The sequence below is a fragment of the Ochlerotatus camptorhynchus genome, unplaced genomic scaffold (assembly GCF_037179485.1).
Source record: "Ochlerotatus camptorhynchus isolate MF236.1 unplaced genomic scaffold, CSIRO-AGI_Acam_v1.1 ptg000330l, whole genome shotgun sequence".
NCBI classification, from domain to species: Eukaryota; Metazoa; Arthropoda; class Insecta; order Diptera; family Culicidae; genus Ochlerotatus; species Ochlerotatus camptorhynchus.
In genome coordinates this window covers 934,535-1,073,192 of record NW_027040818.1, presented here as the reverse complement: position 1 = coordinate 1,073,192, position 138,658 = coordinate 934,535, and the positions used below count along the sequence as shown (strand labels likewise).

Genomic DNA, 138,658 nt, shown 5'->3' with positions numbered 1-138,658 from the left:
GCTTGCGCTCGCGGAAAATCAATCTGCCTATCACTTTGCTTGAGCGGTTCGTTAGCTTCAACTTTTTTTTTTCACTGGATGAACCCGTCCAAGCGCCACAGTGCTAATGATATCGGATGATCGATTCGGTTGTTGATTGAGTAGTTTAGCACGGATTCAGTTCTTTCTGCCGTTGTGAGATGCACTTTTTTTATTATTGGGTAAGATAACTCTAGCATTATACAGCAATTTCTTGAATTGAACTGGAATTTAATCGAAAATGTAGATTATATTTTTTCTTCGTTGATCTTGTTTTCTGTACTGAGCACCAATGCAACCGATGCCAGGGAGACAGTACCCACACCTGGACCCTACCTATCGCCCCATCAACTCATGGACCGGGGACCAACGGCTTTACTTCCCTTGCAAAGGAACGCGCGATCAGAGATGTTATGCCTCAAAAAACCCCAACGGCGCCGACTGGGATGGAACCCAGGCCCTTTGAGGTGAGAGCCAATCACGCTTACCACTACACCACCGGCACCACTAAATTGTGAAATATAACTTGCTGTTTGATTTTTTAAATTTTTTATGGAATATGAATCGTAATTAGAATCTGACTAGAAATTTTAATTTTTTTAAAGTTTATGTTGACCCTCAACAGCCCAAAATGCTTAATCAAAGTTTAAATTAGATTTTGATCCTTAATGTGTCATTAGAACGAATTTCAACTGGTGAACTACCGATTGACGCCTAATTATCCCATGAGCTTTTAATTGGGGACAGGCCCGGCGTTGTGATTATCATCCATGCCTCTTACGCTACAGGTCACGAGTTCAAATTTCATCCCGGACAATATGTTAAAGTAAATGTGAATCGATCCAAATCAATGAAAAAAAAAACATGTTGCTATCTTGAATAAAGTATTTTTTAGAAGTTGCTTGGCTAGGAGCTCAAAACAACTATACTCGTTTAAATAAACTAGTTTACAGCATATTTGAACTTTGTACGCTGATGGTCATTTCCCATGTGAAATCGAACGCTGAATCCAAAAATTTAGTACAAAAAAAAATCTCAGTAGGATACTTTTGGAGATATAGCTAAAAAAAGAAATCTCAATTAAAAAAAAACGTGTTTACTAAAACACAAATATCTCTGGCTGTAATGATGTAATATTAATTATTTTAACGCCAAATTAAACGTGATAAAATTTGATTTCGGTCGTTGTCACATTATTTTTCAGTGAGAGTAATGGTAGAACCACTATAAACATTTTTATTTTTATTATATTTAGCTGTATCTCGAAAACTATTCTGCTTAGTTTTTTTTGACTACATTGTTGGATTCAGTTCAAGTACATTTTTTTACTTTTATTTTTTTTAGCTAGTGATCAGCGTTAGATTAATTGATGCTCCAATCGATTCAAAGGAAAGGTAAAGGGTGATACGATCAAAATTTGGTCAAGGGAAAACGCGTGTAAATCGGTGAAATCGTTTATTTAAAAAATCAAATTAAATTTCTTTTTCAAGTTCAATTAGTATAAAATTCAGGAAAAATATTCAGTTAGGCTTCCGCTTTTCCAAATCCGAATTGCCGGGCCTTACGCTTGACCCCTGCCATCAGATTTTGTACAGCCACCTTGTCCACCTTCTACGCCGCAGAAAGCCAGTTTGCCTTGAACTGCTGCTCGCCCTTAGCAGTTTTTTTGGTCTTCTTTAGGTTCCGCTTGACAATAGCCCAGTATTTCTCAATTGGGCGGAGCTCTGGCGTGTTGGGAGGGTTCTTGTCCTTGGGAACTACCTGCACGTTGTTGGCGGCGTACCACTCCATGGCCTTTTTACCGTAATGGCAAGATGCCAAATCCGGCCAAAACAGTACGGAACAACCGTGTTTCTTCAGGAAAGGCAGCAGACGTTTATTCAAACACTCTTTCACGTAAATTTCTTGGTTGACAGTCCCGGAAGCTATGAAAATGCTGCTTTTCAAGCCACAGGTACAGATGGCTTGCCAAACCAGATATTTCTTTGCGAACTTTGACAGTTTCATGTGCTTGAAAACATCTGCTACCTTTTCCCTTCCTTTTGCCGTATAAAACTCCTGTCCCGGAAGCTGCTTGTAGTCGGCTTTGACGTAGGTTTCGTCGTCCATTACCACGCAGTCAAACTTCGTCAGCATCGTCGTGTACAGCCTCCGGGATCGCGCTTTGGCCGCTTATTTGCGGCATCTCGGAGAGAGAGGTTAGGGTTTCGCTTGAAACTACCGGCAACTCTCTTTGTCGTCTCAGCGGCTTCCGGTTTTCGATTTCCCCCCGATCCAGACTTCCTGGCTGTCGACAAACGTTCCCCAAACACTTTAATTACATTTGTAACGGTTGATTTGGCAACTTTTAGCGATTTTGCCAACTTTGCGTGCGAGTAGCTCGGATTTTCGCGATGCGCGAGCAAAATTTTGATACGCTGCTCTTCTTGCTTGGACGGCATTTTGACAACTGAAGAGTGAATTCCAAAATCAAAATAGGAGCAACATTCTACACACACACACCTTCAAAATGAGGGGTGTTCAGGTTTTTTAAATGCAAAATTGAAAGAAATACGTCAAGTTGATATTGACCAAATTTTGACCGTATCACCCTTTAACTGATTTCTTTTTATTTAAGAAGGTGACTGTTCTGGATTTTTATGCTAACCAATATCATGTTTAAGGATTCATTTCCTCCAAATTTTATTCTATACCAGTGCTTTGGGTTAAATATTCTTACTAGAGTTTACCTCCGATCACAACTTCGAAGTCTTTGAAATTTGACATGTGATAACGTGCAAGATGCGCCATACTTTGGAACTTGCGGTACTCCAGCTCAACGCTACAACACATTATTAACCGGGACTAAACTGGGCGGTGTAGCTTTAACAATGTTGTCGAATCAATAATAGCAAACTGAAGAGAAGACTGCCGAAACATCTTTAATACACCGATAATGGAAACGCTCCACCAACCCACTGGCATCAAGCGATAGAATAAGCGGTTCCTAAGATGGTAGCCCTATAAAAATTACAACCATCTTAGAAAGCAACAAAAAAGACAATGAACTGACATCTAGGATTAGTTTTTCGTTTTGTGCATGAAAAATAAAATTGGTGAGTCAACGACTATAACTTAATATAATTTCAAACGTCAAGAGAGTAATAATCATAAAAATACAGATATTTCATTACATCTTTTCCGCAGCTTTCTTCTACTTCTTCTCCAATGTTGCCATTGCCTTTTCAAGTGCTTCCAACTTTCAACTTTCCTCTTATTCCTCCTCTTCCTCTCTCGCTCAACCTTTTTCTTTTGTCGTTCCTGAATCCTTTGTTTCTTAGCGTTCTCTTTATCAATTTTCTCCCGCTCTACTTTCATGTATATTTCTGGCCATTTCTCGCTGGTGGCTACTGCTGGGAATGCTCTCTTGCCCATTTCTGTTTGCTCTCTGTAATTTGTATATGCGTGTTGGTGATATCCTGTAGGGGAGCTGCGTTGTTTTCCTTTTCGGCTGGTTCTTGACGCTCTTCATCAAAAGATATTAATAATATAACATTTACAATACGAATAAAATAAGAGAGTAGCGATTCAATACGGCATCTCTTATGGTGGTGAATGGAACGGCATAATCCCTGGATGCTTCTCGGTAATATTTCCCCGCACGCATCATTGCCACAGTCTTCTCCAAATCCTCCGGCGTGTATTTAGCCTCCATGATCTGCTGAAAAGCATTGGATAAAGTAGAATCGTCATTGTTAATGCGCAAGTGTACGGATTTAGAATCAGCTGTTATATATGGATCGAAATCCGTACAGTACTAATTTTGATAAATAAATACCATAGGGTTTTTGATCTAATTTCCGTCCTACTACGCACAACCCGCTTTACCTCTCTTTTCTGAACGAATTTAAACAAAAAATGGAATATCTCTGTCAAAGATGACTTCTAAATTCATTCACCTTTCCATACGTACCGTTGGATTTGATAAAGAATCACAAATTGATGAGATATTGTCTAAAATCTAACACTGCTTCTTGATTCTAAATTCGTTCTACGAGTTTCAATTCCGTCCTAACGCATTGAAACGCCATTAGATTTTCTTCGTCCTACGGATAAACGTAGAAAAAGGGGATTCGCTAGTAGCGCTTCTTTTGTTTTGAGAACAATGAGCGTAAATATTCATACAATGCGCTCTAACAGGGTTTATGTTGTAGCTAATGAACTAGCGCATCGGAACAAACCTATTATTGATTTGTGCACGGTGAAATCATTGATATTATTGATCTTTTCTGATCGATAGAACGGAAATGGGCGATTACGACGAAGTAGCGCTCTACCCTATGAATGATCCATTGCTTCGAATTGAGATATAAAATGCTAAACACTTACCTTTCCGATCGACCTTCAGGAAATTATTTGCAAAAATCACTTAAATACGCGTAACAACTGGAAGTAAACGTCAAGCTACACACTACTAAAAAGTCATGTAAATTTCGGTTCCCTGTGACCGACACTTGTAAGCGGTCCTTTTGACATAAGAATCAGTTGAAAGAAACGTGAAAATCAATTCAATCAAACGTTCTCTTAGTAGACTAGCTGATGTTTCGGTTTGAAAACACTTAATTTTACATGAAATGTTTGTTTACGTTCTATGATTTACGTCTAATATGGATTACGTCTCGTGTAAAAGTAGTTATTTCTAAGTGTGTAATGCATGAATTAACATGAATATGTATTCATGTATAGTATTTACATTGTTGTGATGCATATAAATAAACAAATTCAACAGGTTGTACGGATTTCGGTCCCGCACGGTACGTCTTTAGGCAACATATTGGGGGTGCAATTTAAAAAAAAATACCGAAATCGACCGCGTTACGAAAAGTGGTCAGGTTTTGACCACTTACAACTCTGGCAATAGCGGATGGATTTTAATTCTAAACAAGCCAATCGATTGGAAATTTTTCTACATATCCGTTAACATAAACACTTTATCGATTTTCAATAGGTCACAGGTTAACACAAATGTCTAACTGTTGCAATGGTTATCACCAATTACCTACAAAAAGTGCTTTCCCTAACACAGATTTCAAAATCGAATTCCATCCAGTCTCGCCGAACGGTGCTTATTCAATCACCGTGTGTGGTGTTGTCCGGTCGGTCGTCATCATCATCATCATCATCATCATCATCAGTAGCAGCAGCAGCAGTTCTTTCGGCGCGTGGCGTTGAATATTGTTCTCCAATACACAACGAAAGGCTGCCCGCAAGCAGCAAGCTGCTGCCCACATGAGCGTCCATTCACCGGAGAAGGAGGAAGAAACTAGTGATCCGATTCAGTAACTCTCCGTGAGTCGCTGTGAGCCATCTATGCCAAGCGCGTCACCCTCGTTCCAAACAATATGCACCACGCCAGTGGGTAAACCACAGTAAATTTTTAGTAGCTTGGTCACTATTTTCAAGTCAGTCACTAAAAAGTTACTTTTCTCACCAAAAAGTCACTATTTGTTATAAATAGGCCACTTATGTCACCTTTTTATGACCGATTTTGAGAGTAAATAATTTCCCTTTAAAAATCACATCAAATCACATCTTGATTTGCTAACAAATTCGTGTTAAAAATCAGCGTTGAGTTGCGAACAGACGGAATCGTTAACTGTCCGACTGTTTTATCGGGATCAGTAACATTTTGACTTTGACGTAGGACTACGTCTTTGATTTCTATATGGGGATACACTTTGTGAAAACCGAAAATGGAACATGTAACAAATTAAGAAAGATTTTGAACGTTAATAACTCAGCTATTAACTGCGAATAGGGAGGATGGAATTGCGTAATATTTTGCACACTCATCGCCATACTCTGAACCACACGCTGCCAACGACCACACCACTGTGTGGTGGTGTTCGGTCGTCGAAATTAGTAGCAGCAGTAGCAGTGCTTTCGGCGTGTGGCGTTGAAAATTGTTCTCCAGTAACAACGAAAGGCTGCCTGCAAGCAACGAGCTGCAGAGCCCACATAAGCAACCATCAAAGGAGGAAGAAGCTGCACCGCTATGCTATGGATCGGAATCAGTAGCTCTTCGTGAGTCGCTGCGGGTCGGTCATCTATGCCATGCGTGTCACCCTCGCTCCAAACGACGTACAGCTCGACAGCCTCATCCGTGTTGGACACCCAGCTCAGAATTACTCAACCATCACAACAAAACGGTCTTTTTCAGGGCCACCAAAAATTTGTTAAAGAGTATTATTTGGACATTGGTCAAGGTCATCAGTTCCCGCAAGCAGCTAGCTATCAAGGCTCAACCTGGTCTCTATAGAAGGTGTGGAATTGTAGGCCCGAATGTATTGGTGAGATTAATCATCGTCCGACCATTTTCCAGAACACGCTGGTAGGAAGTGTTATAGAATTTGAGAGAAGTGGGAATAATTCGCTTTGGGTGTATATTCAGTCCCCAGAAAGCCAATAAAATCAAATTTGTGAGAAAATTAGCTCTCACGAGTTCATTCTCTCGAAGTCCCTCCTTTTTTACATATTCTGCACAAACGATACTTTCCGCCCCGCCCCATTCATATAATTCGGTAGGAAGTCCTGTGAGGGGTTAATTGAATACTCTTTAATACCAAAATGCACAAAACTTAAAAATTCATAAATAACAAAAAATTCAAAATAATAAAGTTTTCAGTCCCCTGGATTCTCTTCATCAACTTTCTTTTTGAAATAAATACTACAAATATGATACGCTTACAAATAAAAAAAACGGAAAGAGTAACGATAATTTATGATTGATCAATTAAAAGAACTAAATGTTCACATGAGTTCCGTCCACTAGCGGTCCTACCTCAAGCTTCCGTTCGTGCCCCTAGGCACAGACTCTTCTACTTTTTTTAGTATGATAAAATACAAAATAATTGTGTTGGGCAAAGCTGTAGAGAACATTACTGTGAACAACTTTGCTGAAAACTATAACTTTCTAGCTCTTATAACTGCTGAGATATAAAGATTATATTGTGGAGACATTGTTAAAATCAGTTTTGTACCTGTAACTTTTTCTATAATAGTTCTACACGTTTGTCATGTTCTACAAAGATGTTAGAAATAGCAAATTACGTATCTTTTCAGAAGCCAATTGCTATCATTAATATTTGAAAAGTTACTTACATGCTTTGGTTGAAAATTACCCAATTTCCAATACCAATAACTTCTAAACGGGCAAAAACGAGCAGGCCATTCTTTGAGCAATTGAAAGTACAAGAAAATGCAATGAAATGGTGAAGGAACCAGACCGCCCCCACTTGACCCTTAACTATACTTTCATTGAAACTTGCCACTTTTCAGAATTTGAAATGGCGATTTTGTGAAACCAAGGGACTGTTATCGAGCAGGTGTGAAAAGAGGCATGCAAATGGATAACCAAGCAACCTGGGTTATTTCTAGTGACTAACAAAATGACTCGAGATCAAAACCAGACCACCCTCAAACGATCCTTGACTGAATCGCTTATGTACTTTAAATATTTTTCGATTTTGTCAATAAACAGTACCAAAATCATTCATGTTTAATGTTTATTACGTTCCGATTCAAATTGTACGAATCTTCGTCGATATCACTGTTGTCGCCGTTGTCATCTGTGATGGCCAAAAGTTGCAGAGCATTCCCGGAGCACACCTCACTTTTGTTTTTCGGTAGTTCCCTCATGTTGGAAATTAACGTCAGGTAATAAATCATATGAATACTTGGATAAATGTATATTCAACTAATAACTCTCTTACTATCATCAGGCTACGAATTTAGCTGTGAGAGGTTCGAAAGCTACGGAATAGAAACGGCTCGTAAACTAGTCGATCTATATCCATGGTCACGATGGAAAATGAACAGGTGGGCAGGAACTCACAGTCTCCCAGTGTTGGTGAGTTCTTTGCCGTTAATGTTCACGAAAAGTTCACTATTTTGCTATACAGAAATTCAAAACAAAAATTTTATCTGCGGATTTGAACAGTTTTTGACCTGTTTCATACTACCGGAAGGTGTATGCTGGTCACAAATGCCGTGCCAAACTGATTTCCTACTCAATTAATCAATCTTTGATGTGAAATTCGCTAATAAACACGAGGCGCATTTCGTATAGCAAACATGCCATAACAAAATGGGCATGGTTCATTTAAGTAAACAAACTAACACTTCTTCCGACTGTTACACCTATGTATTAGCCGTCTCGATCCATGGTACTATCTCCCCGTGTCTGTTCATAAAGTGCTCATACACAGGGCGAAAGGGATTTTTTCGTTTCTAATACCCATTGGGCAGCTATCTGAAGAGGCCCAGGAAAGAAGAAACAAAGCTACCAAGCAATAAAGAACCCACCACACAAGAAAGTTTTCCAGAGAAGCCACGATTACAGATCTTCTTCACCATCTTCTGGAATCCTCCGATCCGTTAATTTCCAAGATGAGTTAACTACCGAAAAACAAAAGTGATGTGTGGCCCGGGGATGCTCTGCAAGGATCCGTAGAGTAAAAATTACCTAACGATCAATCGAATGGAATAGGTGAAAAATACCAACCATCCAACCGGATTTCGTTGCAACTTTTTTTGTCACTACCCCCTACGGATACCATACACAAACGAGATCATAGATGGTACGACCATACCGCATAGAGTTGGGATGATATCCTGAATTGGTGGTTAGGCGTTTCTTATGTTTATGCGGGATATGTACCAAACACTAACGAAGACTAATGCGAGGACTAATTGAGCAGAAACGGAGGCGATGGAGCACAAACAAATGACAGCGTCGATGGCAGTGCAGGTTGCTATGATTTTCATCCAAAATTAAGTTAAAAGTACCCAATGGTGAAAACATAACAAAACATAAAATTGAGTTCTTTTTAACTTTAAATCGGAGCGTGTTTTAGTTAAACGGAATGTAGCGATAATTATTTCAGGATATCCTTCGTACATTACTTTACGCAATACAATTTACTAACATGTACATTTTAAACAACTACGGAAAGTACTAATTCAATCAATAATGACAAATACTACGTTTTGAGCTAAACGATGACTAACAGAAAATTAACTTAAATTTGAGTTCATCTATTATTACTCAATAGATGCGAAAATGTGACCCATCGCCGCTTTTCTGATTCACTCAACGGTAGACCTCAAATGATGGAACCCAACGGTGGGTTTTTTTTTTAAACTTAATTGTGAGTATTTTATTCTTACCGTGCAACGTGGTCAGGTTCAAAATTTGCAAAGTCTTTGAAATTGGCTAAATTAATCGTGTGCAGTATTCTTAAATGTTTTTGTGAGCGGCATACTATCGATCGGCGGGATCACAGCAAGCGTCGTAATGGAACTATTGCCAGCCAAAGCACAGTCAGAAGGATTCGTCAGCGAGAAGGATTTCGATCTTTTCGGGCCAGTAAGCAACCAAACAGGACACTGAAGCAGAATCTAGTGGTCAAAAGACGTGCCCGAAGGTTGTACAATGAGGTTCTTATAAAGCACGAAGGATGCATCCTCATGGACGACGAAACGTACGTGAAGATGGATTATGGGCAGCTTCCCGGACAAAAGTTCTATAAAGCCACTGGTCGAGGTGATGTCCCTAGTATTTTTTTTTTTAATCCATTTCGTTTATTTGGAAGGCTCAATCGCGTTAGCTTTACGGAGCCAATAATTCATTGTTCACTGTTTGTAACAAAATTCACTTAATTCTATGTCTAGTAGGAGTTGGGCCGATTACTCGCGGCTTACTCGAGGTTAGAGGGGTACATTGTTGAAGGATAGGATCAGAGGAGGAGCTTGGGGTAGGGTTTCGTTGTCTCCTCAGAGCGTTGTCGCCAGTATGAATGGTAGTGCTGTTCTAGCTTCGTCTGGAGTTCGACCGGCTATGGTGACCAGTGGGCGACGATGAGAACCATCAAGACGGGGGGACAAGACAAACAAAAACTAATAAAGAGAGACAAAAGACAAAGGAATTAAATTCTTGTACTAGACATTTGAAGAAACACATAAACGGACTGCATATAGCAGAGATCACGGGTTGCCAACACGTCTCTGATAGGAACATAGGGTTGTCTTCCTTGGGCCTCGAGGGTATTCAAAAGTCGCTCTCTGGCGGCGTCATTATCCGTACATTGCCAAACTGCGTGTTCGATGTCATCGTAACCGTTTCCACACCGACAGATGTTGCTGTCCACGAGGTTTATTCTATTGAGATGAGCATCTAGCGAGTAGTGGTTGGACATAAGTCTACTCATCACCCGAATGAAGTCACGACTTAAGCCCAAGCCTTTAAAGCACGCTCTCGAAGAAACATTAGGAATAATTGAATGTAACCACCGTCCAAGATTTCCAGTGTCCCAATCGGTTTGCCAACTCTAAAGGGTACTCTGACGCACTAAATGGTAAAATTCATCGTGTGAAATTTGCCTGTCATATAATTCGCCTTCCTGCGCGCCCACCTTTGCGAGAGAGTCCGGCTTCTCATTGCCTGGGATTGAGCAATGTGAGGGGACCCATACAAAGATAATCATATATGATCTTTCGACCAGTACACTCATCTGCTCCCTTACCTTTGAAAGGAAATAAGATGAGTGCCTACCTTGTTTCATCGACCGAATAGCCTCAATCGAACTGAGACTATCCGTGAAGATGAAGTAATGGTCTGCGGGCATGTTGGAAATCATCCCCAATGCGAAGTTGATTGCTGCCAGCTCAGCAACAAAAACGGAACAAGGTTCCTGAAGTTTGCGGAAGGCGCTAGAGTTTTCATTGAAGACACCGAAGCCAGTGGATCCATTGAGACGGGACCCGTCTGTAAAATATCTTTTCATGCAATTGACTTGTTGGTACTTTTCAGTAAAAATACGTGGGATAATAATAGGTCGAAGTTGATCGGGAATCCCATGAGTTGCTTGTTTCATGGTCAGATCATATTCAATTGAGGAACTGCGATTGGTGAAGTGAACACGGTCTGGAGTATAACAAGGAAGACACATATCCGACGATATGTAGTGGTGGTAGATTCTCATAAATCGAGATTGTGTGTTCAGCCCAAGAATTTCTTCAAAATTTGCAATTATAAGTGTGTTCTTCACCCCGCATTTGATTAGTATTCTGAGAGAGAGCTCCCAGAAACGGTTCTGGAGGGGTGTTACTCCTGCCAGAACCTCGAGACTCATGTTATGCGTTGAGTGCATACAGCCAAGGGCAATACGCAGACAACGATATGTCCCTAGTATGTTCATAGTATGTTCAAATTCGTTTCTGCCGAGGAAATTTGCAAGAAAGCTTATGATCTGGCTAGGTATTTGCGAACAAAAAACCCAGGTTTTCGTGAATAATATTTTTATTTCCACATTTACAAAACTATGATATAAAATAACTTGATTTGAAGATAAAATAACCTGAACTTGATTTGAGGGTAAATGAAAACTTTTTATTGCGTCAATTCCTATGAGATGGTGCCCGAAAATTGCACCACAAAGGTGCATGAAGGGACAAACTTCAATGAAACTGTTTGGTCAAAAAATTGCACCGGTGAATACAAAAAAAAATCTGGTTTAATTTTTTTATAAGGTGGCTCATGGAGGGTTAGAACAAGAGGGCAAATTTAAGGTTGAAAAAATTAAACTTCGTGGTGGTAAATCAAAGAAAAAGCTTTTTATTGAATATTTCTGGTTTAAGATTTGCAACAATCTGCTGAATGTAGGGTCAAGCTGAATTGATAATTCCTGATGTAAAAATTGCACAGTTCTAGTGAATGGAGGGGCAAGCTTTATTGAACATTTCTGGTAGAAAAACTACAACGTTTTGGTGGATGGACGGACAACTTAAACTTAACTTTCGAGAAGAACCTCAAGGGTATTGAATTCTGAAGATTGTTCCAAAAGAAAAGATTTCTGGGGATGATTCCATGAAAATTCTGCGAATAATTTCTAGTGAATCCTGCAGATAGTTCCAAGATAATGTCGAAAAGAATACCAAGAGAATCAAATTTTGAATGAAATTATAAAGGTATGTTGAGGAAAATTTCAAGGAAATTCCGAGGATAATTTCATTTTGGGAAGAATTTCTGGAGAATACAGAGGAAATTCTTCTGAAACTTTAGGAGAATTTCTGTTCCAAGGTGTTCTGATAAAAAAGGTCTAAAATATTCCGAGAAGAACCGCAAGGATATTGAATTCTTAGGACAGTTCTAAAATATTTCTGGGTAGAGTTCGAAGAAAATTCTGCTGATAATTTGTAGTGCATCCTGCAGATAGTTCCAAGATAATTTCGAAAAGAATACCGAGAAAATCAAATTTGGAGTGAAATTCCAAAGGGATTTTACGCAAAATTTAAAGCGAATTCCGAGGATAATCTCAAGCTCATTCCGGGAAAAATTTCTGAAACTCTAAACGAATTTCAGTTTTAAGGTGTTCTGAAAAAAAAACATGAAGAGTTCTAAATATAATTCCAGTGGACTACTACTGCTAAGGAGCTCTTAGGAGAGTTCTAAAAATCCGAGAAGAACCTTAAGGATATTGAATTCTGAGAACAGTTCCAAAGGATTTCTGGAGAGTATTCCAAGAAAATTCTGCGAATAATTTCTAGTGAATCCTGCAGATAGTTCCAAGTTAATTCCGAAAAGAATACCGAGAAAAATTAGATTTTGAGTGAAATTCCAAAGGGATTGTGAGGAAAATTTCAAGGGAGTACCGATAATTTCTCGCTCATTCGGGGAATAATTTCTGGACAATACTGAGGAAATTCTTCTGAAACTCTAAGGAAATTCAGTTCCAAGGTGTTCTGAGTAAAAGTCAAGAAGAGTTCTAAAAATAATTTCAGAGGGTTTCTGAGAAGAATTTCAAAAGAGCTCATGGAGTTCTAAAAATGTCGAAAAGAACCTCAAGGTATTCTGAGGATGGACTTTTTCGCAACTGTACAAAGGTTGAAGATGTTTTTGGATTCCCTAATTGAAAAGTGGGTATAAGTCTGCTATTTATTAATTTTATCTAGATGTATGCGTTATTGGGACGGTACTAATGGATATTTTTGGTCGCTATTGAAAATTTAGTCGATTGCTGAATTTATCTATGGGCCCAAATTATGGGCATTTAGACCGACATTACATCCATTTCCCGTATATTGATAATGATCGGCCGAAGAAAACATTCGTGGGTGTAAGACGGATGTTGAAAACAGACGCGAAGACCATCTTCAATACCATTGCTGAGGTCCTGACAGCGATGCAGATTTCTTGGGAGCAGGTGATGGCAGTATGTTTTGACGGTGCCAGCACAATGGCTGACAGCGCTGCTGGAGTACAAGCCAAGTGCAAGGACAATAACAACCATATACTTTTATGAAGAGCTTCGAGTGTGTTGGTTTATTTCCTTTTAATTCCGTTATAATTGCTTATCTTTTGACAGATACGCGTATTTCATCTTCTTCTTTAAGACTTCATCAGTACAAAGTACTCAACACCAAGATTGGATTGATCAAGAGCAAAATACTGTTCGTTCACTGCTATGCGCACTGTTTGAACCTTGTACTTGTCGAAGCAGTGTGCATGCGAAAGGAGAATGCGATTCTTATTGGTCATTCAGGTCGGTTTGTCGGTGCTATCACCACCATCTGACGTGACTTCAGCTGAATCCAACCACCAAGGTAACAACATTGCAGCAAATGTATCATTTCGGTCAAAACCCTAATATCGCAACCATTTGACGAACCGACCATCATCGATATCGTCGATGGGATTAAATTGAAAATTTCCATTGGCTGTCTGAAAGCAGTTTTCGTTAAAGAGGATGAACTACCACCGGAGCAATAAATAAATAAAATTAGCTAAATTGAACAGTAGGGAAATAGTGGGAGGTGGACAGCACCATCCACCACATACTTTGGAGTACTCCCCATCCCCAGATTAAATGCATCATTTAAAAAAAATTGTTCCTCCTTAACAAGATTCCTGTGCACGCTAGTGGACAACAGGTTAGATTTCTTCGAAAAGCACATCAATCCACCCAACTGCCCTCAGAATTGAGAAATATTGGGCAATTCCCAAGTAACCAAAAGTTCCGTTAATCGTTGAATAAAATCACTTCCAAGTTCCGTAAAGTTCAAATAAAGGTCCGACCAAACCTTCAAGTTCCATAAAGTTCAAATAAAGTTCCGACAGAACTTTCAAATTCCATAAAGTTCAAATAAAGTTCCGACAGAACTTTCAAGCCGCAAGAAGCAATCCGCACAAGTCTTTATTAGTAACACAATTTAATGTACGTAAATATTAAATGATCAGTGGCCCGAATAAATCATAATTTTTATATTTTTGCAGTGCATCAACACTCTATTCAAACATAAAAAAATAATTAAAAAGTAATTTCCTGGATTCGAACCAGTAATCGGCATGCGATCTACGAACGCTAACCACTACGCCACAAATGTGTTGGAATACCATGTGGGCAAACAACAATTTAAAATTCATGAAGGTGTTGTGTTTCGTATTTAAGTCAGTCAGCTGGCACTGAAAACTCCAACAGTTGGCGGGACAACAGCTCACTTTATTATATCTCAGATGACGCAGTGGTTCGTGCTGGGGCTCTCACGCAGAAGGACTGGGTTTAATTCTTCAAACAGCTCCAATTCTACTACTCATGCTGATAAATCAATACACAATTAATACCTGCCTTGAGAAATTATTTTCATAAAAGTGCGAACTAAACATAGAATTGGTGTAGAGGACAAAAACCTTTTTAAATTTATTTTCTAAAAGTTCCGTTCAAGTTCCGCCAGAAGCTGCTTAGAATGCTCTTCAATTATGATACCGGAACATTCAAGTTCTTATAACGACTTAAAAATGAGGCTGCTTAGAATTCTATAGACCTCCACCAACCAAGCTGCTTAAGCCACAAATAGCCTTTTATCAGAACTTTTGGTTACTTGGGTTATCAAACAGAAGTTGAAGAATAGTGAAAATGTGACTCGGGTGCGACAGAGTTGAAGAGATGGTGGAACAAAACGGTCTCCCAGGTTAGCTAACAGAGTGTCCAAAACATGATGAGTGGTACTCGAAGAAAAGTTCGAGATTTCATCAAAGCAAATCGGAATAATGTTTTTACGCTATTTTTTTTTCTTTAAAGTGCAATAAATTACTTTCATTTTTAGCACTCAACATTTTTATTTCATAGAGATGGTTTCGAGATACATCCGTTTTTTTTGCGTCCAGATATTAAATGACTCAAGCTTTACACTTTGAGAAGCCTTAAAGGCAGCAATATATGCTTGTTGCTCTCATTTAAATCCGAATGGTGTTATTGTTGCTTTAGGTAAAACACATGTATGGAGTATTTTATCAAGACATTAATAAACAATTGATAATGAAGTTAATGATATATTTACAGTTTTAAACTAAATAAAATGTTCATTGCCGTTATAAAACCATCACAAATTAGATTGGATGCCAAATGGCTGATGAATTGTTACTTGGGGGTGACGTGCTAGGTCAAAAGTATTGTCAAGACTTTATCTCCATAAGATCATAATTATGGCAAAAAAAATCAATCCTAGAAAGTCGTGCTGCACCAAGGGGTAACACTTTACCAATCATACCCTTAGTAAATTATAAATACTGCCGCATTATTTTTGCTGCTAATCCTATCAATAGATTTCACACCTTCAAGCTTACAAAAATAAAAACATGAGCCATTGACATACCGCATTAAAAAAAGCATTGGAGTGTGTCAATATCGTATCTAACTGGTATTGCAACACTTGACAATGAGCTCTGCTAGCGAAATTATAGCTTTCCCACACGGGTGCACTCTAGTGCGTGATCTTTAGCGTCCGATTGTTTACGGTATTGTAAGATTGACGTACTGAACCAAATGCTGGGACTTACACGAGGCACTGATGGCGAGGTCAAGGCACCTTGATTGCACATGTCCGGGACGCTAATTACTTTCTAACCACATCCCATCACCGATCAACCCTTTTTCAAACAGAAACCAGCCAGCGCAAAAGGTCCCGATGGGAATTTACCCCACGGAGGGTTAATCAGCTGGGCACCCCAATTAGCCTATCGTGATGAAATTGCACGCGGGAAAGAACAACTAGCTTACATGGGTATTTGCTTAGTGAATCCACACCGCACATATTCGGGGAATTTCGTTCTAGCGCAATGTGGTGAAATAAGATTTGATGAATAAGCTGAATCGATCAAATGCTGCGGTTCGGTTCCCTATTAAAATTTGTATGATTATTTTGCATAACGACGTGTTCAGAGTATCATCCAAACCATTTGTGGAGTAGTTCTATCATTTTGGTTATCGTTCGGGTACGATATTTTTTATTAGTGTTGGTATGCGTATGAGACTGACGCTACTTTGACACCTGTTCGATAAATTGCTGGAGAGAGAATGATAATTTTGGAGGTAAGATATTCCCGAAATTCAAAACCTGTATAGACACACAGCTTCGTTCCGTTCTTTCTAAAGGTCAGTAGCTTACGGTGACATTGACGTCAATAGCAGACATCTATAGCAAGGTGGTTCAAATTATCGATGTTGCTCCTCCCCACTCAGTCGATTCCAAATCAGGATGCTTAGCGCTGATGGAGCATTTTACAAGAATGCCATCTTCCTAAATAATAAATAACTTATTTCCTTGACGATCAATTATAAAATTGTTCTGAGCAACGTGTTCTGAGAATTTATCGGAGCGGTGGAAAGCTAGGTTGCGGACAACAACAAGTTCACGTTTCCCATAGTAATTCACATATATAACAATGAGCAAAATCAATACTTTGAACCACCCTAATGTATAGGATCACGTTGTTTAGGTCGATCAGTGAAATTTAATAGCGAATTTGTTTATTATCCCGGTTGGAACCAGTTCCAACCCCGGCGAACCAGAGCTTATTGTCAGTGCGAACCTCAATCGGAGCCAGGTTAGAAAAACAAACGTTTGCAGTGACGTTTGACAGACAACAAACCAATCCAATATTGATACCCGATCCAGGTTGGAACTGAATAAAAACAAATTTGCTACAAGTGTAACAATTTATATGGTGTCGAGCCGACCGCTTCATGAGTAGGGGTCTGAGTGGAAAAATTCTTTGTCATAGGGTAGTTGACCTCTTTTGGTTCTATGGGCTCGTCCCAATATTACAACGCAAGAGAGGGTGGGGGTAACGTTACTGCAGTTACACACCATGTAAAAACATAGAACGCTTATGCTCTGTGTCAACAATCCATCTTCCAAAAATTCCCAATTTCAATCAGTTAATAAGGAACTGCATTCCATATAAAAGTGGTTACTGATTTCAAACTGTTTTTTTGGAGATGACGTAGCACGCGATAAATATTTCCTGTTTAAACCTGTTTAGCATATTCGACTCCGTCAGTAGGTTGGTATTTCTAGAGCAAATTTTCATTATGTCGTAAGTAACATTCGCACCAATCCGAGAAAAATAAAGTTTTGTTTTGATGACCGAAAATTTATTCCTATTTCAAAGTAAACACATATAATCTCATAGTGATAGCAATGTTTAACATATTTAGCAGGGTTTTAATCATACAAATGCAAATCGCTAGCTTCCATGCTAAAAAATACTGGTTTTTGAGTCAGAAGTTATTATACGTCGTTTGGTGGCCCCTATTGTTACTTAAGTCAAAGTGTATTTACCAGGATATTCGGGAGAATTATCAATTATGTCTCCTTACGTGCAGCCCGTTCATCATTTTAGGACCACCGAAATCATCTTAGCAACAAACAGTTCGATTTATTCACTTTAATAATGAGAAAGCGAAACGACGAACGTACACTTTTCACGGGTTTCTCAGCGCTGTTACTTAAGTCAAACGGCATCTCCATAGAAATTGGGTGACTTAAGTAACATCGAAAACTATTTTGATCGGAAGGTGATTACGTCAAAAAGCAATTTGACTGGCAAATAAATTTAAAAATGTGATTTGATCCTATATTCGAACAGTATATAGTGTAATAGCAGGAGAATCGATTGACACTGATAGCTCGACTTTGTTTACCTTTGTTACATTCGACGTAATGAAAATTTGCTCTTGATTTGTTGTTTTTGATGCTGTATTCAAATCAAACCTACACGGTAAGAAAAAAGTTCCCAACGGCCAGTTCACTTTTACCTACGTTTGACTAGTTTGTCTCATTTTCTCCTTCTAATGTTGTCAAAAACGGAGGAGCCAAACCACTCAACAGAGGTAGTAAAGTGTGGGAGCCCAACGTTGAGTATAAACATATTTACCAACTTTTGGGTACAAATAACTTACTTTTGGGTAGAAATCTAGTGGAAAATTCCATACGAATTGAACACAAGAGTAAATGAAAACTACTTTGAACCCACTTTACCTGCTTTTGGGTTCCTGCACTAAAGACCTTTTTGATGTTTAATCGTATTTCTCTTTCTAGCACACATGGATGCATGGACGGTTTGTTTTCCTACTAATCTTTTGCTTGCACGGAGATGAAAAACTACCCAAAATTAAGTACTTTTCGCTCAAACCCGGGGTTCAGCCCAATAACCAAAATTAAAAAAAAAACGCATAAGTATATTCTACCCAAAATTAATTTAAATTCACGAAAATTTTAGAATATGCAATTTACTCAAAAGTAACTTATTGGGCTGAACTATATCGTTGAGTCGAATCACCTGTTCCTTTTTTGACAACAAAAACGAGTACAAGTGAGAGGCTCAACTCAAAATAAAGTAAAAAGAACTCAAACTTTGGTTGGTATTTTTTCTCCGTGTAGACACACTGCATGGATTTGATCCATAAAATTTGATAGTTTATAAAACATGGAACGTAGACTCAGGTGGAACGTTCCCCAATTCAAATGGGAGCTATGTGCCTCGCCTTCCTACAGTCTTTCTTATCAGTTACCTGATGGGACTTATTTATTTATTTATTTGTTTCGTCAAGCAAAAGTAGACGGGAAATGTATTGGCGAAACTAAGGAAAAATTCTAGAGGGGTCTAACTTATTTTTTTTTCGAATTTCTCATTTAGGCAATTAGCGATCAATTTCGATGCGTCAGGAAAACAACTAATTGTGTTAACAATTTTAGATGGGGCTGTATTATTCATTTGGTAGAGGAAATCTACCACGAAGGCGGCGTGTTTTCTAACCTTTTAATAAAGCATTTTAGAAGGATACCCTAATAAAAAAATACCATACTCGAACTTTAACCCAAATGGTAGAACTATTCTATAAATGGTTTGGATGATACCCTGAACACGTCGTTAAGCAAAATAACCATACACATTTTATTAGGGTAGTGCCTTCGGAAAGTTAAAGAAATCGATGGTTGATTTTTACCCGGAACTAAATACAGTCCCAGACAACCAGAATGCACGTATATTCAAAGTTGTTTTCGTGATATACAAACATATATACAAACAAACAATTCGTATAGAATGCAAATAAATGGCTTATACGTACAAAAGTGGAGGCCATATACGTGCATATTTTAATTTAATTTTAAACGAGTTGATTTAACATCGTATACGATTTAATCTGTGATAACAAATTTATTTTGAAAAGTCTTACATCGTAATCCGATTCAAAATCCCATTTAATTTGTGATACAATACGCCGGAAAGATGAGTCATCGCATATAGGTCGGAAATTTGCATTCTATACGATTTAACTTAAGCATAATGCGAGGTATGCCATTCTTATATGCGATTTTGACTTAAACTGTAGCAATTTACGATACTGTCTGTACATTGTTATACGACTTCTGGTTGTCTGGGGTGTATCAGGGAATGAATGGATTTTTTTTATTGACTGATTTTTTTTAAAATCTTCGCTGGTGGTACAACAACTATTTATCGATTTATCGGTATAGGTTTAGATTTTATAGGCAGAGCCTGTATGAAGCTTTTTCTTAGTGAATGGATTTATTATGTATTATGACTGCAAATCTCGATGAACATTTCAAATTGTCCTATCTGCTTTGATCAATTCTCTTCATCGACTTTCTCTTTTCATAATCACTGCTATGCAAACAAATATTGCGCATATCTAGTGTCCGAAAAGTCAAATACAACAGGGAAAGGTTTTGCAGCTGAGTTATTGACGACAGAGAAAATCGATGAAGAGAATCGAACAATGCAGATAGGACCTTTTGAAATGTTTATCTAGAAAGAGCAATATTTCATAAAGTTTGGCGTTTTTATAAAATAACTCTACCTTCTTACACATTCAACCAGAGTGGATGGCATCCTTCATTACTTATTAATATAGAACGTTGAGTTCAATAATACTTTAGTCAATCCATCTTAAAATAAATAGATGAATGATTGAATTAAACGATGGATTGATGAACCAGCAGCATAAATTTATCTTTTAAATTGTGCTCGCGCAGCCGTTTTCTAAAATTTAAAGACAGCTGTACGTTCAATTGTGAGATACACTGTAGTCATTCTGGTCTTCTTTCATCCAAGTTACATCGTTTGAACACACTGGATGGAAACCGCAATCGGAACCGGTTGTAAAATAGATTCACAAGACCAATGAGAGTTACTCAAAATTGGATCAAGTCCAGGAAAAACTTTTCGAATGAGGATAATCGAGAGCTATTTCACTCAGGGGAATCGTATTACACTGAAAACGGATCTTAATCAGAGAGCGAGCCACTTTTATTCATTCGTATGGGGAAATTTCTTAAATCGTAGGTGACTTATGTGCTGAATAACCTATACGTTATGTCTCTTTCAGATGATCAGAAGATACCAACTCTCTGAGTGAGATTGAGCGGTCGTTAGAGTATTGCCTAGATATAGGCAGCATGCGGTTGGGAGGCAAACGCTTGGATAATGACTAAACACGGTGTGTCTGTCAAGAATGCATATGTTTTAAAAGTTTGCTGCCACGGAAGGTCAATATGCTAACAATATTGCAATGATTTTTCGATTCGAGCATATTGAAATTATTTTAAGGGGGTAGTTTTTGATTTAAAATATGAGATAATTTATGAGCGGCTAAGAGTTTTGCCACTTTTTTCTTCGGTTGGTTTGTCCAATAATTTTACAATCAATTCTGCAAACTTTTAAACTAATCTAATCCAATACAAACGTACCTAGTACGAGAATCCATCTTGGAAAATTATTGTTAACCGTCAATCATTTTTCTTGTCACTATTGATATTTGCAGCAAATCTAGACTTACTTGACTTAAATGATCTTAATTTCTTGGATTTGTGGTGAATTATCGAGTGACACAGATGCGTCTTTTCAACTTTGGATTGCATTTTTTTTTAATTTTTGATTATTATTTACAGTTCCTAGTCCTATCAGGCTTGTTTTGAAGAATGACCACCTTGGTGACATTGGTTTGTTTTAAATTGGAAAAAAAGGAGACTACTTAAAACCACTATGTACAACCTACAACTACACTAATCTACTAAGTAAAATTGCCTATCAAAGCATGTTCAGATTGGGTACATTTTTGAATAAATTTGTTTCTTATTTCGTCATTTTTTTTTATCTATTCTGGGAATGACCGCCTCTTGGTGGAGGTCTGTTATTCTAATCTAATCTAATCTAATCTAAACTAATACAAACGCAGCCAGTACGAGAAAGCACTCTGGAAAATGATTAGGTTAGATAACGCCTAATCATTTTTCTTGTCAACATTGATGTTTGCAGCATATCTGAGATAGGGTAAATTATGGCTTCGGCACCCATTGACTGTTTTCGGCAACCGAAATTGAAACGTTTATTTCACTGTATTTTCCCATCAAAACTCTTCGCTGAATGTATTAAGCCGATTCCTTACCTTTTCAGCTTCAATCTGATTACATTTTTACGACTGTGAATTCCTGTTTTACCATATTTTTCTTTAAATGAAATATGCATACTACAAAATACGGCTGATTTCAAGTTGCCAATAATAGAACAGCTGGTTAACACGCAGTTCAAATGGAAAGGGTGCCGAAGAAAAAGAGACTGCCGATAATAGTCACTCTCACCTGAGAAGTTTGGAGCGTTGTAAAAACAGGTTCAACCCGTTTTGATCAATTCTGTCGATTGAAATTGGTAGAACAGCAAGCAGCAGATAAATGTCAACAAACAAACCTGTCATGTATGTGTGTGACGCTGAGAAATCGCTAATAGAAGTTCGGACGCTGCTTAGATTGACGAGAATACGTAAATTCCCCTATGCTAGAAATGCACAAACATAAAAACGGCCAGGCCTACTGCGTTGCATTTGCCGCAAAGATGATTCTGTGAAATTATTCGAGTAATAAATATATTTGAACAGCGATGCATTTCTTGAATCCACAGGGGTGGAAGGATGCGTTGACATACCGTATACCAAACGCTCCGAATCTGGGGGCAAGACAGCTGTACTCAGAGTAAATATAGTATATTGAGTTACTCATATTTACTCAAAAATGATCAAGGTAGTCTCAATTTTCTGAACAAGGAAAATATCGTCTGACAGCATATTTCGTTTGAAGCATCTGTTCGCCCATTTGACAGATCGAATCGCTCGTTTAACAAATCGAATTGGGGACAAACGAAATGTTCCTGTGGTGGTTTGACTGCACGACGGTTTTACGGGGCCTTTCGTTCGTGTGTGGCTTGGATGCCTTTCAGTGAAGTTTGACTCATTAACATGGATGAGTGGATGTATTTAATGGTGAATAAATATCGAAGGATATTTCAAAAAGAAGAAGTAAACAAATTCTTTCCCCTTTGTGGAACGTTAACATTAATAATCATACCATGGCGAACAACAAAAAACAGTCCCGTACCGTTTTTGGAAACACGGCCTTATATGTTTATTTCCTCAATGTTGTGCCCAGAACACAACATTTCATGAAATATCAAGCGTCTAATCCCTAAAGAATGAGTACTGTTATAAATCGAATAAAGCTATCGATGTGCAACATGCAAAAATCATATGTTACCAATAATGGGAAGGCACTGTATTCTCTTACTTTTTGAAAATCGTGCAGACTGTATGTACTCTATTATTTTTATATATTTGTGCAAATTACGTTTTCATTGAGTTCCTGAAAGTTAAAAAAATAAACGCGTGAACTATATTGCTCTAAGAATTGAATTTATTGAATTAATTTAGCCTAATCCGAACCTATCGAACCACCCCAAAAGTCCCTACACAGAAATTCCAAGAATTTCAGATGCTCCTGAAATTTCATGCTAGTAGACGCTGATGCCCTGTTTTCATTAAGCTGGTGAGCGTTTTTGCTAGCAGCGAGCTAATTAGCGCTAGTGAACTAGCCTAAGTGTAAACACCACATTAGCTGCTGTCTGTTGTCTTCCGCCAAACGCTATTTTTCCATAGAGGTAACTCTAAGACTAGTAGGTCCCGAAGATACGTGCTCAACTTTTTGGCTCAGCTTCGGTCCCAAGCTAATCGATTCACCCCTCGAAACAAAGGATAATCCACTAACCTCTCATTTTATCTGTCAAACTTTCATAGCGAATCAAAACAAACATAGTGTAGTACTAGAATTCCGACAAGAATGGGATACGTTAATCGTTTGCTTGGGACCAATAGGCTAGTCAAGTAGTGAGCCAATTTCAAATCGTTAGTTTTGTATTGATTGTTGATTTTTCATCACACAGCTCGCACGGATCTTCGTTCTCTCTTTTTTCATTTTACCGCGTTTGCCTATCAGCACTAACTGTAGTTCAATCACCTTTTCTCATTTGAACCAAAAAATCACTTCGCGGCTTGTAAAACGACCCGAAGAATCATTCAATTTGTGACCGTAACGATGTTTTTCACAGATCACACTTTTCACACTCATACACTTTCGATATCAATTTCGGTCGAAAACACTTAATTTTTTTGCAAAACTAGTTGCGAGCGAACCAATATCAACACCCTTGGTGGAGGTCCGTTATTCTAGTGTCTGAAGGACGATCGAGGATCAGCTGGAAAATCGCCACCAGATATAACTTGGAAAACCACAATAAATACGAGCAAAAAGCAGAAAATTTTTCATGTCCATTTAGAAGCAGGGCACACTTCGATCCCTTTTATTCGTTTGTTTTTTGAACAAAATTTTAATGTAAATCGTAAAAAAAAATTAGAACATTATCAAAGAAAAGGTAAGCGGTACCGGTGGTGTAATGGTAAGCGTGATTACCTCTCACGCCAGCAGGCCTGGGTTCAATCTCAGTCGGCGCCGCCGGGATGTTATGAGGCATAACATCTCTGATCACGCCTTCCTTCGGGGGAAGTAGGGGAAGTAAAGCCGTTGGTCCCCGGTTCATGAGTTGATGGGTAGGTAGGGTCTAGATGTGGGAGCTGCCTCATAGGATAATAAAAGTCCTATGTTTTAGTGTTTTATAATGCCCTCAAAGACAGAGAAGAAAACTTCTTCTGTGATGTGAAAAACAACGGTCTATCAGCGGCCGGAAATTGTTTGAACCGGTGGGGAACATTGCTGGAGACCTGCTGTAGAGGATGATGAATATTATATTTTTTATATATCTTTATTAATGAGACTTTCAGCCCTGGGCTGGTTCGTCTCCGGCAGATGGTGAATAGATTTCTGTAGTTTGTTTTGTGTGAGTTGCAGCAGTATTTGAAGTAAGGGTACTAATGGGGTCTGATTTACGGCCTTTTTCTCTTGAGCCCACTCTAGAACCTACATTTCGTATTTAGATCTATAAGTGGAACTGCTGGTCAGAGTTCCTTTGGTATATTCAATTAGAGGATGTTCCTGAATATACAATAAACAGCACGTAATGTTGTGAACATCTTCAATGACAGTTGTACAGCAGTGCTCCCATTTTATTCACAACAATCCAATTCATACGTGGTTGTGCTGAAGGTGTGCCGAAGGTGTGCCGATGGATGTGCCAATGGATGTGCCCACGCTGTGCCGAATCTAATTTTGGCGCAATGTGCTGAATGACTTACTCCGATGGGGGGCGACACATCCAGATTATCTCCATTTTATCATAAATCATACTCAGTCTTTATTTATGGAATCACTGTGCACTATCTGTATCCATCTGTGACATCTACTCCCATCGAATATCGCATCTTTCATCTTTCTTCACATCGCTCGCATCTTCTCGTGAACGAACCGATCGCCGAACGTCAAAAAGCAGCAAGCCATGTTGTATGTTTACATTTTGCATCACATTTCAAGACCAACAATTGAAATGGCCTTAACTCCATTTTGTAAACAAACCTTGTAAGGCTATTTTCTCAAAATGGAGTTAAGGCCATTTCAATTGTTGGTCTTGATTTTTCTTCATCAGTTTTCATCGAAGTTTTTTTCTGTTCAAGTGATAAAGTTATGAAACAATTATGATTTCAATCATTTGAGCCGGTTTCGTAATCGAAAACAACTTGAGACGGTTGAATCATATCACGCAACATTCTTAAGAAACTTGCAGTGTTGTCTATATGCAGTTATTGTATTGTTATTTAATTTTTAATTTTCAGTTTGAAGCTCATGACGAAAACAAAAGAACTGGATCTGAGTATTGATTCTTAACGATACATCTGCAGTGGGGGATTGAAGCAGTAGATCTCGGTCTTGACGAAATTGTGCACTGAATACGTCGTAATTAAAACAATATACCTGATACACGAATATCTACGTCGGGAACTCACTTCTAATAAAAGTCAGAGTAGAGTAACTATTTTTTCAAAACGTATTTTTGCAAAAAATAAAAACCTTCTAGCTTGAAAATTTCTATGTTCAATAAAAACCTCATCGTAGCTCCTGCAGCTCCAGGCAAAACATATTAGAAATGACACATTATTATGTGTTACCAGTAGTAGTCCAGTTAAGAAATATAATTACTGATTGTTCTTTTTACATGCGGGCAAGTGGTATTCGGGATAATCACCCATATTCTCGTTTTTACTCGAACCGTAGTTTTTTTCTATGGAAAATATACGAAATCGTATACGTGACAATGCGTGGATGTAAAATCGAACGGTAACCCGGATAGTAGAACTATCTCACAAATGGTTTGGATGATACCTCTAACACGTCGTTAAGCAAAATAACCATACAAGTTTTATTAGGAATAATATTTATCACTATACGATAAAATAACACGTCATCTTAAACGTACAGCTCCCTTGAGATTTTTGTTCACTGATAATTTTTCGCTACGTACTCCCACTCGAATGTATGGAGAATTTCCGCTGTTCTGCCATCCACCTCGAAATCGATTTTAATCTTCCACATCTTTTGCAGCATCAAAAAAGTAGATCCAGCGAACGCAGTGAAAGATAGGATGTGAAATCTGACAAAAGCACACTGATCTAAAAAACGAGGTTCATCTTGTCTGTTATCTACATGCCATTTTACATGTGAAGTACCCCTCGACTTACTCCTTGTGCCGCCCTGTCGTATTTATTTGAAAAATATTTTAGTCGTAATACGTATCTGTCACGGATACAAATTAGAAAGGGGAATTAAATGAAAAATAATCACCTTTTTTATTTTGTGAGTATTCTACTAACAACCCAATTCATTTCACTTTCATGAAATTAATTTGTTTTCCATTTCGCTCGAAGTACGATATGTGGAAACAAAATTAAACTCTCAGAATACTTGAAGTATTTCAGTAGTACACTGTACACAAACATCATCCTCTGATCGAATGAAACCTCAGACCATTCAAAACAAAACACCGAAATCGCTTTTTCGAATGATAGTTGCAACCGGATGACGGTTGTTTTGAAATCAGATGATTTTCCTCTCGAATACTGAATGAAACTTGTTATGAGAAGGGATAGGGCCTTCAGTTGAAATGCGTAATGCTCTCTGCAGAATGACTGTCATACTAAATGGAAATGCATATGGTATTGGTTCAGCCCCATAACGCAAATCATTCAAAACGACGATGTAAATAATTCTATCGAACCTTATTTGCTGATCTGAGCTGACAAACGAGGTGGAAGCATATACATCGCTATCAGACTTGCTACGAACAAAGGTAAAACATGAAAACCAATGTTTGGCTAATTCGTGGTGGAGGAGGTTTTCTCCACCACGAAAATTTTTTGTATCCATGATGGAATGGCTTATAATTGCTTTCAGTATGGAATTGTACATAATCAAATTATAAATCTTATTAAAAGCACTTGATGTCACACTATTCTTAAATGTTTGTCCTCTGAGTGCCGTATGTTTTGTAGCTTATTTTCAAACGAAAATCATCCTGTATTTGGATGACAGTCATATGGATATTCATCATCTGACGACGAATTCAACCATAAGAAAATCATCTGAAATTCGAATGCATATTGTTAAAGGGCTCGAGCAATGCAATAATCATTCGAAGTATTGCGGATGTTTTGGTTCAGTGTACTTAAAGTCTCCGCGTACATCGTACGGGCTAGGCAAAAGATGTGCGTGTATCTTCAAAAAACTGTCGCATTAATGGCCCTTCGCTCATTTTCAATTTCTATTCAATTTTCATACTGCCGTACTCTAACGTAACTATCCACCTACTCTCTTCTAAAAAGATCATTCTCTAGCTAATAAATTATCACACTAAAACTTCATGTTAGCATTTCCAACCAACTCCCAAAATTAATTATTTTTATCTGTATATCACATAACATTATACATTCCATATGAGTAGTTATATAGCTTTCATTGGACTCATAAGGTTCATGTGATTTAGTGGAGCAATTTCGAATTATGGGATCACATGAAAGTTATGTGAAAGCCTCATAGATATTTTCCACTGGTTATGTGATTTATTTTATGAGTGTAAATATAAAATGATTTTAACTTTAGAGTGGTGACCTTGCCCCCTACTTTATTCTAGTTCTCAATATTGATATAATTTTTTTGTATGCTGTTAGGCTACACCATCGTTAGGAAAAATTCGCTAGACCGAAAAGAAACGTAGATATAGCCATGATTAGTACTTCTACCCGGTAAGAAAATAATTTGCTGAGTTTCCAAAACCGAACACTTCACAGAACTCTAATTGAAGCAGCATTCAAAAGCGCCTGTATTGAGGAAGTTGGTAGGTACAATACGAATATCACTATAGCTAGTCTGAGGAGATTTTTTATTTTAGTCAAAGCTTTTAATTATCCTCCTGTTTTTTTTTGGGTAACACGTTTCTTTACATGCGTCATTTCCTCAAAGTCATCGCTGGTTGCTATTAGTTTCTATTTCATCTAGAACGGTTGACATCTGAGAACAAATCTCAACTGGATCAGTCCAGTGTGATAATCTTCCGTGCTAGGAAGTGCTGAAGTTTCGAATCTCCCTCAATAAGCTGCAGCCTATTGTAGATCAAGTTACTAGTGTAATTAATTGTCATGTTGAAGTTAGTCAGTGCTTCCTTGATTGTAGTGCTGTTTGGCGTTGTCAGCAATGGAGAGTTCATTGATTGTAAGCAGTAGGGATTTAATTATTAAGTGACTCGGCTCCTGATCCTGATCCCTGGGTCAAGTTTGTGTGGTGGGTTACAACCCCCTGTTCCTTACTGCACTTCCGATAGCGATTCGATTAAATATACGAAAACGTTTATTTATCCATTTTCGATGTTCTGCATAGTTGGTCTAATTTATGTCTGCTATCTATGCATTTTTGATAATTTGCTTGTTCATTCTGTTTTTCATACATTTTACCATACAATCATAACAATACCCTTCAAATCCAGATCACAACCAAATTCGTTTCAATTCGGCACAGTTGTTAGGCATCTCAAAACTAATCGAAATAATAGTTAATATCTGGGGGTTGTAAAGTCGATTCATCATTGTGCTTGATAAATATTTGATAGGAAAAATGGAGCAGACTTCGAAAGCATTCAATTTGTGGAAGAGGTCAAAGTGCTCTGCGGGCAGGTGTAAAGTTACAGTTGAGATGCAATAGACAGAAAAAAGAGCTTTTTGTGTACTTGATAAAGTAGATTTGAAATGGTTCCGGACTTCCATTTATCATTTAAGTGTGGCTCTTAGTCGTCATCCAGCTTCCATATAGAACCACAACAAGCACATATAGATATACGAGCTGATATATTGAAGTTACCTTCTGCTAATGACTGCGACAGGTTCAACGGCATTACACCACGCATAAAATTGCAAGCACTAAAAGTAAAACATTAACCGCACTTAGCACAAACGACCCTTCGTCAGTTTACATCCTTCAAATCCGTAGCAGCTACGAACTCAATTATGCTTTTTTTTTCTACTCCAGTATCTCAGTACCATCGCATGCCTAGGCTATCGGAAACCGATGACTACGACCAGTGCATGGAGGAGGCACCCCCAGGGCAGATCGTGGCATACTGTGTGGCCCGAGTGGTCATCAAACCGGACAATGGGTCCGAACTGTGGAACATGATTGAGGATTTCTCAAAAGATTGGAAGAGACACTACAACCATGCCCAGCTGGATCGGGGTGTTTGTATGGAAGACTGCAAACGACTGGTACGCCGTTTACCAAATGCCACGAGACAAGCGTTGCGGGTTGAAAAGTTTGACATAAACTTTCCGGTGAGTAGTTGACATTTTTCTAATGATGGGATTGAAATTTCATTAAATTCTACACAGACCCATTTTGGTCATCTGAATCGCAATGTTCCAAATTTCAGAAAATATTTGTAGAAATGTCATGTGTTTTCATAAATATCTCATATCGCGTGATATCGTGATGAATATCTCCATCTATGGGAAATTCTCCCCTTCGTCAGCCACGCTCGCTTGCCCCTTCTGTAAAGTGCGCCCAACACGACAGAAGTTTCGTCAATATTTCCATCAATATATTCACGTCAATATTTATTTATTCATTTAATTATTCATCTGACTGTTGTCTACATGAAATATCTTAAAAACTATACCATTCATGCAATTCTAATTCGAGTCAAAAAGCTTCCCCAAATTCAAACAATTCTTCAACAGATGTGAACGTACGCATCACAGTTTTTAGTGGTGCACTGAATGCTGTTCGATGGTATCGTGGTTGGAGTAGGGTACCACTTTGTTATGTTTTCGGGGGCACTCGGATATCTAACGGCGAAAGAAGACGGAGAAGGCAGTCAACATGCCCATTTAATAACTTTGTTGATTCTTTCGTCGACGTTCCACGGTTTCCAAACTCAGCAAATTGCATACGGCGATCAGAATACGGCGGAGGATTTTACGGATCGCGCCACGGTAGGTAGGGGCCTTATAACCTAGTCAGTAAAGGCACGGTATTAACAAGCCGGAGGTGGCGGATTTGACTCCCGGTCCGGTCGAGGGAATCTTTCGGGTTGGAAATTGTCGTGACCATAATGAAGTTTCCGGTTCCTCAGTCACGGCTACACGAAACCTGTTGGCAGAAACAGCAGCTTTCTGATTATGTAGTGAGAAACCAATGGGGTCGTCACCACTATCATAACCAGTATACTCACCAAGAATGTTCTCAACCTGAAAAGGAAACGGCTTCTTCCAGTTTCGGATCAGCTTTCAAAAAGTAGTTTCTGTGAATAAATTGCCTTACGCATTCTTTATTCCGTCAACCGTTTGCTGATACAAAATGAGGATAAATTCACTGTATTCCTTATTGATCTTATACATTTCACTGTCCCATCTATTCTAGCGATATATATATAACTTTACAATCCACGCGGTCTATTTCATTTGCCTATGCCTAATTGTGTGGTGAGAGAATTCGTTCTCCCTCTCTTTTGATTATTGGGATCTCATATCCCGAGTAGAAATGAATGACAAATTTATATTCCAATAAAACCGCGATGCTGCTTTCTCGGCTGCTATTCCCGCAGCTGATGTCGCTTCTGCTGCCGCTTCTGCTGCTGCTTCTGCTGCCGCTTCTGCTGCCGCTTCTGCTGCTACTTCTGCTGCTACTTCTGCTGCTGCTCCTCCGTCCTCTTCAAAATTCGTCACAAGAATGACGTCAACGAGCTTAGGTACCTGCTTACCTATCAAAATTCTCGAACCAATGAGATTCCGTTTTCCGGCTACGGACCATAAAAATTTAAAATTTTTTGTATATACTATTGTCTACGCAGGGGGAGGGACATCAAGAATCCCAAAAAAACTGTCTACGTAGTTTATGAACAGCCCCTATTCAGATTGCACCAACCAACGAATAGATCCAATGAAGATTAGTGACGTTTAACGCACGCACACCTACCGGATGCATTATTTTCCTCTGGCTAACCTAAAAAACATATGAAATTAGATCTGTCAACATTAGTTTGACAGCGATTTGTTATGTATTTTCCTCGAATTTTCACAAGCACGCTCTCATATATCGCACCAATACAACCTGACGTGAAATTCTCTATAGCGATTGAAGACGAATACAATCCTCAGTACATCGCACCACGCAATACCCAAGTAACCATACACTAAGGAAACTGTCCCTTCAATTTTCATAAGCTGCATCGTATGAACACATAAAAATACGAGCTCCATCCAATTTCATAGGTATCTTATGAATCCATACTCCATCTATAGCATATATAGTTTTATACAATAAATGGTGTATGAAAAAAAAATGAATTTCATAAACCCATCGTATGAATTGCTTTTACGCAAAATATGTCAAAAATTCATAAGACGATCGTATGAAAAGTACTAGGTCAGTGTAAATTACAACAAAAACGACAAAGATGGCAGATCCAGTTATGCGACGTAGCACAAGACTTCGTAAATCTGTAAGTAGTAATTTATTATAGAATCAAAGCAGTAATTTATGTTTTAAAATCTTTAGTTTTACATTTCCAGATTACCTTCTGCTGCTTCTGGCTTTACATTGTACATAACTGCACCGTTGCACCAGCTGACCTGGAGACCCATTGCATGAAAATCGAACGCCAACGGAACTAGTTTTTCGATTCCATCGAACTTTGTTCAGTATTCTCAGCTGCTTCGTGTGATGTACACCAAAAGATCAAAGCATCATGATCAAAATCTAAACCAGAAAACGTTTTTAAAAAATTGTAAGTAAATGTTATAAAATACTAATTCAAATACGAGTCAATATAAACTAAGAAAATAACAAAAATCTCGTTTATTTCAAACAAAACTAAATGACGAAAAGTAAACGTAGTGTTCCATGATATCCATAATTAATTTGGATTCAAATGCATAGTTGTATACGAGAAAATCATACGATAGCAGTATGAATCAATTTGACAGTTCTTCATAGTCCGATCGTATGAAATTCAACCTAAAATCTTGTCGCAAAAAATCATACGATATTACTATGGAATTTGATGGAATAACAATCTCAGTGTAGGCACGTTATTTCACCGTTTTGGCTATATACGGGCCTCATCAGAACTTGCAAACACTGGTATAGCCGTTGTTCAGCTGTATATAGCCGGAAAGGCGAAATAGCGTGCCTATGGTTACTTGGGTACAGCTTTAGGTCATCGGCAGCTTGCAACCATCTCCAAGCAATACGTCGTTGAAGAATAAAATAAACAACAACGGGCCAAGATTGCTCCCCTGTGATACGCCCGACAAGTTCGTAAAATATGAGGAAGTATTATTATTATTTAACTTTATTAAGGAGGCTTTCAGCCTTGGGCTGGTTCGCCTCCAACTGAGGAAGTAGGGTTTTGATATAATTTCCGTCCTACTAATCACAACCCGCGCTTTACCTCTTTTCTGATAGAGTTTAAAAAAAAATTGAATATTTATGTCAAAGATGACTTCTAAATTTATTCACCTTTCCATACGTACCGTTAGATTTGATAAAGAGTCACAAATTGTTGAAATATTGTTTAAAATCTAATAATGCTTCTTGATTCTAAATTACGAGATTCAATTCCGTCCTAACGCATTGAAACGCCATTAGATTTTCTTCCTCCTACGGATAAACGTAGAAAAAGGGGATTAGCTATGAGCGCTTCTTTTGTTTTGAAAATAATTAGTGTAAATATTCACACAATGCGCTCTAACAGGATTTATGTTGTAGCTAATGAACTAACACATAGGAACAAACCTATTATTGATTTGTGCACAGTGAAATCATAGATGTTATTGATCTTTTCTGATCGATAGAACGGAAATGGGCAATTACGACGAAGTAGTGCTCTACCCTACTGGAATCAAGTTTAACTCGCAAGTCAGGTACGAGCAAAACCACGATTTCAACCGATCTAATGTGCCTTGTTTGGATAGCTTAGCCAACAGAATATCATGGTTGATCGTATCAAACGCTGCTTTAAGGTCCGTATATATGACGTCTACTTGAGCCCCACTATGCAGTTGTTCGAAACAGGTCGTGGTAAAATCCAGTAGATTTGTTGTAACCCAACGTCCAGGCATGAAGCCATGTTGGTCACAGGAGATATCCCAAGTAACCAAAAGTTCTGATAAAAGGCTATTTGTGGCTTAAGCAGCTTGGTTGGTGTTGGTCTATAGAATTCAAAGCAGCCTCATTTTTAAATCGTTATAAGAACTTGAAAGTTCCGGTATCATAATTGAAGAGCATTATAAGCAGCTTCTGGCGGAACTTGAACGGAACTTTTATAAAATATTAAAAAAGGTTTTTGTCCTCTACACCAATTCTATATATTTAGATCGCACTTTTATGAAAGTTATTTCTAAAGGCAGGTATTAATGTGTATTGATTTATCGTGTTATTAGAAGTAGATAATTGGAGCTGTTTGAAGAATTAAAACCCAGTCCTTCGCGTGAGAGTTCCAGCACCAACCGTTGCGTCATCTGAGATATAATACAGTGAGCTGTTGTGGCGCAGTGGTTAGCGTTCGTAGATCGCATGCCGAAAACACGGGTTCGAATCCAGGAAATTTCCTTTTAATTATTTTTTTATGTTTGGATAGAATGTTGAGGCACTGCATAGATATAAGAATTATGATTTATTCGGGCCACTGATCATTTCATCAATTACGTACATTAAATTTTGTTACTAATAAAGACTTGTGCGGATTGCTTCATGTGGCTTGAAAGTTCTGTCAGAACTTTATTTGAACTTTATGGAACTTGAAAGTTCTGTCGGAACTTCATTCGAACTTTATGGAACTTGGAAGTGATTTTAATCGTTGAATGCGGAACTTTTGGTTACTTGGGATGTTACACACGTTCAAGAATAACCTCACTCACAATTATCTCAAACAGTTTAGATGCAGCTGTAAGGTTAGTGATTCCCCTGTAGTTTTTAACATCACGTTTGTCTTCTTTCTTGGGTACTGGAACCATCAATGACTCCTTCAAGATAGCAGGAAATTTCAAGTCCACAAACGATGTATTAAAGATCCTGCAAAGTGGCTCAACAAGAGCTCCAATAGCGTGGCAATACACTACAGGATTAATACCGTCTGGTCCAAGCGTGAAGGAGCTTTTAATTTTCTTCGCGGCATTAGTTACCATTAAGGGCGTTATCAACAATTTATTCCGGGGGTCATCAATCAGTGTCGCTCCTCACTAACATCGCTTTTGCTGCTGGCATATTCCGAGTAAAATCACAACTACCTTGTCAAAAGATGCCAAAGAACAGGCCCCATCTGCTACTGTAGTCAAACAGAAGGGTAAAATGAGCGAAAATATTCAAACATGAAATCAAACTTTTTTGATTTTGCGTCATCGTTAATCAATATTTTTATCGTCGCATCAATATGATTGTCAATATTTTGAATATTGACAATATTTTTGCCCGTGTGGTGCTTGCTTATGAGCGCTTATGCCTTGTTCAGACTGGAGAGCTATAACATGTTATAACCATAGAGGTAACTCTAAGACCACTGGGTCCCGAAGAAAATCATTATTATTTTTGGCTCACTCAGTACCAGAACAACGGTCCCAAGCAGTCCCAAGCTATTTCACTCACCCCTGCATGTTCTGCATGAATCCACACACCCCTGATGTTATCTGTCAAACTTTCATAGCGAATCAAAACAAACATAGTGTAGTAATAGAATTTCAACTAGAATAGGGTACGTTAATCGTTTGCTTGGGACCAATAGGCTACTAAAGTGGTGAGCCAATTTAAAATCGTTAGTTTCGTATTGATTGTTGTTATAACGGTTGTCAAATAATTGCTACACAGAAACGACCATCAAGATAGCGCTATAACATGCTATAGCTCTGTAGTCTGAACAAGGCATTAACTTCACTTATCTAGAGCCGAGAATTGCTGAAGGGCTTCGTTATTGGCTCCTCTGCTTTTCACTCGCTCTATCGCGGCATTTGCTTATCTTCGCCAGTACTGCGTGCAGTCAACAATGTCAATTGACGCAATAATACGTTCAGACTACAGAGTTATAACATATTATAGCGCTATCTTGATGGTGGTTTTTGTGTTGCAATTATTTGACAACCGTTATAACATGTTATAACTCTCCAGTCTGGACAGCGTTTAAGATACATTGGTCTATTGGTCTAGCACTGAATTTCGTAGTAAAGGGCGAACACGAAATTATTGCGACACCGAAAATGTCATGCCAATTTTCTTATAATGTTTAGAATCAAACCAAAATTTTAGGGTAGTTTTATACATATATTTACTTCAAAAATCAAAAGAAAAGTTAATCGATGGAGCCTTGAGTGTAAAATTGAACGCATTTTCGCTTGATGCCCTCCATCAAAGTCTTTACAGTGTCATCCGGTACCAGTTTCTCAGTTTTTTTTTTCCATTTTATTAACATGTCCTTCTCGTCTTTGACTGTCTTCTTGCTCTTCCGAAGTTCCCGCTTCATTATTGCCCAGTACTGCTCCACCGGGCGCAGCTCCGGACAGTTTGGCGGATTCATGTCCTTTGGAACAAAATGGACAGAATTGGCCTCATACCACTCCAGGACACTTTTAGAATAGTGGCATGATGCCAAATCTGGCCAAAATAGCGGAGCTTCGTCGTGCTGCTGCAAGAACGGCAAAAGGCGCTTCTCGAGGCACTCAGATTTGTAGATCTCGCCATTTACTGTGCCCTTTGTCACGAAAGGCTCACTCCTCAGTCCGCAAGAGCAGATGGCCTGCCTAATGAGATATTTGAAGGCGAACTTCGACATTTTCTTCTTCTTAAATTTGTCGTCCACATCGAACTTGCTCTTGCCGGTGAAAAACTCCAACCCCGGAATTTGCTTAAAATCGGCTTTTATATACGTTTCGTCGTACATCACACAGCAGCCATATTTTGTCAGCATCTTCTCGTAGAGCTTCCGTGCCCGAGTTTTAGCCGTCGATTGTTGCCGCTCATCGTGGTTTGGGAAGTTCTGTACCTTGTATGTATGTAGTCCAGCTCTCTTCTTTGCATTCTGGACGTAGCTCAGCGAAATGCCGATCTTTTTAGCCAAATCACGGCTTGAGACGTTGGGATTTGCTTTAATCATCCGCTTCACCTTTCCCTCCGTCTTTTTGTTCTCCGGTCCCGGTTTTCTTCCAGCTCCTTTGCCGTGGTCCAACGTCAACCGCTCCTGGAACCGCATCAACACTCTGGAGACGGTTGAATGGTGAATGTTCAACATTTTTCCCAACTGCCGGTGCGACAGGTCAGGAAATTCCAGGTGTTTGGAAAGAATTTGTTCTCTCAACTCGCGTTGGTTCACCTCCATTTTCGTTGAATCGAAAAACACGACTTCGAGTTTGACAGCATGTACACAATACACATCAATGAGAAAGTGTGCAAAATTTGGTTGATTTTTACCCAATGGTAAAAAAGTTATGCCCTGTTGAATGTGTCGCAATAATTTCGTGTTCGCCCTTTAGGCATGATATCAAGCGGTACGCCTTCAATATTACTGTCCATATAAATATCACTAGGGAAAAGATGAACATATTACTTTTATCTAAATAAATCAACTATCAACTAACAATGCCACTGACATTGAGGCGAATGATATTGATATTATAACTGTCTGAACTGATACTGAGATCAGGTGGCTACTGAAATGTAGCATTTTGTAGGTATTGATATTTATATTTTGCAGCACTGGTTGACTCGACTGGTTTTCGGCATTTGGTTACCAAATTTTCAGATTGAACTACTTTTTGAAAGCTTTGGCTATCTACTTTCGAACGGAACAGACAGGGAACCAATTGGACTTGTGGTTGGTCAGTCGGGATGGAAAACACGTGAGAGGTGACCCTGCGGAAATTCGGATTCACCGGGAAAATGGTCCATTCCTGAGAGTAGACCGCGATTTCCAAGTAACAATTCTGGTTGTATGAGGGTTCTGTAGACCATGATTTAGACTTGTAGAATGCTATAAAACCTCTATAAAACTTGCAATGTTACTTGAGTTTTCTCTAAATGGCATAAAATCATGGCATAGAGGAAATATTCCAACACCATATCGATTCTGCTACCGGTTGACCAGCAGCAGCAGAGCTGGTTTAGAACATTTTGACATTTTTGGACCACTTTTGAAGATTTGAGGTGCATTATGATATTCAACTTTTGTAACAGAAGCACTCGCGCGTTATACTTTGTACAAAAAATGTGGGTTTTCCTTTCTTCCTCGGTATATTTCGTGATCCTGATCATATAGAAGGTTTCTGTCCTCGGCAAAATTGTTCGGTAGGTCAATACCTTTTAATGGGTGAAAAGCAGTTCGGAATTTTCTCACTACGAGTCGCTAGTTTGCTAGTGAATTACCTGAATATGCTATATCTTGATATCCTGGCCATATAGAAGGTTACTATTTTCGTTAAAGTTGTTTATTTTGATTGGTGAACAGCAGACCAGAATTTTCTCACTACGCGGCGCTAGTGTATAAGTGATTTCCACAATATGCTCTATCTTGGGTTGCTGGTTATATAGATCGTTACTGTCTTCGACAAAATTATTCAGTGGGTCAAGGCGTTTTGATTGATGGACTGCAGTTAAAAAAAATTCTCACTGCGTGGCGCTAGCGTACAAGTGAAATTCCAGAATATGCAATATCTTGGAATCTTGGGCATATAGAACGATTCTATTTTCGACAGAGTTGTTCAGTTGGTCAAGGTCATATTAACTGATGGACAGCAGTTCATAATTTTCTCAACACGTAAAAAAGTTGACCAAAAATTGTTGTTCAAGGCTTTGAACTTTTGCCAACTTTTGTGTGCCCAATATGTATTCAATATATTAAAAGTTTACGTTTTTCGTAAGTTTTTAAATTTAAATCAATACTATTGAATAAGCAAACGTATTGAAACATAAATTAAAAAAAAAAACCGTTCTCAACATTGCTGATCAAATTATCAATGTATATTTATCCCAGAAACACTTTATTTTGTAACTTTGGAAGTGGCATTTTCGTGCTATGATTTATTAAAAAATGTCGAAAACACAATTTTAACCAAAAATACAAGATTAAATTATGCAATGTTTAATGCAAATTGTAGAAGGATGAGTAAAAAGCTCATGTTTGGTTCTGTTTAAATAAATGATTGCCCTTACCCTATCTCAGATAATCCTATTGGTTTTGTTTGTGTTTTTACAGTATATTTTCGATACGACCGTCTACAGAGACGCGGCGAAAGATCGCGAACGTTATGGTGAGCTGTTGGATCTTTGCATCAACTACAAACTCAATGAAACCTATCGACTGAGGGCCTACACGGAAATTGAAGTCTGTGACAAGAATATCGAAACTGTGGACGTTGGTTTGTATGATCATTTTAGTTTATAAATCACTTGCTATAAAATATGTTAAATCTCTCATAGATCGGTTGGACGTATTCTTCCTGCTGGTGTATGTAGCCTTAATTTTTACAGTAATTCTATCCAGTTGGTACGACAAAACCATCAACTACAAACAGCATGTCATACATTACAAACATGACTTGGATAGTACCAGTAAGTAGCAGTTCATAGTGTAATGAAATGTTTCTCGATCAATGCAGAATCCCTTTTCGGTTGTAGGAAAAATGGTGCTCGTGTCGTTTTCGATCCTTCGGAACTGGTACCGACTGACGTCTCGTTCCCAGGAGGTTCTCAACAAAGATCTGCGCTACTTCCAGGCGGTTCGATTCATGACGATGAATCTAGTCATTGTGGGTCATGCGGCACTGATCTATGCTATTATTCCATTGCAGAACTCCAGCAGGATGGAAATGGTAACGATCCAATCGAATTCAGTTTTGAATTTGAATTTTACTTATTTCTAAAATTCAAATCCTTTCAGATGTATCACAACCTAAGCACGATGATCCTCACTGGAGGTCCACAGATCGTGCAGAGCTTCTTCGCCATGAGTGGCTTCCTGCTGGCCGTTCAAATGATACAGCATGCGGAAAATCGTTCGAGAGGATCACCCGGATTCCTATTCCTATTGAAGGCCATCGTCTACCGGTTCATCCGTTTGACTCCAGTGTATGCGTTTGTCATTCTGCTGCATGCCACATGGTTGTCCAAACTTCAGGATGGTCCCCTATGGAAAATAGGAACGGAAACTGAACGGGCCTTCTGCCGCCGAAATTGGTGGACTAATTTGCTATACGTCAACAACTACATCAACGGAGATCAGCCTGTACGAATTTGAGATCTCACAGAGTATGTTTGAACAATTTTTACTCTTAGAATTTGTAATTTCAGTGTGTTCAGCAAGGCTGGTATCTCGGCTGTGACTTCCAACTGTTCATCCTTGGAAGTTTGCTTCTTCTAGCAATCATTAGATTCCGGAGGTTTACAGCACCGATTCTAGTGCTAGCAGTGCTTGCTACCTATCTGATACCGGCTTTCTTCATATACTACGACAAACTCGAAGGAACATTTCTTGTAACACTACAGTAAGACTAATTTACTGATCCACATCGTGCCGCGAGTCGAACTCAATTCCAATTTTGTCTCCAACAGAGGTCAACGTTTCACTTTGTGGTTCGACGAATTTTATCAAAAAGCCTACATCCCACTGCACGTCAATCTCGGAAACTACCTAGCCGGAATCATAACCGGAATGATCTATCTCAATCTACAGAAAACCAACACCGACCCCGTTCAGAAAAAGTGGTTCCGCATCATTTGGTATCTAACATTCCCAGCCGTTTTTGCCACCCTGCTGTCCAACTACATCTTCTACGAGTACAACTTTGAGAAACCCTCCCTGTGGATGGCAGCCTTTTTCCCACTGGCAAAGAACACCTGGGGCATCTACACCTGCATATTTATGATTGGCCAAACGTACGGAATTTCACCGGTATTGAAGCGGATCTTCAACCACCACATCTTCGAGCCCCTGGGAAGGATCACGTACACGGCCTATCTTGGTCACGTGTTCGTAATGAGGGTGGTAGCTCTGAGCACACGGACGCCAGTTCACTTCAACTACATTGGAACGGTAATATTTTTTTTATCTAGCCACCATCCGTGATGGACGGTGCTAATTTCGATTCCACATTCCCCCTTACAGACTACGCTAGTGTTCGCTTCGGTGATGTTCTCCTATCTGATGGCACTGTTCCTGTGCTTGGCGATAGAGCTTCCGAATTCCGCTTTGCAGAAGCTGATTTTCGGGAACATCAGAGGTTCGTAGCGACATCTTGGTGTATTTTTATCACAAGACTCATTTTGCTGATTATAGGAAATGTGAAACAGCCAGTTGATCCAGAGACGGCCAATGGAAGTGTGAAGAATGGCAGTGAAACTACTGCAGCAAATTGCGTACCAAACGGCAGTGATAATATTAATAATTAGACCAGTGTAACTTACTCAGCAAAAACAGTTGTTGAATATTTTATTTAAATCGATGGAATACCGTGGACTCCCGCTAATCTGAACGATACTTTATGTAAATTAAAGAGGTTCATTTTAAATTTGGACTTCTAGTAACCCTATGAGCATCAGAAAAGTGTGTTTCTGGTAGCCTTGATTACTGTTTTGTTTTGATTCTGCGTTCCGTTTCACAATGTTTCTTTTAGCTTTACTCCATTCCTTGCACTAAATGACGTGTGAGCCATTTTTAGTTTGCAGGGCGTGCAGATTAGCGGGGTTTAAATTCGAAAGTATTCAGATTAAAAATCGGTCAGATTACTGGGGGTATACGGTATAACATATTGTATTAAAGCCAATGCAATATCAGCCAAATTTGATACATCAGCATGAATTATATCTGATCAATTTATTGTTTTTATTCTGTGTATGAATCAACTACTCAATTTTGAATAAATGAACTCTGTGATAATGTGATAAACTTCTAACTTTTATATTGTTTTTTTGATAAACTATGCATTTGGTCATTAATTCAGCACGTTGATTGGACTGCCTTTAATTTGGTATTGTTTGATATAGACCAACTCAAATTAATCGAAAGAAAACATGTCCTAGATCACATAGCTAGTTGATGGCTACATAAATTAAATCAACTTACCGTCAACTCTCCACAACTCCGAAGCCCATATCGAGTTATAGAACCATAGTAAAAAAATATTTCTTGGCTACTGCTACTGTTGATTTTCGATGGCAACGGTTCTCCATCTGGGGTACACTGAACGAAAACATACGCAAAACTTCGAATAATTATTGCATTGGTTGAGCCCTTTAATAATATGCTTTCGATTTTCGGATGACTGCCTTATGGTTGAATTCGTCATCAACTGATGAGCGTCCATATGACTGCAATCCAAATAAAAGGATGATTTTTATTTGAAAATTACATACAGCGCTCAGCGGGGAACAATTTAAGAACAGGATGACTTGCAAATTCTTCAAATAAGATTGATAATTCGATTGTTAAAATTTTCATATTGAATAGCCATGAAAAGCCATTCCATTAAAGATACAAAAGTCGTTTGTTGGTAGAGGAAATTTCCTCCACCACGAAATAGACAATCTTTGGTTTCCACGCTTTACCAATGTTCGTACCATAGAGATAACTCTAAGACCAGTAAGTCCCGAAGAAACGTGCTCAACTTTTTGGCTCATCTCTAGCACTCTCTTCGGTCCCAAGCTAATCGATGCAACCCTCGAAACAAAGGAAAATCCACGAACCTCTAATTTTATCTGTCAAAATTTCATAGCGAATCAAAACAAACATAGTGTAGTACTGGAATTTTGACTAGCTTGGGGTAGAGTCGGTGTATAATGAGTCACGCCAAGAGTGAAGCCAAGTCTACCTATTGAGCTGTCAAACCGGCTACCTATCGTGCAAAGTAAACAAACATTACGATGCTATGAAAGGTCCACGAAAGGTATTGCAATAAAATATAAAATACAATCGAAGAAATGATCATAAACTCGCAGTGAGCAATAAATTGTCATGGGATACGTTTGGTAATGATCACTTATGAGAATTTCTACTATTTTTGGTCGAGATAATTTGACTAAATCACTGATATAATGATTTACTACAGCCGCTATTTTTTTTCTCGCTAGAAGTCATTTGAAGTTGATGTAGAATTCTTCTGTTGCCAAGTGAAAAGAAAGGGAATCTTTCGAAAACCGTGATGCGAGTTCAACTGTTTTTCTCTTGGCGTGACTCATTATGCACCGACTCTAGCTTGGGGTACGTTAATCGATTTGCTTGGGACCAATAGGCTAGTCAAATAGTGAGCCAATTTAAAATTGTTAGTTTCCAACCGGTGTTCATACCACCTCTGATAGCGATGATTATTTTTCCATCTCGTTTGTCAGCTCAGATCAGCAAATAACGTTCGATATAATTATTTACATCATCGTTTTGGATGATTGGCGTAATGGAGCTAAACCAATACTCAATGCTTTTCAATTGGGGATGACAATCATTCTACAGAGAGCATTACACATTTCAACTAAGGTCCGTTCGCTTCTCGTATCAATGTCAGTGTCTGTTTTTATCATTTACCATCACATGCAAGGAGTATCGCTTCAACCCAGTGTCGATGAATTGCGTTTGTTTTGAACATCTTCGTAGTTCCGAAACGAGCGAAATGAACAAATGAGTTTATAATACATCAACGAATACGCGTTTGTTGATATTCACCAGTGCTCGATTATCAAACCCAAAATTGTCAAAATCAGAAGTGATCCTCAAAAGCAAAATAATCAACGACATTTTGGGCAAGATGATTATTTTGAATATTGTCGACCACACTGCCTAAATCATCGATATTATCATCAGTTCAGCTTGAGGCAAGAATTTGTCGTCGACTTATGTTTAAAAACTACGTTGTTCAGCGCTATATTTGTTTAAAATGAAAATAATCATTTTGCATTTGATCCTCAATATCATCCCGACCAAGATGAAGACGAATATCAATATTTACAACAACAGAGGCGATAATGAGAATCGAATGAAGAAAAACAAATGTTATTTTTGATACTCAGAGGTTGCCTAGATCAAGGGAATTTGTTTATATCAAAATTCAAATTCATGCAGGTAGTTGGTCTATCTGTTAAGGTTTTCTTCATTTTCAGCTAAATTGAGTGTAGAAGAAAGGATTTGTATCAGCACTGATCAATGTTCATCCTATATTCTAGAGGAGCATCATCTGATTACATAACAACCGTCATCCGGTTGCAGCTATCATTCGAAAAAGCAATTTAGATGTTTCGATTTGAATGGTCTGAGGTTTCATTCGAACAGAGGATGATGTTTTGGTACAGTGTAGGCCAAAAATTGTCCATATTTGCATTACTCGGCATATTGCTTTTTGACAAGGGGTAGGTCTTAGACATCTCTGCACTTCCACGAGAAATCAATGGGATCTTGGATAAAAGGGTTGGGATTGCAGCAAGATTCGTTTTGGTAAACGATATGCTGAATTGATGTCCTAACGATTCCATAGCACGAAGGGGCCTGGGTTTGAACTCACCCCAGACAACCAGAAGTCGTATAACAATGTTCAGACAGTATCGTAAATTGCTACAGTGCAAGTCAAAATCGCATATAAGAATGGCATACCTCGCATTATGTTTAAGTTAAATCGTATAGAATGCAAATGTCCGACTTATATGCGATGACTCATTTTTAAGTCGTACTGTATCACAAATTAAATCGGATTACATCGTAAGACTTTTCAAAATGAATTTGTTATTACAGATCAAATCGCATATGATGTTAAATCAACTCCTTTAAAATTAAATTAAAATATGCACGTATATGGCCTCCACTTTTGTACGTATAAGCCATTTCTTTGCATTCTATACGAATTGTTTGTTTGTATATATGTTTGTATATCACGAAAACAACTTTGAATACACGTGCATTCTGGTTGTCTGGGACGGTCTTCGACTCAGTAAGCAAAATAGGTTGCCAATAGGCCACCGAGCTCATTTTATCACAAAACAATTACGATCAAGTTTCCGTTCAATTTGTTGTTACTATGTTTCGATCCCGGCACGTCTATCCTTAAACTCAAATATATCTTCTTTTACGTACCGTAAAACGGGGTAACATTGGTAGTTTTTAATTTCAAATTTTACTTTTTTTTTAAATAAGTACTGAGGATCCTAGAGTAGTATGAAGATTAGAGCATTTGCACTTTTTTTTGTGACCGAACATCAGTATTGGGGTTACTTTGAAAAAATGCGTGCAACTAAAACAATTTCGTTCAAGAAATATGAAACTTTGAATGGCTATATAATCAGAAAACATTATAAATAATAAGAATATAACATTGAATTTGTGATGGCTATATCGCAAATACATTTCATACGTGATGGTTTGAGTGCTTTTTGAAACAAGCGAAAATCGTTTTTTTAACCGAATTTCATTAAACACCAAGTTTTTTTTTACAGTTGTCGGTAAACATTTTACTGACTTTCAAACAGCTGAACATTCGGTTATCAGTTCGGTAAAAGTTTAGTTTACTGAACGATCGGCAAACTTGCAATGCACACTTAACTGTCAAAAAATACCGACTAGCTCATCACTCATTACCAAAGTTCGGTAAAATTTACAAAAAAAAATGTAAAAATAGAAACGTTGTCAACTGCCAAAAATTACAGTTCTTTCGGTAGTTTTTACTGAAAAACAGTGAAATGTAGGGAACTGATCCGTTAAAAAATCAAGCACAATATAAATTGTTGTTTATACATTTTATTAAATGCAATGTGACCGATTAGTATTACACGTCAATATGTCTATCCTGTCACCGGTCGTCGTCAGTGTTCCGATACCCATCAAAGTGGGGAAAAATACTGTGGCGACAACTAACATTGAGCACCAGATACGACTTAATCAACACCCGGAAGCAGTACTCGTAATCACCGTTTATACACTTGCTCCATACACTTGCAAACGATTTAGCCATAGCAGTTGTTTGCACACTAACCGAGTCAGTACGGTTTTACTGAGTTTTTGAATTGCGGAACTGTTCGGTAAAAGTTTAAAAATCTGTGGAAAATTTATTAATGAAAAAATTTGTTCTAAACTTGTACATACTTAGTTCTTTTAACCCTATTTAATGATAGAAAATATAATTGGTCGATTTCATTGATTCCTTACGGATAACGGTCATTTGAATTTTTACCGACTTTTTCAGCAATTCAAAAACCCAGTAAAAAAATACTGACTCCTGTAAAAAAATCTTAGTGTGTGCATACACACTAATCCAGCATTTAGTTGTTCGGTATTTTTTTGTACTGGGCTTACACCGTAAAACAAAAGATTTACTGAAAATTCAGTTTAAATCAGGTGAATAACCGACGTTCTGTAAAACACAAACTGAACTTCGGTATCGTTTGATGCAAAATACTGTACACAGAATATTTATTTACTGAGAAAGTCGTTAATTTCCAAATCTTCGTGATTTCACGAAAAGTCAGTAAAACTAATTACTGTGCACAAAGTAGTTTTTATTTTTTACCGACTGGTCAGCAAAATAGCCTCCTTGTTTTACCGACCCCGAATTGTAAAACTCTAACCTGTCAATTTTATTCCCGCCGCCATTTTAGCTTCAGTCAAATCCGGGAGCAAGTCTTTAATCGCGCAGTTTTGTTAAAATTTGAATTATATCATGTGTGGAGGCGAACCAGCCCATGGCTGAAAGCCTCCCTAATAAAGAGAAATTAATTAATTAATTATATCATGACGGAACTGAGAAAGCTCGACAGCGAAATTGAAGAGCTATTTCGTTAGTATCAACAATTATTATTTACTCTTTTTGCAGTTCCTTGATCTCCAACAAATTTTGATTAATAAAATTGATTTTTGCATTATTTGCTTTCACTGTCGATGCGCTGTCCCGGGGTACGTCAAGGGATTAAGTCGTCATATTAATTGGCATATTATAAACGGTGAATTGCACCAGGATTCGTGATTTTATCACTGCATATTCACAACTTTTAATATAACTGGGTAACACGGTACAATAATGAACCAAATAACTGTCTTGTCAGTTAAATTGCAGCAAAATAAACAAAACAAAATACTGGGTTTTCCAGTATACGCAACTCAAACCAATTACTGAATGAACAGTTATTTCTGACAGATTGACTTTACGGACAGTTCGGTAATGCAAATTATTTCTGTGATGATTACTGGGCGATCCGCAATTCAAAAACCCAGTAATATTTTACTGACTCCAGTAATCTAAAGTTAGTGTGTAGATATCGCTTTTGAATTGTTAAACAGGGACATCTTTGGATGGAGGCAGGCCGTCATCATGTCAAAAAAAAATTGAAATCTTTGCAGCAATTATATAAATACAAAAAAAAAATACCATTCCATAACATCATGAAAAAGGGTTTTCCTTGACCGCATTGGACTCTCGTTTTGCTCATCGGACTAGGGTTCTTTAAACGAATGATGGCCAGTGTCCTCAAAAAATCTTTAACAAAATACATAAGTGGAATTCTTGAATATGCATTATAAAGTTTCATTGTTCAGCAAAGAGTATTTACCATTCGTGATGTGCTGGTAATGTCCACGATTTTCTGTAAGGATTTGTCTCTGCAGTGATTTAAACTTCTCATTGAAATCCAAACACCGCTCTACATGCAAAATGGCGAAGATTTGACAGGCGTGATTTTTACTGAAGAGTTCAGTAATAATTACTAAACTCCTGTATTTTTAACATTTTTCGTCAGTATTTATAAATTTTTCACTGACAGTCGGTAAAACCTTTACTGAACAGATATTTTTTCCACCTCTCAACTTCAACCAAAATCAAATAAAAGATGTCTTCACCAATTCCCGAAGATTATGCTCGAAAAACATGTACGTGGATAGCAGGACCAAGAGTGATTTTTTTGCTAGATAAAATTTCCCAAGAAAATTATTACCAACCGCAAAACTAGCGGTAAAGGTAGATGACTATTAATCCTTGGCCCGATGTTTCAAATTGAAAGGTTCAGTGAAGTGAATATTGACAAGGAGAGGTAAGCATATAATATAAATGAAATTATCTTTTTCTGATTTATTTTCGGATTATTTGCTTTTATGGAGTAGTACGTGCACGGTAAGAAAAAAGTACCCAACGGCCAGTTCACTTTAACCTACTTTTGACTAGTTTGTCTCCTTTTCTCCTTCTAATGTTGTCAAAAACGGAGGAGCCAAACCACCCAACAGGGTAGTAAAGTGTGGGAACCCAACGTTAAGTATAATCATATTTACCTTCTAACATACTTTTGGATGTTTGGAAAATTCCATACATATTGCACACCATGTAAATGAAAACTACTTTGACCCGCTTTACCTACTTTTCGGTTCCTGCACTATAGTGCCGAGATCAGAGCTGGCAATTGTCATTTTCAATGAAAGATCTCACGCGATATTTACAGAGATAGATCATCGGATGAGAAAACGATGATAGAGATCTACTTCAAAATCTCATCGATTTTTTTGTTATGACAGAACGTGACAGTGCTGTTAACATCGCTATTGCTAGTTCATTTACTGATAATATTGTTAATTGTACCGCGTAAATCTTAAAAATATATTCACTCTACCGATTACATACTGTTGCTTGCCTAAATTCATCTAAACCAGATAGAAATCCTGATGTCACAGCCGTAAGACAATTATTCTCATGAATGCTAGATCATTGGAAAATGACAAGAAATCTCGTGATAGGTAATTTTGTCTCGTGATAGTGAGAGGACCTGTTTTGTCATTGTCACATGATGGCCGTGATATATACCAGCTCTGGCCGAGTTTTTTTTCTTTGCTTTGTTTTTTCCGTCGATCTTGTTTTCCGTGCTGAGCACCAATGCTACCGACGTGCCAGGAAGGCAGCTCCCACACCTGGACCCTACCTATCGACCCATCAACTCATGAACCGGGGACCAACGGCTTTACTTCCCATCCGAAGGAAGGCGTGATCAGAGATGTTATGCCTCAGAACATCCCGGTGGTGTCGACTGGGATTGAACCCAGGCCTGCTGGGGTGAGAGGTAATCACGCTTACCACTACACCACCGGCGCCGTTAACTCTGGCCGAGATGAGTGAAAAGGAAAATACATAATTTATGTGTGATATGGAGAAATGGCTCTAATGTTGGCCTATGAATCTAAGATTAGGCCCATATTTAAAAATCTGATATTTATCAATTTTATCTAGATGAACGCGTCATTGGGACGGTACTGATGGATATTTTGGTCGCTATTGAAAATTTAGTCCATTGCTGAACTTATTGGGCCCAAATTAGGGGCACTTAGGTCGACATTACATCCATTTTCCACAGTGATATTTTTGTTATTCCCTCATAGGCAGAATTAAGTTTATGAGACCACTTTCGCACTGTAATATCCTGGTCAAGGTAAAAACTATATGCGATGATGATAAGTGTAAGAAGTTCCCTACCATAAGTTGCCATGGTGTTTAGAATCTGGGTGATAAAAAATTAAAACCGCCGCTTTAAATGACACCTGTAAAGTTCCTACCGACACCCGGTCAAGTTATACTCCATTAGTGGCTGGGTAGTCCTGTGTGGTAGTCCGTAGCTGTAGCATGGTTCAACGGTTTAAAGTGGTTGTTTAGTTGAAATTGTGAAGAATGGCCGAGGTTTTCAATTTGGTTGCGACAGCACTACTTGCTTCGGTTCTTGTGCCAGGAATAATGGGTGGAGATTTCATTGAATGTAAGATATTTTCGATTGAAAATTGTTATTAGAAAATCAAATTCAAATCATTAAAGAAATCCAAGGTCGTCTGTAAAGCACGCATTACGAGTATAAAGACACCTGGATCATTTCAGATCCCACTCTCTTGAAGCGCACTTAAGCGACATGCTAACTTTTTGCTTGTAAAGCATTTCTATTAAGAGTAAAGTACATTTTTTTCCGCACAGTGTCACAATACCACCGCATGCCACCGATGGCCGTGTTTGACGATTACGATCTGTGCATGGAAGACGTTCCGGAGGGGAAGGTAGCCACATACTGCATAGCGCGGGTCGTCATCAAACCGGACAACGGCTCCGAGCTATGGCACCTGATTGAGGTCTGCAACGGCGAGCTCAACCAGATGATTTCATAGAATAATAGCATTCTTACCGTTCGTAGGACTTCTCTAAAGACTGGAAGCGGCACCACAATCATGCTCTCCTGGATCGTGGAATTTGCATGGACAAGTGCAAGACATTGGTTCAACGACTGCCGAATGAAACCAGACGGGCACTGAGGGTGGACAAATTTGATATTGATTTTCCTGTAAGTGTTTGATCAATTCATAGTTGTGGTTGCTAGAACTGAAAAGTCCCAATCGATCCACAGTACATAGTAGATGTTACAGTCTTCAAAGATACCCTCGAGGATCAGAAACGCTACGGAGACCTGATTGATGTTTGTATAAACTATCAACTGAACGACACCTACCAGCTGCGTGGTTATACAGAAATCGAAGTTTGCGATAGAAGTGATGAAACGATTGAAATCGGTCGGTGAACGGCTTCAAAACAGTTAACAGATGACCATAACAACTGTCATTTTAGATTCATTGGACCTCACCTTCCTACTGGTGCTGGTAACGATCATCGGTTTGATGATTCTATCCAGTTGGTACGATCAAACCATCAACTACAAACAGGACGTCCTTCACTACAAAGGTGATTTGTTGAACAAAAGTAAGTGCGCTCGGATTTTGATCGTGTAGGAATTTTAACCGATTCGAACCTTTACAATAATCGCAGAGCAAATGTTCCTCGTCTCATTCTCCGTTCTGCGAAACTGGTACCGGATGACGTCTCGCTCGGAGGATCCGTTGAGCAAAGATCTGCGCTTTCTGCAAGCGATTCGCTTTTTCACAATGTACCTGGTCGTGTCCGGCCATTCGGCGTTGATCTTCTTCATCCTTCCCACGCAGAATGCTTCCAAGAAGGAGATGGTGAGTTTTTTTTTTCAATTGTCTACTTTTGTCAAACATTGATCTACACTAGATAAGCCTTTATGTCTACCCTGCAACCTTGCAGTTATACCACAAAATCGGAACGATGATCCTCACCGGCGGGGTGCAGATTACGCAAACTTTCTTCCTCATAAGCGGTTTCCTGCTGTCGGTGTTCGTCATGAACTACGCAGAAAAACGAAACTCCAAACCAGGAGTCCTATTCATGCTGAAGGCCACCGTATATCGGTACGTCCGCCTAACTCCGGTATATGCTTTCGTGATGCTGCTACATGCCACTTGGTTATCCAAACTGCAAGACGGGCCACGCTGGAAGCTCGGCGTGGAAACCGAGCGTACTTTCTGCCGGCGGAACTGGTGGACCAATTTGCTGTACATCAACAACTACGTCAATGCGGATCAACCTGTATGTTCTACTCGTACAAGGTAGATTTCAAACAGCTAATTTTTCAAATGACTTTCCAGTGCGTTCAGCAAGGATGGTACCTCGGATGCGATTACCAGCTGTTCCTGCTGGGCAGTTTACTACTGATTCTGATCATTAGATTTCGGAAATACACAGTTTGGATCCTCTCGGTAGCTGTCTTTTTGGCGTATCTGATTCCTGCATTGTTCATCTACTTCCAGCAACTGGAAGGAGTATTCCTAGTTACGCCACAGTAAGTTCGCTCGATGAAATTGCAATCCCGTTTCACAAAATTGAAATCAATTTTCAGCGCCCAGCGATTCGTACTGTGGTTCGATCAATATTACCAAAAATCCTACATCCCACTACACATGAATCTAGGAAATTACCTGGCCGGTATAATAACCGGACTCGTCTATCTCCATCTGCAGAAGAACAAGATTAATCCTGTTCAGAACAGGGTATTTCAAAACATTTCTAGACACACTTTCTTCTATTCTAACACAATCTATCTCACCTCAGTGGTTCCGCATCCTGTGGAACCTGATCATCCCGATGGGCATCGGAAGTCTGCTGGTACACTACATTTTCTACGTGAACGACTTCGAGAAGCCGTCGCTCTGGATGGCGATCTACTACCCGGTCATGAAGTACACCTGGGGCATTTTCAGCGGACTGTTCCTGATCGGATTCGTGAATGGCGTGGCACCGACGCTGAAACGCATCTTCCACCATCGGGTGTTTGACCCGCTGGGCCGATTGACGTACAGTGCCTATCTGATTCATGTGCTAGTGATGCGACTGTTTGTGCTAAGTACTCGGTCGGCGATTCACTTCAATCACATTGGATCGGTGAGTTCGGCGTTTCTAATGAGGCCATTTGAACTTTGATAAGCAGCGATTTGACTTTGATAACCCTTTTCAGACGGTGGTAACCATCGCTTCGTTGGTGTTCTCGTACCTGATGGCTTTGTGTATGTGCCTCGCCTTGGAGTTACCCGTTTCGGCGTTGCAAAAATTGCTGTTTGGAAATATGAAAGGTAGGTATTTTGGAGATTTGAATTTTGCTCTAAATGCTGTGATTCCATTTTCTTCATTTTTCAGGTGAGATCAACGCTCAAGTTGATACGGTGATGACAAAAAATGATGGTGTTAAAAATGGAACCATACAATCAAATGAACCGATTGCTTCTAGTACAAATGGAGCTGATTGAAATAATTGGATTGAATACATGCAGGGTTGAAAATACTCATTTCAGTTAAAACTATTTTTTTTTTCGGAATTATGAAACCAAAAGATGTTATGATCACATGTTTTATTTGTAATTTACAAGAAGAGGTTCCAAAGTATGGGTTTGACACATAAAACCTGCCAACTTTACTTTCTACGAGACACAATCAGCGATTTTATGATCGCTGAATGAGTGAATGAGTGAAAATTGATAAAATCGCTGATAGTGACTATCGCTGAGTAATAGTGACTCACTCTCTGAGTACACTCATAAAAAATTACACGTCATTCCCAAGTGTTTCACATCAAAATTTGCTCAATTTGCCAAACAATTGCATTTCAAGTGTGAATGTTTTGATATGAACTATTTCTGATCACTATGAAAACACTTGCGATACATGCGGTTTCCATGTGTTCCGTTTGTTGATCTAAGAAATATGACACATAATTTTCAAACGCCCTACACTCGTAAGTGTATTGTCAATCATATCGATTAGTGTGGCATTTTTATTGGTTTTTTTGCTATTTATCACACTAATTTGTTAAAAAAAAAATCATTTTTATTTCGAATGTCTACATTTTAATTTATAAAACAGATTATCACAAAAAAAAAATAAAAAATATAGCTATAAATATTGCATTACTGCTTTCTCTCTTGTACGGGAATCATTCGTGACCCTATTCAACCTCTTTACTGTAAGGATAGTTCTGAAAAGATAATGCTGATACGATTTTGATACTATTGGCAGTAAATTAGGAGTTACTTACCTTTTCGATAAAGTTTCTAGTTCGATAGACATAACATAAGTATATTCTCCACAATCGATTTCTCTGAAAAGAATCGACACGGTAACAAAAAAGTACCCTAAAGTAAGTTCTTTTCACTCATCTCGGCACTATAATCTAAGCTAATCTAATCTAATACAAACGCAGCCAGTACGAAAAACCATCCTAGAAAATTGATTAGGTTATGTCGTTTTCGTTTTTGCGGTGTAGCTAAACCGGTACTACACCGCCGTACATCGAAAAAAATCGAGGTGTAGCTATCGGTTGCACCTTTGTTTACAAACAAATAATGATGAGCTGTCAATGACTCGCGCTTATTGCTGCTTACACTACACCGGTGTAGTGTAGTAAAAAAGGAAACGACATTAGATAAGAACTTATCATTTTTCTTGTCAACATTGATGTTTGCAGCATATCTGAGATATGACACAAACATCAAAACGGCCAGGCCTACTGCGTTGCATTTGCCGCAAAGATAATTCTGTAAAATGATTCGAGTTTAAATAAATATATTTAAACTGCGATGCATTTCATTAATCTTCAGGGGTGGAAGGATGCGTGGACATACCGTACCAAACGCTCCGAGTTAGGTTAAGAGTGGATGTAACAGTAATATGTGATGTAATCTATCTACACGAAACGAAAATCAATTATTTTATTCATGTGTTTCACTTATACATTTTTGCCAAAACATCAGCCTAATACAGTCCGTAAGACAAACCACATAGGTCGTATATGAATGCATAAAATGTATGTGTGACCGCTTATACATTTCATTTGACATATGATCTTCATTAACTTTTTGCAAGGCGTCTGCTTATAAGTTGACTTATACATTTTATGAATAATCAGCAATAGAAATTTGCCAAAAGGTATAAGGAGATTTCTATCCGTTTATCTATCTATATACACACTTAGAAAGTATTATTTTTACACGAGGCCTCCCTTAGCTCAGTCGGTAAAGGCGCAGCTACAAAGCAAGACCATGCTGGAGGTGGCTGGGTTCGATTCCCGGTCCAGTCTAGGAATTTTTCGCGCAAAGAAGCTGTATCGAGAGTGGTTAACGAAACCGATGTGTGTGGTTATGAATGACGAAACCTACATCAAGGCAGACGCAAAGCAGAACCAGGGTTGGAGTTCTACGTTGCCAAATCACGGTTTGATGTTCCGAAAGACATAAGGAAGAAGAAAGTGGACAAATTCACCAAAAAATACTTGCTCTGGCAGGCCATATGCCAATGCGGTAAACTGAGTAAACTGTACATCAACAGCAAAATTTACCGCACCGAGACCCTCCAGAAGCGTCTGTTTTCTTCCTGCGGTTCAACGGAGGCGAGACATTATTTTGGCCGGACCTGGCATCATGCCATTACGCGCGAACGACGTTGTATTGGTACAGAGACAATAACGTCCCAAGTAACAATTTCCAGTTGAAGAAACGCTTTCGTTTTGATTTTGTTCAGCTGCATGTTGAATAATAATTGCACAATGTGTTCACCACAACTTTTATAAAACCCTTGTTTACACTGGTTTGGAGAACCTATACAACTGCAACACAAAGGTGTTGTCTAACGTATTCTGTAAAACCTTTACCCAAAATCAATTTCTTGTTGAAGAAACGCTTCCATTGTGATTCTATTCAACTGCATGCTGAATAATAACTGTACAATTTGTTTATTACAACTTCTGTAAAACTCTTGTTTACACTGGTTTGGAGAACCTGTTCAACTACAGCATTATATGTATACGCGGTATAGGAGTAGAAGCAACTTTTACACAACGTTTATAGATACATATTAAACTCAAGCTTTATTATTTTGGTGAAAGCTCTTATACAACGTTTGTAGACACTTCTTGACAGCTGCTTTGAAATTTAGTAGAGAGTAAACCTGAGAGGCGTTTGTTGCACTCTTTTATGACTCCTAAATAATCATTGTACAGCAAGCGGTGAAAAGCGTTTATAGCAATTTTCAATGACTCCTTAACAACCGGATAGAAGCAACTTTTATACTCGGAGACGAGCCAGCCAACGGCTAAAAGTCTCCTTAATAAAAAAAAAAAAAAAAAAAAAAAAACTTTTATAAAGGGTGATACGGTCAAAATTTGGTCAATATCAACTTGACGTATTTCTTTCAATTTTGCATTTAAAAAACCTGAACACCCCTCATTTTGAAGGTGTGTGTGTGAAGAATGTTGCTCCCATTTTGATTTTGGAATTCACTCTTCAGTTGTCAAAATGCCGTCTAAGCAAGAAGAGCAGCGTATTAAAATTTTGCTCGCGCATCGCGAAAATCCGAGCTACTCGCACGCAAAGTTGGCAAAATCGCTAAAAGTTGCCAAATCAACCGTTACAAATGTAATTAAAGTGTTTGGGGAACGTTTGTCGACAGCCAGGAAGTCTGGATCGGGGGAAAATCGAAAACCGGAAGCCGCTGAGACGACAAAGAGAGTTGCCGGTAGTTTCAAGCGAAACCCTAACCTCTCTCTCCGAGATGCCGCAAATAAGCTGGGTGTATCGTCTACAACCGTGCATCGAGCCAAAAAACGAGCCGGACTATCGACTTACAAGAAGGTAGTGACTCCAAATCGCGATGATAAACAAAATACGACGGCCAAAGCGCGATCCCGGAGGCTGTACACGACGATGCTGACGAAGTTTGACTGCGTGGTAATGGACGACGAAACCTACGTCAAAGCCGACTACAAGCAACTTCCGGGACAGGAGTTTTATACGGCAAAAGGAAGGGGAAAGGTAGCAGATGTTTTCAAGCACATGAAACTGTCAAAGTTCGCAAAGAAATATCTGGTTTGGCAAGCCATCTGTACCTGTGGCTTGAAAAGCAGCATTTTCATAGCTTCCGGGACTGTCAACCAAGAAATTTACGTGAAAGAGTGTTTGAATAAACGTCTGCTGCCTTTCCTGAAGAAACACGGTTGTTCCGTACTGTTTTGGCCGGATTTGGCATCTTGCCATTACGGTAAAAAGGCCATGGAGTGGTACGCCGCCAACAACGTGCAGGTGGTTCCCAAGGACAAGAACCCTCCCAACACGCCAGAGCTCCGCCCAATTGAGAAATACTGGGCTATTGTCAAGCGGAACCTAAAGAAGACCAAAAAAAACTGCTAAGGGCGAGCAGCAGTTCAAGGCAAACTGGCTTTCTGCGGCGAAGAAGGTGGACAAGGTGGCTGTACAAAATCTGATGGCAGGGGTCAAGCGTAAGGCCCGGCAATTCGGATTTGGAAAAGCGGAAGCCTAACTGAATATTTTTCCTGAATTTTATACTAATTGAACTTGAAAAAGAAATTTAATTTGATTTTTTAAATAAACGATTTCACCGATTTACACGCGTTTTCCCTTGACCAAATTTTGACCGTATCACCCTTTAGATACATATTTAAAGTCAAGCTTTATTGTTTTGGTGAAAGCTCTTATACAACGTTTTTAGACACTTCCTGACAGCTGCTTTGAAATTTAGTAGAGAGGAAATCTGAGAGGCGTTTGTTACACTCTTTTATGACTCCTAAATATTAATTGAACAGCAAGCGGTGAAAAGCGTTTATAACACTTTTCAATGACTCCTTAACAACCGGATAGAAGCAACTTTTATACAACGTTTATAGATACATATTTAAACTCAAGCTTTATTGTTTTGGTGAAAGCTCTAATACAACGTTTGTAGACACCTCCTAACAGCTGCTTCGAAATGTATTAGAGATTGAACCTGAGAGGCGTTTGTTACACTCTTTTATGACTCCTAAATAATCACTATACAGCAAGCGGTGAGAAGCGTTTATAGCACTTTTTAATGACTCCTTAATAACCGTTGTGTAAGTACTCACAATATTCACAGATTAAAATTAGTTTAACAATTGTCGTGGTACGCCAAAATAATTGCTTGTACAGTTTTTATTAATTTAATTTATTTGTGCACATTGAAAAATATGTTATTATGCCATAATTCACATTCTGTGATCATGGAGGAAGTAGTAACAAGCATCTGTTTAATCTTTGATTGATATTCTTTCAATTAATCTCTCTAATCATTAATTGAGAGAATTTATCTAGAAATGTTATCGTTGATTATATGATAGGGTAACCAACTTGAATTGGACCCCTACATATTTTGGATCCTTTTCATATATTTTCCTCGCTTACTGTCTAGTTTCTTCAAATTCATCTGGGTTGATGTTGTAATTACATTCTTTCAATTACTTGCTATGTCTCAAGATCATTAGTTCACCTCAAATTGCTTACAATTGCTCAATTTAAGCAGTTTTAGAAAATGTTATCGACAAAGTTTCATGTTTCGACGTTTGTCAAGAGGAATCGGCGTTAGTGTACTTGTTTTAAATTTGGTCTAAAAAATACAATTCAATGATATTTTTTTATCAAATCAGTTTATCTGACTTTGGAAGATGTATTTCACGTGTTTATAAAGATTTCACCTTAAGATTTACTTAAAAAGTATTAAATAAAAAGTGTCCAAAAAAGATCGTAAAAAAATGTTACCAACTTATTTTGGACACTTATCAAATGAGAATCATCAAAAGAGCGACAAAAAAAATCTAGTTGGTCGATCGTGCTATTATCTCAGATTTCTAATTAAATTGGTAAGTAAATCAATCAAAATTATATGAATTCATTGTTTTTAAATATATTTCTTGTTTATCAGGCGATTCAAAATGGGAAAAACGGCAAAACACGTAGAGTAGTCCACTCATCGTTTTCTTAGTTTTCCTAGTTCCTAGTTTTCCACAAAAGTTTTCCTATCTCCCAAACACATTTAACTAAGGGGCTGTTCATAAACTACGTAGACGCTTTAGGGGGGCGGGAGCGCTTGGCAGATGTCTACGGTCCATACAATTTTTTAAATTTAGTGTTTGAGACTGTCTTCTACGGAAGGGGGGTGGGGTTGAAATCTCTCAAAAACCGTCTACGTCGTTTATGAACAGCCCATACAAAAAATAATATGGACTGCATGCATAGATTCAGGTCTCCGTATTAAGATATACTTCTGAATGATTTTTTTTATAGTATGATCAGTTGTTTCCTTATGTTATATTATATTCCTCCGTTACTCGCGCCAACTTTTGTAACACAGTGTGACTTTTCCATTTCCATTTTGCAGCCGAGCTACCAATCGATCTGAAATCAACGAGTATTCCTCAAAAAACTTGCTTTTAACTAAACAAGTTAAATATTTATTACAGTTAACCCCCAAAATATGCGGATAATAGAGAAAATGTAAATGGAAACCGCGTAAATGGTGTCCATACTACGAGGGTTCTGATTGAATTGGTTACAACATGGAATATCTCGAGATCCTGACCAGATAGAAAGTTACTGTCTTTGCCAAAGTAGTTCTAGAGATCATAACCTTTTTGCTGGTGGACAGTAGTTCAAAATTTACTCACTACATAGCGCTAGTATACATGTGAAGTTCTCGCATGTGATATATCTCGAAATCCTGACCAGATAGAAAGTTACTCTCTTCGAAAAAGTTGTTCAGGAGTTCAAAGCCTATAGTTCAGAATTTTTTCACTATATGGTGCTAGTATAAACGTGAAATTCTCATATAAAATATCTCGAAATCCTGATCATATAAAAAGTTACTGTCTTCGGCAAAGTTGTTCAGGAAGTCAAGGCCTTTTTGCTGGTGGACTTAAGTTCAGAGTTTTCTCACTTTGCAACGCTAGTATACATGAGGAATTCTCGCATATAAAATATCTCTAGATCCTGACCAGACAGAAAGTTACTGTCTTCGGCAAAGTTGTTCAGGATGTTAGGATCTTTTCGTTGGTGTACAGTAATTCAGAATTTTCCGTTTACGTGGCACTAGTATGCGGGTCATTCAGAGATATTTTATATGCAAGGATTTCACGTGTCTTTCAACGTCACCTAGTAAGAAAATTATGTACTTTCCACCAACGATAGGGTTTGATCTCCTGGACAACTTTGCCGATTACAGTACATTTTAGCAGGTCTTGAGATATATCATATGCGAGAATTGCACGTAGATACTAGTACCATGAAGTGAAATATTCTGAACTACCGTCCACTAGCCAAAAGGCCTTGATCCCCTGAACAACTTTGCCCAAGACAGTAACATTCTATCTTGTCATGCTCTCTAGATATTTTATATGAGAGAATTTAACGTGTATACTAGAACTACATAGTGAGAAAATTCTGAACTATTCTACACCAAGCAATAGGCTTTGACCTCCTGAACAACTTTTTCAAAGACAGTAACTTTCTATTTGGCTATTATGTATACAAACGCCACGTGGTGAGAAAATTGTGAACTACTGTCTACCAGTCGAAAAGTCTTGACCCCTGAACAAGTTTGCCCAATACAGTAACTTTCTAGCTGGTCAAGAACTCGAGCTATTGTATATGCGAGAATTACACGTATATACTAGCGCCTCGTAGTGTGACATTTCTAAACTACTCCACCAACGAAAAAAGCTTGACTTCCTGAACAACTTTGCTGAAGGCATTTACTTTCTATCTGGTCAGGATCTAGAGATATTTTATACACGAGAATTTCACATGTATACTAGCACCACGAAGTGAGATAATTCTGAACTATTGTACACTAAGAAATAGGCTTTGACCTCCTGAACAACTTTGCCGAACACAGTAACTTTCTATCTGGTCAGGATCTCGAGATATTCCATGTTGTAACCAATTAAGTCAATCCCACGTAGTATGGACACCGTTTATGCGGTTTCCATTTACATTTTCTCTATTATCCGCATTTTGGGGGTTAATTGTAATCAAAGTTTAGCTTTTTTAGTTCAAAACAAGTTTTTTGAGGAATACAAATTGGTTTCAGATCGATTGGCAGCAACAAAATGGCAATGGAAAACTCATATGTGTTGTACAAAGTACAACAGCGCGAGTAACGGGGGGTTAACTTTTATACATACCGTAAAACGGGGTGTAATTGATCAGCGGGGCAAAATTGATCGCTGAAATTTCTCGTGATATTTTTTCATGTGTAACATGTTTTTCGTTACTAAGCGTACGAATGTATCTTTGTATACATTGTAAAAATATTATGCATAAGTACAATATTGGGTATACTCAGCGATCAAATTCACCCCGCTGATCAATTTCACCCTGTTTTACGGCACCTTCTTTGAAAATTTTCCCACCTAGACGGACCTAACAAATGCGAGATAGGAAGAAGTGACCGTCGTAATTAATTTTAGGCTCATAGGTTGAAAGAACTTCAGCATGTCCAAAATATATTCGTTCCCATTCAGTGTGTCCAAAATATATTATGGACGCTGTCCAAAATCAAGTGGAAGGGTCCAAAATATGTGAATATCATGATGTGAAAAGAATTATTTTTAGGGATCCAAAATCAGTTGGTTACCCTATATGTCTTAAATTAATGTTTGCATTTATTAATAACACCTATTTATAATTTACCTCTACTCCACCAAAGGTTTCTCGAAGCAAGATTCGAACTCATGATCCCGGATTGCCAGCCGCTTCTGTTTCCATCTGCTCTATTCTTGAATACATATTTTGATCATATGAGAGAAGTATATTAAGCTCATTTTGAGTAACTTCTCTTGCAGTCGAATAATCATTGCCTTATGGTTATATAAACATGCCTATCACTTGTGCTATTTTTAGCAACAAAATTGTGGTTGGTCGAACGTAAACAATCATTTAAGAGTGCTCCAAGCAGTTTTTGAAGCTTTTAACCAAATGGCAATACAACTACATTCTTGTACAACTCTGGAAGCTATTATTCAACGATTGATCAACTCAGGTGTTGTATAAGAGATCCCAATGGTTTGTTTTGATGCGTTTATTCCACATCCTATATGGCTCCTGTCAAACAGTTTAAGGTTTGTTTTGATGCCTTTATTCCACATCCTATATGGCTCCTGTCAAACAGTTTAACCGAACGTAAACAATCATTTAAGAGTGCTCCAAGCAGTTTTTGAAGCTTTTAACCAAATGGTAATACAACTACATTCTTGTACAACTCTGGAAGCTATTATTCAACGTTTGATCAACTCAGGTGTTTTATAAGAGCTCCCAATGGTTTGTTTTGATGCGTTTATTCCACATCCTATATGGCTCCTGTCAAACAGTTTAACCGAACGTAAACAATCATTTAAGAGTGCTCCGAGCAGCTTTTGAAGCGTTTAACCAAAAAGGCAATACAACTACATTCTTGTACAACTCTGGAAGCTATTATTCAACGTTTGATCAACTCAGGTGTTTTATAAGAGCTCCCAATGGTTTGTTTTGATGCGTTTATTTCACATCCTATATGGCTCCTGTCAAACAGTTTAACCGAACGTAAACAATCATTTAAGAGTGCTCCAAGCAGCTTTTGAAGCTTCTAACCAAAAAGGCAATACAACTACATTCTTGTACAACTCTGGAAGCTATAATTCAACGTTTGATCAACTCAGGTGTTGTATAAGAGCTCCCAATGGTTTGTTTTGATGCGTTTATTTCACGTTCTATCATCGTATCTATCTATATGATTTGTCAATCAGTTTAACTAAGGTGCTATAAAAGTTATCGTAGGTCTTATAAAGCATATAGTTAAACCGAACGTAAACAATCATTTAAGAGTGCTCCAACAGCTTTTAAAACTTTTAATCAAATGGCAATACAACTACATTCTTGTTCAACTCTGGAAGCTATTATTCAACGTTTGATCAACTCAGGTGTTTTATAAGAGCTCTCAATTGTTTGTTGGGGTTGGTTTTGTACCAAAAACCACCAAACCCCCAAATTCACCAGAGATTCGTCCGGTGGAAAGATTTTGAGCCATAATGAAGGCCAAAGTTCTAAAATCGTCCAAGGTGTTTAAGAACGAGCTGGAGTTGAAGAAAAAATTGATGGAAGTGACCAAAAAGGTCGGCTCCACCATTGCACAAAATGTAATGAGGGGTCTTAAGGGAAAGGTGCGGGCTTTCAGCTATGGAAAGGAAATTGAATGAAGTAATTATACCGAAACATAATCCATATGTATTAGTTCATTCTCTGAAAGTTTCAAGAAAATCCGACCTAAAAAATTAGTGACGGCCTGTGTCGGAAACAAAGGCAGTCGATTATCACAAAAAATGTGTCGACTACGGTGACCGCCTCAAGACTGGTCTCGAAACGACTTTTATTCGCCTTCACACTGCACCGTCAAATACGAACAATCGTCGCCTACCTCACATAACTGGTTCCAAACGTAAACAAGCCATAAGAAACCTACAGCGTTTGTTTACGTTTGGAACCAGTTTCATACAAGAATGATCAGTAGGCTGATTTGACAGCACGTCCCCCCCTAGGTTCCTAGTTGTGCCTTATGAAACTGTAACACCAGCGCTGGAGATAGACATTACCCATATCCGGGAACTTTCTTCACTCCATTGCCGTATCGTATGTGCTCCATTTTGCTGCTCTCCTTTCACTTGCAAATAAAAATTATGATTAAAATATCTAATAGGGGAATTTACGTATTCTCGGCAACCTAAGCAGCGACCATCTTTCCATAGCCTTTTTCTCTAATACCCCGTACAGACTATGGATAATATCATGTAATATAGGCTGTCTTGCAATGAGCACTCATACATCTAGTTTTCACTGGAAATCCTATTTGCATTCCTCATTGCAAGACAGCTTATATTACATGATATAAGCCATAGTCTGTACGGGGTATAAGAAACGAACACATATGCAGTATTATTTTCTTTACAATCTTTTGCTGCCAGCTGCTATATAAATGTCAAAAACTGGTTTGGAACGCTTTCACAAAGCTCCAATCTTCTCTAGTGAGAGCAACTATTGTGGGCAACATCTTTTTCTTCGGCAACCTTTCTATTTGAGCTGCGTGTTAAACAGCTGTGCTTTCATTGGCAACTCGAAATCAGCAGCATTTTGTAGTGCGTGTGTTTCATTTCAAGAAAACCCTTCTAGATTGCTTGTTCTAAGTGGTAAAAATATAATCAAATTGAAGCTGAAAGTCTAAACAATAGTTTGAATGCATTCAGTGAAGTGTTTTTTTTTTTAAGAAAATCCAGTGAAATTTGCGTTTCAATTAGGGTTGCCGAAAAAGCCTGTCATTCCGAAGCCGTCATTTCCAATAGCTTCATAAATTAAAAAAAAAAAAACATTTAAACTGTAATGAGCAAGCTTGTTTGTAAATAACTAATATAACATAAGACGGAATTTTTCTTTGGCATAACATCAAACAAACATGTCATGAATAATTCAGTGCTCCGAGACCGACAAACATGTTATTCATCGGAAACTACGTTTAGTTGAATTACGCGACTTTTAAGATTTAATTTTTTACCAATATTAGCACTCATTCTTTGTCAATCTCAGAGTTTTTAGTAGTAGTATTAGTAGTATGACAAATTCCGATGAAATCGAAACCGAATAATACATAGCTATTGGATATACTTTATACTAAACCTACAATAAACAACACGCGACCGGAATATTCCAAAGAATCCATTCCTGCATAACAAATCGGTTGAAAACTTTCCACATAGTGCCAAAGCCAAAAATATCCTTTCAATGACTCAGCTGCGGTGGTTATTTTCCGTGGATGTCCCACCTCCACACGATCTTACTGTTTATAACCTTAAGGTGATTCCTTGTAGAGTCCACAAATGGCTGCCACGAAGGCTATACGGGTACTTCCACTTCGAATTTTCAATTACACAAATCTTAGAAATTAGTGCCTTAATTCACCTGAAATTGCTACTTTATGTATGCTGCAGTGCAGCGAACGTGGAGTAACAGTTTCATTATGGTGCGTGTCCTGGAAGCTGATATTTGTGCACTTGATGTTTCGAAGTGATTACGAGAATAAGGATCTCACAGCGAAACACCTTAACATAACATTGGAAATGAGATGTGAGGAGGACCACACATGATTGCCTTTATTGACACTAATCGTATTGTAAATACATTCTATATTCAAAGGAACGTAATTGCTAGTTTTCGCAAATTAATGGTCACCCCATCAAAATAACAATAGTAGCTGGCAGAGGAAACATTCCTCTACCTGTCATGTGTGACCTTTAATTGGCGAGAAATCAACGGCTAAAGCACTTTGAAATTTTGACATTGATTTCTGTATTCACATCATCAATATCAATGTCTTCGCTTCTATAAACAAGTGGGGTTCGCTTAAGGGTTACATTTCAAAGAATAGAGATTAATTCCGGTTTTTCGTAGGCTGTGAGGTGAACGACCACAGCATAGTTAAAACCTCTTTAATAATATCAAACAAACAAACGTCGCATCAGTCAGGGTAAAGTTATACAATACGTCTCCCCTTCCCTAGGGTAAAATGACTCTGCTTTACAGCGCTTTACTGTTCGTAATTCGTGAATTTGACGAGCAGCATTACTAGCTCAGTATGTCAACTACCCCAATTCTGCATAAACGAAGTACGAAAAAACGTTGAATAACCACGCAGAAACATTTTACCCAGGGGGGAGGGGGGGGAGGGTGTTGGTGTATTATACCATTTTACCCTAATTTTAATAGGAATTTTCCAAAGGTTCGCTAGCTTCGTTTGTGTCATTGGTAAACAAATAATAAAAAGTAGCGTAGAAACGGTATAGAAGCTAATTCGGTGCCTTTAGATGAAGAAACGCCACGCAAACTAATTAAGACGCATAAAGTAAAATCATATAGGCTCTCGGTCAGTGCGTAGACGCTTGTTAGTTGAATCCGCTTTATTAGGATAGAATCAACATCTCGTCGCGTGGTTATAAGTGATTTATTTCTAATTTCATTACGGGTCTTCAACCGTTCCACAGTGATGCATTCCTTTGATCTGATCATAGGTCGTTAACTGGGTTTCAGAAAGAAGAAAAAGGATGATTTATCATCAATCAGAATTGCTCATGTGTTGGTTGGTAGGCGTTTCAATCGTTGCACGGTTTGCCGCAGTCATCGGTGCATCGGACATTCTAGTACCACTCTATCAGTATGACGATTACGATCGGTGTCGAGCTGAATCCCCATCGGGAGTGTACTGCTTAGCAAAAGTGATACTGAAAGATGAGAAAAGTTTGAAATTAACTGCCATTGACACAAGATTCCGGCGAAATCTTCTGGAACGTGGCATTTGCATAGCAGAGTGCCAAAAAGAGTTGGTTGGGCTAAGTGAAATGGAGAGGATGAGATTTTTTCAACCAAAGTTCGAAATAGATTTCGTAGTGAGTGAAAGTAATTTTGAACGGCAACACGATTAGATAAACGCTCGTTGTCTCATTTCCAGTACACCTTATCGCACTATTGGAAACCGGATTCAGATCCGTTAATTCACAGCTTCAATCAACTGTCTAATGTTTGTATTAACCAACGGTTGAGCAGAACATACAACATCACCGGTTACTCTGAACTAGAGCATTGCAGCGAATACAATTCAACAGAAAATGATGAACTTGGTAATTTTTTAGATTTTGCTGGTTTTCAAATAATCTTACCAACACTAATTATTTCTCAATTTAAGATTTATTTAAAATTACATTCGTAGTCGTGCTCCTGGCGATATTTTCGACTCTTTTCATAGCCAACATCGTTGCTTGTACAAAAGATGAAGCCGCAAAAGGTAGGTAATGCTAGAAATCCTCAGAGGAAAAGATGAGCGGAGAGAATGTTTTGAGACAAATGAACTGTCAAAATCTGAGCATTAGATTTTTTCCGAGGATTTCTTATTCAAACTAGATCATATTTAAACACCTTTATTTTACGTGTGCTTCTCAATTCAACTAGTTTTCAGATTAAAAAACAATATTCTAACTCTATTGATTAATTCAAAAGTGTTTCTTTTGTTAATAGCTCGCTAGAATTAACGTTTCTCGGTGCGTTTGCTGTTGCCTTTGATAGCCAATACAACATGTTACTACTCTACATTGAACAAATTCTAGATTTTTTTTCGCTTAGCTTTAGCAATGCAAAGAGAAAATCGATGAAGAGAATCGATCATCGCGTATACGCCCTTATGCATGCTCACTGTCGAATTGATCTTTGTGGTTAAGGCACCAAGAAATGTGCAACATATTGCGATACACTCAATTTATAATCATTTTGCACGTACACCGACTCGAGAAGAAAAGTCATGTGAAATGCTAGCTTATTTACATACAAAACTCTGCTGCCGAATTTCAGTTTTGTTTTCTCCACCCATCTCTCCCTCTGAGTATTTCTAGGAAATGCGAAATCCATGCCAGCATCCAACGAAGTTCCTCATCTTCAGAAAACCTTATCATCTCTGCCTTCTCCGTCCGGCGCAACTGGGCTCGATTGATGGCAGTTCCTAAGACGGAACTCCACCGAGACTTTGCCTTCGTCGACGGAGTGCGAGTGATCGCTTGTCTTGGGGTTCTATTCACACATTCCAGATTGCCATTCTCATCGAGCCCAACCGTAGACCAGGATCTCATAGAACGGGTATTAGGGATTTGAAACCTTTATGCTGAAATAAAAGACATGTGCATTACATTTCAGGAACTGTGCCATCCCGTTGCGAATATTTTTCGGTTCTTGGAAATGGGGAATGTGAAAATTTTCCTAGCCATCACTGGCTTGCTCCTGACGACCCATTTCTTGGAGGACATGCGAAATAATCCTAAATCCGGAGGCTTCAACTACTGTGCCCGGAAGCTGATCTATCGATTGTTTCGGCTTGTACCCGTGTACTTTGTGTTTCTGCTGCACGCAACCGTAGGAGATTGGATTCCCGGTGTGGACATTGGCATTTCGGGATACAAAACCTTAACAACCGAGCGGAACATTTGTCGAAAGTACGCTTGGGCCAATCTACTGTTTGTGAACAACTTTCCGTTTGTGGATGTGATCTGCATGGGTCACACGTGGTACTTAGCCACCGATTTGCAACTGTTCCTTGTTGGTTTGCTAGCAATCGAAACCATAAGAAAGTGGCCGTGGATTTTGAAACCTCTGCTCGGCACAATGATCGCAGTGCCTGCTTGTATCGTAGCTGGAACAGTTTACTTTGGAAGAGCTGAGCCTTTTTTAGTGAGTACATTGAGGTCAGTACAGTAGCGGATAATCAGATCTCGAGTTTCTACTATAAATATTTCAAATTTCAGCGAAGAACAACTTCACTTCATGACTAATCGATACTTTTGGAAAATCTATCTTCCAAGTTACACCAACTTGGGTTGCTTCGCTTCCGGGATCAGTGTCGGATTTTTGTACCACCACTTGAAATATCATGAGTTGAAGATTCAAAACTATTTGGTAATACAGATAGCGTTGTACCGAAGACGAGATATCGTGAAGACTATCAACTCTCCCGCTTTCTCATACGACTCAAGGATAAATGCTCCGGACGAACTTGATAGCGCTCAAGCGCTCGGCAAAATGGCACAGCCTTCTTGATATGATGTCTTCGGTTGTACTATTATTGAAGTTCAGCGTTAAAAGGTCCTTCCATTTTCAGCTCTACAAAACGATCAAATGGCTAACGATACCGATCATGCTGTTCGTACTCTCAACTGTATTTGTATTCGTTGAGTATAATATTGACTGCCGTCAGCTGTGGGTAATATTTTTCTCCATATGTTATTTCTTCAGTCCAGTGATGGTTTGCTGCGTACTGTTTATCGAAAACTTCAATCAATCGCCAGGTATCTTGAGCCAATTTCACATCGACTCTAACCTCCAGTGAACGTTTTCCTTCTATTTTTAGGAACCCTAATGAACCTGCTTAGCTCCAAGCCACTGGCCGTTCTCGGAAAACTTACCTACAGTGTTTACATTGTGCATATTCCGGCACTGCAAATAGCTGCCTGCTTCCAACCGCTGATGATGACCGTTACATGGATGACATTGCCTCTGATCTGGGTCCAAATGATCGTGGTATCGTATTCACTAGCGCTGGTAGTGTACTTTTGCTTGGAACAACCGGCCCATTTGCTGCTGCGTGGAATGTTAGACAACCGATGTCGTGGGAAGAAGATTATTTGAAGATTGCTTCCAAATTTATTTATTTATTTATTTCGTCCATCAACGTAGACTAGTACATATTAGAATACAGTTTTGTTTTCTTAAATTTATTTATTTATTTCGTCAACTTTGAACAAAAGGTTAAAAGTATAATTTTTCTTTAATAAAAATTAAGCAGTGTCAGCTTTCCTATTTTTTATGAGTTATAATTCCTTATGGAGTAAAAATATTGTTTTAGTTTATGTTGACACATTGTAAAGTCAATGGTTTCGCAGTATTGACTGTAAGAGGCCATTAATGGCCCATATTTTGCATAATTTGTGCGATGATGTTTTAAGGCAAATAATTTTAGATTTTCGGAGTTGCCGAGTAGGTGCATGGAAATTTAATATTGATTAAAGTTCTGTGGAGTCAATGCGCTGCAAAACGATATCGTTTACAAATGAAACCATTGCATATTCAGGACGCTCTTTTAATGTTTGTATGTTTATAAGCATGCAGCGTGCTTCATATGGCGGAAAAGGAAATGATGTCCAACCTAATTTACGAAGAGCGTATAATAGAAATTGTTTTTGTACGGATTCTAATCTTTCTTCGTGAGTGATTGAAATAGGAGACCATAAAATGCTACAATATTCCAGTATTGACCTCGCATAGGCGATATATAGTGTTTTAATTGTGTAAGGGTCCTGAAAGTTATAGCAAAAGCGCTTGATAAAGCCTAGCATGTTATTTGCCCTGTGAATAATTGTGTTGTAATGGTCTATGAAAGTTAGTTTAGAGTCTTAGATAATTCCTAAATCCCTAACTCTTTCACATTTTTCTACATTTTGATTTCCTAGTGCAAATGAAATATTTGAAGTTGTTCTTTTCCTGCTAAATGATATTAAGTTACATTTTTTTACATTCAATTCTAGTAGACTTTTCTTTGCACCATATGTAGAATATGTGTATTTCATTCCGGAATATGTTGATGCCTTCTTCATTTCTTATTTCCAAAAAGAGCTTCATGTCGTCGGCATAAATAAGCAATTTAAGTTTTTTGAGGATAAAAGAAATCTCGCGTCACAATGTAACATATCCACCATTTTGAGCAAATCGAAGTCAAAGTTCGACAGATTATTACTTTAACTGTTTAAAAGCAATACATTTTGCAATACTATTTTTAATGTAGTCAGTGTATAATAACGTTGAAAATTCTGAAGAAACGGTAAAATCACAATTTTACTTTGAATTTCATGCTACAACATAGAAAAAACCACATAGGACGTTTTGACAAGTCGAGTTGTACATCGGACATGTTACATTGGACGATTTTTCTCAATGACATAATCAATGAGTGTTACATTGGACGTTTTGTCTACATGATACTAGATTCCCTTTCACAGATTTCAGAGTATAGTACCTAACTTTAGATTGGCCCCGCCTTTGGAAAATGAGCACCAATCATGTTAAGCAGTCCGAATGACCGGAGTAACAATCATATACCCATCATTTCAAACTGTACATTGGACAATTTTTGATCAATGATTATCTTAAATAAATGAAAGTAAATTTGGATGGATGTTTTTGTATCACATACAATGATAGAAGAGCAATAGTTTGTATCGCTTACATTTGGTACATTGGTCTATTTGAAAAGTGACGCGAGAAATGTCGTTTACGTATAGAATAAATAGAAGAGGTCCCACCAAATGAGAGCCTTGGGGGACGCCTGAAGTGACTTGAATTGGACTCGATTTCTTTCCGTTGAATTTAATTATTTGTTGGCGGTTAGTTAAATATGATTCAAGCCATTTTAGGAGCCCTGACTCAATTCCATTTATTTGCAATTTAAAAAGTAACATTGGTATGTCTATGCGGTCAAATGCCTTGCTAAAGTTTGTATAGAGAGCTTCTACGTGGTTTCCATTATCCATTGCATTCAATGAATAGTCTATAAATTCAAGTAAATTTGTCGAGGTCGAACGACCCTTGAAAAAGCCGTGTTGCATGTCAATAATTCTATTTTTGATTTGGAGAAATAATTTTTCGTTGATAATTGACTCGAAAAGCTTAGGAATGCAAGAGATAATGGCTATACCACGATAATTACGTACGTCAGATTTTCGGCCAGATTTAAAGATAGGCACTAGGAATTAGCTTTTCCAAGTTTTTGGGAAGGTTCCAGATTCCAGGGACGCATCAAAAATCCAGAACAATGGAGCAGTGAGTTCCATTGATAGACATTTAATAAATACTGGAGGAATTCCGTCAGGTCCAGGACCTTTTGAGGCGTCTAAATTTTTTAAAGCCTGCAAAATATCCTGCACTTGAAGTTGATTGAGGCCAATGTCCCTTGAAAATTCTGGAAAAAAGGCAAAATAATCGCGGTCGCGATCTTCTTCAGAAAATGTCGTATAGATTTCTTGAAAAAAATTTGCAAATAGATTGCAGTTTTTTCCGAGCTATCACCGACATTTTCGTCGAGTTGCATTATTGAAGGAAAATTGTCAGATTTTAATTTGGTTTTTACGTAATTAAAGAAGTTCTTTGGACAGGAATTTATTTCATGTTCTGTTTTGAATTATATTCTTCAAATGCAGTACTGTTAGCTAAATTCAGTTGGTCGCATATATCCAAATAAATGAATAAATTATTACTAATATTGTGTTTTTTTATAAATTGTATGTGCTTTTTGCTTCCGATTTTTCAAGTTTTTTATTTGTCTGTCAGACTGGATTTTGTGTGTTTCTGTTGCGTCTTTTTTTCTTCAAAGAAATTTCTTCCGAAATTATTTCTGTTAAAATTTTGTTGAACACGTCATTCCTACATTCCTTAAAATTAATTGTTTAATTTAATTTTTTTTTTTTCGTAGTCTGCTAATTTGTATTCAAAGACTTCTTCGTATTCGCAGTCGTTGGGTCTTTGGTTTTCATGCACAAATAAAGAATATTCAATTGCTGTGTGAAATGCTTCATTTTTCCACAGTGGATTTAATGATTCGGTCACACAGAAATCTTCATAAATATTCGTTAGTCAGTCCTAAATTAGCAGTTTTGTCAAAAATGAACTGCAATGTTTTATTATCCCCAACGACTGGGAGTAAGATACATTCATTTTCAGAGTCCAGAAGTCATCTGAGGAAGCTCAGATAGAATTTGTTCAGCACTTTGGAAGAAGGCTTCATAAGTGCTTTTATGAGCATGGTCTGGTGGAAAAAAACACTGAGGCGAACACGTGCGTTTCACCGGATATGTGTGATTTCACCCAAATATGCTCAAATTCTGTAAATTTTGGTGTAATGATGAGTTCTGAGTTAAAATTGGTCGCAAGAGCTATAAGGACTCCACCGCCTGAGTTTTTATGAGTTGCATTAAAATTTCTATCGTCTCTGAATACATTAAAGGCATTTCCAAAGATTTCTTCACTTTTCACGCTTTCGTCCCAGCTTGTTTCAGGTGCCAGAATGACCGAGAACGATGAGCATAATAAATTGTGATAGATTTCCTTCATTTTAGCTGGGCTTATGCGATTGAAATTTTGACAGTTAATGAAAATTTTCATTATTATTATTATTTACACTTACATTTCCATTTTCTTCTGAAAGTGTCCGAAGAGTGTTGTCGTTTGATGATGATCAGATCTGTTGTTCAGAATAACCGAGAAGGGATGAGAAGATTGTCCAAATCTAGTTTGAATGATTGTGATAAACAGTTATGACTCATTGAATTTACTGTTTGAATGTTTTCCTTCTTAATAAATAACATGTATACCCCAATGGGTTGTCAGTATTGTTACCGCAAAAAAAAAATAATTGCTGTGTAAAAAGTAATTCTCTAAAATCGGATGTTCCAACGTTTCGATTTTTTTTTTATGTGCAATTGAATAGCGATTTTTCGAACGAAAAATTGAACTTTATTTTAGAACGCCACCATTTTGGTAATTTAGCGAATAGAAAAGAAAACGTATGTTAGATTTTAGATATTTTAAAACTACAATGGACAGCCCTATGGGGTTGTACGCAATGGTGACGTAGGACTACGTGGTGTTATATCATAAATGTTATTTGTTAACTGCAGCAGGAGCTTGCATTTTGTGTAGGAATAGGATTTTGAGCGGGGTTCTCTCTGTTTAAACTCTTTAGTATGACTATGATTGCCCTGAAAAGAAACTTTTGATATGAATTTTAGTTGGAATATGTTCAGAAATTTAACTCTTTTAGAAAATCTTGGTAACCCTGAAAAGGGCCGATGGTAGTACAGGCTTGAAGCCTTTGGAAGATGATGATGACGTGTAGGCAGCTGGATCATCAAATCGGACCGGACAATTCCATATTCTTCGATTCAATGATTGGGCACTTGCAAGAGTCTCGGTCAGGGGTAGAGCCTGCTGGACAGGGGTAGAAATGGTGTCTGAGACAGGTTGAAAACCGGAAAGTATATCAGCAACAATCAATTCGAAACTAACGATTTGAAATTGGCTCACTACTTGACTAGCCTATTGGTCCCAAGCAAACGATTAACGTACCCCATTCTAGTCGGAATTCTAGTACTACGCAATGTTTGTTTTGATTCGCTATGAAAGTTTGACAGATAAAATGAGGGGTTATTGGTTTTTCCTATGTTTCGAAGGGTGAATCGATTAGCTTGGGACCGAAGAGAGTACCAGAGCTGAGCCAAAAAGTTGAACACGTTATTTCAGGACCTTCTAGTCTTAGAGTTACCTCTATGATATCAGTGTCCACCCAGCTAAAGCTCCTTCCCTTTTTAGTGTTTCTCGTTAAACTCTTTCTAGCAAAAAGTTGGTAAATCTAAGCATTTAGCAGAAAGACGCTTAACACTTTTTCGGCGAATTTATAATTCTGTTTCACGTCGCTGCTAAATTGGAACGCCTTTGGATACGGTTGTTTGTTCTCTCCCGGACGTTTATACGTGTGTGATTGGTAGTTTTCTCGCTTTCCGGGAAGTTTTAGAATAGAGAAAGAAAACGTGATTCAACATGTTTGCAAGCATCAGAAGAAATGTCGCAATCTGCGTTATTTGACAGCGCGAGTGATAATTTTTAATTTCAGTTTATTTACGCGCTGCAAGGTGCGTGAAAGAGTTCGGCACAATCGGTGTTGATGTTGGCTCGCTGCTTGAAACTTTTTTTTGTGTGTTCGAAAGAAATTGATCGAAAGTGTACCAAAAGTGCTTCTGAACGTGTTTCGCAATTGGGAGTGGTGAAGTTCGTAAATTCGCGGTTTATGTTCAGTGAAAATTCCGTACCACAAAATTGCTCAACGAGTTCCCTTTTTTTTGCCGTTTGACGACGACGGGCATGCGAGAGAAAAATAAGCATCGGGAATGTACTCCCGGCTGTATTGATTTGGTGAGTTCGTTCCAGTTGAAGATTGTTCTTATACATATCTCGATTGCATTTTCGAGGGGACGTCCGGAGAGCCTTGAGATTTAGGCGTTGTTGCTTTTGCGGGCAGACGAGTTGGTCACCGGTAAGGTCCAGTAAGTGCTGCCAGCAGATGAATCAAGAGGTATTCGAAACAAAATTGGTAAGAAATGTCCATTCAAATCGTTTTATTACAGTTAAACAAATTTAAAACTACATTTAAAAAAACTATATACGTGCCAGATTTGGAAATAATATTTTTTTAATCTGGAAGTGTGTTTATGATACCATTATCCATTTGATAAAGGTAGAGTGAACATGCGGGGCTTATTGTAAGTAAAAGTGACCTCGGAGTGGTCGTGAATTACCAGGCATTCTGAAATGGGTCACTGGAGCTGCAATAGAGCTAACACCTTCTAACTCCCGGACTAAACCTGCTTTAATTCAAGGGTAATAAAAAGCAGTTTTCTTCCATAATAACACTGCCGGACAGTGGGGGTTAGATTGTACACACACACACACACACATTTATAATTCTGTTTCACGTCATGTTTCCTCTCTATGCCTGTTCAGATAAACTATCACTTTTATTTATTTTTTCTACTGCACTAAATCAAACGAGTAGAAATAAGAAGGGATGTCGGCTACGCGCATAATTGAAAATTCAATAAATATTTAATCGAATAGCTGAAAAAATCTATGCGATTATAAGTTAATCGAATAATTGGAGTTTTAGGCATCCCTAGAAAATAGTGTAAATAATTTCATGTTTTTTTGTGGTCCTTCGAAAATTTCGAACAGCAGAATTGCAACCAGCCAGTATAACCTAAAGAGCCTGAATTTATAAAGAGACGACATCTTATCCATTTGACAGGTCTTCTGCTCGATTGGAATGACTTTTCCTATGACTTTGACAGACAATCGATTGTTCCAATTTTAATATGTCGCCTCTTTATAAATTTAGGCTCTTTAGCGTAACCCAAGAACCAAAAGCGCACCGCTACTAGTTTTCATTGCTATGACGACGACTGAAAGAAGGGTGAAAGTCAATTCTCTTCATCGATTTCCTCTTTCCATGACCATGGCTTCACTAATGTCGTTTTCGTCAAGGTGACTACATATAGGTGTTCTAATGTGTCAAATTCATGATTGAGCCATGTTAGATTTTTGTATGGGACAGCGACCGAGTTTGTTTACAATTTGCTCTAAAACCGCACTTTTCCCCCCCGCGACCTCCTCGCCTATATAGTGCCAAAGCTGTATCACCATTTATATACCCACCATGGTTTTCGTTTTTGCGGTGTAGATACACCGGTGCTACACTGCCGTACACCGGAATATTTAAGGGTGTAGATATAGGATGCACCTTTGTTTACAAACAAATGATGTTGACCTGTCAAAGACTCGCACTTATTCCTGCTTACACTACACCAGTGCTACACCGCAAAAGCGAAAACGACATAACCTATTTCGCACTATTTCTGATGTTCTCTTCTATTATCCAAAACAACAAACGTATCAATGAATATGTTTGCCGTCGAGTTATTAACGAAACAGATAGTCGATGAAGAGAATCGATCAAAATCACTTGCACCCTGCTTCCAAGTTTGGTTTCAAGATTACAACTCTGGAGAGCATTTTGTGTGGTCGTTGGGGGCGTGTGGTTCTGAATATGGCGATGAGTTTGCAAAATGTTACGCAATTGCATCCTCCCTATTCGCACACACCCGAAGATCGGAGCCGAATGCCACTTCGACATGTTTCGTCTAGAAGCGATTTTCTGATGACTGTGTTGGGGAAGCAGTATATGCATGTATGTAATTGGTGGATTTGTTAGTTATTACGACGCTTGTGGACAATGCTTGACATTTAACACTTTTTCAATAGTTTGCATTGCAAGCATTGCTATCGATGCGGAGACAAATTTATGATCGATTGGTGATAATATTATTGAAATTGGTCCAGGGGCAGCTGAGTTATTAACGTTCAAAATCTTTCATAGTTTTGTTACATGTTCAATTTCAAGTTTTCACAAAGTATATAGAAATCACAGACGTAGTCCTTCTTCAAAAAGAACTCAAAACACTAAGCATTTATTTTCTTTTAGATTTATCGTGCTGACTAGAAATGCTCAAAGGGAGAGATAGGCGGAGAGAATGTTTTGAGCCAAATGAACTGTCGCTGTGCTCAGAAAACGAAGCTCTTTCAGATAATAAATAAAAACAGATATATTTTTCAAAAATAAAGAACCCAATTCAACTAGTTTTTGGAAACAAAAACAATATTCTAACTCTATTGATTAATTGATCTTCGTTGGTTAATGAATGGCAACAAGAAATGTGCAAAATATTGCGATGCAATCAATTATTATTCTGTACGTAAATCGAATCAAAAATAAAAGTCATTTGAAATACTAGATTCTAGTAAGGTTTGCAAGATAATTTAGGAACAAATCCCTGCTGCCGAATTGTATTTTGTTTTCTCCACCTATCCCTCCCTCTGAGTATTTCTAGTGCTGACAACGTTGACCCGCAAGCGACAAAAACACCGCCAGCATCTGTCTGGTTGCAGGGGCCAACAGCGGAAATTGTGGGCTGAAATTTTTCAAATATAAAGCTGAAATGGTGCTTAACAACATCCTGAAGTGTTTGCATTTATTCTAATGTTCTAAAAAATCAAAACGAATACAACGTAAACTGGGCTCTTGCCAAGCGTTTCCCCAAATGTAACCTGATCCTGGGAGTAAGAATTTGATGGATAACTTCCAGACAGGGGTTTAAGTAGGGCACGAAGTGGAGCCAGCTGTCCTGGGGGTATGACCTGGGACAGGGCAAAACATTCACGATGATTCGAATCAATAGATCCGGTTTGAAGCGAATTACATTACATTTACATCTGAAATTGAAAAGACAAAAAACAATTTGAAATATTGCTGAGTGATTAAATTCTGAAAAAAAAATATGACGGAAAACAGAAGAAAATTATGCAGCACATTGAGCAAGACATTCATTTGGTAAAGAATCAATCTGTTTTAATGGTTTATTCTGAAATTCTGGTGTGGAATTTTTCTCCTGTGGTATACACTTAGAAATACCTAATCTTACACGTGACGGAACCCATCTTTGACATAAAGGATGAGACGTAAACAAACCTGTCATGTAAAATTAAGTGCCCGAGACTGAAAGTTCGAGAGTACGTTTGGTTGAGCTGAATTTCGCGTCTATTATGACTCAATTTTATGTCAAAATTGACACTCGTATATGTCAGTCTCAGAGCACCTAAATTTACATGAATTTTTCTAAGTCTTCTTCTTCTTCATTCCTTTATTTAACGTCGGTCTCTGTTCCGCAATGTAGTGCCAATCACCGACGGACATCGATTGCCATCCATTGACGGCAATCGAATGTGCAGGAAGGCAGCTTCCACACCTGCGTAGGATATCGCACCCATTCAACACACATGGGCCGGGACCAACGGCTTTACTTGCCTTCCGAAGGAAGACGTGACCAGAAATTTTTATGCCTCAGAAAAAATTTTCTAAGTGTGTATGGTAAATTTATTTTTCCCGGTTCTTTCTTCGAATTCCCGGGTTTTCCCGGGTACTTATCAAATTAGAATCATCAATCGGCTGGCGTTTTAAGCCAATGCATGCGAGTCGTAACACTTGTCAGAACCACAGCCGAAATTCTGCAGTTTTTCGTATGCTCTAAGGATGCAGTTAGCATATGATAGGAATCTTCGGCGAGTACAAGGGGGACGACTCTACACACTTAGAAAAAATCATGTAAATATAGGTGCTTTGAGAGTGACATATGCGAGCGGCAATTGAAACATAAATTTGAGTCTTAACAGACACGAAATATAGCTCAATCAAACGTACTTTTCGTCGATCAACGAAATTTTCAGTTTCGGAGCACTTAATATTACATGACATGTTTGTTTACGTCTCAACTTTTATGTCAAAGACGGATTCCGTCACGTGTAAAACTAGTTATTTCTAAGTGTGTATCTACGATGCAGGAAATATTGTGGTTTGCTGTGGCTAGCTGCGCGTACGCTGAGTAGTTAGAAAGAAGATTTATCACGATATTGAAGATTTCATGCAAAAAGATGATGCGCGATGCAAGTAGATGCGAGAAATGAAAGAAGATTTTTCGAAGATTTATTCGCTAGAGTGAGATTTTTTGAGGATCTAGAATTGAGATTTAGATGTGTCGCCCCTCTCGGACGAGTAGGTGCACTTTTACTCACTTTTGAGTAAACGACGTTCTCGCGCAAAGTGAGTCAAAAACACTCTGAAATATTTTCAGCCGGGAAGTTTGTTTTTTTTTTATTTGTTTTGATAAAAAATGAAAATTACCTACTCCAGTTTTATTAACTGGAGCTGAAGACGACTGAAAACCGTCTCCGCATGCAATTGCTACTTACCTTAATACATTTCGGCCAGTGTTTTACAATAATTTCGCCGTTTGCTCTGACCAGTGCTGGTAAATATCACGGTCGTCATGTGACCATGAGAAAACAGGTTTTCTCACTAGCACGAGACGAAGCTACCTATCATGAGCTTTCTTGTCACCGTCCAATGATCAAACACTCGTGAGAATAATTCTCACGGTTTTTGAATAAAAAATTCTTACTTATTTAGAGGATTTTGAGCAAACAACAATGTGTAATTGGTAGAGTGAACATATTTTCAAGATTTCCGAGGTACAAGCAACCATAAAATCAATAAATGGACTAGTAATTATTATATTCCCAATACTGTCACGTTCTGTCATGACAAAAACATCGATAAGATTTTAAAGAAAATCTCTATCATCGTTTTCTCATCCGATGATAGTGACAGAAGTATCTCTGTGTGACCTTTCATTGTAAATGACATTTGCCAGCCCTGGCTCTGACACGGCTGGCTTTTTTCCTAAGGCATTTGGACAAATTTGACAGATGGAAACTTTTGAAATATACCTGCTATTCTCACTATTTTACCAGACTTATTTCTGACAGACAAGGAATCAATTTTGACAAATATCTTTTCGAAAATCGGACGATCAACAACAGAGGGATTTTCGAGCATTTTAATTTATTTTTGGAGTGTCAAATTTAAGTTAAAATTCACTAAATGAAGCACAGCCAAAGTCCCGGATTTGGCTGACTGAGTGGCTTTTACTCAGTTTGACATTACTCGTTTACTCAGATTTTGACAACCTAATGCATCAGACGAAATTAAGTACGATCGACTCACCCGGTGAGTAACCTGGAGTAAGTGTGATTGGAAATTGCTGCTTTGATGCAACTGTGTCTGACAGGGGACAAATGCACTCGGGGTAAAACGCCCGATTTGGTTTTACATGTAGCTATTCCTTTCTTGATTCTGGGATTTTTTGTGCCGAAATGCTAGTTTAAGTACTGACCTAACCTGCGGCTTGTGAAATTTATGAATTAAAAACTACAAGGGACAGTCCTATGGGGTTTTCGCAATGGTGACATAAGACTGCGTGATCTTATATAATAAATCTTATGTGTTAACTGCAGCAGGAGCTTGTGTTTTGTGTAGGAATCAGAATTTGTGCGGGGTTCTCTCTGTTTATACTCTGTAGTATGACGCGCTTGACATGGCCCACAGCGACTCACGAAGAGCTACTGATTCCGATCAATAACTAAGCGGCTTCTTCCTCCTTCTATGGATGGTCATGTGGGCTGCAGCTCGCTGCTTGCAGGCAGCCTTTCGTTGTGTACTGGAGAACAATGTTCAACGCCACGCGCCGAAAGCACTACAGCTGCTGATGCCGACGACCGGACACCACCACACACGGTGATTAGAATAGAATCCGATCCGAGGGGGGCGACACATCTAAATCTCAAGTCTAGATGCTCAACAAATCTTCCACTAGCGAATCAATCTTCGAAAAATCTTCTTTCATTTCTCGCATCTACTTGCATCGCGCATCATCTTTTTGCAGGACATCTTCAGAATCGACGTCAATCTTCTTTTTATCTACTCAGCGTGCGCGCAGCTAGCCACAGCAAAACCCAATCTTTCCTGCATCGTAGATAGAGTCGTCCCCCTCGATCCGATCAGCGGTTAAGGGCAGCCTTGATAGCTTGCTGCTTGAATAAACACCGTTCAGTGAGAACAGATGTAATTCAAATTTGAAATCTGTGCTAGGGAAATCACTTTGCACAGGCAATCGGTGATAATTTTAATTATCATAGCAATGGTTGCACATTCGTTCAATTTTTCAATAGTGATATTTTGAAAAAATAATTAAGTCTCAAAGAGATGCGTTGAATTATTTCTGATCGATAAGTGATAAAATGATTGAAATGGGTCCAGGAGCAGCTGAGCTATTAACGTTCAAATACTTTCATAATTTTGTTACATGTTCCATTTTTGGTTTTCAAAAGTGTATCCCCATATATGAAATCACAGACGTAGTCCTACGTCAAAACAGGAATGTTATGAAAAATCACATCGGGCGTTTTGCCCCGGGGTGCATTTTGGGCTGTTTTCCCCTATACACGCATTTAGTACGTATTCGCATAAAGACTGGAACGCGCAAAAATTGGTCGACAAAAAAATCTTTTATTTCTGTCAAATCATTCTGTCATATCACAAAAATCTTCTTATTTTTCTTTTGGTAGTTCAATTCATATATTTAAAGGAAAAAATGTTCGTTTATTCTTTTGGCTTACCAAATCGGAACAGCCGTGCCTTCTGCTTAACCCCTTCCATCAAATTTTGCACAGTGGTCTCATCGACCTTATTCTCCGCCGAACGCCAGTTAGATTTATACTGCTGCTCGTTTTCCATGGATTTATTAGTTTTTTTTAGGTTCCGTTTTACCAAGGCCCAATACCGTTCGATAGGGCGGAGTTCTGGGCTGTTGGGAGGGTTGTGGTCTTTGGGTACCACAACCACGTTGTTCGCATTGTACCACCGATTGCCTTTGGTAGCTGCCGCTTTTCCAGGCACTCCTGGGCGTAGATCCCTTGATTGATGGTTCCCGTAGTAATGAAAATGCCGCTTTTTAGACCACACGTGCATATGGCCTGCCAGACGAGATATTTTTTCGGGAACTTCGATAGTTTGATGGTTTTGAAAATTTCAGCCACCTTCCCGTTTCCTGATGCGGTATAAAACTCCTGTCCCGGAAGCTGCTTGAAATCCGCCTTCACATAAGTTTCGTCGTCCATGACGACACAGTCGAACTTTGTGAGCAGATTCATGTACAGCTTTCGGAACCGCTGTTTCGCCGACGTGTTTTGTTTCAAATCTCGGTTTGCCACCTAAACGTCGACAACCCGGTTCGTTTCTTGGCCCGCTGCACAGTAGTATGGTAGTATGGGAGACATTGAGCTTACCAGCGACGTCCCGGTTGAAGAGGTTAGAATTCCGCTTATATTTCACCGCCACCTTCTTCGTCGTCGCTGCCACGTCCGGATTACGATTGCCGCCGCTTCCAGGCTTCCTGGCGGTCGACGGACGCTCCCCGGACACTTTTAAACGTTTGTCACGGTCGATTTGGTCACATCCAGATATTTTCCCAACTTGACGTGTGAAAATGTCGGATTGTCTTACTCCACGCGCAAAAATTTGACACGGTGCTCCTCTTGCGTGGACGTTATTTTGAAAACTGGAGAGCAAACGGTGAAAACTCATCATAGCAACCATTGTATATACAGTCAACTTCCAAATGCAGCATTTCAAGTTTTTTTTATGCATTTTTAACATAAATACACCAATTTGAAGTTGACCATTTTTTGCGCGTTCCAGACTTTATGTAAAACACAATTCTTCGCTCTTGTGTATCATTATAATTCAAACTATGAACGAATAGTTCCGTTGTGTTCACGAGCGATTATCGTATTTCTAGCGTTTAGAATCATTAGGGCCTAACTGCGATGATCGATTCTTCAGTTAGGCCCTTATAATTCTGAACGCTAGATTTTATTTTACGGCAATTCTCATGACCTACGAAATCAGATCATGAATTGTACGAATTATGCGTTGTATCTGCTGACATGCAATACGAATGTTTTGTACAATTGTCGAGAAAATGGTTTTATTTACGAAACCAAATTTTACGAAACAAGTGGATGGTAATTAACGTAAAAATGTTTTCAGTTTAGCGAATGATGAAAAATAATAGCCTTTTAACATCTGATCACATTGCACATTTATTTGACTTAAACCAACCATCTAAAACCCGAATCCATCACACCACTTTAGTCTTGCGTCGTTCAATGAACCAATATTTGAGAATTAAACTAGCCGGTTGCTCCAGGCAAAAGTACACCACCATTCCCATAGCGTAGGAAAGCCCAACTAGAACCATCAACAGGAGCGTAATGTGATATACCGACAATTCAGGCATACCAGGCAGATAGTTGACCAGTAGCCGAACCAAAGGAACGTGCAGTACGTACACGCTGTAGGACAGTTTACCCAAGGTGGTCATCGGCCGGGAGGCTAGAAACCTTCGGATGGAACCTGCAATGGAAGAATGAAAAATAATCTTAGTATTGATAATGCCATCCTTAACCCTTTAAATAAAACTAATTTCCCGTAAATTAATAGCTTGTTTAATTCTGTTTTTTTTTTTTTTTTTTTTGCATATCTCCAAGAAAAATTTGATTTCAGCTAAGTTTTAAGCTAGTTAAATTTTCTTGTAGAGGTTGTGCCAACAATACCACCCCAAGTAACAATTTTGGTTTTGTGAGGGTTCTGAAGACCATGATTTAGACTTGTAGAATGCCTTATGCCGTGATCTTGCCAACAGTGTTCTTACTCGCGGAGGTGGTGTTCTCGTAGCTGTTTCCAATGCATTTGCCTCTTGCCAGATCGCCTATGAACAATTTACTTCGATTGAGACTGTTTGGGTTAAAATTAGCCTCGCTTCACGGAGCATTTTTTATTGGAGCGGTGTACATTTCCCCTGAACGACGTCTCGACTGTAGCATAATGCAACTTCATATGGATGCTGTAGAATTTGCTTCTTCTATGGCTAATTCTAGATAGATCTGGAATTAGGGCGTATCAGCCTTTGTAAACAATGACTTCTCTTGTTGATTTCTCGGAATTCAAGACACGACTAAACAAATCAACATATCCATCGGGTAGGAGAAGCCTTCCTCTACTCGATGGTGATGTCGATTTGCCATGGAGAGCCATGACTTCTGAGAAATCATCGAGATAAGTCATTGTTTACAAAAGCTGTTACGCCCTAATTCCAGCTCTATCTAGAATTATTCAGACATGATTCTTATGCTCAGTGATTTCAATCAGCCTGGACTTATCTGGTCGTACTCAGGTCAGGGATTTGCATATCCTGATCCAATAGCATCTGTTACTACTCCGGCCAGCCGCTTGCTTGTGGACGGTACTGGTTTTCATGGATCGGGACAGATAAATCTAGTTCCCATCTTTCAGTCTCATTTCCTAGACTTGGTGTTCGTTAGTGAAAATTCACTTCTTGACTGTACCGTTACTGAGGCCTGATGTCATCGTTCCTCTTTACAACTTCCATCCTGCTTTGGATATTTCTATCGCAAATAGATCTCAACTTCACTTTGATGAAACTTCGATTGTCTATCGTTTCAACTTCCGGAAGACTGATTTACGTTTGTTGCGACGTTCCTTGTCCAAGATAGAGTGGAACGTGTTGAATGACCTGGAGATCGACATAGCTGTCGATCGCTATAATTGCTTTCTGCGCGACTGTATTTCTGCTTTAGTGCCAAAGTGCCTACCTCCTAGAAAACCGCCATGGACTAACGCTACTCTTCGCAACCTGAAAAGAGCACGTGCTAGAACACTTCGTGCCCTTATTCATCGGCGGTGTTTCTTGACCAAACGGAATTTTATCGCCGCTACAACAAGCTTCTCTACCAACGGTATGTAATTCGCATTGAACGCAATCTGTGAAGCAATCCTTGGGGATTCTGGTCGTTCGTAAATACTAAAAGAAAGGAAACTGGTCTCCCGTCGAAGGTGTTTCTGGGCAACGACGTAGCATTGACAACTGAGGATAAATGCAGGCTTTTTGCAAGGCACTTCTCGAGCGTTTTCTCGAACGACTCACCATCGCAAGCTGAAATCAATCTAGCAGTCCGCGATGTGCCAACCGATGTCGTAAACATGGATGTTTTTACTGTGGATGTTGAAATAGTTCTCTCTGTGATAAGGAAAACTAAATCTTCTTTTTCACCCGGACCGAGCGTTATGCCATCTGCTGTGCTGAAAAAATGCTGTTATATTTTAGCCGCCCCGCTGACCCTGCTTTTTAATCTATCGCTCCATCAGCGTAAGTTTCCCACGCTTTGGCAATGCTCTACTATGTTCCCTGTTTTCAAGAAAGGAGACAAATGCAATGTGGAAAACTACCTTGGGATTACCTTGCTCGGGGTCGAATCTAAAGTGTTCGAGTCGCTGGTCAACGAGAGATTGTTTGGTTCCTGCAAAAACTACATTAGCACCTGCCAACATGGCTTCTTTCCTGGCCGCTTCGTCGAAACGAATCTCGTCAGCTTTACGTCTTTCTGCATGGAAAATGTATCTAAGAAACTCCATGTGGATGCCATCTACACAGATCTTAAAGCTGCGTTTGATAAAGTTGTGCACGTCATTCTACTAGCAAAACTGGACAAAATTTGATGTTCTGCTCCCTTCTGCAGTTGGCTGAGATCTTACCTCGTACAACGGCAAGTTACTGTCTGCATCGAAAACTACTCATCTTACTGCTTCTCGAACAGTTCCGGAGTTCCACAGGGAAGCATACTGGGACCACTGCTCTTCTCTCTATTTGTGAACGATGCAACGTTTATCTTGCCTAGCGGAGGTAAATTGTTTTTTTGCGGATGACCTGAAAATTTACATTGTTGTTCGCAACCAAGCTGATTGCTTAGAATTACAACTTTCATCATTGGTGTGTGCATAATTTTATGCTCCTGTGCGTCTCAAAGTGTTGTATCACAGACAAACAGACGTAACTCTTCATTGTGTATCTTCGTTCATGCATTTAACGGTTGATTTGAATATTATCAGTTCCGCGAACTACTCGCCGCAGCGCTGGCATCGGATCACTTTGACGTTTCTATATATTCTATAGAACTTCTTTGCAATATTGTTTACGAGTTAGCGAGCAAGCTTGTTTTCCGCGAGAAGCCAGAGAGATGTCGTTACTGAGGTTATATGTTTTGAGATTCTATGTTTTCAAGAACAAGTTTTTCTAAGAGTTACGTCTGTTTGTCTGTGGTTGTATGATTAGCTTCCACCGAACTAGACATGTTATTTTGTTCGATTATAATGTTGCTGACACTGTACTCCAACCTTGGCGTTGTGTTGGATGAAAGGCTTACTTACACTCGCCACTTCTCAGCCACAATCGACAAAGCGAACCGTCAACTAGGATTCATGTTCAAAATCTCAAACGAATTCCGGGATCCTTTGTGTTTTAAAGCTCTTTACTGCTCATTGGTGCGCTCATTGCTTAAGTTTGCGTGTGTTGTCTGGAGTCCCTACCAGGCAGTATGGATTGCACGATTCGAAGCTGTCCAACGTAGATTCGTCAGATACGCATTGCACTATCTTCCTTGGAGCGACCCGCTTAATCTACCACCGTATGCTGATCGCTGTCGTTTGCTGGGCTTGGATACTCTTGTTGAGCGAAGAAACGCATCGCAGGCTGTCTTCGTTGCCAAAGTTTTGCTTGCTGAATATGATGTGCCGGAGTTACTGGCTAAGATTAATGTATATGCACCTGTCCGTACACTCCGCCCGAGAGCTTTGCTACACGAGGAAGCGCACAATACCAATTATGCAGCAGGTCTCTTGTCGCCATGGTTCGTCAATTCAACGTGGTATCCGACCAATTCGATTTTGGAATCACTTCATCCCGATTTCGTAATCGCTTAATGTCGGGCAATTTTAATGAATGACTACTTTTAGCTTTAAGTGTTTCATTAAGACTTTAAAGTCAGATGGACTAATAATAAATAAATAAATAAATAATAATAATAATAAAAAACCGCGATAAAACTTGCAATGCTACTTGGGACTAATCTAACTGAAAAATGATGTACAGTTGATCGAAAGCAAATTTTCTCACCTTAAATAATTGGGTTGTTTAACTTCGAACAATATACCGGTTTTTATACATCATATGATAGAGCTTCGTTTTCTCAGCACAACGATATTTTTATTGATCCCGTAGACATTCACCTCGATTTTTAAATCAAAATTTAAATTTGTGATCGTTGACACTAAATCCCTAAATCTATTCGTTGACAGCTCGCTCCCATACAAAGTCCCACCAAGGGGCGCTAAGATGGTGATTTTTGCTAATGTAATCGTGCTTATTTTAAATAGTTCCAGTGTACCAAAATTGATGATATTTTGGATATCGGTTCCATTTTTAATGCAGATAACGAGTATTTATTTATCTCAATACCCCTAAACAACCCAATTGATATAGCTTTATTACAGCCGCTGATATTTGTATTTTAGTAAACATACTTTTTTTAAGTGCAATTTTTTTTTTAACTGTACAGTCAACTTTCGCTCGTTGAGCTGAGCCCGTAGCCCACCTAGTGAAAGGCTTTCGTTAGTTGGGCTGAGCTGTCAAGCTGAAAATTGGTTGAGGTATACACCGATTGTTTATTATCATTACAATCCTTTATCAACTATCCAAATTGTTCATACATGAGCCCCTCAGAAATGAATCAGCACTGTCAGAAATGACATTTGACTTCGATTTAGGTTGGCTACAGCCCAACTTACGGGAGCCCAACTAAAACGTAGCCCACTTAAACATAGCCCAACGAGCGAAAGTTGCCTGTATCTAGAAAACTATCCTACTGAGATTTTTCCTGACTACATTTTTGTATTCAACACACGATTTTACATGGAAAATTAGCACCAGTAAACTAGTGCTAAGCTAAGTCTGTAAATTTCTTCTTTAAAAAAAATATTCTTAAATACATATTATTAATAGTTCTTCTTCCTGGGCGGTTGCGATTGATAGCCGTTTTCGCCCGCGTTCGCAACTTCCTCAGCATATAAGCGATTTACAAAAATTTGGGTTATTGAGCTGAACCGCGGAATTGAGGGAAAAATATTAATTTTTGGTAGTTTATCATCTCCATGTAGGGAAAATAGGCGTAAAATGCCCATTGCAGACAAAATGTCCCCCCCCCTTATATCTCAGCCAAAAATTGCTGGCATACGTTGCACTTTAAACACCCTTTAAACGTACTATGTGAAAAGAAGCAAACATCTTTTGAATGAAAAAATATATAAAATTGTAAAACAGAAAACCACGCAGTTATTTCATGAAACAGCTACAATTAACGATTTGGCACGGAGAACAAATTCTTTAAGTTAAGATAACAATCCTAATAGTTACTTTCACAAGGAAAAATATTGTTGTTTGAAAGAAACCTACAGTTATTCCAACATAAATTTGACCGTCAACTCAATCATATCTACCTAATAGATTCAACTGTTCATCTTATACTCAATTCAACTATAACTTTGATCAATTATAACAACCGTCAAATGTAATTTATTTATATAATTTGGATTCAACTGATCATCATAAATCTACATACTTTTAACTTGTGATGCGTAGAGCTCACGGTTAAAATCTAAGTTAATGTTCTTGTTTTCCTTTTTTATGATTTTGCATTTGTGTTTGTGTTTTGAGATCGATAAAGAAGTAAAACAAACATCCTAAATATGTCGATAATGAAGAGCAGTTCGTTTAATAAACATTGTAAAATTTTGTTTTCCCAACAATAGTTTTCTTGAATCAACTAAAGCATAGTTGTTGTTGTTCATCTCTTGTAAAATATAGTTGTTGCCCTCTATATATATATACAGTCAAATCAACTATAGTTTCGGGTTATCTCTAGAATAATTGAACAATATAGTTATTTTGACCGGAAAAATAATTGCGTCTGCTATAATTTTTTCTCCGTGAGGTGATGCAAGATGTCATGTACATCGTTCATCTTTCGGGAAATAATTCTAGTAATAATTCTAGTAATAAACTGTATTTGATTTTGCGTTGCAAAAATGAAGTGAGAAATGCTCGCTGCACATCTCGGACTTTAAGTATAAAAATTCATGGTTGTTGATTCAAATGATAAGATTTACCTACTCTTTGCATGTCTACAGTAAACTATGATCCTAATCTATCAATTACTTTAAAGAACACTAAATTTCAACAACTGAGTAAAAAGTTATTAAAAAATGAGTAATTCGTGTGTACAAATGTGCATGCCAAGCATGGTCCCAGATAATTGATAAGTAGCAGATTTTTAGCGATGGTCCAAATCTTAGATCCAAAAGCCAGTATTAGAGCCATTTCCCCTGTGTTTAATAGATAAATCAGCCCAGTGGCAGGCGCGTAGGCAACATGTTATATGGTGACAGCGGGCCCAGCACAGTAAAATAAATGATTTGAGCCCGGGACATGCTGCCTACTGTCAAACGCTGCTGTTGGTATAGGCCTTGTCACTGGCCTGTGATAAATAGATAACATTTGAATTGCCCTGAAGAACATAGATAAAGCCTAAATGCATGCTTCCGTAGCATGAAATCAGTATGCGCATTTTGCTGCAGGTTTTTGCTGGCTTTTTCAGTTTTACAAATTTTGAAATATTCGTTAAGCACATCAATTGTAATGTCTTGCCAATGGCAACTTTTAGATGAAATTTCACTTAAATTCCGTTTTTTCTATTGTGGATTAAACGAAGATCTTCCAAATTTGAGTTTAGCTTACACATAAATCACATAAAGTGCAGGAACTCAGCGATGAACAAATTTGACTCATGTTTTTTCCAGGTTTTTCCAGAAAACAATTCCCGAATATGAGAATAGTAAAGATTAGATTCTCTCAGTCTATTGGTAATACCACTAGACTGAGTAACATATTCGTAAATTTTCCTCATTTTCCGGCAGATTTTTGAGTTTTTGCACAGAAAAATACAAGGCAAATTTACTTATCGCTGAGTTTCTGCATTTCTGGCGATTATGAGCAAACTAAACTCAAATTTGGGTCGTTCTCATTCACCGTGTAGGCATTTGAACCCCATCTCCCCAACCAAGCTATAAACATCCAAAGCGTTCAATTAACAACTGTGGATCAGACTCAAAAGACTGTAAGAAGTGTTGGCCAACAAACAGAAGAAGTTGTAATTTAACTTACCTGGTTGATTTCGGAAGCAATGAATGAAGAGCATACACCCAGCCATCACTCCATAGTTGCGATACAGAACCGAATGGAGTACAATCCACCACGATGAGCGGGAATGTTCATACTCGTAGAACAACGAGGATGACAGCAGTCCTAGCACCAATATGGGGAAAATCAATTTCCTTAAGAGTTTGAAAAGCTAAAATTGGAGAATATTCTAAAACAACTGCAATATGATCTCTAAACTCTTACTCATACCTTGGAATCGTCTAAATTTAGTCTTCCACGTTTCGTTTCGTGATAGAGATACCCAACGATCATTCCACCGATGAAGCTGTTTGCGTTCGTGTATGAGGGTGAATAGATGTGTTTGAACCAGTCTTGATACGACAGCAAGAATTTTAAATCACTGAAAAAGATTAAAATACGAATTATTCCATTCTAAACAACTATGTTTCCAACACCCACCTTAATCTGAGAGGTAAAACCGATTCCAGTCCGAATTGATAGATCAATCCTGCAGGAAGAGCAACCGAAGTGACCAGTAGTGCCACCAGCAAAGGCTTCGTGATCTTGGGATGCTTCCAGATAACGGCCAACACTACCAATGCACTCATAAATAGTTGCTGATCTGCTCCCAAGTACCACCCATGAAGAAAGCACCGCTCATCGGTCAACGGAAGATTGTTTACGAAGAACACATTATACCATGCACGATCACGGCAGATGTTCCGCTCGGTGATCAGCGTTAGGTATCCCAATGGACCAAGCCTCAGCCCAGGAATGGCATGACCCACCACGGCTAGCAGCAGAAAGAAATAGTAAACCGGAAGTATCCGAAGCCACCGGTTGATGATCTTCGTGTGGAAGTATTCAGCACTGAACTGCGGTCTACGTTCTATGTCCTTTAGAAAGTTTACCATCAGCAGCAATCCACTGATGACGAAGAAAGTCTGCACGGAGAGGGGCGCCGTCGAGGCAAAGTTCACCATAAAACGACTCTGAATCATCTGTTCTGCTGCCTCCGGGTTTGTTAGGGGTAGTACAGCGAATACCAAAAGACAGTGAATGATCAGCACGTAGATGTTGATGAACACCCGTAGACCGTCTATGTAGCCAAATTCCTTGTACACTTCGGATTCAGTTTCCCTGATAAACCGACTCCAGTTTCGTCGCAACGAGAAGGATGATACGATTATGTGATCTGAAAGAATAGGTAATTGAGCAACATTCGATACCAAATTCAAGCGACGCAATTGCGTCTACATACCTTTAAATCGCTTATCCCCCGCGAGCCATTCGACGGCATTTGCTCCTACAACGGTACTCACCAATGTAACAACAATAGTGAGGAAAACCACCGTCAGCCAGTCTGAAACTTGCAGGACAATGAAGTTGACATTACCTTGACATTCTCTTTCAATGCAAAGACATTACCTAGGTCGCTGCGTGCCTCCAGCGGGTCATTGCTGATGCAATATTCGATCTCCGAGTAGCCGCGATGGGAAAGCTGGTAATTGCGTTCGAGGCGTCTGTTGACGCATACGTTGATCAGTTTGCTGTATTTCAATTTAAACGGTTCCACAATCTCCCGAGCGTAGTCCATGCGAAAGATGTACTGTAAAATGAATGGAGATCAATATGTTTAAAATGTAAGTATTTTCGAACGAATGTTGCCAACAATGAATATCATTTTTTTGATTCGGTATGCTGAGCTATTTTGCCACACCCAAAAAATATCATCCTTGCGAAATGTACAAATCGCTATAACCTGGATGGAGAAATTCCTTTATTTCACATGCCGGGATTTTTAATTTGAGAACCTTTAACCCCTTTAAATCTTTCTTGAATATCTGTAGCAGAATTTGGATCCAGAACATTCACAAATATATCTATTACCTTCGTTTGCTATTTGTTCTGATTTATCCTCGGATTTATAGAATGTATTGAATACAGACATCATTTTTTGTACATGGTTATTGTACTAGAAGCACTGGTGAAAAATACGATCTAGCAGTGAAACAAACCGTGAACATTTAAATCAATTTTTTTAGTCGTGTATCTAGATGGTAGGGTAGAGCGCTACTTCGTCGTAATCGCCCATTTCCGTTCTATCGATCAGAAAAGATCAATAATATCAATGATTTGACCGTGCACAAATCAACTATAAGTTTGTTCCGATGTGTTAGTTCATTAGGGTCTGTTCATAAACTACGTAGACAGTTTTTTTTTTTTGAATTTTGAAACCCCCCCCCCCTCCCCCTGCGTAGACAATTGTCCATACAAAAATTTTAAAATTTGTATGGACCGTGGATAATTCTCAACCCCCCCCCCCCCTAAACTGTCTACGTAGTTTATGAACAGCCCCGTAGCTACAACATAAATCCTATTAGAGCGCATTTTATGAATATTTACGCTCATTGTTCTCAAAACAAAAGAAGCGCTCCTAGCGCATCCCCTTTTTCTACGTTTATCCGTAGGACGAAGAAAATATAATGGCGTTTCAATGCGTTTGGACGGAATGGAAACTCGTAGGACGAATTTAGAATCAAGAAGCAGTTTTAGATTTTAAACAATATCTCAACAATTTTTTGACTCTTTATCAAATCCAAATGAAAAGATAAATCAATTTAGAAGTCATCTGTGACAGAAATATTCCTTTTTTTCAAACCAGTTAAAAAAAGAGGTAAAGCGGAAGTTGTGCTTAGTAGGACGGAAATTAGAACAAAACCAGGTCGTGAGATGGCCATCATTCATAGTTGATCGAAAAATCATTGAAATGCATTGTTAAGATGGTTGAAAGTTATGAAGCTAGTCTCGACTGATGAAAAGTCTCAGTATTTGCAGTTTTTGGAGTCCTTCCTTAGATTGGCGAGTGGAATCTTGTAAAATGCTTAATCCTTCCGGTGGAACTTCTATATGTTGCCGACATCTATCTTGACTTCCATTGCTCTCTCTCTCGCTATTATTTTCTAACCATTTTTTACGTTCACGGGTGTGCATTACCTTTACCAGTTAGTATGTAATCTCTAGGTAATCTTAAAGCACGGCAAAATAGTTTTTACAACAACATTCATGAGAGAAATCATCCACCATAATCTTCATGATCTGCATATGCGAAGAAGTTGACGGAAAATTCCAGGAGTTCGTCGGACATTCCACATATTCAGGGAATTTTATAAAGGCTTTGAGTTTATGGAGCTGAGTTTAAATTCAAGAAACTTCTTGAAAGTGCAGGAATCTTCGTATATGTTCAGGAAGTGTCGTGAAATGTTAGATAACTTTGTTGATATTACGGATTTTCGATTAGATATCAATAAAGTTCTCTGGATATTATTCAAGACTTTTCAAATTGATGAAGTAATGTTATGAAGATCTGCACCTGTTCAAAAATTCAAATGACGTCTTTCAGACATCATTCCAACAAGGAAATTTGATTGGAGAGTATTTAAACGATATACAGCTGATCGGAGATTTAAAGACCTCTGGATATTTTTCAAAGTCTTAAGAACCGCCGGGAAATGGGAGCTCTGATGATATGTGATTGATGATATGAAACTACCACCCATTGTAGCAAGACATCTGTCAGTAGTTGTGGGCTATCCTCGCTGTTCGACTTGATCAAGCTTAATAACCTCTAATTGTATTCAATCCACCATTTGTATCAAGGGCCAAGAACGGATTGGGTAGATGATTAAGAATATCCTTCCAACAGCAGAATCATACAACCGGTAAAAAAAAACAAGCCATCCTACAGGAGGATGCCCAGTGAGTGGGGAGAAGAGCGTGCCTTCTATTCACGAAATATTAAAGACAGGGAGTTGGAATTCCCTCTCTCCCCATCCATTTCGCTTCAATTGCGTGCCCTGGTAGTCCCTCCCCTTCGCAGGCATGGGCACCAATGACAACTTAATCATCCTGGGAGACTTCAACAATGTTCGTGGTTTTCACTTTCCTTGGTCGATTGGTCAAGCATCATGTAATTTGCTGGATGCCTATTGCACTGCAAGACTCGAACAGATGAATGGGATTCCAAACCATAACAACTTCTTCTTCTTCTTCGCATTTCAAGCTTATTGCATATCACATATTAGCTTATTGCGTGCTCTCAACTTAGTGTTCTAGATGCACTTCCACAGTTATTAATTGAGAGCTTTCCATGCCTGTACCATTTTTGCATTGGTATAATTGTGTGGCAAGTCCAATCATACTTCTATGCCCAGGGAAGTCGAGAAATTTTCCAACCCGAAAAATTCCTAGACCGGACCGGGAATTGAACCCAGCCACCTCCAGCATGGTCTTGCTTTGTAGCTGCGCCTTTACCGACTGAGCTAAGGGAGGCCCCAACAATAACAACCGCATGCACGATCTCTGTTTTGTAAGTGAGGAAATGTGTACTGATTGTTCCATCATATCAGTCCCCTTCGCGCTTGTTAAAAACTGTAGGCATCATCCTCCTCTGCTGGTGAGCATAAAGCTCAACGTTCATCGTAATTTCAAAGACACTGTAGAGAGCGTCCTCTATAGCTTTGGCGAGGATAACTTCAGCGAAATGAATGATTTTCTCTCAAATGTTGACTGTGAAGAGACACTGCCTGACTGTGATTCTAACCTCGCGGCATCGACGACATCCAACATTCTTTTGTACGCAATCGATCAATCGTACCTAAGTGAATCATTCGCGGACCTGTTAAACCCTGCCTGGTCGAATTCAGAGCTTAAGTGATTGAAAAAAAATTATAAGGGCTGCTCTTCGTAAGCACAAGCAAATACCGAACCGATTCCACGAAAGCATGTTAGACTAAAGCGAACACGGATTACAAGCGACTCAGCAACCAACTATACCATGCACAGCAAGACCAGCTTCAGCGTCGTCTGAAATCAAATCCTAAGAACTTTTGGCGCCATGTGAATGCCCAAAGAAAGGAAAGCGGACTACCCTCAAGCATGACGAACGGCGTAGTGGAAGTGGACTCCATCGTGGGTATTGTTGCTCGCACACAATTCAGCAGTGTTTTCAACGACGAACGACTCAGCACTCAGGATGTAATTGCTGCGTCTAGTAACGTCTCTCCCTCAACCTTCTCCAGCCATCAATTTTCTATCACCAGCGAAATGGTTATTTCATCCGGGAAGCAGCTAAAACTACAACGGGTTCCGGTCCAGATGGCGTACCGTCGTTAGTCCTCAAACGCTGCCTAACTGCTCTCGCGACACTTCTAGCCAACGTTTTCAATCTCTCCTTGATGGAAAGAGTCTTCCGTGTTCCCAATCCACAAGAAAGGCTGCAAAAGGACTGTTTCAAACTACCGTGGAATAGCTTCGTTAAGTGCTACCTCCAAACTTTTTGAGTTGATTATACTCGAAAAATTGGTTCAAAGTTCTGCACACTGTATCTCGACGGATCAGCATGGCTTCATGCCGACCAATTTAGTTACGTTCACTTCGTTCATCATTCATGAAGTAGAACGTGGCCATCAAGTAGATGCCATCATCACAGACCTCTCCGCAGCATTTGACAAAATGAACCATGACATTGCGTTGGCTAAATACGACAGGATAGGTGTTGGCGAAAGCCTGCTTACTTGGCTCTACTCCTACCTGACTGGTCGTAACATGTCTGTCAAGATTGGAGACTATGTTTCTTCATCCTTCCCCGTGACATCCGGCGTTCCCCAAGGTAGCCATCTTGGGCCATTTCTGTTTCTGTTGTACATGAATGACGTCAATACCATCCTGAAATGCCTTAAACTATCGTATGCGGACGACTTGAAACTCTACTTCGTAATAAAAGATCCTAGTGATGCCATTTTCTTGCAGCAACAATTGGAAGTCTTCGTTGAGTGGTGTCGTATTAACCGCATGTCACTGAATGTCTCGAAATGCTCTGTAATTTCCTTTGGCCGCAAGCGTTTGCTTCATCACCATGACTACAACTTGACGGTCATAACTTTGAAACGTGAATCGACTATCAAGGATCAGGGAATACTGATCGTCACTAAGCTCAGCTTCAAGGATCATGTGGCATACGTAGTATCCAAAGCTTCATCACAACTCGAGTTCATATTCCGCATCGCAAAAAAAAAATCAAAGATGTATACTGCCTAAAAGCATTATACTGTTCGTTGGTGCGACCTATTTTGGAGTATTCGACGGTCGTGTGGTCTCCATACTACCAAAATGAAACCATGCGTATTGAAGCTATTCAACGAAAGTTTTCAACGGTATACTTTAAGCATTTTCGCTGGAAATCTGCCTAGCTATGAAAGTCGCTGTATGCTTATCAACTTAGAGCTTTTGGATGCGAGACTTAACGTAGCAATGGCGAGCTTCGTCGGTGATCTTCTTCAGGGAAACATTGACTGTTCTACACTGCTGAGTAGTATCGTTATCAATACCTGGCACCGTAATCTACGATCGCATGCTTTCCTGAACAACTGCCTCTCCCGAACCAACTACGGATACGTTTTTTTAAATTTCCGAAGATGAAGTTTATTTCATAATGTACCTAGCGTGAAAACCGGTAAGTCAGCCCACTGCATCCTTAAGTAATTACTTTTTTCTTTTCCAATGTCTATATTTCCTATCCCTCTTACCCTCGTCCTCTGTAGATTCCCCATCTGAAATTTCGCTATTGTCTTCTTTATAAATCTCTTCAGCCTTAATTTAATTTTTCTCCCTATCTTCAGTCAAAATTCATTAGGATTAATACTTGAATGTTTAATAAAGTCCTGATTTAATGAGTTTTTCCAAGTTAAGGTGAAAGTGGCTCGTTTCATAATGACTGATTTAATTGATTTTTTTGCAAAATACCGCAACGCTCAGAATTAAGAACTAATATAGCTATCTCTGACATTTTTTACAAGATTTATTTACGGTTTAATTTTTCTGAAAACCATTTTCTAAGTTCAATTTTAGGACCAAAATCACAGTGGTCGCTAACTTTGAGTATAGTGGTCGCTATTTAGTATGAAAAGTAATATTTGACTTCAATAGGTCGTTTCAAAGTATTGTTAGGAACATTTCCTCTGAACAGAATATACCTGTAAAATGCATTATTTCAATACAAACCATTTTTTTGTAACGCAACCCCAAGCATTAGATTTCGTTTTCCTAGCAATTCCGTTGAAATTGTTAAACTTTGGAAAATCATCCGACATTTTGGAATTGAAATTTCCAATTTCAACAGTGGAGTTATTATAAGCATCCAACAGTATTTTATTTAGAAAGATCGAACAACGGAGATGAACCAGCCTGCGACTGAAAATCTCCTAAATAGAGATAATAATAATAATAATAAAAGATCGAACATTTTATCAAAGACTTGTCATTTTAAATACACCATTTTGAAAATCATTCACCATCTTGGATCCACAATTATGGAAATATACCAACATCCAAGAATTGAAATGGCAGAAATTCCCTGAACTTCGGCAGGAGTTCCCTGAACTTCATCAGGGCTTCCCTGATTTCCAAGATTTGAAATGGGAGGACTTCCCTTAGCTTCGGCAGGACTTCCCTGAAGTTCGGCAAAACTTCCCTGAACTTCAGCAGAACTTCTCTGAACTTCTCAGGCAGTGTTGGCAAAATCAGAAATCAATTGATATTTTTTCGCTCTCATGCGCTCGCAAAATCACGCGTGATATTGGAACAAAATGTCATGCTTGACATTGATTTTACAAGCTCCTTTGATATTGCGAGACTATTCGCAACGTGCAAAAATCAAGCTGAGAGTTGACTCGACACAAAAATGATTCCGCTGCACATCGTTTTCTTAGAAAGAGAAAGTATAGTTTGCTATCTATTTTTACTCTTCACCAATGGCAGACACGAAGTGACTGCTGTTAGCCGTTATGGAAGTTTCGGTTGCATTCGGGTGTAAAGCAAAAATCATGAAACTCAATCTCACCACAGTTTGTTGAGATTTGCAGCTGGTGAGTTTTGTAAGCTTGATATTTCGAGCTGCGATATCACAGCTTGCAAAATAAACCACAGTCCTCGAAACATAGGAAAATCCACGAACCCCTCATTTTATCTGTCAACCTTTCATAGAGAATCAAAACAAACATAGTGTAGTACTAGAATTCCAACTAGAATGGGGTCCGGAAATTGATTTACTTGGGACCAATAGGCTAGTCAAGTAGTGAGCCAATTTCAAATCGTTAGTTTCGTATTGATTGTTGCTAAAACTCTATTCTATCTACTGCTACAAAAAGAACTCTGTTTCGTCCACTGTGTGCAAAGTTATCAGCAAATGAGCAGTTCGTGACCAAAACTGTGTATGCCAAGCATGTCGGCAGGACTTCTCTGAAGTTCGACAGGACTTTTCTGAAGTTCGGTAAAACTTCTCTGAACTTCGGAAAAACTTCTCTGAACTTCGGCAGGCCTTCCCTGAACTTCGGAAGGACTTCCCTGAGCTTTGGCATGACTTCCTTGAACTTTGTCAGGACTTTTCTGAAATTCGACAGAACTTACCTGAAGTTCGGCAGAACTTCCCTGAACTACGGTAAGACCATAGAGGTAACTCTAAGACCACTGGGTCCCGAAGAAAATCATTATTATTTTTGGCTCACTCAGTACCAGAACAACGGTCCCAAGTAGTCCCAAGCTATTTCACTCACCCCTGCATGTTCTGCATGAATCCACACACCCCTGATGTTATCTGTCAAACTTTCATAGCGAATCAAAACAAACATAGTGTAGTAATAGAATTTCAACTAGAATAGGGTACGTTAATCGTTTGCTTGGGACCAAGAGGCTACTAAAGTGGTGAGCCAATTTAAAATCGTTAGTTTCGTATTGATTGTTGGTAAGACTTCCCTGAACTTCAGTAGGAATTCCCTGTTCTTCGGCAGGCCTTCCCTGAACTTGGAATCTTGGATTTGAAGTTGTCATTTCGATAGTAGAATTATTATAGTTATACAATAGTATTGTATTTACGAATATGGTGAAAATTTCAATACGTCCCATTTAGCTAATTTGCAATGCTTGTTGGTATTTGTGCATTTTGAATTTAGGTGTGGTTTGAACGGGTATGGAGACAGTATCAACGGAAAAGCATTAACTTTCACCTTAAGCTAGGACGTCATGTGCTTAAATAAGCCGGTTTCCAAAACATTCATAGTCCATGGAGCTCAGGCACACAGCCCAGTGGCAGGCGCTTAGGCAACATGTTATACAGTGACAGCGGGCCCAGCACAGCAAAATAAATGATTTGAGCCCGGGACATGCTGCCTACTGTCAAACACTGCTGTTGGTATAGGCCTTGTCACTGGCCTGCAGGCACATGATTGATGCTCCAAAATGTCCCGGCTCAAATCTCATTGTAGTTAATTTTCATAACATCGATTGCAATGGATAAAAGAGCTCCATTCAAATTGAAAAATATCCAGGGAATCGTCTGCGTTATATTCCGTGGATATCAAACCTCTAAGGCTGTGAACCATTTGCCAAGTTAAATTTAACTCGGGGTTAAAAGAGACATGTCGAAAGTTATTTTCTATGTTCGAAAATCCCTGTGCTGTCGATCGATAGGTTTTCGAGAAGAACTTAGCCAAGGTTGTCAAAATTTAACTTCTTGTCTGTCAGAAGCAACCACGCTCGGATAGCACACTGATAAATTGAACTATTCCCATTTTGCTTGAAATTTGATCAATTTGACATTAAACACAGTTTAATCATATCGAATGATTAAAAATTAATCCTCTCTTTCTAAAATATAAGCATATGATATTAATCCCAGTTTAATCATGGTGTATTAGAATGTAGAATATCTTTTTTTGAATAAATTTTAATAATTTTTGATTCTATTTTAATAATTTTTGATTGAATTTTAATCTCTTTTGATTATAAATCAGTATTGAAAAATACTAAAATTAAATACTGGAAAGATTATTTCGATTTTAATCATGCATGACTACTGCCGAAGTAATCATGGCTCGGACTCAATAAGGTGAAGCGGGAATCTGCATACTTTTAAAGCTTTTGTGATTTAATTTATCTTTGAGTGTAGGTGAAAGATGGAAAGTTATCAATTAACCCTGCACTCAAAGATAAATTAAATCACAAAAGCTTTAAAAGTAAAAAAAAAAGTTAAAGTTTGACAGATGGAAAGCTATCGATTAACCCTGCTATGCGAGCGTGGTTATTTCTGACAGACAAGAAGTTAAATTTTGACAATCGTGGTTGAGTTCTTCTCGAAAACCGGTCGATCGACAGCACAGGGATTTTCGAACATTGAGAATAACTTTCGAATGGTGCACAGCCTACTAAGACTCTGAACCATTTGGTGGATTGAAAAAAAAAAGTTAAAATAATCCACCAAATGGTTCAGAGCCTTAGGCTGTGCACCATTTGCCGAGTTAAATTTAACTCGTGGTTAAAAGTGACATTTCGAAAGTTATTCTCAATGTTCGAAAATCCCTGTGCTGTCGATCGACCGGTTTTCGAGAAAAACTCAACCACGATTGTCAAAATTTAACTTCTTGTCTGTCAGAAATAACCACGCTCGGATAACAGGGTTAATCGATAGCTTTCCATCTGTCAAATTTTAACCACAAGTTAAAATAATCCACCAAATGGTTCAGAGCCTTAGAAAGATGGATGGGATGGAGTGGAACGGTTTTTGTCCAACAAAAGTCCCATTCTGTCCCGTTGTGCCTCGATGTACGAGGAATGTATAGGTGCAAATGTATATTTCCCTGTATTTTTCCTTGACCTGATAAAAGGTTCTACCAGCAGGGTATCGTAGACTAAATGAATTACAATTACAAAAGCAATAACTTACCGTATGATTGATTTCAAACTGCGCTTGAAACAACCGCTGCCGATCATTCTCGCCCAGCGCCGCCAGCTCTCTCTCGCAATCCGCCACGCAAACTCCCCAATCCAGCTGGTTCCGTCGAAAATTCGTCACAATCCGATCTGAATCCTAGACTCGAAATCATACCATCAGTTCCACAACAACCCAGTCTTCCACTTAATTACACACTTACAATAGGATCCACGTCCGACTTCAGAACCACTCGAACATAGCAAAACACCCCAGGGGAGTTTACCTGGCGACACTTGTCGAAATCGTCATACCGGTAGATGGGAGGAATTATGTTCGAAGTTGAACCATCACCGTTGGAAGCAAAGGCCCTTCCGAGCACTAGCAGTAACACGTACGAAATTCCACAATAAAACTGCATTTTCTACCTCTGTGCGAGGCCACCTTTGCCAGTCGCGACTCAAATTCAAACTGAACCCGGTTTCCACATGCCTACCTAGAATGTGTCTCCGACCGACGCAGGCAGACGACAAATCACATTGCTATAAGCGATCCCGAGATCAGTCTACGCGAGTGCCATAAGCTTATCACGTTATTCGCTACCCTTTCGTTCCCCGTTGAGTGCTGCTTCAACCACTCTATATTCAAGTATTTAGGTACCTACTGAGTATAGCTAGGCTAGGTCGAGCCCGCGATGATCATTGGTTGATGTCATATTAAGCTTTTTCTTACTGCCGAGCTTGGTCGATTTACCGACCGGCCGAAGCATTGCTGAATAGCAGTTGAGATAACTCTACGACACACAGCGGGGGGTCAAGCGCAATCCGTTTGACCCGAAATGGATCAATTTATTATACGGCGCAACGTGCCGGGTCAATTTGTTCAAGTAAAAGATTTTTTAATTAATTCCGTGTCATTACACAGTGCAATGTGGGGCTAATGAAAAATATGATTGCTATTACAAATTTGCTTCAGTGAGTATAATGGACAATTGCAATCACTTGTTCACTAGCAACTATCGATAATCGATGAAAAATCCAAACTGATCGTCCCATACAAAGTATCTAAATTTACCTCCAGAGAAAAATCCATGTTAAGACCTGAAGGGTCTCTTCGGATTTTTAAAAAAGAACGCGAACTCGTTGACGGTCGGAACATAAGTGAGAAATAATTTTTGACGTAGGACTACGTCTTTGATTTCTATATGGGGGTACACTTTGTGAAAACCGAAAATGGAACATGTAACAAATTAAGAAAGATTTTGAACGTTAATAACTCAGCTGCCCCTGGTCCAATTTCAATAATTTTATCACCAATCGATCAAAAATATGGCTACGCATCGATAACAAAGCCTCCGAATGTTGATTTTCAACAAGAAACTATTGAAAAAGTAGTAAATGTCCAGCATTGTCCAAAAGCGTAGAATTAACTAACAAATCCACCAATTACCTACATGCATATGCTGCTTCCCCAGCACAGTCGTCAGAGAGTAGTAAGTAGACGAAACAAGTCGAAGTGGCATTCGCCTCCGATCCTCGGGCGCGTGCGAATAGGGAGGATGGGATTGCGTAATATTTTGCACACTCATCGCCATATTCAGAACCAAACGCAAATTCTTCGAGATAACTACCATCCGTCGTCTGGCTCGCCGTGGCGGTGTCTGACGTATCTCCGGTCTGATTTACGAGGTGTGCTGAAGGTGTTCCTGAAAATGAGATCCATGATGCTGTCACCTACACTAAACACGCCAAGCGTAAGCGGCCATGGATGTCATCTACGTTTTGAAGTGACAGAGACGCACTCTGTTTGGTTTCCGATGTTAAATCATCACCTACTTTGGCAACAAAACGGCTCTTTTCAGGGCCACCAAGCTTATTACAGTAAAGAGTAGTAATAGAATTCTTCTGTCTGTTTGTCCTGGAAGCAGGGGTACAAATTATTTTGATCAACCTTGATCAACTTTGAATCGCCACGGCCGGATATTTTAGATGGAAGAAGGAACAATGTAGCATCTAATTCGACGAAGACGGCAGGAAACATTTGTGAAGCCGAGTTATTTACGAAAGAGAGTGTCGATGAAGAGAATCGATCAATGTAGATAGGACCTATTGAAAAGTGACGCGAAATTTGTTTTCTGTACTGAGCTCCAATGCTACCGACGCCAGGGAGGCAGCTCCCTCACCTGGACCCTACCAATCGACCCATCAAATAAACAGGGGACAAACGGCTTTACTTCCCGAAGGAAGGCGTGATTAGAGATGTTATGCCTTAGAACATGCAAGTGGCGCCGACTGAGATTGGACCCAGGCCTGCTGGGGTGAGAAGTAATCACGCTAACCACCGGCGCCGATACCTTTCAAGGTGATATGACGGCAAATAAGAACGACCCAAGTTGAGTTTAGTTATCTCAGAAATAAGAAATAAAGTGCAGGAACTCAGCGATGAGTAAATTTGCCTAATGTTTTCCAAGGTTTTCCCAGGGTTTTCCAGGGAAAAATTCCTGAATTTGAGAAAAGTAAAGATTGGATTCACTCAGTCTATTGGTACTACTCCGAGACTGAATAAAATTTTCGTCATTTTCCTCATTTTGTGGCAGATTTTTTAGGTTTTCCACAGGAAACAAAGAGACAAATTTACTCATCGCTGAGTTTCTGCACTTTTGGCGATTATGAGTGAACTAAACTCAAATTTGGGTCGTTCTCATTCGCCGTGTACGCAAAAGGAAAAGAGCCAGTAATGGGAGGAGTCTTTGTAGCTTTTATACCACTTGGTTGCACATCATTCTGCTTTAACCTGAAGAGATATAAAAAAGCCCTGCTGTATGGCATTAGCTCATTTTCGCTTCGGACGGCGTGGTGAGCAGCAATAGCAGCAGTAGGAAGGTGGTGGCTAGTCCACTCCGTCACACCCAACAAGCAACAATTGACTGGTCGTGGCAACGGAGGAAAGGTCTGGTAAAGGAGGTGCCAAGCATCATCGCAAAGTTCTTCAAGATAACCATCATCCGTCGTCTGGCTCGCCGTGGCGGTGACAAACGTATCTCCGGTCTGATTTACGAGGTGTGCTGAAGGTGTTCCTGGAAAATGAGGTCCGTGGTGCTGTCACCTACACTAAACACGCCAATCGTAAGTGGCCATGGATGTCCTGTACAATAAAACGGCTCTTTTCAGGGCCATCAAGCTTATATCAGTAAAGAGTTGGAATAGAATTTATCTGTGCCTGTTTGTCCATATTCAGAACCAAAAGCCCCCAACGACCACACAAAATGCTCTCTAGAGTTGTAATCTTGTAACCAAACTTGGAAGCAGGGCTGCATGTGATTTTGATTGATTCTCTAAATCAACTTTCTCTTTGAAAAAGATAACCACAAATTTGGTACGCCTACAATTCAAAACGGAAAGAGCTGAGATAATAGATAATTGATCAATGAAAAGAACGAAAAGCTCTTCACATTTATTCCGTCCACTAGCGGTCCTACGTCAAGCTTCCGTTCGTGCCCGTAGGTACAGACCCTTCTACTTTTTTTCAATTATGATCAAAGTACAAAATGCAAACTGCAGTAGCTACTCGTTGGCAACGGCTTGAATTTCTCACGGGTTGATTGCCTCGGGTGTGGTGCAGCGTCAGCGAATCGCAGGTGCTCGATCGTCCGGTGTGTTATATTGATGATTTGATGATTTGGTGATTGGGTGTTAACTTCCATATCCATATTCCATAACTGAATATTAGGGTGCCAATTAAATGTATGGGGAAAAAGTTACCGTCGGATACAACATATACAAAATGCCTCGAAAAAAAAGACATATGCTAAATTTGGGCTCAATCGGACAGAATTTTGGGTGGTGGATTGAATTTTGCGACGAACACCATTCAATAAGCAAAGATGGGCAAAAAAATTGAGTCACAGTTAGAAAGCCAAGAGCACAATTTCATTAAAACTTTTAAGTTATCAACTGACCTATTAGACGTTTTTAACACTCACGAAGGCGTACATACAATTAAAAAAAGTTTTTGATTACCCACGAAGTGGAAGTAGTGATGCAAACATTCCAGTTTAAACTGGATTCTTCCAGTTTTTTTGAACGTACCCAGTTGAACAGTTAAAGTTTAAAATTTTCCAGTTTTTCTAGAATTCATCCAGTTTTTCATTATTAACTGACAAAATCCCAACGCTGCAAAATGCGTGTCGATGTATTTTGACATGGCTGGTTCTCGGCATTGCGATGATCAATCATTATAATTCAGCCAAGGTCATGGGGTGGTCATTCTACACCCTTATTTTGTGCCAACATTTTTCTCAGTGTACCTCAAGTGTGCCGCAGCTGTGCCGGCAGTGCCGAGAGATCCAATCATTGGACTAAAAGAGACTGAATAGAGATTAGTGACGTTTAAGCGGGTGTATCACCGTTTACAATTGTTTATTATTTTCCTCTGGCTAACCTCAAAAATGTATGAAATTAGATCTGTCAAAATGAGCTTCACAGCGATTTGTTATGTATTTCCTTCAAATTTTCACTAATACGCTCTCACATATCGCATCAATACAACCGGTCGTAAAAATCTCTATTGGGTGATCATCTTATCCATTTGACAGGTTTTCTGCTCGATTAAAATAACTTTTCCTACGACTTGTCGTATCTTTATAAATTCAGCCTCTTTAATCGGACTGACAAGTCTTATTCCTAAATTAGACTCTTTTAAGTTTTAAGTTCACAATAATGATTGTGATGCATTTGCTCTTTGTGAAACTTGGCTCTCTTCAGATATTGATCTTCCTTTTTATGATTTTAACATTATTCGACTGGATCGTGAGGATTCGCGTGGAGGAGGGGTACTTTTGGGGATCAAAAAATGCCATTCCTTCTATAGAGTGAATCTTCCACAATTTCCAGGTATTGAAGTTGTCGCATGTCAGGCTATTTTCAAAGGTAAGAGCCTTTGTATTGCTTCTGTTTATATTCCTCCTAGAGCCGTTGTTAGTCGAAAACAACTTTCAGATATATGTTCGGTACTTCCTGCTCCACGGTTGATCATGGGAGATTTCAATTCCCACGGTACAGGCTGGGGGGAACTGTATGATGACAACCGTTCTACTTTTATATATGACCTCTGTGATAACTTCAATATGACAATTCTTAACAATGGAGAAGTAACACGTTTGGCTGGACCATCTTCGAATGGAAGTAAATTAGACCTCACACTTTGCTCTAACTCATTATCGTTGGATTGCACGTGGAATGTGATCCAGGATCCCCACGGTAGTGATCACTTGCCGATCAAAATTTCGATTGCCAGTGGATTCAATCCGTCGGAATCCGTTAACGTCGCGTACGACCTCACCCGTAATATCGATTGGACAACGTTCAAGACCGCGAAGACCGCCGTGTCGTCGGTAGAAGGGCTTCCACCGTTGGAGGAATATAACTTCCTCTCCAATCTGATCTTGGACAGCGCGCTTCAAGCTCAAACTCGGCCGGTTCCTGGAACGTCTTTGCGTAGGAAACCTCCTTCCCCTTGGTGGGACCACCAATGCACTGAGGTTTATCGTAAAAAGTCCGACGCGTTTAAGCTTTTCCGGAAACGTGGAACACCCGTGTATTTCGAAGCGTACTCGGCTCTTGAACGCGAACTCAAGAGCCTCATCAAAGCCAAGAAACGCGGATACTGGCGGCAATTCGTGGACGGATTATCGCGTGAAACGTCGATGAATACGCTTTGGAACGCGGCGCGAAGGATGCGTAACCGGTCTTCGAACAACGAGAGCGAGGAGTACTCAGATCGTTGGATTCTCAAGTTCGCGCGAAAAGTATGTCCTGATTCCGTGCCGGCACGGATGATTCCTCGCGAAACGACGAATTCGGTAGACGAGATCAGCCAGCCTTTTTCAATGCTGGAGCTCTCACTCGCGCTCCTTTCGTGTGGCAATTCGGCTCCGGGGGCTGATAGAATCAAGTTCAACTTGTTGAAGAACCTCCCAGACGTCGCTAAGAGGCGCATGTTGAACTTGTTTTGTCAGTTCCTAGATCTCAATATTGTTCCGGATGATTGGAGGCAAGTGAGAGTTGTAGCCATTAAAAAGCATGGAAAACCCGCGTCAGATCATAACTCGTATCGTCCCATCGTGATGTTATCGTGCATTCGAAAATTGTTGGAGAAAATGATCCTTTTTCGCTTGGACAAATGGGTTGAGATGAACCACCTACTCTCAGATACTCAATTTGGATTCCGTAAGGGCAAGGGAACGAACGACTGTCTCGCGTTGCTTTCCACTGAAATTCAGTTGGCTTTTGCTAATAAAGAGCAAATGGCTTCTGTCTTCTTGGATATTAAGGGGGCTTTTGATTCAGTATCGGTTGAAGTCCTTTCAGACAAACTCCACGCATGTGGCCTTTCTCCATTAATCAATAACTTTTTGTACAATTTGCTGTCAGAGAAACATATGAGCTTTTCTCATGGAAACTCTACAGCTTCTCGATTTAGTTACATGGGTCTCCCCCAGGGTTCATGTTTAAGCCCCCTTTTGTATAATTTCTACGCCAGAGAAATTGACAATTGTCTAAGTGACAACTGCACGCTGAGACAACTTGCAGATGACGGAGTAGTGTCTATGACAGGGCCCAGAGAGGCCGATCTGCAAGGACCCTTACAGGATACCTTAGACAATTTGTCTACTTGGGCTATTCAGCTAGGTATCGAATTCTCCACGGAGAAAACTGAGTTGGTCGTTTTTTCTAGGAAGCATAGCCCAGCACAACCGAAGCTTCAACTTTTGGGTAGGCCGATCACTAATTCCATGTCTTTCAAATATCTTGGGGTCTGGTTCGATTCCAAATGCACCTGGAGATCCCACATTGAGTATCTGAGACGAAAATGCCAACAAAGGATCAATTTTCTCCGAACAATTACCGGAACGTGGTGGGGAGCTCATGCGCAAGATCTTCTAACGTTGTACCGGACAACGATTTTATCGGTTTTAGAATACGGTAGTTTTTGTTTCCAGTCGGCGGCTAAAACTCACATCATCAAACTGGAACGTATCCAGTATCGTTGTCTTCGTATCGCGTTAGGATGCATGCACTCGACTCATACGATGAGTCTAGAAGTGTTGGCGGGCATGTTGCCACTCTCTGATCGGTTTTCGGAAGTATCCCTCAGGCTCCTCACCCGTTGTGAAATTATGATGCTGAACTGGCGGCAATACATTATACGCTAGAAACGATCGCCTCACTTGCACCAGATCATTATTTTATTTTTACGGATAGTCTCAGTTCTGTCGAGGCTATTCGCTCTATGAGGCCGGTAAAGCACTCCTCGTATTTTCTCATGAAAATACGAGAGCTTTAAAGTGCTTTATCTTTAAGATCTTTTGTCATCACCTTTGCATGGGTCCCATCTCATTGCTCGATTCCGGGCAATGAGAAGGCGGACTCGCTTGCAAAGGTGGGCGCTATGCAAGGCGATATTTACGATCGACAAATCGCCTACGATGAATTTTTCTCCATTTATCGTCAACAGTCACTCGTCAGCTGGCAGAATAAGTGGAGTGAAGGAAGTTTGGGACGATGGCTATATTCGATCATCCCTAAGGTGTCGAAGAGTTCTTGGTTCAAGGGGTTGGATGTGGGTCGAGACTTCATTCGTATGATGTCTCGCCTCATGTCCAATCACTATTCGTTAAACGCTCACTTGATCCGTGTTGGGCTGAAGGACAGCAATCTCTGTGAATGTGGACAAGGTTACCAGGACGCAGATCACATTATTTGGTCTTGTGCTGAGCATCGCGGAGTCAGATCTGAACTGTACCAACCTAACGTTCCAGTTCGGGATATTTTGGCTAGACGCGATCTGGAGTTTATGAAACTCTTATATGTTTACTTTAAGAATATTAACATTAGATTGTAAGTTTGATTAACCTTGTGTTTAGTTTGTATTTTGTACGTGTGGGTTCTTTTTATGTTTGTTTTCAAGATGAATAGAAATTAGTTCATGTTTTAGGACTAATAAAATATTTGTATCGTAAACCACATCTCAAACCTCCCTCTCCCTTTCCCATCCAAAAAATTGTAAATCTCCACTAACCTCGAGACAACCGCGAGTATCCGGTCCAGCTCCTTTAACTTTAAAAATAAGACATCAATAATGTATAACGAAAATGATAACTCGGCTCTGTAAAGTTTATTCGATTGAGCCTGTACAAATAAAGTAATTAATAAAAAAAAAATCGGACTGGCATTGTTTGTTTGTGAAAAATTTGATGTTTGGTAACCCAAATGTTTTGTTTTGAAGAAACAGCACAACAAGCAGTGGAATCCGCACCAAACCAAGACGATGATCCAGAAGATCCCCAGCTGGACAAGCTGATACCGGACAAACTCGATAGAGTGATCAAGTTCATCCGACCGCTCGACAAAGACAACACCAGAACGCATCAGATGGCATTAGAAATCTACAGCCACTGGGGAAAGCTGGTGCTGATGTTGCAATCGCTGAAGAGGGCTCACGTGATCGTTGCCGTTTGTGTGATTTGGTTCTACAAAATTTTGAAAAGCAAGATTGTTGACAATTAAATTGATGAGAGCGTGAAGCCGAACTCGTTTGTTGAGCCGAGATGGTGGCTAAACCTGCGAATTTCGGTTCTATCCGATTCTCTTCCTTTCACAATTTTAGAAGAAAGCATCACAGTTAAAAGCATTGACTTTTTTTTATGATATATATATTAACAACAAGCAACAAGCACCCTACGGATGGTTTACTTGTCGTTGCCCGAGACAGAGCTGGTAAATATCACGGCCGTCATGTGACAAAGCGAAAACAGGTCCTCTCACAATCGCGAGACGAAACTACCTATCATTATACCCCGTTCACATTACAGTCTATATATCACGTAATATAGCACTCATACATAGGATTTCCAGTCAAAACTAGGTGTGTGAGTGCTCATTGCAAGACACCGTACGGCAGTATGAAAATTGAATAGAAGTTGAAAATGAGCGAAGGGCCATTAATGCGACAGTTTTTTTAAAGATAGACGCACATCTTTGCCTAACCCGTACGATGTACGCGGAGACTTGAAGTATGTAGACTTGGAGACATACTTCAAGTCTCCGCGTAGATCGTACGGGTTAGGCAAAGATGTGCGTCTATCTTAAAAAAAAAAACTGTCGCATTAATGGCCCTTCGCTCATTTTCAACTTCTATTCAATTTTCATACTGCCGTACTCTAACGGAACTATCCACCTTTTAATGTTTAATTTATTTTGCGAGGCATAATTAATGGACGATCCTTTAATTGTATTGTTTTGTGAAAGTATATTGGATTCTTCCGCAATTTTGAATCAATTATGCTAACTCAAAAAGGCTTTTCCCCATCCCATATTTCATTTAGACTTAAAGTGAAGACAACATATCAAGAAGACTGGCAACTCTTTCAATTTCTCATACGTCCGCTATGAGACAGGTACAATCGCGTCAATTTCTGAGATCGTAAAAATATGCACACTAACTTTTTTCACCGAACTCGGTATATGTTTTGACGAGATTAGAACAGCTGAGTACTCGGCGATCTTTTCGGTAATGTGACCAGATGTTGAGTACTCGGTAGATCAGGGACTCTTGCGAGTTGTCAAATATTACTGAAATGATTGCTTTGGTGTGACGACAAGTCAGTACTTTTATGAAAAGCTTTTAGCTAAAATATACAAATGCTGTAAGTCGATAGCTGAGTACCTCAGTAATTTTAATTAACGAAGTTCAATAAATACGGAATTACTGAAAACCGGATTTTTAACCGGAGCTTCCTATATAGAGGAAAGTTCCGTCCACCCACCCTTCGCTATTTCGCTATTGAGTTGATTTATGCATCTGGTTAAAGTCAAATCAGTTCAGAATTGAATTTACAGATATAAGGGATGGTCCATTAATTATGTCACGCAATTTTGGCCCATTTTCAACCCCCCTCCCCCCTTTGTCACATTTTTTGTATGGACCTTATTTTTTTTTTGTATGGCTCGTCACAGTTTTCAAAAACCCACCTTCCCCTTAAATGTGTGACATAATTAATGGACGACCCCTAAATAGATAAACTAATGCTATCATTCTCCCAATTAAACTTTAAATTTCCGCACCGTAGAGTCACACTATGTGTATGAACTTATGGTACACCCGAGGACGCACTCTGGTGAATCTTCAGAGAAACCACGGAGCATGGTTCAACGGTGCGAAATTTTTGAAGTCTGATCGAGCGAATACTACCATTTACCTATCTATTTTAAGATGGATTACCTGAACATTTAATTGAATTTAAAAGTAATGAACGATGCTCGAAAGAGCAATCCACCCGCAATCATGTTTGTCAGCGTGCTCACTCCCGATAGCTCGATTGATCGACTGTGAGAGCAAATAACCCACACACCATGCATATGCGAATCTCGTGCTCGCGATGCGTATAGTGGTATGAGAATGGGAGGTAAACATTTACTTAACAACAGCCTATAATCAGTGCAACCGATAATTTGAATAAAATGTTACCCGAAGAAGTTAAAATCATTCCACCTGTGGGTAGGTGTGGAATATGCAGCCAGGTATCACATTTGCAAGGGTTGATTTTTTTGTGCCATGTTTGTCTGGAAAACTGAAATTGAAAAATGCGCTTAACATTGCGATCCGTTTGGGCGACAAGTTGTCATTACCGTGTACCTGCATGTGTAGCGCCAGCCAGTTCAAATGTTTGACAAGTGACGAGTCATTATTTTCCTTCCTCTTCGTTTGTTAACGATGTCATTCAAATAAATACAGGTAATATAATGGCAAGGCAACTATATAAGCGCAATATTAAAACGATGCAATGCTCCTTAAACAAGGGGAAAATGTTCTTTTACTACGCAGCTACTCAGATTTACTGTTCATGTGTTTTTTTTTATGCAGAAGAGCGAAGCGACGGGCAAGCGTCTTCAATGAGCTTCCAAAAGACTCTTTTAAAATCTTCTTAAAAACCTTCTTTCCGAGGTCGGTGGGATTTTTCTGAGGCATACAAATCAATGGTCCCGACCCATGTGTGCTGAGGGGTGCGATATCCTAAGCAGGTGTGAAGCTGCCTCCATGAACGTTCGATTATCGTGTTGTCAATGGATAGCAATCGATATCCGTCGGTGATTGGCCCCATGATGGGTTCAGCATGGCGATACAGCTTTGTTACTATTTTGGCGAGGAGATCGCAGCGGGGAAAGTGCGGTTGTAGAGCAAATTGTAAACAAACTCGGTCGCTCCTCCATACACACATCCAACATGACTGAATCTTGAATTTGGCACATTAGAACACCTATATGTACTCACCTTGATTGACACTGGAGTAAATATTGTAAAGAAAATCCTGAACCGCTAATAGCGAAACCCACACGGTAAGAAATATTGTCAATACTTACAAGTATTGACAATAATATTGATGATGTGAATACAGAAATATTGTCAATACCGATGTATTGACGTCAATATAAAGCAAACCCCACACGCTTCAATATATTGACGTGAAGGGGAATTATTGACAATAATATTGATGATGTGAATTCAGAAATATTGTCAATCTCGTTATATTGACGTCAATATAGCATGTATTGACAATACGATTATTGTCAATAAAAGCAATCGTGTAGGGTTCACTTAAAATGTATTGACAATACGATTATTGTCAATACAAACTGTCGTGTAGGGTCCACTATTGACTGTTTCAACTCCAGGTGAAGAAGTTTGGATTGTGGATTGGAGAAATCATGCTACTCGCCCAATTAAGCATCTTAAATTGAATGTAGTTCAAAATCTAAGTTTTTTTTTTTTGGGTTTGTTACAATATTTGCATGAAAATAGTAATTATTGAACAGTGAGCGGTGACTGGCGATCTTACGCTACAAACTACCATTTTTAACTTAATAGAAATGTCATCCTTTCATGCTATGCAATGGAATAAACATCACTTTCTGCGTAACTTTTACTCCATTTGATTTTATTACGGCTCTATTATACTTGAACTTTAGATCTTCACCGGTCAAGAATTTCCGACCGGATGAACTAAGCCCCAGGTTAATCCAGACACTCGCCCATCCCGCCACTATAATAGCATAGCACTCCCACCACTGACTGTGACCTTCTTACTGCTTCAGCAGCTGGTGTCGCAGAACGAAGAATGGGGTACCCAGTCCGGATCCGAGGAAAACGATGAACAACGCAGTCAGCTTGTAGCGGTTGGTCAAGCTGAAAGGCAGGTTCTGGAAGCAAACGGAAATCAATATAGGGTTTCACTGCAGAATAATGCTCGAAAGAAAATGCCACATTATATAATGGTGCGGCTGTGCTTACCTCACCGGGGATTCCACCCTGGGAGTGAGAATACCGGACCAGGTTGGTCATTCCGGTGCGAGAAATGGCGGCGGCGCGAGCAAACATCTTGATTCTGTAAAAATAGCAATTGAAATCGGATTATGGAAGGCAAGACTTCCGGGATTTTCAATTTTTGCACAACGTACCCGTGATTTCTTTAAGAACAAACTCGTTGAAGAATGAACGTGAAAATACGAAATGACAGAAAGGCTTCGACGACAGCTGCTGTCATTTACTACTTGCAAGATCGTTACGAAAGGGCAGGCGTTACGATTTCAAAGCTGCACGGAAAATATTAATATTTAATAAATAATAATCAACGGCGCCGATGGTGTAGTGTTAAGCGTGATTACCTCTCACCCCAGCAGGCCTGGGTTCAATCCCAGACATCTCTAAGCTCAAGCTCAAGCCGTTAGTCCCCGATTCATGAGTTGATGGGTCGATAGGTAGGGTCCAGGTGTGGGAGCTGCCTTCCTGGCGCGTCGGTAGCTTGGTGTTCAGCACGGAAAACAAGATCGACGGAAAACAAACCAAAGGAAACAAAAAATAAATAAATAATAATTAATCAATAAAAATAATAGTTGCTGGGTTGCCCCTAAAGGGCCACGCATAAACGCGAACCATAACTAGACCTTACCGAAAATGGTTAAAAACTGTCTATAATCCCTGCTAAACTGTAACTGAAATGGTTATGAAACTGTACATGAACGTTTGTGTGTTAAAGTTTTAACCTTATCTATAATGCTTTTTTTATAAATGAACCCTAATAAACGTGTACCATACACTGACGATATCTTAGATGGTGCGACCATACCACATAAAATTGGGATGATATCCCGAATTGGTGGTTAGGCGCATCTTATGGTTATTGTTTATGCGGGAACCTTACAAATAAATGGGTTGTTAAAAACCATCACCATTCAAAATTCTTGTTTTCGCCATACATTTTCGAAAAAAAAAAACTATTGGAACCTTTTTACTTATGGTTTGAGAATTTTAATGGTAATGGTTATGGTAGTCAGTAAGGTCCATGGATGGTTTTGTATTGTTGGTCATCTTTACGTGGAATAGGGGAAATGGCTCAAATGTTGACCTATGGACCTAAGATTGGGCCCATCGCTAAAAATCTGCTATTTATCAATTTTATCTAGATGAACGCCTCATTAGGACGGTACTAATGGATATTTTAGGTCGCTAGTGAAAATTTAGTCGAAAATAGGAAATTATGCCAAGCGCAAGGGGTGGCCACTCTACACACTTGTTTTGCGGCAACTTTTTTCTCATTGTACCTCAGTGTGCCGCAGCTGTACCGGCAGTGCAAATAAGTCATTGAACTGACTTTTGATTACTTGTGAATAATGCCTTGTTTGGCAACCCGGAATTGTAACAGCTCTTGTTTTTATTTTGTTTTTCAATGTTTTCAAAAACGATACGGACTCCAGCTGGGACTACACACTGGATGCATCCGTCTCCAAGGAAAGGATGCATGCAATGGACGAGCTCCGTTGCTACACGATCCTTCCATCTTCGGCGGAAGGCCGACCCCGCACAACGAACGTCAATCATTAGTCAACCAACCCTTCTGGGAGCCGGCGGAGGAAACGGATTAGCACCTAATTTTTCACCGCCCGAGTATCATCTGTAAAACTGGAAACCAACCAGTGTTGGGAAAATATCAAAAAATCAAATCACACCAACGCCCAAAATCACGCTTGATTTTCGTAGACAAAAATCAACAAGCAAACTACTGCGGTTGATTTTGCAAGCTGTGATATCACAGTTCGGAATATCAAGCTAACAAAACTCACCAACTGCAAATCTCACCAAACTGTGGTGAGATTGGGTTCAATGATTTTTGCTTTACACCCGAATGCAACCGAAACTTCCATAACGGCTTGCAGCAGTCCCTCACGTCTGCCATCGGTGAAGATTAAAAAGAGATAGCAAACTATGCTTTCTCTTTCTAAGAAAACGATGTGCAATGGAATCATTGTTGTGTCGAGTCAACTCTCAGCTTGATTTTTGCACGTTATTATTATTATTTAGCTTTATTTAGGAGGCTTTCAGCCTTAGGCTGGTTCGCCTCCAAAAATTTTTGCACGTTGTGAATAGCCTCGCAATATCAAAGGAGCTTGTAAAATCAATATCAAGCATGATATTTTGTTCCAATATCACGCGTGATATTGCGAGCGCATGAGAGCGGAAAAATATCAATTGATTTCTGATTTTGCCAACACTGAAACCAACACCGGCCGGAACACACGTCGGACTGATGAAGGACGCACCGCTGACCCGAAACGGACCAGCCAATTTTCCAAGCAGAACTACTTGTCAGAGTCCACTAACCCGTACACCCTGCCGGACAATTCGATCAGCTTCAAGGTCTACAGCGCCTCCAAGAACAATCGCTTCCCAGGCCAGCAAAAATCGCATTCTCCACTTCTTCAATACCCCACCCGTATGCCGTCCGAGGATCTGCTGCTGACTGCATTCACCACCAAGGACTGCCACCCGTCGCAAGTGCGAATGATCCCGCTGAAATCGGAAAGTTCCTCCTCCGGATTGGTCGAGATCCCGAGCGTAGCCCTGGTGATGAACGCCATCATGAAGTGCAACCACAGCGCGTTCGATCACAAATGCACAAAACTCCCGTTCATTATGAAGCTGTTAGTTGGAAGTGCAAAAAGGCAGGAGAGTAAAAATAATTGGTTGAACTTTTTGAGACTTTGCCAAGACGGTCCTCCAACATTATATGAAGGACGATGGAATGGTTGTAGAAGCAGCCACCGCCATGGATGTATTCAAGCAGTTCGAATGGTCGGATGGTATAGTTTTCCAGCGTCGGCCACGGCTACACGAATTAGCGATGCATCTCCCACGGTTACGGCTGCTTCCAATGCTGCTGCTGCTGTTCCTTTTGCTGGTCCGTCTGCTCTAAAATTCGTAAAAAAAAACGGACCAGCAGCAGCATTGGAAGCAGCCGCAGCCGTGGGAGCTGCATCGCTAGTTCGTGCAGCCATGGCCAGAAACCTCGGTCAGGTCAAGATACTGCTGTTAGCTGTTCTTCGTCTGGGAGGAAATGTGGATGCGACTGCCGTCACGGGTGTAACGATTTTGAAAATCCATGGCGAGACTTGGTGGAGATTCACGGTTGTTTTGAAACTAATTTGACTTAGGAGTGGCAACATCAATAACAAATTTTGACATATGCATACTGCGCAGGCGCAGAAAAAGTTCAGTGTTGCCAGTAGCTCATAAAAATTGTAACCATGGGTGCCAAACAACGCCAATGACTGCACCCGGGTGTGCCCAAGTTTGATTTTGGCACACTGTGTAGAGTGACCAACCCCTTGGCCAAACGGTGTTATGCCAAGCGGTATCATGCCAAATGGGATACTCCCTTTTTAAATGAGAGACTTTCAGCCAAACGATTCTCTTTTCCCGGGTCTTTTCCGTCGATTTGCGTTATTTTAGACAAATTAGCTTGAATTCACTACAGTATCCCAAGCAAATCAGGCTCTCGTTAATCCAACATCACGGTTTCTTATGGAGCCTTTATACATTGATTTGTATGGGTTTGACAGTCGGATTATGGGATCAACCTCGCTAATCCGGTCACGAATTTTCCGGATCAGCGGGAGAATACTGTATTTGAGCTGATTTTGACAAATTAGCTTGAATTGGATTAATTAGGCATATTGAGTTCATTAGAGGTATAGGAGGTTGTGGCTTCCCTTTGCTCAGTTGATAAAGGCACGCACTAAGTTGAGTTGCTAGCCGGTGTTAACTCCCAATAGGGACATAATAAACCCAAACAAGAAGAAGGGGTATTGAGGTATTTGCATATTCGTAAAATGCTTTAAAAATTTCATCAATTTTGGTGCACCAGAACTATGTTATGCTCACGGTATCTCTGGAAGCTTAACATTATTATAAAATACAAATCAATATCTCTGAAACACCTACTAAACGAAATTTTAGGTGAACTCTTTTGTTTAAGGCTAGTTTTAAAATGTTCTATTTTTTCCATACATTTTTTGGGCTTCAATGGTCGAGAGTGGTAAATTTTAGGCTCGATGTACACTGGAAAATACAAAACAAAAAAAATAAAAATGATTTTAATTTTCCTGATAAAAAATTTCCAGACTAGTCTCATATGAAAGGAGTAATCCTAAACTTTTGTTCGGTGGGTGTTTCAGCGACTGATTTTTTCAATAAGTTTTTCTTGCAGAGACACCGTGCAATACGCATTTGGAGACATTCGATCTTGCTTTGTGAGCGCTTGTCACTGCTGCTTACGCTTAGAAAAGGAATGTTTCGTCTTCTGTCTTGGATTGGTTTGGACTGTTTTTAAAGCTTGTAAAATTTTAGTGCCGCGCACCCCTAGTCAAAAATGGGGCAATATATTTCTTTCCATTTCATTTTTCAACTAAGGTGATTTCGGAATAACAAAAGCACCTTCCCTATTATTCAATTGGTCGGTACACATACAAATAGTTTTATTGAAAACCTAGACTAACCTTTCGGAGCTTTTGAATAAAGCTCCTTTCGCTCAAGAATATGCGATTTTAAATGTTCAACAATTCCATTCTGGCAGTTGAATGCATGACAGCAAACGTGGCAAATGTATGGCTGATATCCTGTTAATGAAAGAGAAGATGATTATCAACACTAATCTCACCCTGCTAATGCATATATAGCCAACACGAACCAGTATGAACCCGTATGTGTCGCTGCAAATGGAGTATGTCCACAAAGCTCTTCGAACAATGTTCGCAAGTAAACGCACGATCATCGGCGTGCAGTCTTTGATGATTTTTTAAGTTTGAAGTACTATTGAACGCTTTGTCACACTTTGAACACTTGTATGGTTTTTCGCCTAGAAATTAAAAAAAAAAATCCTGGTGAACATTTCGAGTTTTTAGTAGTTTAGATCTTACCCGTATGAACCCGAATGTGTTTTCTTAAATTGCACTCTTGGTTGAACGTTTTAGGGCATCTGTCACATTGGAAAAGTCCCTGTGGTCCATGTACTTTCTGAAATGGTTCGACATACGTTATGTTAATTCCCAACACCACCAAGACAAATGTTTTCAACTAACCATATGAGATTTCAAGTGCGGTGCACAGTAAAACGTTTTATCGCACAATTCACACGAGTACGGCCGTTCTCCTAAATGTTTCCGAATGTGATATTTCAAGTTATTCCCCTGTACAAACATTCGATCGCAATACGGACACTTGTGTTGCTTGTCAATCTTGTGCATTCGCATATGTTCTCTCATGTACGTCACAACCCGGCCACAGATTTTGCATTCTTCCGGAGTTTTTATCTCCTTCCCTTCCGGTCGAATCTTCCGAGGTCTTCCTTTCTTCCGCTTTTCTCCCGTAGGATTTGGTTTTCTCTTTGCTGTTTTCCTTTTCTTCAACGGTTTTTCATCCTCCGATGTTCCTTTACTGTGATCACTGTCTAATTTCGCATCTTCATCGTCGTCAGCGAAGTCTTCTCCCCCTGCCCATTCGAAATCACTCGACTCACTACCGGAGTCGGCTTTAACGGCTAATTTTTCCGCTGCTTTCCTGGCAACTCGTGTTCTAGGAACATTTTCCTTTTCATTTTCCGTGCTCTCATTTTTTTCCTCGTTAATTTCAATGATCTGCTTCGTATCCGTTGTTTCGGGCAATTGTTTCGCTCCGCGAATACCCTTTCCTTTCCTTTTATTTTCTTTGGGAGTCACCCTTTCCTGGTCTCCATCGCCAAAGCTAATCTCCAACTTAACATTGACATCCTCGAAGATGTCTTCCTCGCCACCACCAGGCCCGTCCAAAGCCATGGGGTCTTGGAAGTTGAGCGGATCGTAATCCAACGCATCCTGATCCGGTTCGTTTTTGATTACAAATTCAACCACCTTCGGTTTGGCGTTCTCATCGTACGCGTCGATACGTTTGCGACAGGTTTCACAGATGGGTGATATCAGCCCGCAAACCGGTGTGACCTGTTTGAAAAGGGATTGTGTAGGAAATGATTGGAAAGAAAACAGTCTTCATTTTAAAAATTGTTTAAATTTTACATATATGCCTTATGTTTTCGCACATTTTGATTGTTTTGTTGAATACAGTACTTAACTATAATAAAATTATTTGATTTGAACCTTAAAAAAATGACAAAAATCAATTTTAGGGAAAATTGATGCTTTGCTCCCGAATTTACTTTGAATCCATCCCGAACCATTTTTTATTAAATGTGTTATTAATAATGTCTTGATTTCCTCCCCTGGGGCCACATTGCGCATCTCGAAACGGAAGACTTTTTGTACGAACGCTTGTATGAAAAAGTTTTTCGTTTCGAGATGCGCAATGTGGCCCCTGGACTAATGGCATCCCTGAAGATTTTTTTTGAAATTCTGGTATACAATTTAAAAAAAAACTAATAATTATTCCACTTATTTCAGCATTTAACCACCCCTTGCCATACACAGTGCGTTCCCACCACGAGCGTTACGTCTTAGAACCCTGGCACAAGACCGAATCCTTCTAGGGATGTAAACAAACTAGTACCGCTCGCTACCTATCCATCTTGCAGCGCATTCCGATCTTACCTCAACTCGGGTGCATTTGTAGATTTTGTTCAGCATCCGGGTATCGTCCGCATCGCAGAAGATCGATTCCATGTCCCCTTCCGACGAGCCACATACTTTGCATGCATTTTCTGTCTTCACGAACGGGCTGAAAATCGCGAATAGGGAACGGTTATTCCATGCCGCTGTGGTCACTGAGCGCTTGGACAAAGCTCCATTCCACTCCGAAATCACTATTGTACCACCCAAAATAGCTGTGATGCTGCATACCACGTTAGAAGGCACCGATAACTTACCTGTCTACATCGGTTAATCCTGCCATTTTCAAGATTTCACTTTAGATTCCCTAGAAAAACATAATTTTCCGCAGAGAAAACAACACTCTTTGACTACAAAACTTTTCACTCGTACGGATTGTTTTCTTTCTCTGACGTTTGCAGAAAAGTAACGCCTGCTCTCAGAAGCGCAGCGAGCAAGGTCAATGTGAGGATGGGTTAGACTATAGAGGCAAAATTTACTCAATTCAGTTTAGGTTATAAGGTAGACGAATTTGAATAAAGGATAAAGGACTCCTTCAACATTTCAAAAGGGCGAAACTGCTGTTGTGAACAATGACTTACACACCAAATTTTAGTTTTCATAACAGTAAAACGGTTTGCTGGACCATGATCAGCAACACAAAAGTATTGCTGAAAATGGCAAATAATATTGACCGAAAAATTCAGCTAGCATAAACGGTTTGCTGGACACCTTAGTAAAGAACTGTCAAACTTTTAGCGTCACAGTCGCAAGTATTTGCTTTCGTACACACAACCGAGGAGGAGAAGGTAAACAAAACTACAAATATATAAAATTATGTTGGTAAGAACCCTGCCCTAATAAAAATAACCATAAAAGAGAGCCTTACGACGTGTTCGGGGTATCATCCAAACCTGGGAGGGAGAAACAGACTCGGAAAATGTGAATGTCAAGTAAAGCCAGAAATGATCTGTCACAAACTGTCAGTGGGAGCCAGAGTACAAAACATCAATCAATGGGAAGTATTGATATCGAATACAAAATATTTTCTTGTTTGAAAACAATTTGCACTGCAAAATTTTCGTTTCTTCAGTTCAGGAATCGGTATGTAATTTAGATAAATTGTAGTGTATCAAGCATGTTATATCGTTGATTTGATAGTTTTCTCAAAATGGAGGGGGTTGTAGAGATATTCAGGTACGGTTACTCTAAATTTTCGGGTTCGTGTCGGGTACGAGTATACGAAGAAAATATTTTTGAGTTCGGATCGGGTAAGGGGTATATTTGGGTACGAGTAGCATCAAGGGGCACGCAAAAACTTCAACTCCGGCACAGGAAGTAGCCGTAATTAAATTAATTCCATTGTTGGTTGGAAATGCTAACATGAAGCTTTAGTGTGATGATTTATTAGCTAGAGAATGATCTTTAGAAGAGGGTAGGTGGATAGTTCCGTTAGAGTACGGCAGTATGAAAATTGAATAGAAGTTGAAAATGAGCGAAGGGCCATTATGCGACAATTTTTCAAGATAGACGCACATTTTTGCCTAACCCGTACGATGTACGCGGAGACTTGAAGTATGTCTCCAAGTCCACAGGCAAAAATGTGCGTTCCTCTTTTTGCTCATAAACTGTCGCATAATGGCCCTTCGCTCATTTTCAACTTCTATTCAATTTTCATACTGCCGTACTCTAACGGAACTATCCACCTACCCTCTTCTAAAGATCATTCTCTAGCTAATAAATCATCACACTAAAGCTTCATGTTAGCATTTCCAACCAACTCTGAAAATCGTTAACTTCGCGTATGAAGTAACATAAAAACACTTTGAATGTAATTCCATTAATTACAGGGGTCAGGTCAGGTTCGGGTTTTTGAAATTTTTATGAATTGGGTACGGGTTTGTTTCCGGTATTCAAATGTCTATATCTGACCATCTTTGTGGGATTGTTTGTTAATGTGATGTATTGTTATTGGTAAATAAAGGAAATGCTTAAAATATTCACACATTTATTCATCATTTCATAAGAGTTGGTAACAACAAAATTTCAGCTCAAATCAACTCAACATACTTCGGCTATCAAATTTTCTTTTCCTCATTTTACGAACTCTATTAATTTTCATTTTGAAGAGCAAAAATCTTTTAACAAGCTTGAATTTGATATTATGGCAATTCTGAATTTGCAGCGGCAGCAACATCAATGTATTTTGTGCCTGAAGGATTACACTTCTGTTAGTTGATGCCTTGTCAGTAAAATATTTCTTTCGAAACATAGGCATGAGGCCTTCCACTCGCTTTTGCTAGTAAACATGAGAATTTGCCATAAATTTTATCAAACGGAATCGCAGTTATACAATCTTGTGAAATATACACTTAATCTAGCTCGGTGAAATCTCCAACAGCCGATTACCTCGGCATTTACTTTTGATGATATCTCTGCAAAATATCTGTTTGTTAGCTGATATCTCAGCAAAACGTTATTTGTTAGCTGAGTGTCGGCAATTGTCTTACTGAATATCAGCAAAATAAATTGCAGAGCTACCCGGCTGTTGGAATCTCGGCGAAAAAAGTTTAAGTGTGTAAGGCGTTAGTTTTGGCATTATTCAAATTTAGAAGGATCTGTTTCGCCATAGTTGATACACAGACAAACAGAAATAACTCTTAGAAGAAAATTCTTCAAAAAATATCGTCAAGCGTATTTTGCATGTGCACTAGCACCAACAATCAATACGAAACGAACGATTTTAAATTGGCTCACCACTTTAGTAGCCTATTGGTCCCAAGCAAACGATTAACGTACCCTATTCTAGTCGAAATTCTAGTACTACGCAATGTTTGTTTTGATTCGCTATGAAAGTTTGACAGATAAAATGAGGGGTTATTGGTTTTTCCTATGTTTCGAGGGGTGAATCGATTAGCTTGGGACCGAAGAGAGTACCAGAGGTGAGCCAGAAAGTTGAGCACGTTATTTCGGGACCTTCTAGTCTTAGAGTTGCCTCTATGCTAGCACCATCTATCATCCACATTCCCAAGCATTGATGTGCAACTAGAGCATCCCTCGTTCATGTCATTTTTTCACTAGTTGCTGTTCCCTCGTTCTGTCAACACGTCAGCTGTGTTGAATAAAAACAAAACATTACATACTAAATTTTTCGTAGATCTATAGAATTGATTGAATTCTGCAGAAATACGGATCCGTAGGGAAAATTCTCAGAAGCTAAGACTTTTTTAAGGGATTTGTGTGTACAGCAAAAAAATATAATATGTATCAATCAATGAAATTCATGGTGAAGTATTGAACATCAATAACTTGGGTATAAGTTGATAGAATATTACATACATCAACATGATTTGTTCTCGAATTCTATGTTAATCGTACAGCGTAATATGTAATATTAGGAACGGAATGACTAATGTGCAGCACTTTCGATGTAATATTCAATAGCTATTTTTTCTGTATTCGTCAGACGTGGTGTGTGTCTCCAGTGGGATGCCTTGACCACTTATCATTTTCAAGAGCTGTCATCTACTACCTAGACGTGAAAAAGAACTGGCATCACTGATAAGTTCAAAATTTGGTTGCTTCAGTGGCACCACCCTGACAAATGCAAGCACATTCCCAACTAAAACATTATTTGCGATAAATGTGATTGTGATAATTATGTCTGTTTATCTGTGGTTGATATTTCAGCTTTCGAAAAATCAAGAGTTTCTTCCAGGATCGCTGTAGATTGTGTTGAAGAAGTTGCTCTGCGTTGTTCAAGTGATCCATAAATCCTGACAAATATTCTCTGTCGTCCATGTTGTAAGAAGAGTTTTTTGACGTCTTGCATATACTGGGACAATGTGATTGTTTGCAGATGGCTTTTGAACTGTAAGTCTACGTGTAGTGTAGTCTACGTTGCTTTGACCGAACAACTGAGAAAAGATTCTCGACACAGTCCTGGCTAAATCGTGAAGTGTAAAGAATCGAATATCCGGAATCGAACAGAAATCTACTCTGCATCCTTAGAATAGCTTTCGTGACCATCACAAAAGTAGCTTGCCATGGCTTCCAATGACCATCAACACCGACCTGTGAAGCAATTGCTAATTAAAAATGTAATCAAACGTTTCATTTAACGTCTACCTTGATTTCAGATACCAATTTAACCATCATATTCAAATGATTGATTTTGAAATCATATTGAGCACGATCTGAGACTTGCAATGCATCGTTATCTGTTCTTGAGGACATAAAATCAAACCAGTGGGCTAATTCCTCCAAGAACAAACAGCGGTGGATTTCATGTACGAATAATCGGCTTCATCGGACAAAACGTTTAATGCTGCTGCTACAGAATGATTGCAGTATTCTGTAGAATTGCTCAGTTTCATCTTGTCTACATTTGAGATTTTGGTTTTCCCAAAGTCCACATCAGCTTCTGTGAGTTTGTGTGCCATTTTTAGGTTTTGGTTCCGCTCATGTTCAACCAGCTGTTTCAAATGATCCGTTCTCACTTCGTTATGAGTGAGACCTTTTTGTTCCATGTACCATGAAGGAAGAATGATAACATTGTTGGAAATCCATCCGTGGATGCAATTCTTAAAAACATGGACCCGGTCTGGAACGAACTCAAGTCTGCGAGTGGGATCGACAGGGTGATCTATCGACAGATCGTTTTGAATTGTGCTTTTTTCGTGCTTATTCCGAAGTCTTGCCACATGGCCATGGCCATGGCACCACAGCAGCAAAGTTCGCGTAGTTATGATCCAGAAGAGCCGGCGAAGAGTAGAGGGGACGGGATTTATAAAAGTCCAACAACCGATCGCTCTCTTCCGGTTCGTCTTCAGGAGGTAACAAGAAAGCTTCAATCGACGGAACGCATCTTTTTTTTTTCGTTTTATTCCCATTTTTATCGACGCGGAAGCAGTCCTCTAAGAAATGGGCCAGCAAATAATTAAAAAAGATCATAGCAACATTGATAAAATGCAAAACACTTGTACCGTCAACACTTACGCTACAGACTCGCGAGCTTGGTTTAATTTCGCCGGTTCCGGAATCCATCCGACAGAACTTAATCCATTGGGATCTTGTCATATAATCAGTATGAAAGCGCAAAAAACCCAATCCAGGATAATTCCTGCTGTTCCGGCCGCAGTATTTCACCTGACACTTCATTTTGGCTGATTCACTACGAGTCTCTACAAGTGATTTTTCAACTCCAACTTTCCACAAGCATTAAGTCATCCGACGGTAACACGTAAGGCCGTTCGCAATGCTGAGTTTCAAAATTGTTTTAAACTACTCGTCAATTCTATAATTTGAAACTGTCAAAAATAAAACTGCAACACGATCAGCGCAACGCACAGTTCTAAAACATGTTTGTAATCATCAAGTTCCATAAACTTTACTGTTCTCTACGAAGTTCTCCGTTTTTTTTTTGTGGAGCTCTTCGAAACATCTTCAACACATCCAAAGAAATTTGAAACAGAGTTCCATTCGTGTTTCAAACTCGCTCAGAAATAAAACAGAATAGTCGAGCAGTTGCAAATCTGGTGCAAAATAGTGCTCGAATAATGAAACTGCAACTCAGCATTGCGAGAGGTGCGTTTCTGTTCTAGTTTCAAATTGAAACAGTCCTTATAAAATACAACAGCATTGCGAACGGCCTAAAACGCTGTCCAGACTGGAGAGTTATAACATGTTATAACGGTTGTCAAATAACTGCAACACATAAACCACCATCAAGATAGCGCTATAACGTGTTATAACTCTGTAGTCTGAACGTACTATAAGCAACAGAGACACGAAAAACCAAAACCCCTCATTTTGGGAACAAATTACTTGATAATTTTTATTTGCCAAGAATTTTCTTGCGCAATATTGTGATTGATTTATTAGATTTTGTGTGTAGTATTTGCTTCTCCCTCCCAGATCCAAACCATTCGTGGGATAGTTTACCCATCCGGGATACAGTTTGTTTATGTTACTTGTTTATTAGGGTGGCTATATTAAATTTTAATAAATTATGCATGGGACCTCCCTTAGCTCAGTCGGTAAAGGCGCAGCTACAAAGCAAGACCATGCTGGAGATGGCTGGGTTCGATTCCCAGTCCGGTCTAGGAATTTTTCGGGTTGGAAAATTTCTCGACTTCCCTGGGCATAGAAGTATGATTGGACTTGCCACACAATTATACCAATGCAAAAATGGTACAGGCATCGAAAGCTCTCAATTAATAACTGTGGAAGTGCATCTAGAACACTAAGTTGAGAGCACGGAATAGGCTAATATGCGATACGCAATAAGCTTGAAATGCGAAGAAGGAAGGAAGAAAATTATGCATGGAAAAGACCTTGGTGATTTTGTCTTTATTATTTGTGTATTTGTATCTAAATTCTTTAACAGAAGCTGCCAGCCCCAAGTGAAAATAAATTCGATTTACTGAGTTTATTCAGAAAAATGCTGTCAGCTTTTTTAGAATTTTCCATTGCTGAAAAAACAGTGAAGAAATATTGCTGAAATGTTTGCTTTTGACAGAAGTTAGAATTGCTGGAAAATTCAGCAGCAATATTTTGCTGGAAAGTTTGCTGATCTTTCATCAAGTCTAAACTAGGCAAATTCTGCTGAGTTTCAGCGATTCAAATTTGGTGTGTAGGCTGGTTATAACCTATGAGGAAGAGGAGACAATAGGGGGACTTTTATGAACCAGTTTTCTGTCGAACGTATAGAAACGCGAGAATTTATTCAACAGGGAATCTATTTTATTGTATTTTGACAATCGACTGCATCGCCCATAATTAAATAGTTTTTGTACGGTCGTTTCCGCGAGAGAAGAAGAACACTTCACAGACAAAAAAAAAGCCAGTTGTCTCCTCTTCCTCTTATATTATAACCATAAAGAGTACGATGAAATTCTGGCTGCATTCATTTCTACTAAAGCTCTTGAATTTAATAGAACTATCAAAATACTTTTGAACTTTTTTTAAACATCTCTGATGTCTTGAATATTTGGGAACCTCTCAAAATGTTGTCTTCCCTAAGGTTCCCACTATTGTTGAAACTGCACTGAAGTTTATGGCACTTGATATAAAATGCTCCCGCATTTTCCTAATTCTCATGAAACTTTTCTGAAGTTCTCGGTGTTTCCCAAAAAGTTCTCGGATAGTCCCTAGCATTTTCTGAACTTCTATGAAGTTCCCCGATTTTTTTTGAATTCTCTTAAATTTCGGGAAAAATCCGGAACTTTCTGAAAGTTCCCACAATTTTCCTGAAATGAGAATGAGATAATTGTTGTAACTCTTAGATTTTCAGTAAATCTCTCAAAGTGTTTCTGAAGTTCACTGCTCTTAAAATATTGAATCAAATTATTTATTATATGCAATGCTCCTGATGTTTTCAGATCATTCCTGAAATTCTTGAAATATCTCATTTTCCTTGAGACTCCTTGAAAATTCATGTTGTATTTCTGAAGTTAGGGCCTGCTCTGTAGTTCTTTGTGCATCCTCGAAGTACTCGAAACTACTTTAAAATCATTAAATATGTTTTGAAGTTCTTTAAACTGTCTTGAAGATTTGGGAACATCTTATATGCATCGCAATTTTCTTTGACATTAATGGAACTGCGTTGAAGTTCTCTGATCTTCGCTGAAGTGCCCGCAATTTTTTGAAGTTCATGAAACTGTCACGAAACTTTCCTAAAAATGTTCTCAGATTATTCTGATGTTCATTTAACTTCCTGAACTTTGCGGAAGTTTTCTACAATTACGGAAGACTTTGAATGAGTGCCAGCATTTTCCTTGAAATTAATTGAACTGCCTTGATGTTCTCAGAGGTTCCCTGAAGTAAAAGGTATCCCCATAAGTTCTCTTGCCTTCTGTGAAGTTTCAAAAATATTACTGAAATTTTATTAATTATTTTTTAATTAGCTCGTTTATTTATTAGGCTCAGTCGTGTGTGACAGTTTGCGGTGCCAAAAATCAGTAATGCTTGAATTTACATTTTAAGCAGCAGTAGTTCTAGGTTAGTATTGGGTACCAATTACTCGTGGCAGGTTCGAGGTTAATGGGTAACAATTTCGATTGGAAGGAGCTAGGTAGGAAACTGGTTTCTGAAGCCTCCTTCAGAACTCTCGGATGGTTGACCAAATCCTGGCTGGGCAGAGGCAAGTAGCACAGAAACAGAAGGATAATAAGACTGGAACACAATGGCTGGAAATTGTTTGGAAAGGAGGGGATGCTCACATCAAACTCTAACATCAGACAAACAAAGGAATTTGTAGTTCGCCTGCATGTAGGGAAGATCACGGGTTCCCAATACATCTCTTACTTCACGGAAGGGTTGTCTACCTCGGGCCACATGGGTATCCAACAGTCGTGCTCTGGAGGCGTCATTATCCGGGCAATACCAAACTGCGTGATCGATGTCATCATAACCGGTTCTGCACCTACATATATTGCTGTCAACGAGGTTTATTCTGTAGAGATGTGCGTCTAGCAAGTAGTGGTTGGACATAAGTCTTGACATCACGCTCTCGAATAATGGATTGTAACCACAGCCCATTACTTGTCCAATTGTTTTGCCAACTAAGAAGAGAACTATGACGCACTAATGGGAAAAATTCATCATGCTAAATTCTTCTATTATAAATCTCGCCTTGTTGTGCGCCAACCTTTGCGATGGGATTGAGCAATGTGACCCATCAAATTATATATGATCTTTCGACCAGCATACTCATCTGCTCCCTTATCTTTGAAAGGAAATAAGATGAGTGCCTACCTTGTTCCATCGACCGAATTGCCTCGATCGAACTGAGACTATCCGAGAAGATGAAGTAATGGTCTGCGGGCATGTTGGAAATCATCCCCAATGCGAAGTTGATTGTTGCCAGCTCAGCAACAAAAACTGAACAAGGTTCCTGGAGTTTCCGGAAGGCGGATGAGTATTTATTGAAGACACCAATGCGTGATCCATCAGTGAAAAATCTTCTATTGCAATTGACTTGTTGGTATTTTTCAGCAAAAATACGGGGAATTGAGATAGGTTGAAGTTGATCTGGAACACCTTGAATAGCCTGTTTCATTGAGAGGTCATAGTCAATTGGGGAACTGTAGTTAGTAAAGCATACACGAAGGGAGTTATAGCACGGCAGGCTAATATCCGATGACATATAATTAAGATAGATTCGCACGATGCTCGCACTGGATGCTCAATTTGAGCATTTCTTCGAAGTTTTCAATCACAAGGTTGCTACTGACACTACATTTGATCAATATTCTTAATGAGAGCTCCCAGAAACGGTTCTCTTGACATTCCAGAAATTCCGGGTACTATTTCTTGGAACATCTTTAAATTTTGTGAACTTATTGAAGGTTCAATTATATTCCTAAAATTAATGGAACTGTCCTAAAGTTTGTTTTTGGGTTTGGAATGTTTTCATTTCACATTTAGAGCTGTAAATTGAATCTGGACAGAACATTTCTCATGTTGTATACGGCAAATGTATCTGACTCATACTCATAGTGAACGGTACTCAACTCAATTTCGCAAAAACGTAGGTTACTCAGCTATATATGTAGGTTCATTCAATTCATTCTATTCAAAACATTCCAATGGTAGTTTCGGAACGGTTGGTCGATTATAATCGAACTCCAAACAATATATGAGCAAATGTCACTCAAACATGAGTGACGCTTACTTATATTTGAATAAACATTTACGCATTATATTGGCGTTGACGAGAGCTCTGTAACTCTTTACTCCTATGGAGGAATCTCATATGTAACTGTCAGTCTATGTGTGAAACATGGCGGACTTTTTCTTATTCTCTTACTCCAACGCAAAACCCCATAAGGAACTGTCAAAATGTGTGTGAACAAACGTGTCACTTCGGGACTGGTGTCAAGGCGAATGCGTAATAATTAGAAATACTCAGAGGGGGAGATAGGCGGAGATAATGTTTTGAGCCAAACGAACTGTCAAAATCTGAGCCAAACGAACATGCTTTCCGAACAAAGGTAAGATCATATTGACGAGTATTGTAATCGTGTAAAATAACAAGTACGTTTATTTTTCATACGCATTTTTATTTCAGCTTGTTGTTGTTAGATGATAAAATTCCAACTTTGTTGATAAAGTGAAATATATAAATTAACATTAAAAAAAATTAATTATTCAATCCAGAAACAATTGGTCAGAATGTCACTTACGCTAAGACATCGACTTGCTGTCATATATTTTCTTTTGTGGGAGTTTCGACGCACTAGAGCGCAAGCGGAATAGAAGATATCGACTCACAATTATTTTTTAGTTTATGACACTTTGAGAAATGATGTGCTTCGGCTAGCATCATCTTGCTGAGAAGATTGTCTCTTACGTTCTCAACGCTAGCCTGTAGTTCCTTGATGTTGCGGGAGAATATTTGTTCAAGCTCTTCGAAAAATTTGTAGGTTGCCAGATTAAGGTAAAGTAAAGCTTCGCCGTTATAATCCCGGAACGAAGTAAATAATGTCAGATCTCCCGAATTCTCGTTTCCGATAGTACATGCAGCTATACATTGGTCGCATATAGTTCTTCTGTCACGAAGGCTACGTAGGATAACTCCAGCTACGTAATAAATCGCGCTTGCTTCTGATGATTGAAAATCGGGTATTATGATGTTATCGATGCGATGTATTGTCTTATCTTCTGTGACTTCATTTATGTACGGTATTATGGTTTTAATCTCAGGTTCTGTATGCGACGTTTTAATTGCATTCAGTTTTTCAGAAAAACTCAATAGCCATTCATTCGGGTCATATGTGCATGATGAATTCGGTATTTCCTCCATCACCTGGCCGATAGTGAGTAATTTAAGATTGTCTTTAACTTGTATTGCTCTTGGCATCTTCTGCTTGGAACAGTTGAGAGAATATATTTTCTATACAATCTTGTGTGAACCTTCCCACACATATGAAGTCGAAGCCATTATCCATAAAATAATTCTGTAGCCGTAGCAAACCATCTGTTGCTAATATCATACCTGCTAGCCAGGGCTTCCAGAGTGCCCTTTCACCGACCCTACATGTGTATATAAAGCTGCGGAAGCTTTCGAGGAACAGAATTGCTTGCTGATAAACCTCGGGATTTTTTTTTGCTAAGCGCAATCTGAAGATCGCGAGACGTTACAAGTTTAAACCACTCAGATAGATTTTGAATAAAAAATGCCGTAGTCAGAACTTCCGGCCGGTTGGATTGAATGCTGTACATCTTCAAAGCAGCAGCTACCGTGTGGCTTACGTATTTTGTGCTGTTTTTAACCTGTAAGTTGTTATATTTGTAGCTTTGCTATAATTATAAAAAGATAAGTCGAAGAACATATTGTATCACCTTCATTTTCTCAAAGTTATTTTGTGGTTTTGTGAAGTCCACATCAACAGTTGTGAGTCCACACGCCATCTTTAGTCCAGTCTTCGATTCACGTAGTACCAAGTCACGAATATGACAAATATCCACCGTTGCGGAGCACAGATTATGTTGACTAACGGTTTCTTCACAGCAAAAAAATAATTTTGATATCACGTCAAAGTGGATGCACTACAATCATGTTGAAAATATGGTGTAATATTACTTGCTAAAAAGGACAAAATTATCATTAATACAATGCATGAACTGACATAACGCTGCTTTTACTGCATTTGTTTATCTATGTGGTCATAAAAATTACATAAAATTTTCGACATGATTGTAGTGCATCCACTTTGATGTGATATCAAAATTATTTTTTTGCTGTGTTGAGACAGTTTGATGGTCTTATTGTTTAGCCAGCCTTGAACTGCAGATTTGAAAACGTGTACAGTATCTGGTAGGACTTCAAAAAGCCTGTGTTCGTTGAAGGGATGGCGTATTGGCTTGTTGTTAAGAACTTGACTTTCGGTGTGTAGAATACCGAGGTTGTTCCATAGTCGTTTATTGTTGCTACCGCAATCGCTAACCGCCGCATGCACCCTCATTCCAAGGGATTCGGACCGTTGAATTATGTCAAATATAATGTCCGGAAACAACCATTACTGATCGATCCCTACCAACATAAAAAGTAATACGTGGGTTGCCCTTCCGGAATGGTTTGGTAGCGTGATATCACCAAAAAAGTAATTGTTGTTCAAACAGAAGTCTTTACCTTGACTGATAGCCATCTCGTCAAAAATAAGAGCGCAATCCAGGTCATTTTTTGACATAAAAGGTATTTTCATACTCATTAGCTCGAAAACGTCTCCAAGAATGCCAGGAGCAAAGTGTAGATGCTGTATGCGTTCATTAAGCGTACGAGCACTGGGCAACCGCAGCTTCTTCCTTTCTCTCTCATAAGTATTTCGGCTCATTTTAGCTCTGGCTCGTACACTGTACACAAACATCATCCTCTGATCTAATGAAACCTCAGACCATTCAAAACAAAACACCGAAATCGCTTTTCCGAATGATAGCTGCAACCGGATGACGGTTGTTTTGAAATCAGATGATTTTCCTCTCGAAGACAGGATGAAACTTGTTATGAGAAGGGATAGGGCTTTCAGTTGAAATGCGTAATGCTCTCTGCAGAATGACTGTCATACTAAATGGAAATGCATATGGTTTTGGTTCAGCCCCATAACGCAAATCATTCAAAACGATGATGTAAATAATTCTATCGAACGTCATTTGCTGATCTGAGCTGACAAACGAGGTAGAAGCATATGCATCGCTATCAGAGCTGTTACGAACATAGGTATAGGATGAAAACCAATGTTTGGCTAATGCGAGGTGGAGGAGGTTTTCTCCACCACGAAAATTTTTTGTTTGCATAATGGAATGGCTTATAATGGCTATTCAGTATGGAATTGTAGATTATCAAATTATAAATCTAATTAAAAGCACTTGCATGTCACACTATTCTTAAATGTTTGTCCTCTGAGTGCTGTATGTTTTACAGCTAATTTTCAAACGAAAATCATCCTGTATTTGGATGACAGTCATATGGATGTTCATCATCTGACGACGAATTCAACCATAAGAAAATCATCCGAAATTCGAATGCATATTGTTAAAGGGCTCGAGCAATGCAATAATCATTCGAAGTATTGCGGATGTTTTGGTTCAGTGTAGTCCATCTGTTATGGAAGCGTCTGACCATTTATGTATCCTGGATTTACCTGCCAACAATTTATACTGGTCCTCGTTAAACATCTTCTTTGAAATTTGTTCTGCTGGATGCTGATCGTACAAAAGCTGAAGTGAGTCGACTTGGCGCTTGAGGGTTTCTATTTCCTTGTCTTTGCATGCAAGTGTTAGCTGAAGTTCCTGGATCAGACTGAAATATGTTGTATCATAATTTACAAAAAAGTACAGGAACACTTTACTATAAGAACTTTCTTACCGTTCTTGCCGCTCAAAACGGGTGTACAAAATGTTACAGCTTTGGCAAAAACTTACACTATTGACGCTGTTCAGCTTATCTGCAGGTTCGTAGACATATTCTGATCGATTTAAGCTATTTCCTTTCGCGATGATATTTAACAGGTGCAACTTGCCGGTGCTCACGATTCCATCATACGATCCTGGCAATAATTCCGCCGAACCGAATGCATCAGATGTGATTTCCGGAATATCCATTCTTGTGCTACCATCGCAAATCAGTACAGTGTCAGTATCATCCAATATTATGTTGCCGTGGTGCTGCTGATGTTCACCGGATGTATTTGTTTGGTCCTGGTTGGTTTCTTTTAGTAGTTCTTCATTTATTTCTACGTTTTCGGCAATCTGTGACATATCATAATTCCCTCGCTGATAAACAGGAACAGCACCCGGTTGTTTTCTCACATTCCCGCCTTGCTTTGGGACATACAGCTGTGCATCATCGAAGTGCAACTAAAAAGAAACCTAGCAATAGTTTTAGGTGCTAATGTAAACAAGAAACGTACTTACACTGCATAGCCTCATCGAATCCAGCAGCTGGTAGTTCTTCGGTAAACCGCAAAATTGTAACCATTGCATACGAAACACTGATGCTTTCGGAAACCGGAAAAAGCTTACGTTTTTAAATTGCGTGGCTTTAACGCCCCCGCGATTTGTGCAAAACTTCGCGATGTACTTCATTTTTACACTACACGGTGAATGAGAACGACCCAAATTTGAGTTTAGTTTACTCATAAATCGCAAAAAGTGCAGGAACTCAGCGATGAGTAAATTTGCCTGATATTTTTTCCAGGTTTTCCAGGTTATTCCAAGAAAAAAATCCCGAATATGAGAAAAGTAAAGATTGGATTCTCCCAGTCTATTGATACTTCTCCTAGCCTGAGTAAAAATTTCCTCAATTTTGCTCATTATCTGGCAAATTTTTTAGGTTTTTACAGGAAATCATAAAGCAAATTTACTCATCGCTGCGTTCCTGCACTTTCTGCTATTTGGAGTACATTGAACTCAAATTTGGGTTGATCTTATTAGCCGTGTACTCACATCGAATTGAAAAGAAAAGTCATGTAACGGCTACGTTTTGAGAAGGGGTGCCAGATATTTGACACATGAAACCCTGCAGCCAAATTTCATTTTGTTTTCTCCGCCCATCTCTCCCTCTGAGTATTTCTAGTAATAATGATAATAATAGGTTTTCCGAGCTATGGTTACTCCAAGAGTAACCACCATGACAGGCTTGTATGGCTTTTCGAAGAAACGAAACAAATAAAAAACATATTTTCTGTTGTTTTCCTGTGTAACAATATTTTACCAAATAAGGTTAGTGCAGCTTTTTACCCGTCCGATCCTTAAATGCTAAACTTCCAAGGTACTTATTTAATACATTACTGCCATCTAGGTAAAAGATTAAATGAGTACAAAACTCAAAACCGTCATGTCTGTGCAAGGTATCACGAATTATGTGACAGTACCATTTTCTGTTAGGAATCTTTCAGTTTATCTTGCTCGTTTTCATCTTTGAGGCTGCCGCTGTGTTTTTTGGATTTCTTTTGACCTGAAATATGAAGCATATTTTTTTAAATACTCAGCCGACATTTACTCAGAGACAGTACCTTGCACTCGTTTGATGAAAGCCGCCATTGGTAGCTCAACCATTATACAAAGCAACACTCCAGTGACGTATGAAACCACATAGCTTAAGGCGAACGCTTGCAACTGAAAAATGTAATTCCTGTTAGACATGAATGCCAATTGCACTGCCATTCAATTCTTACATAATTAGCAACATTGAGTACGAATCCATAGTCCTTGGCATCAACAAAAATTAACCTAATGGCATTGAACTGCGTCAGATAGACGCTAAACGACAATCTTCCCATGGCCAGCATAGTTGGATGACGCATTATAGCGGGAAGCTTTCCACTTCCCTCCGTGGCTCCGTACAGCAGTCCCACACCGCACATGATACCGAAGAAGTTCCGATGGGCGGATGCGTAGAATGCCATAAAAAGTGACGGTTCCGGTGATTTCATATAGTAGAATAAGGTAGCCGGTGCCGATAGGACCAGTACCATGAGAGGCGCTAGGCGTTTCAAAACTTGATAAATGCGGTGATTTTTTAAATACTGCGGGTCCTTCTGGTAACGATGGTAGGCAATGCCTGCGATAATACCGGCAAAATAGCTGCACGTGTGCGGATGCGATAGGATGTAATCACGCTTGACCCACTCGTAGAAGAACAGCATGAACCGAAGATGTCTGTATATTAAATTTAAAAATTTAGAAAGAATCCTGGATTGAGTCGGAGCTATGTTTTTCCAGATTAAATCTGCATTTGCCTTGAACTTTCCATTACTTACTTGAAATTGAGCAAAATTACTCCTACAAAGTTGAACACATAATTGTTGATTAATGGGACAACCAAAGAAATCGTCATCATTCCGTAGATCAGGCCCTTGGCGGACCGTGGGAAACGCCACAGGATCATCATGAGGATCATTCCGATACAGAAAAATTGAAAATCGGCCGCCAGGTACCATGTTTGCTGCATGCACTGAAAAATATCACCCGGTTAAGATTCTTCCATTGCGATTGAAGCAACTTCAACTAACACCCTTGTCAAACTTGTAGTAGTTGTTGATGAAGAGAAAGTTTGACCATCCATTTTCCTTACAGAGCTGCATCTCCACACCAACCAGCGAATGACCGGTGGCACCATATCCCATCCGATCGAACCACGACACCTGGTACAGCCACATGATGAAGTACAGTGGGAAAAGCCTCATATATCGATTTATCACCCCCATAAAAAAGTACTGCCATCGGAACCTTGGACTGGATTCCATAAAGTCCAGGAAATGCACCGCCAGCAGTACTCCCCCGACGGTGAAGAACGTATGCACCAGAAAAGGGAACACTGCCGAAGCCATCCGCAGCAGCGGATTCCTAAACAGCAATTCCAGTGCCTCCGGATTCTGCAATGGGCTTGCTCCGTACGCCATCAGCACGTGAACAGCAGTGATGAAGAACACCGAAATGACGCGAACCGATTCCACAAAAGCAAAGTCACGATGCAGCTTGGTTTGAGGCGTGACAAATAATCGACGGATGCTTCGGTTCAGCGAAAATTCCATCCAGACGTCGTTTTCCGTTGCAATTTGGTTGTTGTTCTGGTTTCGAACGACGATGTTATCCCGGTAGGTGGCGCGAATAACCAGGAAGAATACGGAACCGCAAAGAACGACAAAAAGCACGTGAAACAGAGTCATTGGTTTATTTAGATCCTTGGAAGACATGCAGTGCTCTAAAAGGGAATATCCGGACAGATTGTAGTCGCGGTGGAGCTGGTAGTTGAAGCAGATGTTGGTCAATCGACTGTAGTTTCGTTTGAAATGATCCATGCCGGGGATGTAGCTGGAGTCATAGGTGTGCTGCATTGGGAGAGACAAGGAAACATTTACAAATCGCTGATAACGTGTAGCTTGTTACATACCGGATCATCGACCGAAATTTGTTCATGGTCATATTGCTTCTGTTGCTCTATAGATAAACTGCTCACTAACGCTTCACAGTTCGTCAGGCAAAAGCCTCGATCCAGGACGTATCGTTGGAAATCGGTGTCTTCGGTGGAATGTTTCTAAAAGGTACGATTTTAATACAATAATTCATCTTCAAAAACAAGTCTCGGCTGACTCTAACCTCAATCAAGTTCCAAATTTGCGAAGAACTGTCCGGCTTGATCAAGGTCCTAGCAATGCAGTAAATGTTGCTCCGGTCTCCCTTGAGGCATTTGAGCTTATCTTCGTAGTGGAAAACTGGAGGCATGCGATCGTATTCTGAAGCTGAAATTCAGGAAACCAATCAAAACTGAAGTTTAGCGTTGCATGATGGTTCAATAGAGTTTTAGGAGGAATGAAATGTAATTTGAAGTCGTGTTTGATCAATTTGGGGCAGTGGTTACTGAGAAATACCTTTGACAAAATTAAGTTAAGCTAAAAGCAGAAGGGTTGCAAATCCTGGTCTAACCCACCGCAAAGGTAACTTTGGGCAATTTAAGCACTAAGAGCTTTTTTATAGTAAATTTAATTTGTTTTAATATTAACACTATTTCAAAGATATCCGATAACAGTAGGTAGTATTTTGGAAAATAGTATTTTTTTCAATAATTTTTAACTTTTTTGTTTATGAACTGCCCAGCAAATACACATTGTCAGTGAGTAGCACTTTATCTAAACTATAATATAAATATAATTTCGATGATAGTTTATTGTAGCTTAGAATCGACCCAAGAAATGTAACGGTGGAGCTGGTACTTGACCGCGTGGATCTATTATTAGGTTTTTGCAAAATGCATTACTTTGTGCACAGAGTGGAAAGATGTTTAGTTGTGGTTGTTTAGAGATGACTAGAGAAAGATACCCTAATATAAAAAATACCATACTCGAACGATATCCCAAAAAATAGAACTATTCCACAAATGGTTTGGATGATACCCTGAATATGTCGTTAAGCAAAATAACCATACACATTTTATTAGGGTAAGCATCAGGAATGCGCTCCCGGATGTATTGATTTGGTGAGTATGTTCCAGTTGAAGATTGTTCTTACACATTTCTCGATTGCATTTTCGAGGGGACGTGTCTGCTTTTGTGGGCAGTGCGTTTGATTGTCGGTTTGGTGTTGTTTGTTGGCTCGCCCGCGCATTGTGGCGCCGCTATCAGGTAGGGGAAAATTTCTCCTATCTGATGGTGGTGTTGGCGCATGCGTGGGCGGGATGCTGGTTGCGCCGGATTGACGATGGGATGCATTGTTTGCGGGAGTGGATGCGTCCCTTCGGGGGAGTATTCGAGATTTATGTATGTTCATCGTTCATCGTTTCATTTGTCAGAGTGATGACCACGGTCGCATGATGCATGTTCCTCGGCTTTTTACGGTTAGGTGTATACGAATAATTCACTATGATTTTATTTCCATCTTGATATAGTTTGAGTTTGAATACATCCTAGGTCCTATTATATTATTATTAAATATTCATTGATAAATATTTATAACAGGGTCAAAACACAACTGGAAGAAGCAACGTAACATCATTTGATTTTCTCTAATGTATGTTTAACGTTTATATGACAGTGAAATTAACCATTTAATTTTTCCTTTCCAGGATAGAAAGTTACATAACTTTTTGATATATTTATTTGTATATTTGTAAATACTTATTTAATCAAATTCTGAATATGAGTGATGAGGAAGCTTATTGTGTTCGCGAGCCCTCCGTTTAGGCTGGACGCATTGATTTAAATCTTTAAGTTTATTTTCAGCTCTTCGACATTTTTAGATTAATATTATAATGATTCACTATTTTCAGCCTTCGTTCAGGAAAATACAAAAAAACATTGGAATGCATGATTACAATTGGATAAAAACTGTTAACTGTCCAAATAACCTCGATTTTTCTGACTATTGATGCATTATGAAAGTTTACCAATATTTTAAAAAAAGCATTCCATATTGCGTTAAGAAATTCCATGGTGCATAATAAAGTGTTTGTTTCAATTCCAATAAAATATCAGAAGTTGAAATCAGTTGAATGTATTGAGGTTAACTGCAATCGAGCTTATTTTTATTTTGTAATACTTGTTTATTTAACATTATTTTATATATTGCATGACTAGTAAATTAGTTTTATTTCACATTTTTAAAATCTCATTATATCACTATACAACTATCATTATATAACTGTAATTTTCATTTCTAGAAAAAAGTTGTCCTGTAGATCCTGAAGGACCAGAAGGTGTGTCAAATAGCTTATCATTGTTATTTACTTTTTATTTTATTATAATATAATATGAATTTGGCCGGTTGCTTTTAGTGCAGCTCCACTTGGTTATTTGGCTGAGATCATTCCTTTTTATTTATTTATACAGTAACCCCTCCCTATCGTATAAACATCAATTCAGCTTATCGTTTACCAAAACGAACCTTGCTGCAAACCCTACCCTCTTACCCAACATCCCAGTGACTCCTCGTGGAATTGCAGAGGATTTCTCGGCTTCCATCAAAGCGAGTGTCACGTCAACACATTCCTACCCATTCCTTTCTTGACCTGCGTTCAGGCGCGGCTGGCGCTGGTATTGCCTAATTTGAGATCACCAGTTTTTACACATTGAGGATGATTGCTAGTCCCAAGCATCGTCTATTGGTTCTCTGTGTAATTACAGCTGATCTGGCAATAACAGAGTAGCAACCGTGGGCGGTAATTCATGCTCATGCTCAATATAAATATAATTTCGATGAAGAGAATCGATCAATGCAGATATGACCTTTTGAAATGTTTATCTAGAATACTTGTTCGCAACTTTGCCGAAGACACCAAACAAATCGTTCACGAGATATATGTTTTTCTATTGATGTGTATCATTTTTGCTTAATCCCTTTTCAAGTGTTAGTCGTGTACAAAACTAGCGAACCAAATATGTAAAATGACATGTTGGACAATAATAAACAACTGTGCAAAGTTTCATCATAATCGTAGAAGGTTGATCAAAAAATTAAAAAAAAATCGTCATTTGTAATGGAACTGCTGACATTTAATAGTGAATTCGTTTATTATTCAGTTCCAACCTGGATCGGGTATCAGGTTTGTGTTTAAAACCTAGCTCAGGTTGATGTTCGCACTGACAAAAAGTGTGGTTTCGCACTAAGTTGGAACTGGTTCCAATCCCGATAATAAACGAACCCGCTATAAGTGTTTTTGTTTACGTTTGTTTTTGGTTTAGCAGTTCAGTATTTTAAACAGGTTTTTTTTTAATATGTAACTGAACTGCCGATACTCGCATATCAGTCCCATTTGGTTTTTAATCACTTTTGATTGAACCTCAGGAATGGTGTATAATCGTACATTCATAAACCACACTGAAAAAGACAATTTTGTATGGAGAAAACGTGAAAAGTCATGTGCGTCCTATATTGAAAGTAGAGCTTAGATCTATTTTTTTTTTTTTTTTTTTGAGAATACTGAGTGCAAACTTTCATATCACGCGTTATTATTTCAGGCATAACATTTGATAACGGCACAAAAGCATTTGTAAACAAACTTTCTAAGGCCCTTTACACGCGAACCAAAGTACGCCCACGCAGTACTTTGGTTCGCGTGTAAAGGGCCTTAGAAAGTTTGTTTACAAATGCTTTTGTGCCGTTTTTTTTTTTTTGTTTTTTTTTTTTTTTTTTTTTTTTTTTTTTTTTTTTTTTTTTTTTTTTTTTTTTTTTTAACTCTTTATTTGTTCCAAATTCAAAATAAATTACATTTCATTTTAACCTAGGTGCTCCAGTCACTGCAGTAACGTACCAGCCTTAATTGTTATGATATATATATCTAAGTGTTTTTACATTGTTCATG

At 39.1% G+C, this 138,658-nt stretch overlaps 6 protein-coding genes across 7 annotated transcripts; 2 read left to right on the top strand and 4 right to left on the bottom strand.

The window, feature by feature from the left end:
- Nucleotides 1-28,313: 28,313 nt before the first annotated feature.
- On the top strand, nucleotides 28,314-40,599 carry LOC135708534 (nose resistant to fluoxetine protein 6-like). The gene is made up of 10 exons (XM_065230641.1): nucleotides 28,314-28,395; nucleotides 29,206-29,504; nucleotides 38,408-38,570; nucleotides 38,632-38,763; nucleotides 38,830-39,023; nucleotides 39,092-39,436; nucleotides 39,502-39,695; nucleotides 39,763-40,243; nucleotides 40,316-40,430; nucleotides 40,487-40,599. The coding sequence occupies exons 1-10, from the start codon at nucleotides 28,323-28,325 to the stop codon at nucleotides 40,597-40,599; spliced, it is 2,109 nt and encodes a 702-aa protein (XP_065086713.1). The 5' UTR covers nucleotides 28,314-28,322.
- Nucleotides 40,600-48,827: 8,228 nt separating this feature from the next.
- Nucleotides 48,828-51,787, top strand: LOC135708533 (nose resistant to fluoxetine protein 6-like). The gene is made up of 12 exons (XM_065230640.1): nucleotides 48,828-48,903; nucleotides 49,113-49,264; nucleotides 49,327-49,473; nucleotides 49,537-49,699; nucleotides 49,755-49,886; nucleotides 49,953-50,146; nucleotides 50,232-50,573; nucleotides 50,633-50,826; nucleotides 50,884-51,034; nucleotides 51,096-51,425; nucleotides 51,499-51,613; nucleotides 51,678-51,787. The coding sequence occupies exons 1-12, from the start codon at nucleotides 48,882-48,884 to the stop codon at nucleotides 51,785-51,787; spliced, it is 2,052 nt and encodes a 683-aa protein (XP_065086712.1). The 5' UTR covers nucleotides 48,828-48,881.
- A 29,320-nt stretch (nucleotides 51,788-81,107) lies between these two features.
- Nucleotides 81,108-99,393, bottom strand: LOC135708553 (regulator of hypoxia-inducible factor 1-like). Of its 2 annotated transcripts, none has more exons than XM_065230655.1 (8): nucleotides 99,117-99,393; nucleotides 98,909-99,052; nucleotides 89,560-89,740; nucleotides 89,393-89,500; nucleotides 88,591-89,326; nucleotides 88,381-88,531; nucleotides 88,135-88,321; nucleotides 81,108-81,416 (listed from the first exon to the last, which is right to left on the bottom strand). In XM_065230655.1, the coding sequence occupies exons 1-8, from the start codon at nucleotides 99,312-99,314 to the stop codon at nucleotides 81,142-81,144; spliced, it is 1,980 nt and encodes a 659-aa protein (XP_065086727.1). In that variant the 5' UTR covers nucleotides 99,315-99,393; the 3' UTR covers nucleotides 81,108-81,141. The 2 variants fall into 2 exon arrangements, with proteins under 2 accessions (XP_065086727.1, XP_065086728.1); XM_065230656.1 differs by having other exon boundaries at nucleotides 89,393-89,494.
- An 11,493-nt stretch (nucleotides 99,394-110,886) lies between these two features.
- LOC135708552 (cytochrome c oxidase subunit 7C, mitochondrial-like) lies at nucleotides 110,887-111,487 on the bottom strand. The gene is made up of 3 exons (XM_065230654.1): nucleotides 111,409-111,487; nucleotides 111,242-111,335; nucleotides 110,887-111,150 (listed from the first exon to the last, which is right to left on the bottom strand). Exons 2-3 carry the CDS (start codon nucleotides 111,326-111,328, stop codon nucleotides 111,034-111,036), a joined length of 204 nt encoding a protein of 67 aa, XP_065086726.1. The 5' UTR covers nucleotides 111,329-111,335; nucleotides 111,409-111,487; the 3' UTR covers nucleotides 110,887-111,033.
- Nucleotides 111,488-115,688: 4,201 nt separating this feature from the next.
- LOC135708551 (zinc finger protein 771-like) lies at nucleotides 115,689-118,232 on the bottom strand. Its single transcript, XM_065230653.1, has 6 exons — nucleotides 118,137-118,232; nucleotides 117,862-117,988; nucleotides 116,365-117,258; nucleotides 116,203-116,299; nucleotides 115,974-116,141; nucleotides 115,689-115,902 (listed from the first exon to the last, which is right to left on the bottom strand). Exons 1-6 carry the CDS (start codon nucleotides 118,160-118,162, stop codon nucleotides 115,778-115,780), a joined length of 1,437 nt encoding a protein of 478 aa, XP_065086725.1. The 5' UTR covers nucleotides 118,163-118,232; the 3' UTR covers nucleotides 115,689-115,777.
- A 14,486-nt stretch (nucleotides 118,233-132,718) lies between these two features.
- LOC135708550 (O-acyltransferase like protein-like) lies at nucleotides 132,719-135,098 on the bottom strand. Its single transcript, XM_065230652.1, has 7 exons — nucleotides 134,962-135,098; nucleotides 134,756-134,899; nucleotides 133,875-134,693; nucleotides 133,623-133,816; nucleotides 133,038-133,521; nucleotides 132,876-132,978; nucleotides 132,719-132,817 (listed from the first exon to the last, which is right to left on the bottom strand). Exons 1-7 carry the CDS (start codon nucleotides 135,085-135,087, stop codon nucleotides 132,744-132,746), a joined length of 1,944 nt encoding a protein of 647 aa, XP_065086724.1. The 5' UTR covers nucleotides 135,088-135,098; the 3' UTR covers nucleotides 132,719-132,743.
- Nucleotides 135,099-138,658: the final 3,560 nt, after the last annotated feature.

What these genes read in the sequence shown, in the direction of transcription:
- LOC135708534 (XM_065230641.1), top strand. Translation starts at nt 28,323, where the DNA reads ATGTTGAAGTTAGTCAGTGCTTCCTTGATTGTAGTGCTGTTTGGCGTT. An exon ending in CAATGGAGAGTTCATTGATT is followed by an intron (nt 28,396 to 29,205) that starts GTAAGCAGTAGG and finishes TTTCTACTCCAG; the next exon opens with TATCTCAGTACCATCGCATG. An exon ending in AGTTTGACATAAACTTTCCG is followed by an intron (nt 29,505 to 38,407) that starts GTGAGTAGTTGA and finishes GTGTTTTTACAG; the next exon opens with TATATTTTCGATACGACCGT.
- LOC135708533 (XM_065230640.1), top strand. Translation starts at nt 48,882, where the DNA reads ATGGGTGGAGATTTCATTGAAT. An exon ending in AGGTGATTTGTTGAACAAAA is followed by an intron (nt 49,887 to 49,952) that starts GTAAGTGCGCTC and finishes CAATAATCGCAG; the next exon opens with AGCAAATGTTCCTCGTCTCA. An exon ending in ACGTCAATGCGGATCAACCT is followed by an intron (nt 50,574 to 50,632) that starts GTATGTTCTACT and finishes ATGACTTTCCAG; the next exon opens with TGCGTTCAGCAAGGATGGTA.
- LOC135708553 (XM_065230655.1), bottom strand. Translation starts at nt 99,314, where the DNA reads ATGCAGTTTTATTGTGGAATTTCGTACGTGTTACTGCTAGTGCTCGGA. An exon ending in AGTCGGACGTGGATCCTATT is followed by an intron (nt 99,053 to 99,116) that starts GTAAGTGTGTAA and finishes TTTCGAGTCTAG; the next exon opens with GATTCAGATCGGATTGTGAC. An exon ending in AGTTTGAAATCAATCATACG is followed by an intron (nt 89,741 to 98,908) that starts GTAAGTTATTGC and finishes TTCATTTTACAG; the next exon opens with TACATCTTTCGCATGGACTA.
- LOC135708552 (XM_065230654.1), bottom strand. Translation starts at nt 111,328, where the DNA reads ATGTTTGCTCGCGCCGCCGCCATTTCTCGCACCGGAATGACCAACCTG. An exon ending in AGGGTGGAATCCCCGGTGAG is followed by an intron (nt 111,151 to 111,241) that starts GTAAGCACAGCC and finishes GTTTGCTTCCAG; the next exon opens with AACCTGCCTTTCAGCTTGAC.
- LOC135708551 (XM_065230653.1), bottom strand. Translation starts at nt 118,162, where the DNA reads ATGGCAGGATTAACCGATGTAGACAG. An exon ending in GGATTAACCGATGTAGACAG is followed by an intron (nt 117,989 to 118,136) that starts GTAAGTTATCGG and finishes CGCGATTTTCAG; the next exon opens with CCCGTTCGTGAAGACAGAAA. An exon ending in ACACATTCGGGTTCATACGG is followed by an intron (nt 116,142 to 116,202) that starts GTAAGATCTAAA and finishes TTTAATTTCTAG; the next exon opens with GCGAAAAACCATACAAGTGT.
- LOC135708550 (XM_065230652.1), bottom strand. Translation starts at nt 135,087, where the DNA reads ATGCCTCCAGTTTTCCACTACGAAGATAAGCTCAAATGCCTCAAGGGA. An exon ending in AAATTTCGGTCGATGATCCG is followed by an intron (nt 134,694 to 134,755) that starts GTATGTAACAAG and finishes CTCCCAATGCAG; the next exon opens with CACACCTATGACTCCAGCTA. An exon ending in ACTACAAGTTTGACAAGGGT is followed by an intron (nt 133,817 to 133,874) that starts GTTAGTTGAAGT and finishes GATATTTTTCAG; the next exon opens with TGCATGCAGCAAACATGGTA.